Genomic DNA, 144,179 nt, shown 5'->3' on the forward strand with positions numbered 1-144,179 from the left:
AATAGATCAAAAGAGGAAAACACTTCAATAGATAGTGAAAAGGCATTTGAAAAATTAAATATCTTTGCTCGAATTGAACTTTTTATGGTAGAAATAGATGAATTCTCCCTTAACATGATAAAAATACATTTTAGTTCAAAATCTAGCATCATTCTTCATAATACAATGCTAGAAGCATTCTTATTGAAGTCAGGAACAGGACAACTTTCCAGCAATCATCATTATTGCTTAATATTATTTTTAAAGTATTAGCCAATGCAATTAGAAAAGAAAAAGAATTACTGTATAAGTATTAGAATGGATTTTAAAGATCATTATTTTCACTTGTTACAAATTATAAATCTGGGAAATTCAAGATAATAAACTGGAGGAAAATCTTTAGAGAGAGTAAGAGAATCCAGTAGGTAGCTGGATATGTAATTAAAACACAAAAATCAATAGCTAACACAGAAACAATTAGAATTAGTAAATCTCATGGGATGAAACATCCCATTTACCAAAGCTATGGATATGATTAATTACTTAGAAATAAATTCAGCAAAAAAGGTGCAGGAAATATATGAAAAAACTGTTTCCTCAAGTGAAAACATAATAGTTTTTATAAATGATAATAATTATTATCTTTTAACTTTCTGCCTCTGAGGTACAAAATCACAATTCAACGAAACAAACTTTTCCAGGGGACATAAAAGAAGACTAATGATTGGAAAAATGCATTTTGTTATTGCATAGGGAGACTGGATGTTGTAAACATGACAATTATCCCTAAATTAATCTAAATATTCAAATAATTCAATAAAAACACCAAATGTTTTTGTGATCTGGACAAAATGATACTACAATTCATTTGGAAAAATAAACCTGGCAAAATTCTAGGGATTAAAAAGGAAGGACAAGCCTTATGAGATGATAAACTTTATTACAAATCTATAACACTTAAAGCAAAATAGGTACTCCAGAAATAGAGTTAAACCAATATGGAAGTTGATTATTGATAAAAGAGTTATTTCAGATCAGTGCTGAAAAAATATTTAGCAAAAGGTTTGGTTGGAGACAAATAAGTGGTCATTTGGAAAAAATAATTTTAACCAAATTTCTACTTCATATTTTATATCAAAAAAAGATTAAATAAAGACTTAAATATAAAAATCACACTGTAGGGCTTCCCTGGTGGCTCAGTTGTTGAGAGTCCACCTGCCGATGCAGGGGACACGGATTCGTGCCCCGGTCTGGGAAGATCTCACATGCCGCGGAGCGGCTGGGCCCGTGAGCCATGGCTGCTGAGCCTGCACGTCTGGAGCCTGTGCTCCGCAACGGAAGAGGCCACAGCAGTGAGAGGCCTGCGTACCACAAAGAAAAAAAATATCACACTGTAAATGCTCTAGAGAACTCATAGTTGAATTTGTTTTTAATCATTTTGAATGAGGAAGAACATACTATGAAACAAAACCCCAGAAAACATAAAAAAATTGATAAATTTGAAAACATAGATATTTAATATTTTTATACAGAAAAACAGACATAAAAACAATAAACAACAAAACACAAACTGGAAAAGTATTTGTTTATAAAGAGTGCTTTTGAAATATTAAGAAAAAGGCTAAGAGGACGTTAGTAAGTTGTATGTGAAGATGCAAAGAAACATAATTGAGGAACCTCACTCATAATAAAAGGAGCAAAAAGTAAGACAGTGATATACTATTTTAACCTATTAGTTTGCCAAAGATTAAAAAGTGTGATCATTTCCATTGTTGGCATATATATAGGAATAAAGAGAGCACTCATGCACTGTTGGTAGAAGTGTAAATTGGTGAAATGTTTAGAGATTGCTTTGGCATGATTTGTCAAATTTTAAAATGTGTATATTCTTTAAATGAGAAATTCCACTTCTAGGAAATGTGTATATATATATATATATATGAGTTGAAACAAATACCTAAATGCTTAATGATTTATGATATGTTCATATTAGTATCCATTAAAAAGTTTGAGACAAATACAGAGATATTGATATGCAAGGATATTTAAGATATTTTATTTTGTGAAAAAAAGCAAACTGAAGGAAATTATGTCAAGGATGACCTTACTTGTGAGCACAAAAATGGATATCCAGCTAATGTGGGTGGATATGTGTTTATATTATGTAGGTTTTACCTATAGAGAAAAAAGAAGCTGTAAAAAAATAGTCATCCCTGAGAATAAGACTGAATGGCTGGAAGGAAGAAGGCCTTTAAAAAAATACTTGTGCTCTTCTATACTGTTTAGATATGTTGTTGTTGTTTTATTGATACATGAGCCATATTAACTTTCATAACTTAAAAACAAGTTAGAAAAGTTTCAGAAGTTAGTAAAAGGCCAGAGTCCATAACAGAGGGTATTAGTGCCCTGCCCACACCCCTCTCCCTTTCCATTTCAGTGCACATTGCCTGACCTCAAGATTCCAGCATCTGCACTTTTTCCTGAGGATTCTCTCTGGCCCCTGAAATCCTCTACTTACCCATACAGTAGATGGAAATGTCAAGGAATGAATGCCCCTCAGGAGCAGCCTCAACCAATGACTGACAGGGGAGTTGGTGTATAAATACTCTAGTTCCAACAGTGTCTCAGAGTCTCCCCAGTGGGACTAGGTTCCTGTTATCTAAATGGTTACTGACTTGATAATGCACCTTTTATTCACTGCCTTTGCTTCCCTGACTTATTCCCTTACCAATGTTTTCTTTACCTTCCAAACAAACTACTAGCACTCACATCCTTGTCTTTTGATCAGCTGCTGGAAGAACCAGGACTAGGACAGAGCCTCTCTGCGGTTTCAGGGCAAAGAGAGATGCGCTCAACCGATGAGCTCAATGGTTGAGCACAAATGTCTAGGACAATTTCATGCAGATATTTCCCAAGTGTGAGCATCTATAAACTACTGAGGGTGTTTGGCTTTGTGGAAATCAAGGCATCCTTTATACCTTAGATGAGGAGCTCCTCGAAGTGCTAGGCTGGTGGACTGCAAGAGTGGGCTTCTCCTGAGTCTTCTGGGAAGCTGAGGGAAGCCAAGGGGCTGAAGATCAGCCTTGAAGTATTCAGAGAGCTCACCTGGATGGTTTTTTGGCCTCTCCCATTTCCCTGAGCAAACATGTTTACTTCTTCTGTATGGTTGGAAGTGTGAGTGTGTGTGGTGGGGCAGTTGCAGAATCTAGGACCTTTTACACAGGTTGTGGTGGAGATGTTTGTCCCAGGTCCTCAGTTTCCCAATCACAATTCCATTTACCCACACTTGTGTTCCACCAGGATTTACAGAACTGTCAGCTTATAATTGGACTGAAGGGCTGAGTCCAGTTAGGGAAACAGAATTTTATTTGCTTCTTGTATTTCAACAGTTGAGCATTTTACAGCTGGGTTGGTGAAAAGGTTTTTATGCTATTGGTGTCATGAAACATTTTATAGGGAAAGATAATTGAGTTTTTATTTTTACTAGAAAATAATGCTATCAGCTTGGCTTTGGGGACCAAAACAAGGAAGAGCTCAATTAATGACCAGAATTCAGGGAGGCCCAGTAATTATGAAAACTGCCTAAAGACCAAGGCAGGAAAACAGCAAGACGAGAGAAAACAGAAACTAATTTTGATTCTTCTGTAAAATTCTGACGAGAACAATGAAACAGTCAAGGACATTATAAATCCATTCATTTATTTCAAAATTTGCAAAACAAATCCCTTCTTACACATAGTATTTGTACAACATGAAATTATTATTCAATAAGTTGACATTTTAAACCTATTACTGCCTAAACCCATCTATTACTGAGCTATTCAGAGCACTAAGTTAACATTTACCAGAACATTCATCCTCACATCATGGGGAGATCAAGCTGAAATCCTTTATTTCATATTCAGATCTTGCCAGGTCAGGATTGAAATCGGCTACCTTTCTGATACTTTACTGAAAAGCTACTGCGAAATCCACAAAAGAATTATTATCAGGTTACTGCAGTTATTCAGCTAGATGTTGACTTTGATATGTCAAATCTCTGATCTTTAATAGAAAATTGATGGTCGTGCCCTGAGGGTCAGTCATATGCATGACCAGGATAGGCCAAGGTTTGCATTAAATTATAGCCAGTCTTGTGGTCTCATTCCCGGGCAGCTTAAGTCAAACAAAGCAAATGGATCCCTTGCTAGTGGGGTCTCTTCATTGTCTTGTGTTGGCATATGGATTTAATTCTGTAATGGGGGACTGCTGGGCACAATCGGCCGTATTGATTTTCTGGAGAGAGTTTTTTCTTAGAGTACCCGGAAGTGCAATAAAAGAAAAGCAACTGGTGCAAGTTTTCTTTTTCTCCACCTTGGATGGTTGTGCTAGCAGCTGATTGATTCTGCTACTAGAAATCATATGAAGATATTAAATTATATCATCAATCAATTTGTTTTTAGAGGACTGGTTTTCTCTGTGTTGCAGGCTAGAGAAAAGGAAACAGTAATTCCCTTATGTCTCAATTGTGGGGCACATTATTTGGCCATAATGCTCCCTAGATTTGAGCTCTGCTAAAATGAACTCTTGACGTAATGGTAATGGTTACCATGCTCCCATGTCCAGTATGGGAGATGGGAAGGTGAGGGGAAATTGGAGAGGAAGATCATGATACAAGGTTTGTGGTTCTCACAGAGATTCCAGTGTCATCAGAGTTGTTCAGCCCTTCTGGCATGAATCATAGACTATGGAGCTAGAACGGATCACCATGCCTGCCCCAGCCCCCAACCCACTGATGCAGATGAAGACACTGAGACCCAGAGAGATGGAGGGATTTGTACAGAGGGTCAGAGAGAATGAGTGCCCTACCTCCAGTCTAGCAGATTACTAAGCAATATTTTGAAAGAGAAATAAAAGAAATGGCAGTAAAGATCATTTTCTTGATACTATCATTCTACACTTCAGTTTTCTCATCTGTAATGACCTTCCTCATAGGGTTGTTGTGAGGAATACACAAGAGGGCCTGGTGGTGTTGGGTGGCTTCTCCTGGGACACAGCTTACTGGGGATGGGCCCCTGGCTCAGGTGGGCTCTGGCCACCATAGGATGGAATTGGGTTCTGAGTCTCATCTCCTTTCTGCCTCCTCAGAAGCAGTGATTATGTCGTACTGAATTGAAATATGTGGAGGAAAGGGTATAGCACTGTACATGTTGTTTTGACTGGTTTATCACTTTCCAGGTTCAAAAAGGCAAGACCCATTTTAGTTTCCCGGTGTTTGGTTGATCAAACCCACTTGCAGTTCCATTGCTGGCATCTAAGTGAAGAGGGGCTTTCCTCTATAGAGAACACTTATATGAGGTGGGAACAGAGCACATTGTCAGACCAGGGGAGGCCAGCATGTCACAGCACATTTTATTCATGCCACAACAGAGACGAGTGTGGAAACAACCCCTCAATAGCGTACGTCATCATAAAGTCCTCCACTTAAATTATGCTGATGACTATATATTTCTAAAATCCCCTTCTAAGGTCACCATGTATGAAAATGTTTTGGAGAGCAATACTAATGATAGCAATTGTATTAATAACGGGAGTTACACTTTTGGGAACGTTCTAATGTATGCCAAACATTGTGCTAGATATTTACGTGGATTTTATCACTCCAAAGAGGGAGCTCTTTTTAATATTCTTATTCTGCAGATGGGGAAAATAAAGCTTAGGAGAGTGAAATAAGTTTCCCAGAGTCCTGAGGTAAGTAGCCAAGCTGCCTTCAATTCCAGATGTGTCTGATTCTGATTCTGAAGCATCGGCTCTCAGCAACTATGCCTTGGCCTTGCTGTTTGTTGGCACAGGATGTAAGAAGGAAAAAGCACAACTTTTTGCTTTCTGTATGCAGCAATTTTCTAAAAGTTTAAATGGAGGCACAGAAAATAAATTGAAATCTATTCTGTCATTTCTTAGTGTCTTACATTCATTCAACACACATTTGTTAAGACTTTGGTGCACGCAGAAAGCTATGCCAGGGGCTAGGGAGACGAAGATGGCGAAATCTTGGTTCTTGTCTAATTAGTACAATCAAAGTGCAGGCTTGGTTAACATGGCATGATAGGGCTGTGAACAGGGTGAAAAAAAAAGCTAGTATTTTGCCAAAGAAGAGGATGTGAAGAAACGGGCTTGGGTTTTGAAGGGGACACTTTTTTTTCCCCTTTCCTTTCCTGGTCCTTATGTTCTTTAAGACAAATATTCAGGTTTTACCTCTGGGGAAAGAAAACACTGTGAGGGTCTTAAAAAATGTACTTTAAGGAGGTTCTTCTTCCAGGTTTGCAGGGGTGAGCACTGGAAATGACATTCATCTGACTCAAAATAAATACTCATTAAATAATTTCAAAACAAGCCATGGGCAGGCTCTTTTAAATCCAGGGTCAACTGAAGCCACCCAAATTTGCAGCTGGCATTATCCCCTCCCCATCAAAACATGAGTGTGTTTTAATGAAAGAGGAACACTAAATGTTTTCCCTGCATTTTAAGGCATCGAACTCTCATAGAGCAAGTTCTGCCTCACAGCCAGAGAGCTGGCCCCTTTCTCACCCTGCCCCTTTCATCTCCCTTTGTTCCGTGTCTATGCTGAGGCTGAGATTTCCCCACCTCTCTCTGTCTTACTGTGGCTCTGAAAGATGATTGCCTTCTGGTGAAGCCCTTTCCCCTTCTTCTGTACCCAAGCTCCGTGTTCAATGAACATCAAAAAGCCTTATCATACCCTGATGGTTTAAATCTTTAAACAGAGCGTAACAGCCGGAGTACATCCAGACCGCTCACATCCTAGAGCCTTGTCACTATGTGTTCCTGCAACAATTACCAGGAGAGGGAGGCTGCGGAGTGAATCAAGTAGCGAGTGTTATCTCCCTGGACTCCATGCTGATGCTCTGATCAGGACTTCAGCAAAATTCTGTTTGAAATGAGAATAGACTAATTTTCATCCGACGCTTCTCAGAGGAATCCCATGTGGTCCAACACGCCAAGGGTCATCATTAGAAAACCGCCTTCAAAAGAGCTGAGGCTTCTTGTGGCAAAGCTCTCTCCCTTTGTTAAATTTATAAACATTTATGTAAAAATGTATACATTAATTGTTCAGGCTCTTCCCAGCCTGGAAAGCTATGCCCAGGAATGTACTTGGGGGAAATAAACTCATAAAAATACCCCAAGTCAGGATGAAAATGGCCTTGTTTTGACTGAAAATTCAGAAGAATTCAGTGATCAAAGGCGATTCTTACTCCCAGCTGTTCAAAGGGACTTATATTAAAAAAAAATCAGATGTGACCAAGAATAGAAAAGAACTCATTAAGAGCTTAATGAGACGGTGACAGGTGAAATCATCAGCTGCTTAAACACTGTACAGTTTTTTTTTTTTCCTTTTGTAGGAGCCACTCATTTGTTTTCCTGGATTCAATTTAGATTTCCTATACATTGTTATAAAATGCAGAAAAGTTCATCAAAGGGGGAATATTTTTCAGTCCCGAGTCACTGGGCATCTAGGTAATTAAGACATCCTCTTCCCCACTTGCCCCTCACCTCCATGGAAGGTGCTTGCAAGCATATCCAGGGAAACAAATAACTGACTTGCTCTCCTCTCCCCACCTCGCAGGTTTCCTTGGGAGAGAGCACCCATGAGTGAAAAAGTACACCAGGAAAGGCATGATCTGGGCAAGTTTAACAGTAATCCTCATAACCCAAAAGCGAAGGTAAGTTGTTGTCCTTAGAGACATAAAAATAAGGGACCCTAGAGAGAGGGAGGGCTGTGCACCTTTTTATAGCTTTTATTCTGCTGCTCTGGTGTTCAGAAAATACTAAAACCAAGCAAAAGAAATTTCTTTTTTTTCTTCTACTTCTCCTAAGCAGCTTAAATCCCCTTTGACTTTCCCCAGGCAAGACTGGAATCTCTTGCACGTTTCCAGGCTCTGACCTTCCCGACTTTGGTCTCCCAACACTAGTAGCCAGTTTTTTTATTCTTTAAATGCTAGAGGAATCATGAAAAATTCAGACACTGGGTTTCCCTGAGACCAATCTGGTGGCTTTTTCTTTGTGCTAACTGCTGCTTTCTATGCATCATTCAAAAGGTACATACCAAGTTGTCAGCCCCTGAACTGCTACTTGGTGTTAGACATGAATATTTGTAGCTTAGCAAGGGACTAAATTGAAAAAAAATTAATATTTGACAAGCCCAAAGAAAGGCATAACAGGTCCAGAAGTATCCATTTGAAAGGTTTTTTATTTGTAAAAAGTCAAAACTTTTTGTCCAACTGGGGTGATTCTGAGCCACAAAAGGTTTGCTTTGAAAAGGCACTGATTACTAGACATCGTCCAGAAACATCGATTATGATTACGGCATCGCAAATACAGTGGCCAAGTTGTTCTTTTTTTTTTTATGTGGATGCAGGGGGAATATTCATTTTATGCCTGTGCCACTAATCTTATATGACCAGGAAGCCAAGAGGGATGATATAAGACTGATGCTAGTTGCACATCAACTATACCTACAATGGCAAAATTGCCTTTTCCCACATTTCTTAATTAGAATGAGAATCAGCTTAGAACTAATAGAATCTCTTATTAGTCACAAAAAGAATGGCTGCCGCTCCAGTTCAAGTGGCATATCTGCATAACTTATAGCCTTAAGAGCTTATAGTCCCTGGTACTCTTGGCTGACTGCCTTTAACTCTCTCATATTAATGAGTTGTTCTAAATTTAGTCTGCTGTGACAAACTAATATTAATACAGTATTTTATGGCCCAGAGCGTTGTTAATACATAGGAATGAAACCCAGAGTCAAAGGGAGGGGGCAAGGGAGTGAGATTACTTTGTGTGATTGTCAAGATATAAGATAGTCCAAGTATGTAGATATTAAGACTTAAATATAATATCTGCTTATGGATTTATATTATGTGAAACATTTTCTATTATTTTAAATCCTCGTGGTATTAGTTTCCTATTTTCAGGGGTTTATAACTTGGCCATACAAATTGACTCTGGGCTGAAACTTGGAAGGCAGGGTCTTAACCTGGGGGCATTTAATTAATTAATTTATTTTATTTAACCAAATTACAAGTCGGTTTGGCCATTTTTAACCCAGGCAAGTGACAAGGGGGGAGCACCGGTTTGGGATACAATTTTGTGTACAGAACTCCAGTTTGTTTCACAGAGTGAACACGAAGAAAAGAAAACTATAAACGACGCAGGGGTGAATCATATAAGAAAAGCAAAGCTACAAATGCAGTTAATAAAGATGACGAGGGGATTTCTTTCCTTAAATGCAGATTGTACCTTTTAAGTGTACATCTTGAGTAGCAGCCTACAGACAGGTATTGGTTTGGGTTGGCACCCATGGGTAGAAAGCAGATTTGTAGCATTTGCAGAGGGATTAGATGTGGTTGTGTGTGTGTGTATGTGTCATTTATGTTTGTCTTTTGTAACTAAGTAATAGAAACATTCAGTGTGGGCTCAACCTGGTTCTCTAGCAAGATGCAATGCTTACTTTTTAATGAATCCATAACTTCAGAAGAAGAAAAGCAAGTGTCACAGTTATTATCATAGGCAGCTCCAGGCTGCCAGGTGCATCAGTCAGGGAAACTGTGAGGTACATGTAAGTGAGGAACGGTGGCGTGGGAGCCCGTGGCAAAGACTGGTTGTGAAACTCGTTTTTAAAGTCCTAAGGGATAGAAACCAGCCTAAATGTGCTGGGTGGCATCATTCTCACTAAAAGCACTAAAAGCTTACTGCAATGCCAGCTCAGTGGGTGACTCTCAAGACGTGTGGGTGTCCATTTGGCAGGCGTTTTTAGAAAGGCTTTTATGTCTCTAAAAAGAAAGGTTGTTGGGGGAAATTGTCATTGTATTTCTAGGACATTACAGTTTATAATTTCTAGAAAAATGTCCCAATGGAAATTGAAACTTTTCCGTTTTTCCTTTTATATATATTCAGTTCTATGACACTGAGGTCAGTTGATAAAATTCTTCTCTTTCCTCTGCTCACTCTGTCAGGTCAATGCTGATTAACTCACAGAGAGGACATTCCCTTTCTGTATCGAGCTTCTCAAGGAGATGCTGGGAAGGGTTTTCTGCCTGGAACTTCACAAAGAAAGAGAAATTTCTTCATAAGGGAAATGGGAACTGACTGGTCTTCAGAGCAGAAGAAAAACTCAAGTGCCCTGATCCAGCAAGAGACCATCAAACGTCGGCCAGGAGACCCTTTGCAGCAGGTGGACCAGGAGACAGGGCTCATAATTTTGGGATCCCCAGTCTGGACGACGACATGTTACTGGGCAGCAATGCATCTGAAGAAATTGAAAATAACAACGAGAATAACAAGGCAAAATAATATAGACATTTCAAAAACAATTGATTCCTCCGTATAAAAAGGTAGTCAAATATAATACCAGATAACAGAAATATCCACTTGAGGTTTCCAGTTTAAGGAGGTAATAATGTCTTTTCTTTCTTTCTTTTTTTTTTTTTTGTAAAATTCTTAACCTCATAATAGCCTTCCTGTTAAAGGGCTAAAATAAAACATAAACCGATAATCAGATGCAAATTAGCAGTAACTATCTGCTAAGGTGAACAACTTCCCCAAGGGTTTCCTATGATAAAACCTCAATCCCTCTTGCTTCATGGCGACCTGTTATATGGCTCATGCCCTGTATGTGCTGGATTTCATCTACTTCAAACATGCAGCTCACGTAGTTCAGATTTAGCAGTTGGTTCTAAATGTTGAAGTTTTTTTGAGCTAAGCAGATGAATTTTTTGCTTTGCCAAAAGAGAAAATAGCTTCTGTATTTTATGTTCCACCTGCTGAGTTTCACAATAAAATTGAAAACCAGGTAGGGAAAGAGACTATTGGGTTTTTAAGCTTTGTTAAAAATTTGAATTTGGGCTTCATTTAGCAGCAGTTGACTTAGTATCTTGAATTGGGCATGGTTTTAAGAAATCGTATGTTGATTTTTGTGTGGTAGCTTCAGGTGAGATAATTTGCTAGAACTGACAAACTGATTCCATGCTCTGAGGAAGTTTTCCTCCCTAGCTCTGCCTTGGGACATAATTCTTCTTTTCATGCACTTTGGAGGTGGGGAGGTTGGAAGGGGAACACTTTACATTACTAGAACCTCTTAAAATTTAGGACATCTTTCAAAGGTTTCCCACCATTATAACTAAAATTATGTAGTCACTTAAAATTTTAACTTAATTTAAAAAGTAGCACATTTGCATAGTTCAAAATTCAAAATATAGTGTAGTTAAAAAGCCTACCTTTCAGCACTATTTGTCAGATGCCCAATTCTGTGCTCCTCCTCAGAAGTGACTGGCATTAGCATTTTCTTATCTATTCTTTCAGAAACATTCTATGCCCACATTGTCTTTCCTCTTTTCTACGAATGACAGTGTTCTTCACGCACTGCTCTGTACTCTGGTTTCATTCTCTTAGTAATTGATCTTGGAGATTTTTCTATTTCAAATCATGAGAGATTTCTCCTTTTTTGGGGGCAGCATGTACTCAAATTAATTTAACTACTTTTCAACTGATGGAAATTTAAGATATTTCCAATATTTTGCAGTTAAAATTATTGCAACAAGAATAGCCGTGTACATTTGCCATATCATACACATGCAAAAAACATCTGTATGGTAAATACCTAGATATGTAATTGCTGGTCAAAGAAAGTATACATTTGTAATTTTGATGGGTGTTATCAAGTTATCTTCCGTGGAGGTTGTACTGATTTGTACTCCCTCCAGTGTTGGATGAATATCTGATTCCCTACACCCTGAGCATGCAGTAAGTGGCCTTATTAAACAGCCGTCCTTGTCAATCTGATAGGTAGAAAAAGAAGATACTTCAGTATAATTTAAATCACAATCCTCCCATTATGAGTTAAGGTAAGCATTTGAAAATGTATTTAGCAGCCATTTGTATTTCATTTTCTGTGAACCATCTGTTTATATCTTTAATTACTTTTGTTGAGCAAGTCACATCCCGTATTTTCCAGTTTGCTTCTACAGGCTGATGAATCTGGACTTTGAAATGAGAGATTCCAGTCATTTGAAAAAATGTTTGGATAGGAGTATTGGGAAAAACATCTCAAGCTGATATGAACATGAATACAATGAGATTTGGTTGATCCCTTCCTTTCAAAAAAAAATTATGAAAGTCCAGATTTTATTTGAAGATTTGAAGACAGAGAATAGGAAAAAGATCTTTTTTTTGAAATTGTGTATCTCAAAACTTTTCTTTTAGAAGAATGCATGTTTGCATTTACACCCCAGGATATATTTATGTAGATATTTATTTGCATCTTCTATTAAATGTCGATCGACCCTATAGTCAGCTGGCTCATATGCATATGACAATGGAGATCTTAAAGATTGGAGAGCCTTATTTCAATCTTTTTACTGAGGTGCTTTACTCTTGTTATTTATTTTTTATTTTATTAGCTTAAAACAATTTTAAAGAAGAAGTCTAAAAGGTATAAGAGAGCACTAGAGAATAAAGGGAGTGGAATCTGATCCCCAGCACTCAGAATTATTTAACTCTGTCATATTCTCTTCCAGTCTCTTAAAATAATTATATATTTGGCTAAAGTCCCTTCTAAACTTGAATTTTGTTTCTTTCCCTCTCTTCTGAGGGACAACCACTAAAAAAAATTTTAAAATTTTTAATTTAAAAAAAATTATGTATGCATATATTTATATACAATCCATACACAACATATAGTATTGTTTTGAGGGCTTATTAAAAATATAAGTAGAACAGTGGTGTATCATTCTGCATCCTGCATTTTTTACTCAACATTATAGCTTATTTAAGATCTGTCTATGTTGTCATATGAATATCTGTATCTACATCTATCTGTCTATATCTATCTATCTATCTCCAGGTTATTCTTTTTATTTTTGTGTGTGATATTTCAGGTATGAATGTACCACATTTTGTTTATCCTTTCCTCTATTGGTGGGTATTTAGCTTGCTGCTAGTTTGCTGTAATATTCAATGTACTTCCACAAAGATTAGCTCATGGGATCCTTACATAAACTCAGTGACACACGTGAGACAGAACAAGTGAGGGAATTCAAACATAGAGAGGTTAAGTGACTGGGCTAAGATTTGTTACATTCTCGGATAGAACCCAGGGTTTCCTAATTCTTTATATAAGTTCTTGCCTCTGATTTATATAGCTTTTCATCCTTCAAAGCATGGAGTACCATTTAAAAATTGTAATGGAGCCTACCTACACACAGTTTAAGTTGAGAATATATATATACATATATATATGTGTGTATATATATATATATATATATATGTGTGTGTGTGTGTTTGTATCTGTTTTAAATTTTTTCTACATTCAAATTAGTTTCAACACATTAATCAAGAAATAACTGTCTATAAAACATATTTTAATAGACGAATACCAAAAATCCCAACAAATTTTTTTGCATTCATATTTAAGTTCAGAAAAAATGTTAAAGGTCTCTCACTTAGCAAGTTTCCTGGACTTAAGTATTCTTCCAGAAATGTGCTTTTGACATATTGCTGAGATTTTTATCCAGGACCAGGACTTTAGGAAACTTTTCCCCCAAAACTTCATTTTCTAGGCTTCCCTGGTGGCGCAGTGGTTGAGAATCTGCCTACTAATGCAGGGGACATGGGTTCGAGCCCTGGTCTGGGAGGATCCCACATGCCACGGAACAACTAGGCCCGTGAGCCACAACTGCTGAGCCTGCGCTTCTGGAGCCTGTGCTCTGCAACAAGAGAGGCCGCGATAGTGAGAGGCCCGTGCACTGCGATGAAGAGTGGTTCCCACTTGCCACAACTAGAGAAAGCCCTCGCACAGAAACGAAGACCCAACACAGCAAAAATTAATTAATTAATTAATTAATAAACTCCTACCCCCAACATCTTATTAAAAAAAAAAAAAACCTTCATCTTCTATTTTCTTTTTCAACGACGAAAGCATTTGATTAGAAAATAAAAGATTAAATCTATCTCAAGCAAGAATTTTTCTCTTACATACCAAGATGACCATCAGAGGAAGAGAATCTGACAGTCAGCCACACTCAACAATGAATACAGCGCTTTAAACTGAAGAGTAATTTTTGTTTATAGTGTTGCGCATAGACTTACAGAATATTTGAACTGAAGGGATCTTAGACTGTAGATGTATGACTTGTCCAAGATGGTGCTAGCTGCTACAGTGGAGCACATGAGGACTATATAATTACAAAATAATTTAATTTTAGTTTTCTTATTTTCCTAGGAAAAAAGAGGCATATTATTCTGTGGATGTGTTCAAAATTAAGAAAGGAGAACAAAATTTTCTGCTAAGTAAATTTACTAAAATAGGGATATTTCACTTTACATTTATGGAGAGATTTAATTCAAATACCAGTGTGTGGCTGGTGGCTGAGTGTGGAACAACCATTACTGAATATCTAATTGGGGATGATATATTGATGAAAGCACAAAGCTGTCACAGTGTCACAGTCTTGGTGGAATTTCTTCTGGAGAGAGAAATTTGTCTTGTCTTACTAGCATTACCTTTAGAGGGCTTTCTGGCTGTAGAACCTTGTCAAAGCTCAAACCTTACTTCCTTGGGGAGCAGACTATTCCTGCCTTCCCAATATTGGATCAGGTGTCCCTTCTATGTGCTCCCAGACAGCCCCATGGCTATCCCTCTCTTGAGCATTTGTGACAATGTTTCCTAATGACCTGATTACATGTCTGTCTCCCCCACTTGGCTGTAGGAGCCATTTGCTTTAGAACAAGGTCCATTCCTTCACCATTGTATTCCATGTGACTAGCAGAGTGTGGGTACTGAGTCGGCAATCATAAAGATTTGTTAAAAGACATAAAAGATGAATGAATGAATGAATGCTCTAGTAGAAAGATTGTGTCTTAGGAGGAAATTTGCACTGTCAGGATTTATAAAGTTTAGCATACACTTTGAAAATGTTAAATGCCTGTTACTGCTGGTTAAATAACATGTACTAAAATTCTGTGAAGAAGTTTGAAAGTAGAGATTTTCCTTTATTGCCCTCTATTGAGTTAGAAGTGACTAGTTGAGATTTCTATTTGAGGATATAACAATACTCCTGTTTTAAGAACATTATGATTCATGACTTTCATGGCAAAATAAATATCTAGAAGTAAAGAAACACAAATATTCAGCGGAATAGCCATCACTTTTTCTGTGTGTTTTTTAAAAAAATTTTATTGAGGTATAGTTGAAAAATAATATTATATTGGTTTCAAGTGTGTAACAATGATTTGATATTTTTTTTACACGCTGAGTGATCACCACATGCAATCTAGTTACCATCTGTCATCATACAAAGTTCACTTTCAGAATTTATCTTCTGTGTTTTTTTATTGACAGAGTGGGAAGCCATGTGTTGGTCTCTTTAATTTCATATAAATTCTCTAGCTGCATCACTAGCTAAAAATAAATATATCCAACTTTAATATTAATTACTATTATTAGATTATCAAATGTAAGAGCCTAAAAATATCTAAATGTCACACAGGTCAAGCTACTCTCCTACTGTAATTTTAATAGTTTACCAGTTCTAACATAACTTTATAAAGAAAATTTAGGCATTATTAACAAAGTAAAAATGAAATGGATTTTTAAAATCTAGAATAACTATGGTTTCTAGTTGAATATTCTACTGGATTACCTTCTTCAGGTCTCTTACTTGAAGCCCGTAAGTGTTTTATAATCCCAGGGCCTGCTAGAGCCTTTTAAAGAGTTTCCTCACAAGAGGGCAGCATTTGACTAAGTGTCCAAATAGAAGGTTTCCTGGCGAACTGGGAATATCCATGCAGATCACTTTAATGACTCAGTTAGCAGCTTTACATGGATTTCTAATTCGATTTGTTGGGATGGGACCCAATCTGGTTTGATAGGCCTTTAGAAAGGAATTTTAGGGATTTATTCCACAAATAAATATCAACTGTTTTTAGATAAGTATTACAACAGGTTTGTGGAAGTCACGCTTACCTTAGAGCTTCTGTTGCCTAGCCTTTTAAATGCACATAAATTATTATATTAAATTACTTACTATTGTAACTGAATAAAACACAAATGGAGTTACTGGTTTATCAGCCTTCTTTAATTTTTTTCACCTCTCCAATCACATCTATCTGCCAATTGTTTTATCTACATTATCTTTTTAACCTGGAATTTTGTTTTCAAGAGTGAGCCCTGCAGAAGTGATGTGGATCGCTGCAAGAGCTGCTGGTGGAGCAGCTTTTGGAAGGTGGTCTTCCTTTGATCTGAGCCTTGAGGATAACTGATGAGATGCTCAGGGACCAATGCTTTCCACATCCCAGAGAGCATGCCAAGGGGCTGGTCCACTGGGTGAGATTCAAGACTCAAAAAGTAGCCTCATCCTTGATTTTCAGGGTCAGGAGAGTAAACCATTGCTTGGTTCTCATTATTATTCCATCACTGTTGGTATAAAACCTCTTTTTATTTTCCAACGTAGAGCTGAATGTACTGTGGAGACATCTGGGGTACACAGCTCTTCATGGAGATTACGTATGACAGCCAATTACCGAACTACATCCTACCATTTGTTAATAGGAGCATAATTGTTATAGAGCCAATACTGGATAAAATGGCATTATTTTAACTAGTCATTAAATAGTCTTTAAAAAAATATGGTGACATTTCTCAAAGAAACAGTCTCAAAAAGAAATTTATACCCACAAATATCCAGGCATAGGCACATGTACACATATGTATATACTTTGCCGTCGAATTTGTATTTTAAAATTTTGAAATAAATGTATTTTAGTCATGACATGTTTTCTAGGTGAAAGAGAAAACCATATTTGGGTTCAGGTAACATTGAAAGACACACTTGCTGTTCCTGTTCCAATTTACGTTTGGATAAGTTATCACAAAGTAGCTGTAAGAAATCTTCTTGGAGGTGTTATACTGGGCTTCTGATGACTAAATAAGCAGATTTCTTGAATATTCTAATTGTTGAAGAAGGTAATTGAGAACAAATACCTATCTCAGAAAAGCCAAAGAAAAATCTGAAGGTAGAAATGCTGCCGCATAAGGCATACAAGCAGATTCTTAAATTTCTGTGTTCTTCAGCCCTTTGTGCCTATATTCAAACAATGACTACTGGAACCCACCAGATTTCTTATTCACTTTAGGGGATCAATTTGGGAAATTTTGATGATTTCCATTCCACTTTATGTGTTTTATGGGGCTTTATTAACTAACATTCTTTTGCAAGAAAGGGATAACTTAAACAGTACTTCCAATTGCTCCAGGGCCAGCTCTGTTTTATTCATTACTCAGAACACATCTGATATTAATATTTACACATTTTTCAGAATTAGAATGCAATCCTCTGGTAGAGAGCATTGTCCTTCTTTTAAAAAAGATCAAATGGAAATAATCTAACCAATTAGATTTGATGAATAATAATTCTTAGTTGTAAGCAACAGATTAAATGCTAACTTTTGGTTTAGATTTACATGGTTTAGTGAATTTGGGGAATACCAAAGAATGCGGGCCACTGGTAAGCCAAAGTGATCCATAGGTTGTCCTCACCATTTCCTCTTTTTGTTTTTGACACCTTCTGCTTCTTTCTCTGCCTCTCTGTCAGATAATATATGTCTGTGGACAAAGTAAGAGATTTAGAAGTTGGAGAGCAGAGAGAGAATTCCAAGACAAGGAACAAATAGATATTGAATGCCTACTCTAAGGCAGGTAGAGTGCCAGGCACTGGAGACGCAGAGATAAACAAAACACAGTTCCTGCCTTCAAAAACCTCATAGTCGGGCTTCCCTGGTGGCGCAGTGGTTGAGAGTCCGCCTGCCAATGCAGGGGACATGGGTTCGTGCCCCGGTCTGGGAAGATCCCACGTGCCACGGAGCGGCTAGGCCCGTGAGCCATGACCGCTGAGCCTGCGCGTCCGGAGCCTGTGCTCGGCAACGGGAGAGGCCACAACAGTGAGAGGCCCGCGTACCGCAAAAACAACAACAACAACAACAAAAACCTCATAGTTGAGTACAGGCAATAAAGGAGTCAATTCATTACTGTGGCTCAGTGTGACAAATGCTTTGAAAGGAGATAGTCCCTGGATATTACGGAATCATGGTGAATGGGCACCTAAACTCAAGGATAAGGGAGGAATTGTCTGGTAAAGTGATGCATGAAGGAACTGGTAGGAATTAGAAGAGGAGGGAGAGAATGAAGGAGGGGAGAAAGGCGTTGCAGACAGAAGGGAAAGCGTGCGCGATGTAATGGAAGCAGAGGACAATTTGCAGGTTTGGGCGTTATAAGCAGTCCTTTGTTTGGAACAGAGGGGTTTTGTGGAATTAGGAAGACTGGAGAGTCAGACGAGAACCTCATCATGACGGGCTTTGTTGAAAACCTTAACATCATTTCTCTCTCTACAGCTGCCCTTGTTATCAGCTTGCGGGATAGCGATTTGGGCTCCCAACATACCACTGTTGGGACAACATATTTGGGGACCCTAGGGATCGAAGAGAAGAGTCAGCAATGAAGGGGAAGAGAGAAGAACTGATACTCTGAATAGTGGTTAAAAGTATGAAATCTGCCTAAGCTCTAATCTCAGCTCTGTCACTTACTAGCTGTGCCACCTTGGGAAGGTTATTGAGCCTCTCTATACCCCAGTATGCTTATCTGTAGGGTAAAAATAATCCCTATCTCAATAGTGTTATTATGAGGATCAAATAGTGGATGCTTGTAAAGCTATTGGAACTGTGCCTTCTTAATTAACATGTTACTAAGCATGTTTATAAATAATATATTGAATGCCTCCTGTGAACTTGGCATTTTCATAGATATCACTTCACGTTGATCTTCACTCTAGCTCTCTGAGTCACTATTGTTAACCTATTTTCACAGATTAAAAAGGAAAAGGAAAACTGAGGTTAAAAGGAGTTGGTAAATGGCCAAGGAGCACACGGAGGGGCACTTTGAACCAGAGCCCGTGCTGTCCGCTGGGGAAAGGGACAGGTAAGTGTTACTTTAAACAGAGTGACTCTGGTCTACGTTGGAGACAAGCGGTGCCAAAGAAGGCGGCCCAGGATCTGGAAGGATCTTCTAGAGTTGGAGCCCACGCCCGTGGGGAAGGAGAGACGAGGGTTGTGGGTCTGATTCTTGCTCCTGGCGGTCCTGAGGGCGGTCCTCACCTCGGAAGGTCGGGCCCTATCTCAGAGAAAAACCCCCTCCCCGAGTGTGTGCTCAAACTCCCTTTGAGAGAGATGTGCTACAGATGCGGTAGTTTAAGAATAAGCCTCCTTTCAGAAAAGCCAGGGCAGACCTAAAAAGTTATCAGTTATTGAATCAGTCCTGGGATTAGAGGTTTTGGGTGTCTTTATGTGTTTTTCAGGTCTATGTTCAATTGGCATCACAGGGCAGGGGTTAAGCGTCTAGACTTTGGAGGCAGGCTGACAGAAGTTCCATCTCCAACTGTGATATATAAAAGCACGGCTAACACCCAGGACTTGCTGAGTGTGTCTTGGGCACGTACCAGGCCCCGGCTGGGCACGTCACATGAATGACCTTGTTTAGTCCTCACTGCCAGTCAACGAGTTACCATTATCACCCTTGTCCTGTAGCTGAGAAGACTAAGGCTCAGTTAATTCAAGTAATTTGTCCAAGGCCAAGCAGCATGGTAGCTTAAAGCATTGGCTCTAGCTTCAGGTTGCCTGAGAATGTGTCCTGAAATACCTGCCAGGCCGGACAAGCTAAGGCGAGTACTGAACCTCTCTAAGCTTGAGCTTCCTCATTGGTAAAAGCCAAAAACAATGACCTAATTCAAAAGGTGGAGAGGACACTAAGTGAAAGAGAATACGTATGGTACCTAACACAGTGCCTGGCACACAGTAGGCATAGTGAATAGAGGCAATGTGCTGTCTGTCCGTCTGTCCACATAGGCTCAGATCCTGGCGCTTGCTTCCTCTTCATTACTGTCATCCTCACTCAAGGAGCTCCTATTAAGGGCGCAGTGGGAGGACAAGACACGTCCTGTAAACCAAGTGCCTGTGGGACTGGTAACATACGCTAGAGAAATTCAGAGCAGGATTGTGCCATCCTGGTCTGGGGTGGGTTGGGAATGCTTTATGGGAGACAGTGATAATGGCCGATGCTTACACGGTACTTTCCCTTTTCCAGGCATGGTATGTATGCCCATTATATATATAAGTAAACTGAGGCACAGATCAGCAGAATAACAAGAGAGAGCCAGATTTCAAACTGACGCAGCCAATTCCTGGTTTCCTGTGCTTGCGAGCTGAGCCTTGAGTGATATACTGACAACAACAACAACAGCAGTAGTAGTAGTAACTTTAAAAAAAAAAGTAATTGCTGTATGTCGGTTAATTCACTTTAGTACATGATCATATTTAATTCTCACAGTAACCTGATGGAGAAGGATTATGACTCATGCTTTGAGGATAACGACATAAAATCTTTTGATTTTGCCATTTAACAAATGAGGAAGGAACTTGCCGGGACTTGTAAATATTCAGTAGCAAATCTGGGATTCAAACCCAGGTTGAACTGCCTCCAAAGTCAATGTTCTTGTCTGACATAAAGTACCAATGTGGAGGGAGCCACTCCAGGTAGCCGTGGAGACTGGACTGCGTGTGGCATCACAAGGACGGGCAGGGACAACAGTTTGGCTGGAGGTGTGTGTGTTTGTATGTTCACCCACACATGCACATTCAGGTGTGTGTACAGGAGATGATGAAAGACAAATCTTAAGAGATGTCGCTGGCATTTAAAACAACTACTGAAATCCTTCAACAGTCAATGGCATCAGGCATAGGTAAGGGGTATTTTCAGATGAAAGATTTCTCCAAGTCACCCTGATCCTAAGACATAACTTCTGCCAGTGGTCCTAGGCTTGCTCCAAATCTTCTTGAGTTTTCTTCCTCGCCCGCTCTTATTTTTTAGCTTGATCTAAGAGTAGAGTTATCAAATTTAGCAAATAAAAACTCAGAACACCAGCCACATTAGAATTTCAGATAAACAAGTCATTTTTTAGTATAAGTATCTCCAATGCAATATATATGGCAACCACATCCAAGAGGCCTGTATAAAGTCACATTTCTCAGTGAGGGAGCCTCACCAGAAGCGAGGACCCAGCCCTGGTGACAGCTTAATAAGCTTCATCTACATATCTCAGGAAAGGTTTCCCCACAAATGGTGCTTTATCCTCTGTCCTGTGCTTTGTCACCCAGAAGAAGCCCGGCCATCCAGGCTTTACCTCCTTTAAGCCCATAATTCCACATCTGATGACCAATTAGAAAAAGGGATACAGAAGAAAAACCAGCCTTGATGATATTACTCCAACGATTGTCAGTAGATAGGCTGCCTTGTAAGCAGCAGGTCATGTGTTCTCCATTTGACTTTGCTAGCTACCAAGAGGTCTTCTTGCAAATAGGCATCACTGACTGCATTCACTGGGCCTGCTTTCGAAACCTCTCATTGGTTGCTATCCATGCCCTCCCCCCGCCCGCCCCCGAACATGGCACGCCTCCTTCGATGTGGGCCGGCTGCCAGCAGAGCAGATGGCTGTGAACCTTGGCATGCCAGGAAACCATTAGGTTCATCAGTGTGAGCAACAGGGGATAAGTTTCTCTCTGTAAATGTGAAACTAACAGGCTTGCAGGGCAAGGGGCAGATGCCCTCTTGATCCAGGTGGGCTGACCTTTCAGTCCCAGATATGGTCTCTGCAAAGCTGCAGGATTAGAGCACCACATGAAGGAATGACCTCAGAAAAGACTGAAGTGGAGAGGAAGGGTCTGCTGAAGTGGACAAAAAGCTTCATTTCTACTTGGCTAGAGCGCTTTGAGGGCCAGGGTTGCTTGTGGGTGACAGATAGTGGATTCACCAGGAGCCCGCTTTTCCATTTCTGTTGAGTAATCCCCTGTAGAGAGCCAGCAGGCCTGCCAAAGGACAGGCTGTGTTCTAGTTTCTTACACTGGAGGTCACAGTTTTCCCCTTAAACCTGAGTTCTTTGGCATCTACTAGTCCAATAGACACCAACAGGTAAAATGAAAACAGCTTTCCTTAGATTGGTGGTAAGGATTGAAGAAGGCAGCAGAGAAAAGATAAACGTTTACTGGGAAGATACGTAGGAGTCCACTTTGTTTTCTTTTAAACGTTCATTTTTTTTCATCCTTAAAAATACTTGAGAGAAAGATTTCAAATACTACAGAAATATACAAGAAAATGGAAGTGTCTTTTTACCCACATTCCTAAGAGAAAATTACTGTTAATAATTTGTATATTTGTTCAGTATTTTCCCTTGAATTGCAGATGTCCTCTTTGAAATCATAGTTTTTTTTGATCCAACAATCTAGTTTTTTTTTGGAAATATTCCCACTGAGGGAGAAGTCAATAAAGATATTTATTTATTTGGTGAGAACTAAGCTGTCATGCATGAGTCTTTTGTTTACTCCTAAACATAATGAAATCTCTGGGCTCTCTTATTTTTAGGTTGAACAGTCACATGATCAATTTCATGCTATCTGGTGTCAAATGATTTCTTATTTAGGAATACTGATCTTGTGGTTTATGTGTCATTGGATTTCTTTTTTAAACGGCCTCCTTGGGTCCTCTTCCTATTGATGGTCTCAGATCCTCTCCTGCTGGTCCATTGCTCTAGTACTGCCCTCTTTTCCGACTTCTGACCCATTTATTTGGGTCAGAAACACGCATTTGTGCTAAACACAAGTACTTGGGCACTTGGATGTCTCACATGCACATCAAACTCTGATTATTCTCTTCTGAGCCTCAATCTATTAATGTTGGATGCACCAGCACCCATCAGATTATCCATGTCAGAAACCTGTCTTTCTGGGTATAATATCCAAAGAAAACAAAAGCACTAACTCAAAAAGATATATACACCCCTATGTTCATAGCAGTGCTATTTACAGTTGCCAAGATATGGAAGCAACCTAAGTGTCCATCAACAGATAAATGGATAAAGAAGATGTGGTACATATACATAATGGAATACTACTCAGCCATAAAAAAGAGTGAAATTTTTCCATTTTTGACAACATGGATGGACCTGGAGGGTATTATGCTTAGTGAAATATCAGACAGGGAAAGGCAAAAATAAAACAAATGAATGACTATAACAAGACAGAAACAAAGTCATAGATATGAAGAACAAACTAGTTACCAGTCGGGAGAAAGGTGATAGGAGGGACAAGATAGGGGAAGGTGATTAAGAGGTACAAACTAGTAGGTATAAAATAAATAAGATACAAAGATGTAATGTACAGCACAGGGACTAGGGCCAATACTTTACAGTAACTTAAAAAAGAAATCTGGTTTTTCTTTCTTTTTTTTTTTTTAAATCTGGTTTTTCTTACTCTCTTTCTCTTCATAGCCCACGTCCAATCAGTCACCAAGACCGAAACATTTTATTATCTAAATATTTCCCAAATCTTAAAGTCATCCATACCACCTAAATTCAGGCCCTGAAAATATTCCAGTTACATCCTGACAAGTTGTAACTCCAGTAAAAACATTTCACCACAGCCAGCTGACACAGGGCTGTCCTAGTACCCAGCTCTCTGTGACATGGTTTAACCCAGGAGTAGAACTTTGAGATCGTGGAGGACGTGTAAACTCTCTCCTCCAGAAAATCCTTCCAAATGTCATTCACTGTAGCTAAGATTTTTGATAGAATGTGCTTCCTGAAAAGTACCTGCAGCACAGCTGGTATGTGGTGCCACATAAATAGTTATGTCTATCTTAGACGATCAAGGAAGGAGTAACCTGTGAAAGTTGAGCGAGGAAGTCTGCCTGGAGAGAAAGGCTCTGTCTCTGTTTGAACATAAGCCAAGAGAGCATCTATAGATGGGCCCAGATTTCAACTCAGAAAATAGTTTTGAATCTGTTCTAATGTCAAAACAGATGTGTAGTTGGGGGCCCAGAGTTTTACACCATCTACTAAGGCTGGCCTGGAAAATGTTGAGATAGATTTAACTAGATGGCTGGCTTCCCCTGGTAAAAAACCCTCGGATACCTGTAGCGTGCTAGCTTTAGCAATCCTGTGTCCTGGTATGCCATAGCCCCCGAGGTAAACACACATGCCAGTACATCTTTCCTTTTGTTCTTTCAGGTCAAAACTGCCTTTTCTTTCTTTTTTTTTTTTTTGCGATACGCGGGCCTCTCACTGTTGTGGCCTCTCCCGTTGCGGAGCACAGGCTCCGGACGCGCAGGCTCAGCGGCCCTGGCTCACGGGCCCAGCCGCTCCATGGCATGTGGGATCTTCCCGGACCGGGGCATGAACCCGTGTCCCCTGCATCGGCAGACGGACTCTCAACCACTGCACAACCAGGGAAGCCCCAAAACTGCCTTTTCTTAAGCCTTGGTATTTCAGGTGGTAAAACATGAAATGGATTTTTGAAGGCAAGATGTTTATTTGGTGTATCACTTGGTTATGTCCTTGAACTTTCTTGCCAGAGCAGAGACTGTGTACACACAAATAACCAGGTGGTTTTCTGCCTTAGAAGAATATAGAAAATGAATCTTCTATTTCATTGCATCCTAACAGTTTATTCCTAAAGAATGACCAACTATTTCCTTCCACAATGAAGGAAGAGTGAAACCGGAGTGGGTTTGAGCTTTAGCCAGAGAAAATTTGGTGGGAGGCAATGAAGAAGGGCCTCATGAAGTTTCTTAAATCCTGGACTGAGCAATGGGGTGAGTGTGTGTGTGTGTGTGCGTGTGTGTGTGCGTGTGTGTGTGCGTGTGTGTGTGTGCGTGTGTGTGCGTGTGTGTGCGTGTGCGTGTGTGTGTGTGTGTGTGTGTGTGTGTGTGTGTGTTGGTAAATCTCCTTTAGGGAAAGGATCTTTAAAAGTTGCCCAGATTTCTCCTTTGGGTTGGTTTAAGTTAGATCTTGATTGTGGGCAGGGATGGGAGTATATGGCTGTGCAGACCACCTGTATCTTCCTAACATTATGTCTGTTGATTTTATTCCTGAAATCCCAGACCTGCAGGACCCTCAGTGCCTGGTCCATCTGTCGTGTGTGGAGGGAGAGCCTGCAGGTCATCTGCGCCCCACTCTGAGAGGAGCTTCCCATCCTCTGGACATCCGCCCTCCCTCAGACAGCCCATCACTCTAGCTCTTCTCTGTCCCTGAGATCTCAGGGGAGGAAGAGTTTCCTGTTGCCAGTGTGTTGTTGCTTAAAGATTTTCCAGGATTTAAGTGTAATCCCCAAGGTGTTGTTAAACACACAGCATTAAGTGCAGCAGTGAAGGGAGGCGGTGGGATTTAAGTTTCCTCTGAGACGATCACTTTTATTAAAGGCACTCTCTTACCCAAGGAAAGAAAGAAGAGAGACAGTAAAGAGCCAGTTGTGGTTAAATAAGAGTTAATGTGCAGTCTGCTTGCCAAGAACAGTTGTAGAAGTATTGGGAAATAATTTGGGCACAAGGAGAGCAGGTCAAATAATTAAAAGTTCAGGCTTATGATGCCATATTTAGTATGGTCCTTGTGTCCCTTTTTCCCTAGAATTCTTGGATTGAATTCTGTACGTGATATGTCCTTTCAAGAACATTGAAAAGCTAACGTACAGGTTAAAGGGTCCTGGTGTACTAACAGGCATTATAACAAGGAATAGTATCTAGCAACTGGGGTGAAGTGGCAGAGGTGTGGAGCTGACGTGTGGAGAGATGTTCCTATTTCATTAAAATAAGTCTCTAGGTAGCTAGAGTGGATGGTGTGAGCATACGTTGGTCCAAATGATCCTGGTGCTGGCATGAGAAAATAAACACCAAAAAAAAAAGACAAGAGAAGTTAAGATTCTCTGATATTGAAGGGTGAGGAATATCAACAGAAGTAACATGATGCTGTCAACAAATCCTGGAAAAAGCAGGACTAGTAAAAATGTACTCCCTTGAAACTGAAGTGAAGCAAATTTTGGTCGAATTAGAAGCAGTTAATGATAAGCATTGAGTTTATAATCTCAAGAGGTGAAAATAGAAATGACTTTTTGAAGACGTAAAGAGAAATTCATGGATGGCAGGTTCATGAAATCTAATTAAAGAAAATATTGATTTTTAGGGAAATTATATTTAACCTCAAGATTGGGGTTGGGGGACAGCCTTTGTCTCTCTGAATTAGACCTTTGTCACCGTAGTTGGGGGCTTTTTTCCCCCTTATATCAAGAATGGTTTTCTTCCCCCTTTGTCTAGCTGATGAACTCCTACTGATGCTTCAAAACCTACTTCAGGTTGCCCTTGTGACTCTATCTGAATGCCCCTATTTCCTTCATAGTTGTCCAATCCTTTCCTTTTCTCAACTGTATACTCATGTACAAACCACTAGGAGGGCATGCATACTGCATTCTGACTGTGTGTTTACCTCTCCCCTCTCTCCTTTGCTTGACTGTGGGCTGCCATCTGCAATTGGTATTGAGCATGTTCTAAATGGGAAGCCTGGTGTTGACATCATTTTTAGGCTAAAGGGCTAAAATTCTCTTTTAGGATTCCTTTTTTACAGCCATTTTGTATCCAGTTCAGAGCTTATGTTTGCTTTTAAATGAAATCATCACCTAGCCAATCAGTTTGTACTTATTCTGGTTAGAAAGAAGTAAAACCTCAATGATTTATTTATTTAGAGTTTCTGCAAAAGACCCCACGATCCCTCAAATTGTTGCCCTCTCTCCAATATTCTTTAAAAATATTCTTTCAAAACACAGTTTGAGTCATTCCCTTCTTTCAAAATTTAGATGATCCCCATTATCAGTAAAGTCAAACTCTTCAGCGGGACACTCAGGACCCCTCCAACGTGGCTCCCACGTTTCATACCTCGTCTGCCACCACGTCCTCTGGTATCATTGTTCTAGGTGCGACATATCACTTAGAGTCTCTTTCTTCTCTCCTGTCTGGGCTTTCTTCCTCTACTTTCCCTTACTGCTGAGTGCAGAGGTTATCCCAGCTATTCCCCACATCCTTCCATACTGGTGATGTATCTCTATTTAGTATTTTTTAAGATGCCGTTTATGTTTTCTCCCCCATCTAGATTAAGTTCATTGAACCTTTGAAATCCCTAGCACAGTGCCTGGCAGCAAACCGACAAACAATACATTGTTGTTTTTCATCTCCTACCTCTGACATATCATTCAGAGATGTAGTACCAAGAGTTCCCAATGCTGAGAAGAAGAGGTTAAAAATATTAGATTGAAAAACAAACAATATCTTCCTATTTCATTTCCCCTCAAGAATGAAGGTGGAACAGATGGAAACATCTGCATTTAAAGGATGCTTCCATAAATTTTTCTGCATAAAAGACACCTAGGAGTCTACTCAATCATGAGAACGCAGGTCATTCAGCCTTTGTGTTTATTGATTTTTCAGTTATCTTGTCACAGATGGGCACAAAATAATGCTAATTGGATGAAGCTTATCTAAGGATACCTTATTAAGAAACTAAAAAAGTATCTGGGGAGGTAAAAAGCTGATGCAGAGGCCTTAGGAAAGGGAGATAAAAAGTATTACATGTTTGTCAAAAGAAATAATTGAACCAGTTCCAAAGCACCTGATAAGAAAATATAGGGTGTTATTATCTTTCAAGACTGGCACAGCATCTTAAATCTGCCTCCTACTATCAGTATTCAAGTAACTCTTTCAGTAAGTTGGTACTGAGTGTTCCTATGTACCAGGCATCCTGCTGGGGGCTGGGGAAAGCAATACCACCTCTATCCCAATGGCCCTTGCGGTCTAGTAAAGGAGACAGATGTGTGATGTTATTACAACAGTAGAGTGAGTTCAGGGACATGAGAGAGGTACAGAACAAAAGAGGGTGTGCGCACCTCTAGTTGAGTGGGTCTGAGAAGGCTTCATAAGCACACTTGAGTTGTATCTTGAAAGATGAGTAGGTGCTCACCAAGTCCCAGTGGAAGGCATTCTTGGTGAAGGAAATGACCCATGTAACGGCAAAGTAATGTGAAACCTCAGGGTGATATAGAGTAGGCTTCATGAGGTTCGTATCAAGTTACTTCATTTTCTAGAGCACAGACTTTGCTATCTAATCCCTTTCATTGGGGAGAGGCTAGGTTGGAGTATAAATGTGGATCTTAGTGTAGCTTATGCCTACATCTTTGCCTTCTTTTAGAGGGATCTCCCACTTCTACTCCAGGTTAGAACTTTCTTAGACATTCCCACTCTTACTAACCAACATTCTTGTAAGTGGAAGTGGACAGACGGAACTTGGGGCTGCCAAATGGAGACGCTGGTCTGCTCCCTGAACAAATGCAGTGATTGGACAGTGCCAGGAGGGTAGTGAGGACCGGGCCCTGCAGCTGTGTGTGGTTTGCTTGAGACTCACTCTGGCTCTGTTCCCGCAAGAGCTATTAGTTGCTTTAGTGCTGTAGTTGCTCGGTCCAGTTCACTCACTCTGAAAACTTGGGGGATATCCTGGAGAACTTTTGCTTGTTGTCTGGGAACTTTGAACCCGCTGCTCAGTTGTTCTTTCGGCAAACTACAGGCCATTTGAATGTGGTGAGTTGGCCTAGAGAATCAGCATTTTTCAGCCAGGAAAGAGATTCAAGAGAGAAAGGGGGCTGGACTCCCACAGGTTAGTGTATTGCCTCGTTGCTCTGTCTCATTTTCTCTTTTCTCCCCAGACATCCCTCTCCCTGTAGCAGCAAATCTACTACAGTGAGTCAATTATGAAAAGCCAAAGAGTCTTTTGTCTTCTTCCTTTCACATTCGGATAAAACATCTTTGTTTATGACTATATAATATCGTTTCATTTTATTATATGTGGCTAGTAACAGCCATTTGTCATCTGGGATTAATGTTGATTCATGGCCAAGCACCCGAATGCATATGCTGATGAAATGCTCCTAATGTTTCCAGTGAGCAAGCTCCTTGTTGGGCTGGGCGTGTGTTCATTGGCTGAGCTGTGACTTCTATACCCAGCACATCCTGCAAATCTGGCTTAACCCGTAAAAGAAATGGGGAGCCATGATCTCAGACTAGCAGGGCTGGAAATGGCAAGGCTGCTGCATGAGATCTTGCTGGTTGGGTACTGCCAAACTCTAGGGGGAGCCATTCACACGTACGACGTAAATGGCACTCACTAGGATTATTTAAGTTGCAATCTTTTTTTCCCCCGAGTCTTAGCGTTCTTGGGATACCTTTTGAGTCACATCGTTCCTCACTTTTATTTTTGCCCAACCGTCTTCATCATATTTGAGGCCAGTTGTGGGTTTTGCAGATTTGCGCTTGGCTGTCTGCAGGGTATAGTACTGTATTTGTCAGGATAGGCTAGTTTACACCTTGTAACCAATGGTTTCAGAATCTCACAGCCTTAAATAAGAAAGATTTATCTCTTGTTCACTCTTCATGTCCATTGTAGGTTGGCTGTGGGCTCTGCTCCAAATCATCCTAAGATCCAGGCTGAGAGAGACATTCATGTTTCCTCATAGGGAAAAGGGGACAACTGAAGCACAAAGCAACTTTTTAAGGTTCCATTTACATCTCTTTGGTCAAAGACGTTTACAAGGCCATGCTAACTCAAAAGGAGGGCAAAAACACATAACATTATCATATGCCCTGAAGGATGAGACTCAGAACATCTGGGACTTGTCCTAATGACTGCCACAGATGTAGGGAAGAGGAATAGTGGACTTTGAGCTCAGTCAGACCCAGGTTCAAATCCTGGTTCTGCTTCCTATTAAATGTCTAATAACTTTGCAAGCAAATTACATTCTCTCTCGTAGACCCAGGTGCCTCCCCATATAATGGAGATAATGATAGTATTTTCTTGTGAGCCCGGTGATACAATGCCAGTTATGTAGTAGGATACCCAAAAAGTTTCTTTTCTCTTGTGCCCCCCCTGCCTCGCTCTCCACCTGGGGTCCCCTGTAGTGCCAGTACTTTGCATTAGTCTTTCAAATAAGGGGAGAAACTGCCCCTATCTCCCTGCCAGCAAATAAGAAAGCCCTGGTGACATTTGCCAAAGCTCATGAAAATAGCTATTAGGAAGGCAAACTGTGCTTAGAAAAATATTAATTGGACTCTAAGCTCATTAGGAAATAAAAACAACAACAGAAATGTTCACCTTTAGCATAAGGGAAAAATTCCTTGTAAGCCACATAGGTCCCCTAAAACACATAGTTGCTTCCCCTCTGTAAATGCCCAGAGGATTCTCTTTGCCTGGTTACAGAGGTTCAGGACAACAGAGCAGACGCAAGTGACTTCGGGGTACCTTTCATGCTTGGCAGGCGTCCCCATTTTATTTATGATATCAAAGCTGCATCTCTGTGTTCTCTTCTGCGGAAGACATAAAAGAGATTCAGAAGTCATCTAAATCATCTTGTAATTAATGTTACCACGCACGCCCAGGACATTAAAATGTTAACAGTGTTAGAATCGTGTGCTTTGGAATACCGAGTGAGGGCTTTATTAGAGAGAAATGCTCAGCAGATGTCATCCACCCTAATTGAGGACATCAGGGTGCCTGCTGCTTGTTCTTATCAGTGGTACAGAGGTGTTTTTTTTTTTAATTTATTCATTTTCTTTACTGCTAGAATCTGCTCTCATTATTAGACTATCTTGTCACTCATTTGCATTTCAAGTGCTGGGACTGGGCGGGGGGTGTAGCAGCTATCTGCCTTAGAAGAACACTTCAAGGGTTACTCTATCAAATAGCAGCACAGTAGCACAGTGAATCTGACATCTGGGTTATCTTATTCCCAGATGCTCTGTGGTGTCATTAGCAGGATTAATCTTAGCTTTAATTTCATAATGATTCTTATTCTAATATATGTGAATGAACACAAAGTCTCTTGACTCATTATCACCAATTTACCCAAGATATGTAATCAGGCTCTTACATTCACCAACATTTATTTTTGCTAATACATCTAAAATTGTAGATTAAGCAAATACAGTTAGTTCCAGCTGAGTGAATGCCTAGCAAGGTATTTATGTTTTAATTAAAGTACATTACAGTGTTGTTTTTAAATATGTACTGGCCAAAAATGTGTTCACGGGGAATAGTAAAGTCGTCGTTCGAGCAGCGTCCAGCTGTAAAATTAGTCACAGTAGCATTACATTAGAAGCCATTACCCACTTCTTTTGCAAATTATTGACATTCCCCCTTCTAATTACGTTTTTAACCTTTATAAATAAGATGGAGGTACATAGCTTCCACTCCAAACGACTCTGTTCCCCTAAGGAAACAGAACGGCAAGTCCTTAATGGTGACTATAATTGTAATAAGCCTGTGGTTTTCATTCCCATTCAAGGTTACCATGTCACATCAAATATGGTCACTTGTGGTTCATGACGCAGAGTAGGAAACAGGCCATTTCCCCTCTTATTGGACACGAGGTTTAGTAATATACCTAGTGGGGACGAGTGGGAGAGGGGGAGGAAGAGATGGGGATACAGAAGCCAATTCCAAAGCTCTCTTCACTTACTTCAGCATTGGACTAACTTTTTTCATTTACCAGATGCTGTCACCCAGCAGCAAGTAGAGCTTTATTATTGATGGATAAAATGTTCAAACATTTAAAGAAATGAAAGTCAGCTTTGCACTTTTAATTAATTAATTAAAAGTACTGTAAATGCCAGCTTGTTAATTGCTTTGCACCTGCAAGCCAATACAGGTTTTGTGCACTCTTTCTTTGAATATTAAATTTTTTTCTCACGTGTCTTTGTAATGCTTGGGAAGCCTCTCCGGCAAACATATTAGTAAAGAGTAAATATTGAATCTTAGACAAAACTCATGGTTTCATCTTTCACTGTACCCAGAATAGGATTTAAAGGAGGATTTAGATTTCCAAGGCTTCTAATTAAGTAGTGATAATCAGGCTTTCTGCTGAGGGTCACTTCCTGGGAGTAATTTGAGTTATTAAAATGCATGTTTTTGTTTGTTCTGCTTTGTGAGCTAAAACTGATCCCTTTTAATATAGCAGCAAATATGCAAATTGGTGTTTCATTATATTGTGCAATTTATGGCAATCTTCTCTAATTTACTAAAAGGTCAGGAGCCTGACCTTGTCATTCAATTTTTTTTTCTGGTAAAGCTAAACTAATTATGTAGATTTTTTTTTTTTTAATGAAACTCTGAAAGTGTGCAGCATAGTAAAGAATGTGACAAATTTAACTTTCATTTAGTTTTCATATTCATCAAGATAAACTTCAGTATTGTGTGGATCCCAGTAATGAAGAGTAGGTGATTTTTAACTGTGATTTAGGAATCAGTTGCTTTTAAATATTGCTCAGAAAGACAGAACTTAAAAAAAAATCCTCTGCCTCAGAAAAATGTGGCAACTGGAATAGCCTATTTTGCTGAAATATTATTAACATGTAAATGCTTTAAATTGTCATTGGCCAGAAAATATTAAAAACAAAAATCACAGGCTCAACAGCAAGTTTTTTGCTCAGAAGACTCTCCAAATCGTTGTATTATTTTTGTTCTTTACCAATGCTAAATATGCTTTCTTAATTTTTTCTATTGCTTTACAGAGTTTTCAACTTTGACCAGGAGGATTTCCATCTCAAATATTTTAAAATCATTGGTAGCACAAGTTGGTACCAATGAACTATTTACTTTTAAATTTTAGGCAGTGGTTCTTACACCTTAGCCTGTGTAAGAATCACCTGGATTTCTTGCTAAAAATTAGATCCTACTGTTCTTCCTCCTCAAAATTTTGATTTGGTAGGACTGGAATTGGCTTCTTGGTAATCTACGTTTTATTCAGGTGTTCTGTTGTCTATACTTTGAAAAGAATCTATAGCCAGTTGAGTCTCCTCCATCCAACGTACTCATTTGCTTAGTTACTCACTCATTCATCATATATATGATTGGCAATTTTTTTGAATAAATAAACATTTATTATGTGCCATGCAAGATCACTGCCCTTGAGGAGCTAGCTAGAAAAACACATGCATAAATTGTTATAGGACAGCATTAAAGGTACTATAAGCAAATTTCTGAACAAGATGCTTTGAGAAAATGAAGCATGTAAAAGTTAATTATAATTGTGGAAAATTTCACAAGGAAGATTATATTTAGACTAGACTTGGAAGAATGAGAGTTTCTTTCCAGGTAGAGGAGGTAGGAGAAGGACATTGCTGGCCAGGGAGAAGCTTGAAAAAATATTCAGAGATGGGAACACTCATAGTGTGTTCAGAAGAGAATGAGCACATCATATGCTGTGTCATGGATTGGTAGTACGAGGAAGGCTCCAGAATTCCCTGAGATCAGATTTTGCAGAACCTGTAATGTCTCAATGCTGAACAGTTAGGGTTTTATTTATTTATTTATGATTTATTTATTTATGATTAAGTCTGTGTCTGACAACAGTTTGGACAGAAAAGATTAAATGCAGGAAGATGTGTTAGGAGTCTTCTCATAGTCCATGGAAAGATACTAAAGTACTGTACTTAGATAATGGGAATAGAGATGATGGACTGGATTCAAGAGACAAATACAACTTGGCAATGTTGGATTGGAGGTGGGTTTAGAAAGAGGAGTGAAGAAAAGGAGATTTGCTGCCAAGTTTCCAGTTGAGTAATTGTGTAGATAGTGATGCCATCAACCACAATAGAAAATATAGGAAGAGAAATATGATTAATGGAAATTAAGACTTTGGCTTAGAAGCTTGCTACTCAAAGTGTGTTTGAGAACCAGCAGTACTGCCAGCTCCAAGAAACTTGTGAGAAAGGTGGAATCTTAGACCTCCATCCTAGACCTACTGAATCAGAATCTGAACTTTTACACCATCCCCGGGTGATGCATATGCACATGAAAATCTGAGAAGCACTGGTGAAAGAACACACAAAATCTGCTGTTGGAACACTAGTCTTTTGGAAGACTCCACACCAAAGAGTACTTTATGGTTATATAAGTTTGGGAAAAGCTCCATAAGATAACTTATATGAAAGCTATTTTGGAGCTTCAAAACTACAATTCAAATGAAAAACAAAGTCCAAAGTTAGTAAAAGAAGTAAAAACAAAGACTGAGCAGAAATAAATGAAATAAAGGCGAGAAAGATAACAGAAAAATAAATGAAACCAAGAGCTGGTTCTTTGAAAAAATAAATAAAATTGACACACTGTTAGCTGGACTCATCAAGAAAAAAAGAGAGAAAACCCAAATAAATAAAATCAGAAATGAAAGAGAAGAGGTTACAACTGATGTCACAGGAATACACAGGATGATAAGAGACTACTATGAAAAATTGGATGACCTAGAAGAAGTGGACAAATTCCTAGAAACATAGAACCTCCCAAGACTGAATTATGAAGATTTAGAAAAATTGAATAGACCAATTACTTGTAAGGAGATTGAATCAATAATTTAAAAACTCCATACAAACAACAGCCCAGGACCAGACTGTTTCACTAGTGAATTTAAACAAACATTCAAAGAATTAATGCCAATAGTTCTTAAACTCTTCTTAAAACTAGAAAAGGAAGGAATGCTTCCAAACCCATTTTCTGAGGCCAGCATTACCCTGATATCCAAACCAGACAAGGATACCACAAAAAAAGAAAATTACAGGTCAATATCCCTGATGAACATAGGTGCAAAAATCCCCAACACAATATTAGCAAACCAAATTCAACAATGCACTAAGAAAATAGTACATCATGATCAAATAGAATTCATTCCAAGGATGCAATTATGCTTCAACATCCACAAATCAATCAATGTGTTATGCCACATTAACAAAATGAAGGATAAAATCATATGATTATCTCAACTGATGCAAAAAAAATATTTGACAAAATTCAACATCCATTTATGATAAAATCTCTCAACAAAGTGGGTATAGAGGAAATGTACCTCAACATTATAAAGTCCATATATGTTAAGCCCACAACTAACATCAAACTCAATAGTGAAAATCTGAAGACATTTCCTCTAAGAACAGAAACAAGACAAGGATGCCCATTTTTGCCACTTTCATTCAACATAATATTGGAAGTCCTTGCCAGAGCAATTTTTTACTCAAGAAAAAGAAATAAAAGGCATACAAATTAGAAAGAAAGAAGTAAAATTGTCAATATTTACACAGATGATATGAGACTATACATAGAAACCCTAAAGATTCCACCAAAAAACTGTTAAAACTAATAGATAAATTCAGTCATGTTACAGGATACAAAATCAATTTATAGAGACCTGTTGCATTTCTAAAACTCATAATAAATATCAGAAGGAGAAATTAAGAAAATAATCCCATTTATAATTGCATCAAAAAAGAATAAAATACCTAGAAATAAATTTAACCAAGGATAGAAAATACCTGTACATTAAAAACTATAAGATGTTGATGAAAGAAATTAAGAAGATAAACAAATGGAAAGACATCCTGTGCTCACGGCTTGGAAAAATTAATATTGTTAAGATGTCCATACTGTTCAAAGCAACCTACAGATTCAATGCAATCCTTATCAAAATTCCAATGGCATTTTTTACAGAAATAGAACAAACAATTCTAAACTTTGTATGGAACCACAAGAGATCCTGAGTAGCCAAAACAATCCTGAGAAAGAAAAATAATTCTGGAGGCATTGTGCTCCCTGATTTCACACTATATTACAAAGCTATAGTAATCAAAACAGTGTGGTATTGGCACAAAAACATACACATAGATCAATGGAATAGAATAGAGAGCTCAGAAATAAATCCACACATATATGGTCAGTTAATTTATGACAAAGAAGCCAAGAATATACAATGGAGAAAGGACAGTCTCTTCAATAAATGGTCATGGGAAAATTGGACAGCCATATGCAAAGGAATAAAACTATTTTACAGCATACACAAAAATTAACACAAAATTGATTAAAGACTTGAATGTAAGACCTGAAACTATAAAACTCCTAGAAAAAAAATTGATGGTGAGCACCTTGACATTGATCTTGGCAATGATTTTTTGGATTTGACACTAAAGGCAAGGCAACAAAAGCAAAAATAAACAGTGAGACTACATCAAACTAAAAAGATTCTGTACAGCAAAGGAAGCCATCAACAAAATGGAAAGGCAACCTACTGAAAGAGAGAAAATATTTACAAATCATATGTCTGATAAGGGGTTAATATCCAAAATATAGAAATAACTCATATAACTTAACAGCAAAAAAATAAACAATTTGATTAAAAAAATGGGCAGAGGACCTGAGTAGACATTTTTCTAAAGAAGACATACAGATGGCCAACAGATACATGAAAAGGTGTTCAACATCACTAACCATCAGGAAAAGCAAATCAAAACCATGCAGAGATACCACTTCACACTTGTTAGAATGGCTATTATCAAAAAGGCAAGAAATAGCAAGCGTTGGCAAGAATGTGGAGAAAAGGGAAACATTGTGTGCACTTTTGGTAGGAATGTAAACTGGTACAACCATTATAAAAAACAATATGGAAATTCCTCAAAAAATTAAAAATAGAGCTAGCTTATGATACAGAAATTCCACTTTTTGGTATTTATCTGAAGGAAACAAAAACACTAACTTAAAAGGTATATACACCTTCATGTTCACTGCAGCATTATTTACAATAACCAAGATATGGAAACAACCTAAGTGTCCATCAATGGATGAATGAATAAAGAAAATGTGGTATATATGTACAATGGAATATTATGCAGTTATAAAAAGAAGGAAATCTTGCCATTTGTGACAATATAAATGGACCTTGAAGGCATTATGCTAAGTGAAGTAATTAAGTCAGACAGAGAAATACAGATATCCTATGATCTCTTTTATATGTGGAACCTAAAAAACAAACAAACCAACAAACAAACAAGCACAAAAAAACCCCAAGCTCACAGATACAGAGAATGGATTGGTGGTTGCCTGAGGCAGGGAATGAGCAAATGGGTGAAGGGGGTCAAAAGGTACAAACTTCTAGTTATAAAATAAATGTCATGAGAATGTAATGTACAGCATGGTGACTATCGTTAATAATACTGTGTTGATTATTTGGAAGTTGCTAAGGGGGTAAATCTTAAAATTTTTCATCATAGGACAAAAAATTCCGTTAACTATGGGTTATGATGCATGTTAACTAGACTTATTGTGGTCATCAGTTCACAATATATACAAACAGTAAATCACTATGTTGTACATCTGAAACTAATATAATGTTGTATGTCAATTATACCTCAAAAAACCAGAAAACAAAACCCCTACAATTCACATTAGCTTATTAAAGTGTCTGAGAAGCTCCATAGTAGTGAAATCTGTCTAATTTTGCTTAAAAAAACATTTCCAAAATGTATTTTATCATGAGGTAGTGGGTTAATTGTGCCCTCCCAAAAGATATATTTTAGTTTTTTTAACTCTAGGACTTGTGAATGTGACCTCATTTGGAAATACGGTTTTGCAGATATAATCAAGTTAAGATGAGGTCATGCTACATTAGGGTGGGCACTAAATCTGATGAATGGTGTCTTTATAAGAGAAAGAAGAGGGAGATTTAGAGAAAGATACACAGACAAGAAAGCCATGTGATGAGAGAGGCAGAGATTGGAGTGATACAGCTGCAAGCCCAGGACACTACGGATTGCCGGCAACCACTAGAAGCTAGGAAGAGGCAAGGAAGGATTCTCCTTTCAGCCTTCAGAGGGAACATGGTCTTGCCAACACCTTGATTTTGGACTTACTTCCTCCAGAATTGTGAAAGAATGAATTTCTGTTGTTTTAAGCCATCCAGTTCATGGTAATATGTCATTGTAGCCCTAGGAAACTAATACACGTGGGAACCTTTAAAACAGAAACAACACAACACAATACCAATTATATGCTGAGAATCGCTAGATTAGAAAATAGTAATTTAAACACATATAGAGTGAGATGCCAGTGGTACATGCAGATAGAAGTGTAAAATAGGCTTTGGAAACTAGGTGTAAATTTCAAAAGAGCGGATCAGGATAGATGAGAAACATTTGGGAGTAAACCATACAATGGGTAGTTTAAGCCTGATGAATGAATGGAGTTGACCAAGGAGAGAATTTAAAGAGAAATCCTGAGGGAATATCTATATTTGATGGAAATCTGAAAGAAAGAGAAAGAATGAGAATTTAGGAGATATCTTTGAGAAAGCAGTTTGAGTAACTTGATGGAAGAGAAGTAAGCTTGCAATGGGTCAAGGAGTGAATGAGAGGGTCTTCAGTTAAAGAAGTCACAGTAAAAGCATTTTCAGTCACCAATCTTCCTTGAAACCTACTTGAAAAAAGTGAAGATAATAAAGAGTTTCACCTTTGATCAAATACAAAACCCCCACTATGAACAATATCTGGCCAGTCCTGAGAAATTGAGACTAAAACTAAAGGTGGACATTGAGAACCCATGAACCATCTCAGTTTTTCGCAGAATTAGACTTCTGCTAGAAGTACATGTTACAGTTCTTCAAGTCTGAAGGATCCTTTATTCAGGCTCATGGGATCTAGAGGGATGTAGAAAGGAACAAATGTGGTTGTATGCATAAGAATAAAAAAAGAAAGCATAAGTGGAAGTCAGATAACACACATAAATCAGAAGAGAAATTATTCCATGAATCTGACAAAGAATCTTAAAGAGATTACAGCCAGCATGATCTCTCTGGGAAAAAGAAAAGCACAGAAAAGATATATAAAGATGAAAAGAAGATGATAAGACAACAGAAGAAAATGAAAAATTGGTAGAGCTCAATAAAAAAAAATGAAAGAAATGATGGGGAAACATAAAGTTGATGCAGAGATAAAAGTCTCATTAAACAAAACAGAAAAAGCAGAATAAACAAAATTGCAAACCATAGGGTTGCAATTGTTAGGAAATCACTCAAAATAAAATGAAAAAGAAAAAAAAGAAAGAAGTGATGGAAATGATTAAAGAAAAGGTGATGGATAAGGAAGACAGACAGAAATATCTAGTATATGTGCAATTGATGTTTATAAAGAATAGAATAGAATGGATGAAACTATAAAACTTTTACAGATAGAAGGGTGGGAACTTTCCTGAAGTAAGGAGAGAGCAAGAGCACACTGTGTCCCAGGACAAGTCTATGACCATCAAAACACCCTATGGCACAGTCTAGGGATTGATAAAGACAGAATCCTGAGTGCATTCAGGCAGAAAAAGGAGGGCAGCAAGGGAAAATTCCTACCTGCAAGTACAAGGTGAGGAGTGAAGACAAGGTCAATTGACCTAATTAGTGATCTGCTAATTAAAGATGCTTTATTGGCAGAGCCTTGAGAAGAAGAAGGAACGGGTACTATCCCTAGCCTGAGGAAAAAAAGAATTCAGAAAAACTGCTATTCTTTTAACAAAAGGACTTCTTTGGGGGAAAGAATTGACTGTAGATTTTGATATTTTTTGTAGTATTTTTTAAGTAGTATTTTCCCCCTCCTTCGGAGGGCAGTCAAAGATGCTACTTTTCCAAGACTTTGAAAAATAATTAATGAACACTTTGGCATTTCTTCTTGATATCCTTATAGATACAAATATATACAGAGCTGAGAAGATACTAATCCATAAATAGAATAATGTTTTCAGTTTCTAATAAACATTAAATGAATTAAATGTATTCAGAATCAATATTTTGATTGTGACTAATGTTGATTCTGTTAATCTTTAGGAAATAGCCAATTTATTTTACAGATTGCAGTTTAATAAAGTATATAAATTTGCCCTCCTAAATCTTAGAGTTCTAGCTTTTAACTTTAAGATTTCTACTTCTTTACTCCAATTGTTTTGAATACCTTATAGAATTGTTTTACACTTAATACCTTATAATATATTTCTTCCATAGAGGGGTACAAAATCTGATTCCCTTTTTAGGTATCTTTACTGAAGTGCTTCCATTTCTCCTAGAAGTCTTGCCTTGATCGTAGGTTCTATTAATTAGTAAGAAGAGAGCTGGGATTGGGGTCCAGAGTAATGGAATGAAGTCTGTCATCCCTTTCATTTCTCCTTTAGGTGCTGAGTTATTCTTTTGCAATGTCTTTATCTTTGTAAGACCCTTAACAATTCTCGTAATCAAATTTTTCACCATTATGAGATGGTGTAAAGTACTGATGGTATAAGCTGGTGAAGGAAGAACATATGGCCAATGACTCCATGTCAACTGTGTTCCCATTAAGAGCCACACAGACAATAAGAGAGATGTCTGGAATCCTGTGGAATAAGACATAACTGGTATCTGCCCAAAAGCTGTTTTAATGGATTAGACCTCAGCTCCATAATCCCTCTTAAGCTGATGGCCTTCAAGTTGGGCTTATGCTCCATACAGATGAGTTTAATTGGCTGGAAGAGTCTTTGACAACAAATTTCTGTGGAGAAGCCCATCCATCAGAGGGCAGACCCTAAGTTCGTCTCTCAGTGCCCTTTCCCAAGGAAGTCAATTTCCTCTGTCCAATGAACAACTGCCTATCTTTGATTTGGGTTTTCTTTAAAGAATTTGATACTAGTGGACAGTGTATGTGTGTGTGAATTCAGCTCAATACACCCAATTATGAAACTCATGCCCAAGGTTTGGTACCCAAGGCCTAATCTCCAGGAAAGATGCGATTTTATATTATCATGTGGTTGTGTTTTAATTCTCTTGAGTATCACTAAGCTAAAGCTGGTCTTGCCTGCTGTCACTCCATGTATTAGTTGGGCCTGGGAAACCTAGTGTTAGGGGATGAGATAGGTTTCAGTCATCTTTTGGACTATGTTGTCTAACTCAGGTGTTTTTTTCCTTAGCTCCCTAACAGTACAAAAGAGTCAAGAAAGCCCTCTCCATGGGAAGTTGTACTAGAAAGGAAATGAAACAACCCCTAGGGCCTCACATGTGCAAGGACCTCACTGTCCCACAGGCCTTGCACTAGAACAGAAGAAACTAGGGCCAATTTTCATCATCTCAATGAATGGTACCACCACCCACCAAGCTGGAAATTTAGAGTTATCCTTGATTCCTTTCATGCCCTCATCCTCCACATCTAATTTACCAGCAAATCCCTTTAATTTTACCTCAATAATGTATGTTAAGTCTGTCTTCTGCTCCCCATCTCACTTCTACACTCCTGTGCCAGACTCTGTAGCTCTTGTTTGGATTATTACAAGTTTCCTGTCTCCCATATCCACTCATTTCCTCCTTCAGTCCGTTATCTGCACAGTAGCCGGTATAATATAAAACATAAATTAGGTCATGCCACTCTCCTATTGAAATCCCCAGCAGCTTCTAATCTGCCTCAGAATAAAATGGAAATTCCCGTTCATGGCCTTTGACGTCCTGTACAATCTAGCCCCTGCCTCCCTCTCGGCACACTCCGCCCGCACTGGTTTCCTTTCAATGTCACGAACACACCAAACCCTGGCACTCCTCAGAGACTTTGTAGGAGCTATGTCCTTCTCTGAAAACGTTCTCACCCGCTTGTGCGTAGATGACAGCCTCTCATTTTTCAGGGCTCACTTTAAACGTCATCCGTTCAGAATATCTTTCCTTCCTCATCTTGTCTAACGTAGTTGTATCCCACTCCTTTGTTTCCCTACCTCGGTCTCCTGTTTGTTTCTTACATCTTACCAGTATTTACAATCATTTTAGTTTCTTTATTTTCTTTCTCTTTCCACTAGAGCAGGAATACCTCAAGAGTAAGTACCCAGTCTGTCTTATTTTATTCACTTATGTATCCCTAGAACTTTGTCCCCTGACTAACAGATAATGGGCAGTCAACAAATATTTGAATGAATGAATGAGAGAACAAATGAATCCAATCTTGCAGACTGTATGTGAATGCAGAGACCTTAATAACTGCACATGCACAGGTTATGCTCCCTTTTATTAAGGAAAGCCATCATATTCGGGGACGTTTCATTTTCAGAATGCTTTGAACTAAAGTTTTTCAAATAAACGTCAACAGGCACAGTCTGGAACCTCATCCATTGTCCTCTGAGTTTGTGCTGCTAATGGGTGTTCAGAATATTCCAGCCACAAAGCTGTTCAATCAGACTTCATCAAGGCCCTGATCACTTCTGGTCTCACAGTTGTTTATATCATCTATTGGAATTTGGCAAATAAACATAAAATGGGTGTTGAGGAGGCCTTTATAAGCAACATTTATCATCAAAAAAGTGACCTACCTGTGGTTTATAACTAAAAAAAACAAAATCAATAAGGTGTATAGATTTCTAACATATCTTCTATTGGGAGAGGCTATAAGGGAGGAAAGGTGGGGGTAGAAAACTTGAATTAGAAGATGCCAGAAAAAGGTTATTTTGGAAGAGTACACTTGCCTTGCAGTATATTTGAGAGGATGTGTTTTTCTTGTTCTCTACACATCCTTTATTCTACCACTTTTCTTTTTTTTTTTTTAACATCTTTATTGGAGTATAACTGCTTTACAATGGTGTGTTAATTTCTGCTTTATAACAAAGTGAATCAGCTATACATATACATATATCCCCATATCTCCTACCTCTTGCATCTCCCTCCCACCCTCCCTATCCCACCCCTCTAGTGGTCACAAAGCACGAAGCTGATCTCCCTGTGCTATCCGGCTGCTTCCCACTAGCTAGCTATTTTACATTTGGTTGTATATATAAGTCCATGCCACTCTCTCACTTCGTCCCAGCTTACCCTTCCCCTTCCCTACGTCCTCAAGTCTATTCTCTACATCTGCGTCTTTATTCCTGTCCTGCCCCTAGGTTCTTCAGAACCATTTTTTTTTTTTAGATTCCATATATATGTGTTAGCATACGGCATTTGTTTTTCTCTTTCTGACTGACTTCACTCTGTATGACAGACTGTACGTCCATCCACCTCACTACAAATAACTCAATTTCGTTTCTTTTTATGGCTGAGTAATATTCCATTGTATATATGTGCCACATCTTCTTTAACCATTCATCTGTCAATGGACACTTAGGTTGCTTCCATGTCCTGGCTATTGTAAATAGAGCTGCAATGAACATTGTGGTACATGACTCTTTTTGAATTATGGTTTTCTCAGGGTATATGCCCAGTAGTGGGATTGCTGGGTCATATGGTAATTCTATTTTTAGTTTTTTAAGGAACCTCCATACTGTTCTCCAGAGTGGCTGTATCAATTTACATTCCCACCAACAGTGCAAGAGGGTTCCCTTTTCTCCACATCCTCTCCAACACTTTTCTTTACTCTTGGTAGGAAAGAAAACTTTTAGCTTAATAATGCAAGACTTACTGTCAGCCAGTATAGATGGCTATAAGAAACCACCTATACTGCCAAGAGGAAGTCTTGTTTATCTAGTAGTGGTTTTACATATAAGAAGCTGAAAGATCACAGATAATGCCGACAGAGAACTTTAAGGTGTTATTGACTGGAAGATTCCTTATAACTTCTCCATCCCCAGAATGGGCAGGGATCATGATATTTGTGGTCCAAACCAAGGGGTGAAAAACCTGGATGCGCCGGGACACTGGGGGAAGGCAAAAGATCGGAAAAGGAGAGAAGATGGGAGAATCAGAGGAAGAAGGGATTCTTGGATATCCCTCTAAGACTCCTGGGCATCCATCCCAGGCTGACTCTGTACAAAGTGGAAGGTGGCCCCATCTGATCAATAAAGAAATGTTCTGGCCATCTTTCATCTTTCAGATTTCAGAAGAGCTTGGATCAACTCATAGCAGGATATTTTTATCCTGGCAATGGACAATTTTCCTCCACTGCACGCCCTTCTAGATATTTTGGGGGGGGATTGGTGGAGGGAGATAAGGTCAAATTTACATAGGAGTTTTATCTAGAATCTCATTAGCATGAAGGCTACCTCTGCCTAACATATTCTTCAAATTGACATTTGGAAACTGCAGGCCTCAGCTGCATGGTCATTGAGGCCCCTTCCTCCACTATGTATATAAGTGACATCATTTTATCTTTTTACTTTCTATCCCTTTAAAGTTGATTGAAGGTCTTTTTTATGTTTGGTATAAAAATACAAAGATTCTGGCAGCTACGTAATGTAGCTAATAACCCTACTATGCTGTTAATGTGAAATTTGATGGTGATATCTCAGCTGGTATGATTAGCATTTAACCATATTTTATCATGGTGACACAACATTTACTGCCTTTCAGCTTTGAAGATGTCAGCAGTCTCCTGTATTCATTTAGAATTTTATGTGTTAGAGACTTTGGCTTTTGAATTTTAAGGGTTTGAGGGCATGAATGCTTAGAGAAAATTATTTGCATATCTGCAGACCACAGATGATTTCTGGTTTTTTGGTCCTTGAGCTGTTTTGCACAGGTCAGGGTAAGAGGTTTGACACTGTCCCAACCTTCAGCACAGGCCCATTAGCTGCATATCATTAACCTCACTGTGCCTCAGCTTCTTCACCTGGCAATTGGGGATAATAATATCTGACCACTATCTCCTGGTTATGGTTATGAGCATCAGATGAGATGTGTGTGAAAGTGGCTTGAAAACCCATAAACTGTTAAATGCATTAAGATTGCTTTCATGACGTTTGTCATCATTATCGTCATCATCATCTAAATTAACCCAATGTGGAGGCTCAGAAAAGTCAGGGGTGATTATTTGTCAGGCCTGCCTTTGTTTGACAAAATTCTCCACCATGAGATTTCCCTAAGTAGTGAGCATCCCTGGGACTTTAAAATATGGATTTGATTCACAAGAAATGTTTGAGGAAAACAGTTGTACAAAGGAAGGTTTTCCTATAAGGAAACACAGAGTGATTCTTCCTTTTCATCTGTGGGTGACAAGGCATTGTCATATAGTTACCTAATTTTATCCTTTCTGGGAAATGTAGGACAGGTGATATTAAGACGCTTTGATGTAAGAGAAAGCTCAAATACAAGGAAGCTAAATAAAAGTTTCAAGGTATCTTAACAAGTAGGATACCTTGTTAGAATGGACACCCAAATAGGAGACCGGGACTTAAAGCTACTTGTGGAGGTGAGGAGAAGGAGGTGTAGGGATGGGGTACATAGAACAAGCCCTTTTGGAGGTCTGGACTCCCCACACTAAGTGCTCCTTTGTTACAGACTTTTTTTCTGGTTACCAGATTATCCTCTTAACTAGCTGGAACATGCAGGCTTTAATATAGTGCTGGCTGAGGCAATGGATAATTTTGTTTGAATTTTAGGTATTATCTTAAAAAAATTGGTGAGTCACCTGGGGGTGGGCAGCTTTAGCTCCTGAATGCCTAGCCTGCTCCAAATGAATCTAGGTCAGATTCAATTCGCATGACAAACAGAGAGGGCCGGTTTTCTTTCTGGGTGACCTGAGGCAACAGGTCGTACAGTGATGCTGTCCAGGTGACTACAACCATACTTTTTGAAGCCCACCTGTTCCTCCCATCTCAACTCTGGAGCAACTCTGGTTTCTTGGGGCCACTCAGCCTGTTAAAAGCAGGGCCTCCATTGGGTCATGTGGTACATTTTTGCAAATTAGGAAAAGTCACGGATCCTGGGTCAACCCAGCTTCACAGGTACACGTAGGGTGGAAAGCATATAGTACCTTTCAGTAACAGAAGAGACACCTCTTCATCTGAGTAGTTGCGGTCCTGCCAAGGCTAGACTTCATCTCTCACTCACCCCTTTAGCCAGGATCCTTTGTGCAGTTCACAAACTGTACAACTGTACATGTCAGTTGTACATGTCATGTTGTTCCTGTGTGGAACAACTCCACCTTCTCTTGATGTCTTCTGCTTAGAACGGTGAGATGTGCAACTTTTCCCTTACTCTCATCTTTGGCTAAGGATTTTCTACTTTTTTCCCCTTACTAGAGAGAATGAGAGGCAGTGTTTACATTTCCTTTGATTTTACTCACACCTCGAGAGTCTGTATTCTCTAGGTAAAAAGGCCCACACATTTAGAGAAAATAAGAAGTTGCTCACAGTTCCACACCTTATCAGAAGAACTCAGAGGAGGATGTGGTTTCTGATTAGTTTGGGGAAAACAAATTAATTGATAAGTTCCCTGGTCAATGTGGAGCCTGGGAGATAATAATAACTAGTAGATGTAGCTACCCTTTACCTTGTATCATATATTACACTATGCACCCTATCATTACCTTATGACAACAGATGAGGAAACTTTGCCCAAGGTTATGTAGCCAGTATGTGGTAAAGCCACTAGAATGTAACTCCAAGAAAAAAATCTTTCTTTTTACCAGAACCTAAAACTGTGCCTGGATATATAGTAGATGCTTAATAGATGTTCATTGACTGGGAACCTGGGATTGCAATGCTGGTCTATGTGTTATACAGATATATGTTATATCTGACATATTGACATCTAGCACTAACATAGCCTGTACCTCATGCCTGATGGAGGGCTTTACATACATTAAGTTATTTATACTACAACCCTATGAGTAAGTACTATTATTACCATTGTACAGATGAAAAACATCTGAGGCACAGAAAAGTTAAGTAACTTGCCTAAGGCTAGGAAGTGGTAGAACTGGGATGTGAACCTAGGTCATCTGCTTTTAATTAATAGTCCAGTCATCTTCATATCAATTTCCTTTTGTCTAGCTCAGTTGTTCTCAGACTTTGGTGTATATGAGAATTATTGTACCATGTCGTATACATGAAAAATGTATGCTGTATTTTGTGGGGTTGTTAGTGGACTTTCAAGGGTAAATGTAGGCTTATGAGTTAACATTAGAAGTTAACTCCCTCTTGAGGTGGATCTGCATTGTGCCATTTAATTCTCACAATACTATGAGCTGGATATTTGTATCATTTAAGAATCTTGATTGCAAGTGACAGAAACTCTGGGACTAGTTTTAAGCAAATGAAGTTACTTTTCCCCCCTAGAATTTAAGTCAGGTTTATTGCGATAATTTACATGCATTCATATTCACTGAAGTATACAGGTCTGTGTCTTGACAAACTCATAGTCATGTAACCCCACCACAATCAAGATATAGAACACTTCTGACTCCCAGCAAGTTCCCTCATACCCCACTGTAGGCAACCCTCTCCCCGCCCCTAACCACTGGCAACTACTGCTCTGTTTTCTGTCCTATGGTTTTGCCTTTTCCAAAATATCATATTAATGGTCCATATAATATGTAGCCTTTTGAATTTGGCTTTTTTCACTCAGGTCAGTATGTGCATCAGTAGTTTGTTCCTTTTTATTGCTGAGTTGTATTCCATTTCATGAATATACCACAGTTTATACATTCACCAGTTGTCTGGGTCGTTTCCAGGTTTTGATGATTATGAATAAAACTGCTGTAAATATCTGTGTGCAAGTTTAGAATGCACATGTATTTTCATGTCTCTTGAGTAAAAATATCTAGTAGTGGGATGACTGAGTCATATGATAAGTGTATGCTTAATTTTATAAGTGATTGCCAGATTGTTCAGTGTAAGGGCTGTTTTATTTGCGTTCCCATCAGCAGTGTATGAGTTCTAATTGCTCTTCCTTCCCACCAGCCATTGGTATCCTCAGTCTTTTTTACTTTAGCAGTTCTAATGCTGTGCAGTGGTATCTCATTGTGCCTTTGATTTGCGTTTCCCTTATGAGTAATGATGTTGAACATCTTTTCATGGGCTTATTTGCCTTTCATGTGTCTGCTTTTGGTGATGTTTCTGTTCAAATCTCTGCCCATTTTTAAATTGGGTTCTTTGTCTTATTATTGAGTTTTGAGATTTCTTAATATATTCTAAGTCTTTTGCAGATACGTGTTTTGCAAAGAATCTCTACTAATCTGTGGCTTGCTGTTTTCTTATCAGTGCCTTTTGAAAAACAGAAGTTTTAAAATTTGAAGCACAATTAATCATTTTTTAATGGACTGTGGTTTTTATGTCATATCTAAGAAATCTTTGCCTAACCTAAAGTCAGGTGTTCTCCTATTTTCTTCTAGAAGTTTTATAGTTTTGGGGTTTATGTTTAGGTCTATGATCCATTTTGAGTTAATCTTTGTATATGTGGCAAAGTATTGGTTGAGGATCAATTTTTATTTATTTATTTATTTCTGGCCACGTTGTGCAGCATGCAGGACCTTAGTTTCCCGGAGTCTTAACCACTGGACAGTCTTAACCACTGGTCAAATAAGGATTTTCAATTATTCCAGCACCATGCATTATAAAGAGCATTATTTCTCCATTGAATTGCCTTTGTACCATTGTCAAAAATCAACTGATGATATGTGTTGGGTCTGTTTCTGGACTTGCTATTCTCTTCTGTATTCTAAGTACTTTTAATAGATAATGCCACTTAATTGTCACAATATGTCCTTTTTATGAGAGAGAAAATTGAGTCACAGAGAAGTTAAGTAGCTTGCTTAGGGTCACAGAGTTGGTGCATTGGGCTTCGAATGCCAGCAGCCTAGCCTGGTCCTAGGCCCTAAACCACTACCCTATTCAGTCCTACTGAAGTCTTAGGACCCAAGGGATGGGATGCATCCGTAGAAACATGCTGGAGCCTGGGATTAGAATATCTCTGAGACTCTCTATCTTAGTCCTCTGCTCCTTTGGGATTTATTTCCCCTCATAATGGCTTCTTCTGCTTTAAGTCCACATGTTGGGAAACAGCAATTTATGGCTCCTGAGTTTTCATCTCTATCTTGAGGGTATAGTCAGACTCCGGCTGGATCTCAGAATCAAGCCCAAATTCAGAGGGAAGATACTGATTGGCTCAGTTGGAGTCAGGTGATCCACCCCCAAATCCTCCCCACCTTGCCCTGCCCCAAACCAATCAACTATAGCCAGGAAGAGAGCTGAGAAGAGGGGACCCTGACTGGCCCAGCTTAGCTCAAGTGTAGGTCCTGGTACAATCAAACCACAGGAACAGAGTCAAAACTGGTTGCTGAGGACCCAGTGCTCTAACCAAGTGGATAGGGAATGGAGTAGAGAAAGATCTCCAAAAGGAGGGTGGGGACAGGGCTGCATTATGTATTTTGTGGGCCCTCAACACTTATGCCTTTCTAAGGCCTTTGTAGACCTCTTCCTTCATATATACATTGAAATTTGTATTTTATGACTATCTTGACATAATGATGAATATAATCCAGGCTAACTGTATTAATTAATTTTCTTCTGACCTTAAAAGAAATTACATTATTTTTGTGGGCCCTCAAAGTATCCTGATCCCTGGGCACTGTGCTAATGGGGAAGGCAGTGTTGGGCAGGAAAGAAACTGACTATCTATTAAGTATTGGTGTCATCATCCCATTTTACAAACATAGAGGCTGAGGTCAAGTGAGGCTATCACAGAACAACTAGTAGGTCTGTTGATTCCAAGACTGGCGGTCTCTTCAGTGTGACTGAAGGGACACACTAAAGGGATTTTCAAGTTACATTCTAACAAAACCTCTCCCGGCTAATTGTTTATGTTTGTCAGTGGCATTGTCTCATGGTCTTAGTTCTCTCTACTGTTTCGGTTATTTTCCACCCTCATGACTGAATTCTAATTCCCTCTCCTCCCCCTCCCTCTGTCCCCTGACCCTCATTACCTGAAGAGCTCTGAATTCTTCCGTCGCATACGTGTAGCTTCCCCGTGCTTGCCTGGACCACAGGGGCTGGAAAGCTGGATGAGGCTCTGCATGAGATTGAGGTTCCATCCTTCAAACGTTCCTGAGTGGGATTTGGAAGGCAGGACTGGAGCAGCCTGAGCATTCTTCTTGCCCACATGATTGGGAGCATGTGGGTTTTGTGCAGCAGCTATAGCAGCGGCTCTGGTGTCCTGTCCCTGTTCCCCTGGGCTCTGACAGACAGGGTGCAGGGCACCTACCTGGCTGGTGGCACTGCTCCTTTATTTTCATTACACATACCACGTCCTTTTTCAGTGGGTGAGGTCAGGAGAGCTTCCTTTGCTTCCAGATGTTTTCTTTGTTTGAAGGAAAAGAGAGGAAAGTACATTTTGCTCTATATAAGCATACAACATGGAGTGTTGTGTGCGTGTGCGAGCGTGCATGATACATTTGTTTCTGGCTTTTCTTTTTTTTTAAACTTTAAACTACCAAAATGTTACTTTTCTACCTCAGTAAAACCCACTTAGGTTCTTCCTTTCATCACTTTTTTCTCTGTCTTTCTACAGCCTAAAATCTTATTGGTTACCCACTTTCAGACTCTGTCTTAGCTTCCCCTTCTGCTACCTCCCTGAGTTCTCCAGCAATGTGCCAAGGTCTGGATTGTGCCTGGTTCCCAGGGACACCCCATATCTCTGTACTTCCCTAGAGACATCCAGGCCAGCTTTTTCTGCCTTAATTGCCCTCAGTCACACACTGGATTCTTTGCTTTCCCAATTCTCGTTCTTCGTCTAATGGCAGACACAGCCTGTACAGTGCTGGCCCTTATTCAAGAAGAAGATGTTGAAAACAACTCAGCTGTGTAGTAGATCAACTGTCAGAAAACATATGCTCCAAATGCTGAAACTAAATGAGTTGCTCTTCAGACTTTAAAACCTAGAAGCAGGGAGCTGGTGGAGATGCCCACATCTTCATGTCTGTTTATTCCTTTGGTTGAGACTGTCAGACCCTCCACTTTGGCAAGAATCTTACCAAACAAACATGCCAACTGAATGAGGACTTACCAGTTGGGCTTTGGTGTAGCTACATCCGTACAGAGACCCATTCATAAGTCTGTTCATTTTTTCATTCATTCTTTCATTCATGCTGCCCCTTATAAAGCATTAGGTGCTATGCTAAGTGCTAGGGGTACAGAGTGAACAGATGGGGTCCTGTACTTTTGGAGCTTATAGTCTAGTCTAGAATTGTTTAGTTACAAGTGAGGTGGATTCACATAGATGAAGAAGCTTGTGTGATGACAGACTTTGTGTATAACCAGGGAGCATAATGGGCTGGGAGATGGGGTCTAAGAACTTAATTCAGTGAGGTTAGTCCTACCTGTGAAAGCAGCCTCCTGGATGAAACCTGAGGGATGAGTACCAGTGAGGCAGGTGAAGACTTGGGGATAGGGTCGGTGGAGGCAAAGAGTGGAAAACCTGCAGGGAGCCCCAGAGCAAATTCAAGGACCCGAAAATGCCAGTGTGGCCAGAGTACCACAGACAAGGAGTAGGGTGGTGGATTGAGGCTGGAGGGGTATGAAGGAGCCAGATTCTTCAGGGCCACTTAGGCAACATGGAGGACTTTGAACTTGGTCCAAAGAGCATTGGCGCCAAGGAAGGTTTCAAGCAGCGGAATGACATAGTCAGATTTCTTTCTCTTTCCTTCCTTCTTACCTTCCTTCCTTCCTTTCTTTTTCTTTCTTTTTTTCTCTTTTTCACTCTTTTTTTTAAACAAAAAAATCACTCTGAGTTTCTGTTCAATTTTCAGAAGGTTTTTTTTTCTTGTAAAACCTTCAAATATGAATATTCTCAAACTTTTCACCTGACATATTCTTCTATTTCCAGAAAACTGCCTGCATTCCTTTAAAGGTTAAATATTGAGGCATATCAGCCTTAGTTAAATAAAACAAATTGGGAGTTACTAATACCAAATTCCCAATACCCTAATTTAACATTCAGTGGCCGTCGACCTGACCTGGAGCAAGAACTCTCACGTACACAGATGCCAAAGCTTCCTGCTGGGTGGGGAGGGACGTTTTTTTCAGACCAGTCTTCAGCCAGTAATGCACGCGTAGAGACCATCCCCTACTATTGCAGTGGTTGCTGGTGTAAAAGCAGCATGAATTATTCATGCGAGGCAGATAGATTAGAGTTAGAATCGGGGGGCTCTGTTTTCCCTTGTGAGGACTCTGCCAGTTAGGATGAAGAAGGATCTCTCACTCCATCAAGCCACAGCCTCATTCCGTTATACTCTGCTTAACCCAGATTCCCAAACTGGGTTTGGAAATGGATTAGCAGATGATGCGCTTGTTTTAAAGGTGATACAGTCATCAAGAAAAAGGGAGAATTAACTTTACCAGTGGTTTTAAAAGCAAAATGCAAGGTTCAAGGGGATTGTTTTAATAGCATTTGCTGTGCAAAGCCTGTTAAGCATCGGAAGTGCATTTTGGAGAAGCAGCTGTTGCTTTCAATTATAAAAGCTGCTGTTTAGACATATTTTCAGACCTGGACATACCTTGCTGGAGTCCCATTGTCTTAGACAATGTCTTAAAGGAGAGAATGCAAGAGACTTAAGGGTTGGTAGGTCTGATTTGCCAAAATTATCCAAGGCCGCTCCGTCTTGGGAGTGCAAAACTGGTTATTGTTCTGACACCTTAAATATGAGTAGCTGTGGTGAAGACAACCTCTCACCTCTGCTCTGGAGCCATCCCAGTGCTGGGGGGCTTGACTGAACATTGTGAGGAGATATAGTAAAGGTTCAAAAGTCACATCTATGCTACGATGATGGTCTTTTCACCCTGCATTCTCATCTGTTCTCAGAATATGTTCTTAAGCATAGGAACAAATTAAATAGCTTTCTTCTAATTATCGAGGATGAGTAATCAGTCAGTCAACAAACATTTAGTAAGCACTTACTATATACTCAGCATTGCTAAGAGCTGGGGTGAGTTTAAAAATTCTAATATTTTAGCCTTAGAAGAGGTAATAATAAAAACAAGTGATTATCTAAGAGCAGAGAGGCCAAATCCCTAAAGAGTGAATTTTTAGGGAGGATAAGCCTTCCCTAGTCATGGGAGGTTGCAGAGGTGAAATTGGAGTTGGGCCCTGAAGAGTAAATCATAGTCAGTAAAGATGTGGAGAGAGACCAGTGCAAGTGGGCAGAATGGAATACAATGCGTCACTGGATTCCATGGCCAAGAAATTGTGGTTCCCCTTTGATATGTGAAGGTTTAGGTGGTCCATGTATCTATCTGCTTGGGCTGCCATAGCGGAATATCACAGACTGGGTGACTTAATAGAAATGTATATTCTCTCAGTTCTCTTAGTTCTGGAAGCTGGAAGTCCAAGATCAAGATGTCAATGGAGTTGGTTTCTGATGAGGACTCTTCTGAGCTTGCAGACAACGGCCTTCTCGCTCTGTCCTCACGTGACCTTTCTTTGTGCATGTACTCCCAGTGTCTCTTCCTCTTCTTGTAAGGACACCAGTCCTATTGGATTAAAGCCCTCCCCTAATAGCTTCATTTAACCTTAATTACCTCCTTAAAGGCCCTTTCTCCAAATACAATCACATTGGGGGCTAGGGCTTCAGCATATGAATTTAGGGGGACACAATTCAGTCTATGACAGTCCAATAACACTTTCAGATCTGGAGTGATCTAAAGTGGGTGTATGTGTTTTTGTGTGTATGTGTGCTCTCATTTTCTGAAGATTCATTGACTATACGGGCAAATTCAAGGGAGATCCTAATTCAGCTATAGAGACTTGAAAAACCAGTAGAAAAGTGTTTTTCTCAAACTCAGAATGCACATGGAAAGCACAGCTCTTAGGTCTAAGGCAATAATTTTAATGACCCATTCACCAGCACCCTCTATTCCTCTCTCTATTCTTTTGCCACATGTATTCTTTCATCTACAAGCTTCCATGAATCCAACCATCCTCTTCATCTGCTTCTTCTCATGGACAGCAAGATTAACCAGAGAAAATAAGCACGACCGACTTAGACAATGTGCCTAAGACAATACTTTACTTGTCTCCACTCAGCTTCCTCTTGCATTCTGCATCAGTTAGGATCCCAGAGAGGAAACAAATGGCGCACTCCAATGCCAGGAGAGTTCAATGAGAAGACTATTTGCCCAGGTGTAAGCAAGGTTACGGGAAAGCAAGGATGGCTAAGTGCCCTGGGGTCAGCATCAGAGGGAAAGCGACTATTACCCTTAAGCGTGAAGGGAAGGAGGAAGCCACTGAGACTAGTAGCCATAAGGGAAGGCCTCCCAACAGTAGTTGTGGCTCTCAGGAGAGGAACTCTGCCACTGGCAGCTCATGGCCAGGCAGAAAAAGACCTGGCAGAACGAATATCACAAACTCTCCTTGCTCCCATTGGCTGGAACCAGCGAAAAGCCAGAGAGTTAGGAAACTGGCTGATATAAACCCATAGCCTCTCAGGGCATGGAGCAGGTTAGAGAAGTATGGACAATGGATAGATCAAGGGGACAAAAGGTGTACACACAGCACACATTCTTCATGGAAACAGTTCCAAACATTCACCATTCTTCTCAATCTGTTTGCTTCTTCCTTATCTATCATCCTCTTAGAGCATGATTATATTCCATTTTCCCCAATGGAGATAAGAGGCATTTCTCTTATTTTTTGCTTCACTACTCTCCGTTTTTAGATTCTAATTGTCATATCACTTTCCCTAATATTGTGGACAAAGAGATGTCCTTCCTTCCCAAGACCAAGATCGATGCCCATAAAACACCACACATTACTCTGGAGCCTACCACATAAATTATCTTCATTCTTTCCTGTATCTTCAATTTCTGCCAATGATTTGGCTCTTCGTTTCTAAGTTTACAAACTTACTCATATTTCATGCAAACCAAAAACAATCATTTTCATAGATGATCTCTTCCCCTCACATTGCTGACATTTCTGCTTCTTCCTTTTTATTACTTGTCTCCTGAAACAGTCTGTCCTCATTGTCTCTAATTCCTCACTTGTGTCACCTGTAGTCTGGATTCTGTCAGCTCCCTGCCTCACATCCCGCTGAAGATGCTCTTGTTAAAGTCTCTAGTGACCTCCTCGATGCCAAATCCAATTTCTTGCTTTCAATCATTATCTTACTCCTCCTCTGAAGCATTTAACTTGAAGGGTGGGTAAGAATTAGCCAGGTGAAGAGGGGGAGGAGTGAGCAAGAGATTGAATGCCTCAAGTGTCTTATTTAGGTTTTGCATTTCCAGAACCAATTGCACAGTGGACAGACGTGAAACAAATATTTGTTGAAGGATAAAGTGAACAAATAGAAAATCTCCAGTGTTTTGATGTTGAATAAGCATATCACACATGTAAACACTGAAAGAAGCAATAACAATACACTCTAGCAATACAACAACGAAAAAAAAATCAGTGAACAAACTTCAAGGAAATTCTGGTACAATGTTGTTGGGTATCATTAGTGGAGAAGAAAGTAAGGCAGCAGACAATAAAAAGAATGCAGACAATTCAAGATGCTCAGGTTGAGATAAATGATGAATTGTCACAAAGACAATTCATTTTGCTAAAAATACAGTAAGAAAATCAACACAAGTTAACGTGGAAAAACGTACATGTATTGCCCACCCTAGGAGATCAATAGTAACATTCCAGTGTAACTTATTTTACAATATATGACATACTACAGGTCAGTGTGACCTTAAATGTGCACCAAATCAATATTGCTAACATCATGGACAATAGTGATTTGGATATAAAAGGGTAATTAAATGCCCCTGAAGCAACAATGTCCTTCTGTATGAAAACAGATAAATTAAAAAGTGACTTTACTCTTCAAAAGACATCCCACCCTTCCAAAAATCATTCACATCATATTTCTTTTAAATAGTGGATTCTAAATAAAAACTCTGATAAATTTTAAATATAACCCTCCTGCCCTTTGTGTTCTTAGTAGTGAAAACTGATTATCATTCTTCAGTATCAATTGGATTGGGGAACTTGCTGAAGGATAATATGCAATAATTTATTATCAGGATTAGGAGTGGGAATCTGAGTAATAATTGAAAGCACTTATCTCCAAATTCATAAAGTCTCTTTCTAAGAGAGTTTCCAGCCCTTAGAATGGCCTCAGCTGAATCATAGATAGTATGTAAGACATTATACTATAATTCACAAATTAAGATATTTTTATGCTGAACTTTAATGTTAAATTCTCTTTCCTTGTTACCTGACCCTAACGAAAACTTTATTTCTAATATTACCACATCTAAACTTAACTTTTGTTAACTTTCTAATGTATTTCTTGGAATGTGAATTTTCCCCCAGGATCAATGAAGAAATTGGAAATTTTTGTTGTGACCTTTCCAGGTTTCTCTAGTAGCCTCATGAAACAGAGTGCAACAAAGTTTTTACTCTGAGAAGGTGGTCTTTCTATTGTAACTTGTGCTGAAATTACTCAGTCTAATCATGCTGTTTCCAAGCCCATGCTCTTAGACTCTTTCCAAGCCCATGCCTTGGACAGAACACTACATGGATTAATTCTTCCCCAAGATGGTTTCCTCTTTAGGTCAAGAAATTTAACATGAATGCGTCTTTGAGGAAAGAATGAGGGTGAGTTATTTTTAAATTCCTCGTAGAAGCTGGACTAATGACTGAAGGACTTCATAAAGTTTCTTAAGGTAGGAATTCCATAAAGTTATTTTGGAATCTCAAGTGGTAGCATGTTCGAAAGGTCACAGATTCAGAAACTAACTGGAAGAAAACTAGCTGTTCTGTTCTCTGAAAAAAAGGTGTCTGTGGGAGAAAGTTACCTCCAAGCTGAAAAAGTTGTTGAGATGTAGATCTGATGTATTGGAGCTATCCCCTAGGAAACAGAAATTTAAATTAAAAAGAGAAAAATAAGTATTAGAAGTTATTGATTCAGTGATGATTGATTAAACTTTGAATCAAAGAATATAAAATTTTGAATCAAAGATAGGATATACACTTGTTTGATGAGCTATCCCCATACCTTTCCCTGAACCTCTTTTTAATATGAAATATTTGAACTGTAGAGAAAAGTATAAAGGGTAATATAGCACCCATCCCCCAATCTGTATTTAAGTTCACTTTGGGTCTTCTTAATAAAGCTCATCCTCCTTTTCTATTGTATGTAAGAGTTGCATAAAATATGAACAACAGTTTCTTAAGAGTTTTCTTATGAGAATGTTAACTATAAAAACCGGTGAGTCTGGTGTCTTATTGGGGGAGAAGTAGTGGAATTTGACTACTGAGTCAATCTCTTTAATTGCAATGTTTTACTAGTTTTAAACTTTTGGAGTCAGTTTTACGAACTGAAATCTTTTCAGAAAATTGTAGATTTTTTCTGTGTTTTAAAACTTATTGGCATAAAGATGATGACAATATTCTGCTATGTACTTTATAATTTCTACTATACTGGTAGTTATGTCTTCTTTTTTATTTTTATCATGATTGGTATGTGCCTTCTCCATTTTTAAATTTTTGGGTTTTTTTGTTTGTTTTTTACAATTTTTATTGAAATATAATTGATTTACAATGTTGTGGGTTTTTCTTTTTTTTGGTTTTTTTAGCCGCATTGGGTCTTTGTTGCTGTGCGCGGGCTTTCTCTAGTTGCGGTGAGTGGGAGCTACTCTTCATTGCGGTGCGTGGGCTTCTCATTGAGGTGAGTTCTCTTGTTGTGGAGCACGGGCTCTAGGCACGCAGGCTTCAGTAGTTGTGGCGCGCAGGCTCAGTAGTTGTGGCTCGTGGGCTTAGTTGCTCCATGACATGTGGGATCTTCCTGCACCAGGGCTCGAACCCGTGTCCCCTGCATTAGGGAGGTGGATTCTTAACCACTGCACCACCAGGGAAGCCCCATGTTTTAATTTTTGGATTGGTCTCATAGACAGTTTTTAATTTTACCTTCTCAGAGAATCAGCTTTTGATTTCTTGAATGTCTCTAATGTTAATAATTTTCTATTTTATTAATTCTTTTGTCTTGCCTCAATTACTCAACATTACAGTTAAAAGTTGAACTCTAGAATCATAATGTCTGGGTTCATGTGCCAGCTCTGCTTGTATCTCATTTGTGTGACCATGAACAAGTTACTTAACCTCTGTGTCTCAAACTGCCTACATGTAAAATGAGACTTTAATAGTACCTGCCTCACTGGTTGTTTGTGAGGATTAGTTTAGTTTTCATAACGGCTCCATGTGTGCTTGAAAAAAAATCATGTAGCCTCCCTTTGTTGATTATGAGATTTATTATGTCTGTTGGAACAAGCTTATTAATTGTGTAATTTTTCTATAGGTTCACATTTTTCTTTTTGCTTGATGTATAGTTTTTTCGAGTGAGGCATATTAAGATATCCAGTATAATCATGGATTTGTAAATTTCCCTTTATGATAGGATAAATTTTTCTTTATGTTTTGAGTTAAGTACACGTAAGTTCATGTTGTGATATATTGTGATATGTTCCTAGCAGGGTTTTCCTTTTTATCATTAAGTAAGAACTATCTTTATAGACCTCAGGGTCTGTACTAGTTGGGGGCACCATGTCACTTGACCATCAGATGACTGTAGATTGGCTACTTGAAGCACCTGGGCCCACAAATTGGCTGAGTAGGCTTAGGCCTGGGCATAAGTTCTGTCATTATCAGCCCTGACTCCCCGGCCCTGACCATCACCACCTGGCCTTTACCTGGGACCTGTCCCACACCCTCTCTACTAAGACCCTCCCAGCCTGCCCCAGAAGGACTGTCCACCCTGCACCTCCAATGGCCTATAGGGTTCTTCTATTATTACATTTCACCCCGAATTCTATTTTATGACTTATTAATCTTGCTACAACAGGTTTATTTCGGATAATATTTGCTCAGTATATTTTTGCCATTTCTTTAACTTTCAACTTTGAAAAATGTCATCATGTTTCACATATGTCTCCTGAGCTGGAATTTGTTTTGTTTTGTTTTCAATATTCCAAATATCTGAGAATTTCCAACTTTTATAGGTAATATTAAATGTAATCCATTTACTTTTTTGTATTTACTAATTTCTACTTAGTTAAAAAATTATTATGCTTCTTCATTCCTTTCCTACCTTCTATTTCACTGAACACTTTAACTTTACTTGTCCCATCTTTTTCTCTCTACAGTTTGGAGTAATCCATTTCATTTTTATCTTTTATGTTGGTAATTTTAAAAATGTTTAATGTGAAAAAACCTCAATAATTTTTCTGAATAATATATAGATCTTAAAATGCTTAGAATTTGAACTTTCCCTGCATATTTTCATATTGTTTCTGTTTACAATTTTAGGTACACCTTGAATTTAATCCCTTCAATTTTAGTCATTATTATTCTTAATAATAGGCAATTCTTAATCAAATTTGCCAAAAGCGTGTCAAGTTTCTTTACTTAATGTTGTTTCTTATACATGGTGACCTTATATCTCAGAATGGGGCTACGACTAGTCAACTATTTTCTGTCAGTCTGCTCTCACTCTTAAAGACTAGTTTAGCTAGATACAGAACTCTTTGTTGGTGGGGATTTTCCCTAGGCATTTTGAAGATATTATATATGGCTTCCGGCATATACTGTTACTCAGGCCTCCGGAGGAACTAATTGTCATTCCTTTGCATGTGTTCCACCTTTTCCTCTTTGATATCTTTTAGGACTTTCTCATCCTTGGTGTTCAACGGTTGCATTGAAATTGTGTCTATGTGTGGATTTAATTTATCTGGCTTAGGACTCAGTGAACCCTTGCTGTTTGCGGGCTGTATCTTTTTAGGGGCTTACAGGTTGGGGGGAAGAGAAAACACTCTCATACATTATAGGTTTCTGATATAATTAGCCGAAGATATGAAAATTGAGTGGACGTCAGTTAACCCCACAAAGCAGCACCCCAAACACAACTTTTGCCTCCATAGATATGGCCATCTGGGCCCATTTTCAGCCAGGCTAGCACTTGCTAGATTCCATCTCATGTAGCAACCTCTGATACTTGGGCTTCTTGTACCTACAGGGAAACAAGATGATCGTCAGTCTGACACAAACACCAGGTTGCCTTGACAGCCTGGAAGAGGGACCCAAGGCCTACTGCAGTGCCAGGCATTAACCCTTTAGGGGAGAGCTCTGGCATGTCCTGGGAAGAAAGGCTGGGGCAGCTTAGGAACACTCAGAGGCTTGGGGCACAGCTATTTACTAACTCATGCAGAATAACTTCAGTATTTTAAGGACCACTCTACTGGTGCACGTACATTAAAATTCAGCTTACTCTACACTATCTTGCTAGGTGAGATTTAAAAATGTTCAGATGTAGGAGCTGGAGTTCTGCACTAGTATGGTGACCATAATTTGTCAGGATGCCTGCATCTCTAAATGTTAAAAAGAAAGAAAGGAAGGAAGTAGGGAATATGTTCCTTTTTTTCATCCATATGCACATAACCTTGTGGTTTCCCAATGCCCAGAGTATAATCACCCTGTGTGCTTCTATGCATGTGGGCTCACAGCAGCACAGCTCCTCTGGGGCCTTCTTAGGCACTGGACACCTGTTTCCAGTGCCTTTGGAGGCTGCTTGCTCACCTCTCTGGGCTATGGTCTCTTGGTTGATGCCTCATTTCAGTGTGATCTCTGTGGACTCTCAGAAAGGGGAAATGTATAGCTATCTGTATTTGACAGTGTGACAAGTCAACCAGTGGTGACTCTTAACAATGATCAAGACAGGGCATTCATTCTGTAACCTGGAGTCAAGGTGCAACTATTTAAAGAAACCTAGTCATTCTGTTGCAACACTTCCTAGGAAGGTTTACTGCAGTTCTTTCTGAACGGAAAAGATCTTGTGAAGCCATATGGAGGCCATGCAGTATTGTCCCGGTCTGTCTGAGCTTGAGTCTATTGATGCAGATTTCTTGCGATGAACAAAATTTTTTTGTTCCTTTACCTTCTGGAAGTACATTATCTTTCTCTTCTGTCTCCTTCTTTCCCTCCCTCCTTCATTCCCTTTCTCCTTAAGTTCTGTGTAGTGAGTAGCATTTCCTGCATTGCCTTAGAAGCCATTGGTGATTTAATTCACAAGAAATATAATTACAGATGCTGCGTATAAATCTGCATATGAAACGCACATCATCAATTGAAGGGCACTGTGCAGCCCCATGTGCAGCCTGTTGAAGCCTCATTCAGTAGAAACTCTCCTGAATGAATCACTCAGTTAAGCGACACAAGTAACATATACCGTTTAGGGTGTGCTTCAGAATAGCTTATTCTCGTTCTGTTCATGTGAGACAGACGTATTTTTCTTCTTTCAGAAGATATAACACAGCAGGATAAATTCATTCTAGATAAAACAACACATGTGAATCAACAAGCCTTTATTGGCCATACAAAATAAAGTAAGAACCAGTATTCCTGTCTTCAAGAAACTTACTGTCTAATTGCAGTACCAAGGATAGCTCCCATGAAATAGCCAAAGAATAGGACACAGCAATTAATGGTGTTAAATATCATGGATGACTCCAAGAGCTACAGGAGTGTGCATATGAATGAGTCTAATTGTACATTGGTTCCATAAATAGTTACTGGGCAGCTTCTCTATGTAGGGCTCCCTCTGCTAGTTGCCATGTGGGACTCACATGCAAATAGAAGTTGACTCTACCTTCTGGAAGCTTACAACTGCTTTAGCGTGACAAACAGGCACACTGAAAAGTGAATAACCTTTCCAGCACCTCTTCAAGAGTTCCAGCACTTTCAGGTCCAGGGGGAATTCCTTTTATTTCCTTTCTTCAGTTTGTTTCTTTTCCTTTTGAAATTGAATCAGCAAAATAAAGTGGTTTGGCTGAAACAACATTTGGGGAAAAGAAAAGATGAGTCTTTATCAGTTAAAAACCAGCTATGAAACTTTAAGCCAGCTGCTCTACCTCCCTCAGACAAAGTAGAGAACAGATTAAAGGGGGAAGGGCACAATGGAAATCAGGGTCAGTGATGGTCAGCATGTTTGCAGCAAAGGTCAACTTTCAAAGTTTCTGCAATTACAGAAATTAAAAAAAAAGGTTGTATTTAAATTGAGAAATAATCACAAGCAAACTCCTGACCCGCTAGCATTCATAAAAATCTTTGTTCCTTTCCTCGGGAGAAGTGATGACTTGGGACAACAGGGGGCTCCCAGCTCTTTATTGGTTTCTTGTACTTTTGGAAGCAGGTTGGGGGTGGGGTAACATTGCCTGAGTTCCTCCTCACTGGTAATTCCCATGGGATCTCACTGGTTTCCACCATTTCTATTCTCCCTCTTTGCTCCTGACTCCCAAATTCACATCTCCATCCTAGCTCTTACTCCCAAGTTTTTGACTTGTGTATTCAACTGCCTCCTACCTGACTATCTCATGGGCATCCCAAACTCAACAGGTCTAAAACAAAATTCACCATTTTCTCTACCAAACCTGCTCCTCATACTGTATTTCTCTCTCAGTGAATGTAATTTCTGTCCACTCAGCTGTTCCAGTCAGAATCCTGGGAGGTATCCTTGACTCCCTGATCACTCTGGCTCCCAACATATAACTTATGCGATCCTGTAGTCCAATCTCGTCAGAATTACCCGGTCCTTCCCTTCTCCCTCCGCTGAGAATGCCCTAGTTCCCTTCATATCCTGTTCACTAAAATTGCCTCCTAACTTACCTCTCCTCGGGTCTGACCTTCCTTTCAATCCACTCTTGCCTCAATTAACATAAAAGGTAAATCTGATCAGGCCATTTCCTTGTTTACAATCCTTCAAAAATCCTCCATTAGCATGAGGATGAAAAGTGGGCTTTTCAACGTAGATATTCCTCCTAATTCAGCTCTGTTATTTCTCCACACCCACCTCTGGCCTCTTCACTACAGGCCAGCCAAACTCAATTTGCTGTGTCTTCTCATCCTGCAGCTTTTGTGTATCCTGCTCTGCCTGGGAAGATCTTTCCTCGCTTTATCTGGTTTAATGCCATCATTTCTTCAAGATTCAGCTCTGGCCACATTTCCTCCAGGAAGAGTTCCTGTCTAACCTTCACCACCACCCATCATCACCTGGAGACTGTGTGTGGTGTCATCCTCAGTGGTTCCTTCATGACATTATGCGTTAAAACCGTTCACTTGAATGGACAGTGTTTGGCTTCCAATGAACTTTAAACTTCTTGAGGGCAGGGAATATGTCTCCTCCATTTGTATCTACAAAGTTTAGCTCAGCCCACACATACTGAAGAGCCAACAACTGATGGCTTAATGAATGGCTGGCAGACATACTTTTAGGTGGTTAGTGAGTGATAGGGAATTCTGGGGAGGGAAGGATCGTGGTGCTCTAGAGAAGGGAGTAGAGGGAGGTCCAGCTAATAAAGGGTCTTGAGCCAAAGTTCAGGAGTTGGAATGTGAGTGAGTTTGGGAGATTGTGAGGAATCAGCTGGTAATTTAGAGAAAAATGTCATCAGGCAGGTGTGCGCCAGATTTTGGAGGATACTCTGAGCCAGCCTCAGCAACCTCTCTTCATTGACTGATAAGCTCCTGCCACCATTTAACACTCAAGTGCTGTCAAATGAATTTGTTTCTTAAATGTTTACTAAGTCCCAACTGAGTCCAAGGTATTACATATAACTATATAACATTTGGTTCAGCTACGTTACTTTTGACTTTTCAGATAGATTGTAAGCATCTCTGAAGGCAAGGATGGTCTTTTTAAACTCCTTGGTCATGACTTATTTTTATTATTCATCCAATATTTATTGAAAATCTACCATGTGCTTGGAGCTGTGACAGACATAGACAAAGGATAATGAGACACTCTTGGTCTGATGAGGGTGACACCTATAAACAGATATTACAACATCACACATAAGTGCTCTACTAGAGCTATTTAAATGTTGTTTCGGGAGCTTGGATGAAGAAGTTATTAACTATCTGCAGGGAGTCAGGACAGACTCTCAGAGGTAGTATGAGCTCAGCATACACCCCTCCGTTTATGGTCCCAATTGAGGAATTCCCTCTAAGCATCTTGATAGGAAGTCTTCACATTTCTTTTAGTGATGACCATAGCAATATAAAATGTTTTTCTTTTTCCATTTTGAAACATTATCTTGGATAGTAAGCTACTTATTATAAAGTTATTTACCATCTCTCCCTGCAGTGTTAATCTATTGATTCTAGTTCTGGAGCTCTACAGAATAAGCCTAATTAAAAGAGATAACTTTTGGACTTCCCTGGTGGCGCAGTGGTTGAGAGTCCGCCTGCCGATGCAGGGGACACGGGTTCGTGCCCCGGTCCGGGAAGATCCCACGTGCCGCGGAGCAGCTGGGCCCGTGAGCCATGGCCGCTGAGCCTGCGCGTCCGGAGCCTGTGCTCCACAATGGGAGAGGCCACAACAGTGAGAGGCCCGCGTACTGCAAAAAAGAGGTAACTTTGTCATTTCCCAAGAACATCTTCAGTTCTTTTAACCATTCCTCATTTGAGCTATTCTCCAGACATTTTTTAGGCCTGGTATTTCAGGTTTCCCTATTCCACAGCGCACTTACAGCATTGCTGGATGTCTTGATGTTTGCATTTGTAAAACAGCTTTGGAAGCTCAATAAACAAATGCAGTTAATATCTTCAAGTGTTATGCTGCTCCCTAGAAAAGACTATGGGATGAGTAAAGTGGTGTAGCCATTATGTCAGCCCCAAAGCACTTCATGGAATTGTGGAAAATCTACTGGAAGGGGCCTTGGAGAATTACCTTGACAGACCTCCTCATTGTACAGATGGTGAAGCTAAGATCCAGACAGATAAAGTGGCTTAAAAAGTGCACACTGTTAGTTTATTCCCTCGATCTTTGTGTATTTCTAGTTGGTATTTGAAGATGGGGCATGGGAGAGTTTGGGAGCTCATTGAAAGATGAAAGTGCAGTAATTATTTATCCTAATTAAAGGGGAATCTAAAACACTTGCTTAAAGCATTTTCCAAGTAACTGTTTATATAATTAATGCTGTAGCTTTTTCTCCTTTTCCACAAAGCCTCAGGGACTGGCTACTCTGACCCACAGCTTTATCTGCTGTGGACAGTCTTGTATGTCTGTGGTTTATTGGGTAATGATTTATATTTGCAAGGGAATGCTTGACTGGCATGGGCTGGGTTAGCTCAGCTAGAGAAACTTGCTAATGAAGCCAAGGTTGAGGGGTTTGGTCCCTATGAGCCCCTTAGCTTTGCTGTGATCCTTAGCTGAGGCCGATACCCCTAATCCCCACATATCTCACATGTGTGGGCTTTTGAAAGCAGTAGGGTGAAGAAGGATCATTCCTTCCAAATGCTTACCTACAATGGGAAGCCACGTGTGCAATAAATAATAATGATGATGATTAGGGCTAATGTTTATGGTGCACTAAATATGTTGCTAGAGTCATGCAAGTATAAGTACAGGCAATATCTGATTTAATTCTCCTAACTCTATGAGGTATGTCCTTTTATTATCTCCATTTTAAAGGTTGGAAAAGTGAGGCTTAAGATAGTCAAATAACTTGTTCAAAATTTCACTGACTAATGTGTGATAGGGTTTGTCTATGATTTGAATTTGAGTCTGACTCCAACATCTACAGTCTAATTGAAAAACTCAGCGTTACCAGTGTGAATTCTTGATTATGCGTTGGTTATCTCTGAATTCAAAGTCATGTATTAATTCATCAGCTCTTATTTTATTATTGATGGAATGGACAGGCATTATAGTATACTGCTTAAAAGCACGGACTTTGAGGCCAGAATTCTTGGGTTCAAATTCTAGTTCCACTGTGTATTAACTTTGTGATCAAGAGCGACTTATCTTAGGTTTTTGTGCCTCGTCTTTCTCATCTGTAAAATGGGAAAAATAATAGCACCTACTTCTTAGACTTCTTGAGAGGGGATTAAATTAGTTAATACCAATAGAGGGTTTAAAAAGCACCTAGTATTTGATACTATTGCTGGATGACTTAAGAAGGAACTAGCAGTAGCATCTTAGCCTTTGAAAAACGTGCTCATTTACATTGTCTATTATTCCAGGGAGCATAACTCCCAAACTGCAAGTCTGCATGCTCCCAAAGAGAGGCTGAGAAACTGGGCAGGAACGAAGAGTCACTGGGGAATGTGTGTTGAAAACAAGCATGGATCGCTAACAACAACAACAAATTCCAGAAGGTGCCCGTGCGAAAGTCTGACTTTCCTCACTGCAGCCCCCTCCCTCCTTTTTGAGTGTGCCTGAACTCACTGGTTATAGGAGGTCATTGTGCAATGTCCTTTGCTGGGAGCACAGAGCAGGGTGGCCTCCTGTGGCCACCCTGCTCCCATGCTTATTGTTTGGCTCCAGCCTCCCGTTAACAGAATCCCTGGGGAAGAGTAGTTCTCTTACATTAGGTAGTAATGCTCTTGTTAATGATAAATTGATGAGCTGCTTTTTTACATTAAGTGAATGGTCCTTTTTGATAATGGGGTTGGAATCAGACCAATGACTTTATTCTATTCTGCTAAGAGTGAGAACTACCTAAAATATATGTTTTTTTTTCTTGTCTGTTGCTAGAAAGTGACACAGTCAAAGCATTTTGGCTTTCCATTTTAATAGAACAATTCCAACTATGCATATGTGATAGGTGGTTTTATTCCTCTTTTCTTTTATATTGTCATGGGTATGTGATGACTTCAAAATAAATCTTAAGGCTTCATCGTAAACCCTGGCCCATTGGTGGCCCCACAAATACCCCTTGGCTTGAGTGGTGAGGGTTATGCTTTCAGCTGGTTTCTGAGTCTTTTCTTCTATACTGAAGAGTAAAATTATCTTCTCTAGGGAGGTCCTGTGATTTGTTTTATTTTAAGATATCTGCAGTCAGGGTGGCCTGACCCTGGAGAAAAAACAGAGCTCTGGATGGCCAGTTGAACTATTCAGTGGTTGTTTAGGCTCTTTGGAGTCTGACTAACACCCTGAACAATTCGGTCTTCACTTCTTCTCCAAGTTGGGAAAGAACGAGATCAGCTTCTGGGACTGAGGGGTGAAGTCCTGTTTCCCAAGAGTCTGACCCCATGGTGATAGATGCCTTGTTCATCACAGTTACCTAAATAGAGGCACACTTGGGAGCCAGCAGAGCCTACTTATATAGCCTCCTTTGCTGAGAAAGAGTCCCCCACCCTAGGGTAAAAGTCCCTTGCAATTTTCTCCAAGGATTTATAAGAGGAACTTTGGGGAACTTTCTAAGGTTCCTTTCTGAACGATACCAAGATGGAAACCAGTCAAAGTAGTGCTGGCTTGTTGATTTAGACCCAAGGCCTGTATCGACAAGCATAATCCCCTTTGGGATAAATTAGTGAAGGCGGATACTTTGGGTATAATTCATATAGCATACACATTAAAAAAAGTTTGTATTCTGTTTTAGTTGAGTGGTTATAGGCTCATAGTAAGTTGTCTATTTGTAAGATTGTCCCTTACTTAGTGTTTTTTCCCAAAATGTTTAGGATAGATGTCTTGGGTAGGGATCTATTTTCGGGAGAAGGAAACATTGATTGAGTACCTACTGTATGGCAGGTATTATGTTCAGGGCTTTATATAAATTCTTTTTTAGAACAACTTTGTGAGTTAAATTTTAAAATCAGTTTTTTACTCATTTTACCAATAAAAAAAACCAAGAGTTATGATCTGGTGGTTAATACATTGTTGGGCTGGGATTCTAACCAGTCTAACTCAAGTTCACTATGCAGTGTGGTACTGATGAATTGGAAGTTGAAACGGAGGCAGGGTTTGGGGAGTTGTGGGCCCTGGACAGGGTGCTATGGACAGAGCCTACTTAATCAAGTTCTCAAATTGCACCCTTAGCATGAGTTGCCTCGGGCACAAGGCAGCTAGGGATCTTATTTTAGCAGAATTAAACTCTTTAATGGATTTTCCTCTCCATGCCCTGAGAATATTTCTGGTCTCAGAGATATCTTCCTTTTCAGGAAGGTCTGTTCCCCACAATAGACCACAAACACAATGTATTTCTAGTCTCATAAAAAAAAGAAAAATTAATTAGGCTTTAGTTTTCTCTGCATGTCTGGCACACTTAAAAAATGTAGGTCTTACTTCTGTCTTGACATGAATTCAGAATTTTGCGTGAAATAACTGCACTAGAAAAAAACCAATGAAAGCAATGTTGGTAAACGTTGATAACGCATTGATAATCGGACATGCAAATCTGCTTGTCAGACTTCTCGTATGTACTAAAGCATTGACTGTGGATTTGAAAGTGAGGGCTTTCCCTATTCCTCCTTTTAATACCTGGAGCTTGAATATTAATATTTCAGGTGAAATATAAGTTTCAGACTTGCAAATTTTTGTCACGAAATCAAAGGGAATAGAAAATTGTAAGAGGTGGGCGGGGAATAAGAGGACCTCTTAGTGTCAGCTGGATGGAAATCAACCGGATAATGAGGACTGCCAGGGTAAATAATTTCCATTTCATCCTCAATAAGAATACTCCCTCCCTCACCTTTCAAATTCCCTGCTCACTTCCTATGCATTCGAAAAAAATGATTATCTACTCTTCATTCCTGAAACAAGCCCTGAAGTAGGTGTAGTTATGGAATTCTGAAGTGTTTCTCTCTGGGGCCTTCTATCTTAAGCTGGTCGGCCATGGGCATTAACATGTATGTTGGTTTTATACATGTTTTGCAAAGCCCAATTTGTTCTTATCATTTGAATTTGTGAGCATAGTAACACCTCCCCCAGCGTATTAGATATTCTCATCTTGGGGATTCATGGATAACTCTAGAATTTCTGCAGAAAAACAAGAGATTCGGTATAATGTGTCCGGTTAAAGCTAGCAGAAATGCAAAATGAAATGCATAGGATGTATATACTCCTCCATCTTAAAATGACATTGATTTTTTTCTGTCTCATTTCGCTTGGACAGATTCTGACACTTTCTCTGGCCACATCACAGGGATGATCTTGCAGCATTTCTTGAAGCAACACTCCAGGTATCTGGCATGGGTTTAGCTCTTTTCTACGGGAAAGACTCAAACAGCTGCGCCAAATTACCCAAACTAACCATGAATAAGCACAAAGAAAAATATCCTCTTTCTTGCCATTCATCTTCAGTGGCTGGAGGGGAACATTGGGATCCACTATCCATCAGAGGTGGTACTCATCACAACCAGTCTGGTGTGAAAATGAGCCATTTAACCACATAATAGGCATGCCTTTTCATCCTCTTTCTCTTTTAGGTGTGTAGAAAGTGCCTCAGGTTAAGATCAGATCATCACATAGAACCAGTACTTTCTGGGACCTGCATCACAGCGAGGCTCTGGCAGTCAGACCTCAGTAAAGTGTAACCTGCTTCCATAAGCTCTCCTTCTGCCTCTGCCCCTCACCCTCCTCTGTTGAATTTAGAAAGGTGAATTGATGTCCATTACTATCATAGGTTAGCACTTGAAAACAAGAAAGATTTACCAATCCTCGGTGTTGTTTAATGGAAAAGTGTCTTGCATTCATACATTGTAGTGGCAGAATCAGGTGGTATAGGAACTTGTTCTTCTTTTTTTTTTTTGCGGTACGCGGGCCTCTCACTGTTGTGGCCTCTCCCGTTGCGGAGCACAGGCTCCGGACGCGCAGGCTCAGCGACCATGGCTCACGGGCCCAGCCGTTCCGCGGCATGTGGGTTCCTCCCGGACCGGGGCACGAACCCATGTCCCCTGCATCGGCAGGCGGACTCTCAACCACTGCGCCAGCAGGGAAGCCCGAGCTTGTTCTTCTTGATAGAAGACTCTATCGAGAAAGGAACATAGTCATGTCGATGTTGCCCTGGGAAGAAATGATGGATTGTACAACATAAAAACATTGTCGAAGACGCTCTTTTTTTTTTTTCTAGAAATCTGCATTTGATCTCAAACTTTAACTATCTGTTTATTCATCTCATTCTGCAAAGAATTTTAAATGGCTGATATTATTATTATTATTTACATGTTGGGATCTTTAAGTTCTTTGTTTTTGACCTTGTTGAGAGCAAAATCTGATTCTTTTTCTGCCTTTGCTGGACTGTAACTCAGGGACTGTTCAGAGATGTGCTGTTTGCAGTTATATCCCGAGTACTGGAAATGTGCTTAGTGCATAGTGAGTGATCAATAAATATTTTTCAATGAAATGGTTGACTAATAAAATATAGCTTAACAGAGACAAATGTATTTCAGTATAGTCTATTTTTTTTTAAACTGGGGAGAAGATCAATCAGAGTTAGTTAACATCTGAATTGTGGCACATATGTTAGGAACTGTGGAATCTTAGGAACTGTGGAATGTTCTATTCGCTCCTCCCACTAACTGGAAAGTTTAAGGAGGTGTTTTCGGGTGGGCAACCTCCGGGGCCTGCTTTAATTAATAGATTTAATCCCTCAGTAAGCCACATTTGAAGCTAATTCTTCTGCATGGTTCTACCAAGATTCTTAAGAATTATTCCATCTCGTAAGCTGATACTGCCTTCCACTCTAATTTTTTATTATACTGCTCTTTGCAGTCTTTTCTTATAGCCAATTAGTGTAAGCCTGGCTGGTGGGGTCTAAATAACTAACTGGTAGCCAAGGTGACTTCCCTTCCTTGTAATATGCTAAGCTTTATTTTCCAAAAAGAAGTAGCTTTTTAAAATAGATTTATATTGTGAAATTATATCTTCTATATTTGTAAGGTAAAATGTATTGTACTTTTAAAGACATCTGGGGAATAAAATGAATATTTGTTGAACCGAATTGAATATTCAATGTCTTAGATTAAAAAAACTAGATATTTAAAAACTTCTATTGGCAGATCATATTCTTAGTACGTAAGTTTATAGAGGCAAACTTTTCTTCACTAGCTGGATTTTCTCTCACTATTGCCCCCATTTTCCTTACCCTCAAAGGGAAAGCATGAAGGAAATGAGCTCTTATGATAAAAACCTCCGAAATCTTTCCAAGTTAAGTCTTGAAATCCCATAACTGAGGACCAGAACTCCTAAGGAGGAGTTTGTTCCAGCCTGTGGGAGGAGTGGTGACTGCATGCTTGTAACCTGCCTCCTTTCTTTTTAGTCACATGGGGGGTGGGAGGGGCGAGGGGGGAGGATGTCAGCTCTACCACAAACGTATTTCTGCATTTGAATATATAAATGATAGAGTTCCTTACCTTTTATAAGTTTCTGTCTGACAGGTAAGCTCAGAAAACATCTCTCCCTAAAACTGAAATGTTGATATAAATATCTGAAGAAAAATTCTAATCACAGTATACATTGAACAGGCTCACTGATCTTGAATACCTGGAAAAAGATTTTCAAACAGACTTTGTCAGCTCAGGCTTGGCATTCCTTGTCAAACAAAAGCATGCCTAAAGACACATTTCAAAAGTAGACGATGCAGCAACTTGCTAACCTGCAGAACATCGAAAGGGAACGCAGAGGCCAAGAACAAACAGAATGGGAACCAATGAGAAATGCAGCACAGTTCTGAGAACCAAATGTGTTTTAAAAAGGCCACATCAATAATTAAACATCAGCAAGTCACCATTTTTTGTTTGCTGAGATTGTCTTAAGAATTGTAATGAAGAAATGAAATGATTGATTCAGCCTCAGCTCAAAAGAGCTTGTACCTGTAATCTGGAGGGTAGGATGAGAAAAGAGGTTGGAAGAGGGAAAGAAATCTTATCTTTTTTTTTTTTTAATTTTTTTTTAAGATGTTGGGGGTAGGAGTTTATTAATTAATTAATTTATTTTTGCTGTGTTGGGTCTTCGTTTCTGTGAGAGGGCTTTCTCTAGTTGTGGCAAGCGGGGGCCACTCTTCATCGCGGTGCGCGGGCCTCTCACTGTCGCGGCCTCTCTTGTTGCGGAGCACAGGCTCCAGACGCGCAGGCTCAGTAGTTGTGGCTCACGGGCCTAGTTGCTCCGCAGCATGTGGAATCATCCCAGACCAGGGCTCGAACCCGTGTCCCCTGCATTAGCAGGCACATTCTCAACCACTGCGCCACCAGGGAAGCCCAGAAATCTTATCTTTGGCTCACACAAGTTATCTTCAATAATGTCAGAATTTAAACATTTCAGTCAACTGTAAATTTTGGTTAAGCATCCCTTAGCAGAATTAAGTCTTAAATATCTATCTTTTTCTTTGTTTTAAAGGCGAGACCCTGTCTCTTCACTCACATTATGTCACTCATGTGACTTAGCTTGGGTTGACTACATTGTGATTTGGTAATGTGCAGTACAGTATGACACAAGCCTGAGTTTACTGCAGATATTGGGAGAAAATGAAATTGTCAAATCACAGCATTTGCTATATCAAAAAGATGTACAACTTAATTCAAATAATTATGAGAAATAAGCAATGTTTGGATTGCTTATTCTTTTTCCCTAAGTAACACATGAGAACCAAGATTATATAAAAGCCCAAAACTATCATTCGATTCTTCTTTCCCATCATTTTCACTCGGTAAAACTGACATTTCTGTCTAAACACTACTATGGAAAGGTAGGATTTTATGGCAATACAATTATATGTAATCAAAAGCAAGCCTTGCTTATCTTCATTCTACTCCTCTCTGTGGATCCGGGTCCTTTTGAACATAGAGGGGAGTAAAACGTGCAGATCAACCATTTCTCAGGTATGTGACACTGGACAAGTTATTTAACTTCTCTGTGCCTCAGGTTTCTCATCTGCAAAATAGGGATAATTATAGTGTCTACCAGTAGCATTATTGTGATGATTAAATATATACATAGCTAACATGTATAAAGTGATGGGCCACTGCCTGTCACATGGCAACACATAAATGTATGTTATCATTGTAGTGGTATTAGTCACATCTGTACACATAAAACACTATCATTTATTCTTTGTTTAAAATAACTTTGTTGAGGTATAATTTGCATATCATAAAATTCACCTGTTTGGGGGCAGTGATGTTTTGTAAATTTATAGACTTGTGCAACCTTCACCACAATCCAGTTTTGTTTATCTATTCACCAGTTAATGGATACTTGGATTGTCTCCACTTTAATTGTCTGTCTTTTTTTTATTATAGTTTTTCCAGTGAGAGTGACGTGTTATTTCACTCAATCAGAGGCAGTTAAGTGGATTAGTTAACTGTGACAAGCCTCAGATTTTCAGTAACTAAACACAATAAAAGTATATTTCTCCTGTATGTAACAGCCCAATGCAGTTGTCAGGAAGTTTCCTCCAGGTGGTGATTCAGGGACCCAGTTCTTTCCAACATCTGGCTCCACCATCCTCTACAGCCTCAAGAGATCTGCATCCAGGTGGCAGCTGGGAGGAGGGAAGATGGAGAAGGCACATCCACTTCTTAGCCACGTTAGCCCAGAAATGATCTTCAACATTCCATTGCTGAACACTACTTATATGGCTTCACTTAGATGCAAGGAGGCTGGGAAATGTCATGCCTGCCTGGGCAACTGCTTCTCAGAGACAACTCTATATGATGGAAGGGGGCACACATATTTTTGTAGGATGGCTAGTCTTCTCTAGCATGGTGGCCGTACTGTTAGATTAGAGAATGTTCCAGCTTGATATCTGAAGTAGACTAAAAAATGCTCCATGAAAGTGTCTAATTATTGATTAACTAGAATTTTTGAGCCCCTGCTATATGCTCAGCACAACTTTAGGCACTATAGGGAAAGAATTAGGGAAAAACTTTAGGCACTATAGGGAAGGAATTAAAGCATGAATGTATCAATCAATCGAAAGGTATTTATCTGGCACCTACTGTAACCATAGCATTAGAAGCAAGAATGACTCCCATGAAGTGATCCTCAATCAGTGCTAGAAAGAATACTTACTTTTAGTAGTGAGTACTATTGTATAAACAGTTGTCCCTCATATCCCTGGGGGATTGGTTCCAGGACTCTCAGGAATACTAAAACCTGCAGATGCTCAAGTCCCTCATATAAAATGGCATAGTATACTGTTTTCAAGGATAAAATACTGGAGAACCAGGTATTTAGTTAGGGCAGCCCTACTTGAGGAGGTGGAACTCGGAGCTAGGACTAAGCCATACAGAATGAGATTTGGATGGATGAAGTGGGGAGAAGGGAGCATGCCGAGAAGAGCAAAGCAGATGTGAAGGCAAAGAGGAGGCATGAATGCAGGTGTTCATGGAACATGAAACCACTCTAAGGGGAGCAGAACACATGTGTTGGGCAATTGGTCATCACAATAAAATTGCTTTTATTTGTTATTGCAGCATAAGAAATAATTTGATAGATTTGCACCAAATTTGGCTTCATGGGAAGAGGGGCTTTTTTTGTGGGAATAGGGTGAGTGGGTCATAGACCAAGAAAATGAATAGCATTTCTTAACCTCTAAAATGTAATTTGCAAAAGCAGATGCTTTAAATTACAGGTTTTGCCTTTGGATTTTACTTTTTCTCACACGGGCAGCTCTGGGCAACTTACTCACCCAGGGTGGGCTCCAGGGTGAGCAGTAGCAGGGATTTATTTATTCAAAAATGGTTAACAATTATCTTGAGCCAAGCAGAGTAAGACAGCTTGTGGGAAAATGAGGCTATCTTGGTTGAATGGGGTCATCTTATAAAGGGCTTTGATAGTCAGGCAGCTGAGTCCAGACTTGACACGGTGGGTACTGGGGAACCATTGAAAGTTTCCAAATAGATGAGTAAGTTTTTGAGAGTGTTAGTTAATGAAGATTCATCTTCCATCAATATGCAGTATGGCTGGAAGTGAGGGTGGCTGGTGGAAGGGAGTTCCAGCAGGTAGTTTTAGAAATCCAGGGGTGGAGGGCTGAGAGCTGGTTTAAAGGGAATGGAGGGGAAGTATAAGGGGAAATGGTAAGTGTGTTGGAGGAGTCAAAGTCCTAACATTATGGACCTGGGAGAATGGCAGTGCCGTGAAAGGAAATTAGTGGATGGCAGAGTGTGGGGAGGATGAGAAGATGATTGGGTGATCATAGTGGAGGCATGGGTTGACAGCATGGCCTGTAAGGAGTGCTCAAAATCTCCTTAGTCTCTCATTAGTCAGGCTCAGCTTGACCACTTGCTTCCTGCAGCTAGCGGGCTTTGCTTGGAGTATCCTCAGGTGCCCAGCAGCCCTCTACTCCAGGGATAAAGGACTGCAAGCCAAGACTGAAGCCTTTTGAGTAGTCTCTAATTTTTACTGACAGCCCCGAAAAGTTCTAGATGCACTTAGCACCTCCAAAGAAGCGCTAAATGATTTAACATTTTGGGGACAAATTGGTTATATTAGTCTCTAGTGCCAAATTCACCAAAAATAGCTGATTAGCTGTGCATTGTGATTTCACTAGGGTGCCCTGCTCTTGGCTGGATTCCAAAGAACACATTTGTATAAAAATGTTCCCATTATGGAGTGTGATACCTATTAATGGAGCGCCATATGCAGCGGAGCATCTCCCCTTGCCTCCTCCCGGTCTTTCAACCTGAAGTTTGTATTTTCCATCCATTTTTGCCAAGTGACCTGCTTTGTAGAGGTTAAACTTTACCTAATGGGATAGGACCTGAGATGCTGCAGCAGTCAGTCTCTCATCTGGGTTTAAGCATCTTGGTTTCCTTCCTCTTTGCCTACTGCCGATCCTGACCCTTTCATTCCATCCTAGCCTGGGGGAAAGAGAGAGAGGGGGTAAGGTTGAGAGTGGGCTCCAAGCCCAGACCTACAGCTGTGCCTGATTGACCGACATTTCTGTTGTTAACCACAAAAAAGGTCACTTTTAATGGCTAAAGCAAGAATGACCAGCTGGTGTGACAGGTCTTGGGTTTGTGCCTAGTTGCAGTAAAATTTATCAGTTCCGGTCCTTTTTCATCACGTGTATGATTTCCTGGGTATCAAATATTATCTGTAGTTCTTTTTTAAAAAATGATATTCTCCATTTTGTAGTTGGCTTTAAACTTTCATTAAAAATGACTTAGAATAAAAATAAATGAGGGATACCTATTATCCATCAGGAGAGACCTGCAGAGAGGTTCAATAATAACAGAAAATCAATAAATCAAACTAAATTCAAGAAAGTCCACTGAATAGGTATAAACATTTTTCTGAAAAAGAGTGTTTTCTGAAGTTTTGGATATGAAACCCATTAGGTGCCTTCAGTGTTTAACTCGAGCACAATCTCTTTGGATCTGAGATCTAGATTTTCATCTTTGTTTGCGCCTGGAGTAGAAGAGTTGAGGCTGGCACGATAGGCTGGGATGGGAAAAGGTGTATGTCAATGTAAAGCATCATTAATACCAGGCACATTTTTTTCATAAAGAAATACATTTGTTTTCAAAGTAATACATTAATTCAACAGATATACAGTGAACACCTAGATGGACTAGTACTGTGGGTTATGACGTAGAAACGAACAGGACACAGTCTTTAACTTCAAAATGTTCACGTACGACGTGTATACAAATAAGTGCTTTTAAAAATCTAGAAGATGAGATATGCTAAAGTGAACAAGCAAACAAACAAGCAAACAGAAACCGAAGAGGTGATATGAGTGGAATACTTTAGATTGGGTGGATGGCAAGACTGCCTATTGGAGATGTTGAGGAATGAAGGTTTGGTGTTTTATCACCTACATTGCACTGGTTATTCCCTGCAGGGATTTGAGCTGGGCTTGGATGACAATACAGGCAAGTTTTAGTCAGTCCATTTTAACTTTCAAAGAAATGCCACAGTCTCACCCTTAAACCACAAACTAGTTTTAATTTTGTCTTTGAAAAGGCTCAATTTTAATTAAATTCATTTCTTTTTAAGAGCATGAAATTATGTGAAAGTTGACTTCTATTTCCCTTGGGTAGATATTCCCAAATAATAAATTATCTTGGGAGCAACTTGGGAAATCTTTAAAAAACATAGCAGAATGATGTTAAACTTTACTGATAGATCAAAGAGGTCTGGATAAAATCTCTATGTAGAGCTTCCTAGTAATGCATTCACCATTTTAAATTGATGATTCTCAATTGAGAATCTCTGGGGTAGGTCACAGGATTCTGTACTAGGTACAAGTTCTGAAGCTGATGCTGATGAGTACCCAGGGTTGAGACCATTGCATTACACCTAGAATTGAAACACATAAACTTAAAAAAAAAAGCCTACAATATAGCTATGGATCTGCAAGGAATAAGCACAATCTGTGGATACTTCATTCATTGCTATTTTTAGTCCAGGAATGATTAAGTGGGAAATGGAAATTTTTCTTCCTTAACATATTTCTGCAACCAAAAGAGAGGGATGTTGCACAAATCTTAGGAGCATCTGAGAGAATCACCTTCAAGGGTGGGGATATGCTACTTTCCTTCTTTAGAAATTAAAATGACCTCTCTTTTCTAGTACTACCAATAAAGACCAGTTAGAGTCAAATAAGTAGGAAGCTCCTTAGACATCTCTGGAAAGAGTGTTGCGTGGATGGAGTTTTCCTATGGTGTGCAGGTGTCCGGGTGGAGTTGCATTTACAGGTTTGGATATGTGCACTTTCACATACGTTGTGCTGGTTCTTCTCTGCTTGCCCTTCCCCACCTCACCCGTGAGATTCATTCTCTGTCCTATTCTTCACTGCACTGGGCTCCGGGCGGCTGATACCTTGGTTTGGACACCTGCCTCCCTGCCTAGTAGAGCTACATCCTTCTAGACTACAGATCCTGCAGGCTGGTCCTCTTTTGTGGCTCCAGCTCACACAAGCTCCAGTAATGCTATTTCCTTCCCATCCCTCTTCAGCCCCATGGTGGCAATGGCTTCCCAGTGTTTCTGGTCCTGGGCACCTCAATACCCCTCCCTAGATCCCCTGATCCTGCTCTGTGGATAGCCCTTCCTTACATTTCTTCAGAATCCCATCTGAGTGGGTCTTCTACTCCCCACCAGGACCTGACTGACAAATGGATCACATTCCAAAGAACTTCCTGGATGTTCACACGGAGGCACCCAGAAGATTTTTCTCTTTAGAAGATGACCAGAGCAGCTTAAAGTGACCAAGAACCAGAGTGGGAACACCAGGAAGAAGAGATTGATGAAAGGAGTTCTTGGGGGAAAAATGAGAATAGATTAAAGCAGAAAAGGAGGTAAGAAAGGTTTATGCTGACTAAAGAGAAAGTCTAGGGACATTAAAGAAAGAAAACTATTAGATTTACCTTGCATTCTGAAAACAGATATTGCAAGCCAACTAATGAAGGCTCGAAATCTTCTCTCACAGTATAGCCGTGGATCTGAAAGGAATGAGCTGACAGCAGCTCAGCGTGAAAATAAATATAGTAACTGCTAACTATGGACAGGGCACTTGATCTGGTCACCAATGTTTCTGGCATTTGCTTCAGCATTTGTATGTCACTGGGAAGGTGGGGAAGTACCGATGACAGCTCTGCATGTTGGGAAAAGTTTTTGCGTGCTGTCAGACTTTTTCAGTCTTGTCAGTTTACTGAAAGGCAAAATCTGACTGTGTTATGTCTCACTTCTCAATTGGATGTGGATACTTTCAAAGATATATACTTTGGATCCTTCCTCTTGGTATGAGATGATGTCAACAAAATTTGATAAATATATTCTTAGAACTTAGCATATGTTAGGCACTATGTAAACCTTATGTGCTTAATTTCAATAGGTACTTGTTATATATATAGATAGATAGATATATATATATATATATATATATATATATATATATATGAACCAGTTACAGAAATGAAACAGCATTTTTCTTGCTCCCAAGCACCTTAGGCTATAGTGGAGAACTTCAACTTGCCCTGAGCTTCCTCTCCTGGCTGGGAGAAATGAGAGCCCTCTTTAAACATCTAAGAAGAGTGGGAAGAGGTAGACTGGCAAGATACCACACATATAAGGGAAAAAGGCAAGATCTTTTAGAGAAATAAAAGTTCTGTTAGTTCACAGCTAGTAACTAATAATAGCCCTTAGCTTAAGTTAAATGTTTATACCTGCCAGACACTTTCCTAAGCTTTTGTCATGAATTGGATTATTTGAGTCTCACAGCCCTTTGAGGTAGGCTGTGTTATTCTCTGCAATTTGCAGATGAGGAAACGGGGCACGCTGAATTGAAATAACCTTTTTAGGGCCCACAGCCAAGAACATGCAGGGCCAGCATCAGATCCTAGGCAGCCGGACACCACGGTGGGAGGAAGAGGTCACATCTGGTGGAGAATCAAGACTGTGGAGGACACGGCATTTAAGAAGGGCCTGGGGAGATGGTTACAGTGTCAATAATTTGAAATGCAATATATGGTAGAGACACAAGAGAGGCCATTCCACTTGAAAAGAAAATGTAAACATCTAAAGTAAAAGATTTCAGCCCTAACCATACCTTGTTAATAGTTACTTTTGCATTTTCCTATTGCCACCATATAATACAGGCAAACACCCCACTTCCTAAATGACCACAAGAGTCTGGAAAACAGAAGGGTGAACTGATAGTATCACTGAACACAACCGTTAATTGGTGACAATGAAGAGCTGGCAATGGAAGTGAAAACCATAGAATGTGAAACTCAAACTCCTACATGTGAGGGAGGTCCCACATCTCCCCTAGCCAGGAGGGGTGGTAGGTGAATTCAGAGTAAGTTGAGGTTTTCTTTCCCCATCAATGATTCATCTTTAAAAAAAGTGAAGTTACTGACAAACGTGAAATTGAGCTTTCAAGTGCCTCTGGCCATTTCCGAGGGATGCCTTCTGTTGGCTCCTTGCTGGGCAGGTGTTTCTTCTTGGTGTGATTTCACCTTAAAGCAGGGGTTTCTGAAGCAGGGTATTCTTGGGCAGCAGGAAAGCCTTTAAGGAGAACCATGCAGAGACATTCTGGACATGGGCTGGGAGAGGAGGCTTCATCATTAATCAGTGAACAATATTTGTTGAGCACTTACTCTATGGGTCTAGAACCGTGCTAAGCACATTTAATAGGAGGTAGAGTTTTCAAAAGCATGAAGACAGTTTTGATTAGAATTTTTCTTTTCCTATACTGAGCTATCTCAGAGAAAAAGGTAATTCCATTCTTCAGTTCCAACCAGGACCCGACAATCCTGGGTGCCACACACCGTGAAGAGCTCTGCCTTGTCTCTCTGTGAGCATGAAGGCTGGCCTCGCACTGTGCTGCTGGGGAAAGGCAGGCTCTAGGAGTGACATGTTTATTCATCGAGCTTCCTTGGGAAGAAATAATGAATGGAAATGAGGGAGGGGTCATGATATAAAAGCAGAGCATGACTGTCTTCAGTTTGGACATTGAGGATAGTGCTGCAGAAAGTTGTGCCGAAAGCCATCATTGATTCCAGGCAGTTAAGAGGAGGGTGGTGTGGGTTGTTTTCTATTTTTTTTTTTTTTTGTCTTTTCTGTCCACACTCAGTTTCTCATTCCCAAGTTACTGTGTTTTTTGGTTTTTTGTTTTTACATCTTTATTGGAGTATAATTGCTTTACAATGGTGTGTTAGTTTCTGCTTTATAACAAAGTGAATCAGTTATACATATACATATGTTCCCATATCTCTTCCCTCTTGCCTCTCCCTCCCTCCCACCCTCCCTATCCCACCCCTCTAGGTGGTCACAAAGCACCGAGCTGGTCTCCCTGTGCTATGTGGCTGCTTCCCACTAGCTATCTATTACTGTGTTTTAACAAGAGGATTTTTCGGTCTTCCAAACATGAGTTTACAATCAGATGCAAAATATTTCCACCCGGCCACGAACCAACTGTGAAGTACCCTGCTTTGCATTGCAAACGACTCCAATGGGCCTGGGGAATCCAGAAACCCAGAAACCCTGCCCATATATTTATAGGCCTGGCTTCTCCCATCTTTAAAGAGCTTCATGGATTCCGAACCATTGACTCTTTCAGACCCTCTCCCAGAGGGAGAGCTGACTCGTCTCTAGTCTTAGAGCGAGCTGAGGGGTGCCAGGCCGCGGTCGTCAGTGGTCCCCGGATACCTCATCACCTCCCCCGTCTCCGCTGTGACCGGCAGTAGCCGAGCTTGCTGGCACTGTGCAGTAGGAAGAGAGGAAGGAGTCTGCGACAGAGAAGGAAGGGGGACAGGTGGTCAGATGGAATGAGAAGGCCCCCAGCCAGCTCTTTGAGAGAAGGTAATGCATTTGATGTACTCTAATGGTACCTCTGACTGAGGGGCCATATGGAGCCCTGGATACTGCATAATTTCATCTTACTTCTCAGTTGAGACCACCTTTTCCTGCCGAAATCATAGCGTCATTTAGGTCAAGCAGTTGCCACTGGTATTTCCTACTGCTCTCAGAAGGGGAAAAGTTAAAAATATACGGAGTACCCTGGCAACTGATCCTAGTACATCTTTTATAATTAGAGTCTGGCCAAGTTTGAGCATCATAGAGACTTCTGGGAATATATCATTTCAAATACCTGTGTTTTAGAGATAGGCAAGGTTAACCCTTTAAGCCATGGCACAGACACTAGCTGTAGATGCGCCAGGAGAACTCTCACCAGCTCGTACCACTCCCTGTGACTGTACCCCACTGATTCACACAACTAAGTCATATGCCTGGGCCCCAAAGGAATTTGGGTTTGTAACCCTTGCTTAGGCAGTGGCACTTTTAAGTGGCTTTTTGATGGAAATGTTTCTAAAAGAGATTGTGCTAACCTGCTTTTGGAAGCAATGTACCATGAACAAAGTCTTCTTTTCTGCCCTCATCATAGGCGTTCGCTGCTTCTCTGGTCATAGCTGCAAATTCAGGATTAGATGCTGTGGACAAGGGGCTGACTGGGACTGACCCACACAGGCCTTGGCACTTGCTCTGAATAGGTTCCTGAGGCCAGGCGGCCCTTTGGTTGATTATCTGATGCTTGCAAAGGCCGGGTGAAGCTAGGGCAGCAGCCTGGACTCCCGGCTAGGGTTGGGTGGTGGCTTCCTCGGAATAATTGATGAATGAATCAAGGCCGAAGCTTTCTCCGCCTGCAGGATACCGTCTTCTGTGTTGCTCCCACGTCCCTGGCCTTGCCTGCTCACTCCAAGAACGTCGGGGAACGGCTTCCTGCAGAGTCCCATCAACAGAGTGTCTCTTCCTCCACTCTGTGGTTTCCTGAACCTTTGGGGCCCTGGTGGCTTGTGGCCTCTGACCCCTATGGTGGGGTTTTCCAGTGAATGGTTGAAGTGATCTGGGCCCATTCTGGGGGTGTGAGCGTTCAGCCCTAAAGCTTTACAGGCATACACAGTGGGTGGGCGTCACAAGCACAGCTTTGTGTCCCCACCTTGGTACTGAAATCCTCTGTCCCCTGCTTTGAAAAGAGAGTCAGAGAGAGCAAAGCAATACTCTGATCTTATTTCTTGTATTTTCCTCTGTAAGTGCTTTTGTTAAAATCGTCTTTTACTAGAAAAAACAATGCCATTTCTCTTTAAACTCCTCTCAGCTGTTGTTTTAAGTGTGAATTTGTGTCCTCATTTTAGTTTTGAGCAGCAATCTCTTGATGGTAATTCTGAATCTCTCACTGACAGTGTGGTCGATGCACTGCTAGGCATGCATCCGATTTGGAATCAGAAGATTAAGGATGGAATCCTCTTAGTTAATTAAGAGGACCAATTAATTAATTCATTGCTGTTAGCCCCCTCTTCCTCAGTACATTGCATCAGGGGCTGTTTCTTGTTTTTCTTTTTTTGTTTTGGCCCCCGCGAGGCTTGCGGGATCTTAGTTCCCCGACCAGGGATTGAACTCAGGGCCCTGGCAGTGAAAGCGCAGACTCCTAACCACTGGACTGCCAGGGAATTCCCCGTTTCTCATTTTTCTTTTACCCCAATTACCCACACAGTCCCTAGCACCAAGTGGTAGGTTAATAAATGTGAAATAAATGCTCCCTTCTAACCACTCTGTTTACCGGTGGTCTTTTTTTCTCCATTGGAGATTTATCCCAGGCTGTTCCTTGTGTTTGGAACCGCTGTAGCCCTGATGACTCTCTTGAAAACTGACTTCTATAAAATCTGCCTTTTCCACTGGGGGACAGTGAAGGAAGAAGATAAAGGTGAAGAGACAAAGGGAAAAAATATAGGAAGAAAATAGGAAGATGCACTTTCCTTTATACAAAAGTCTCTCATCAATAACAGTCTAAACTAGTGTCCTTTAAAACTTCGTCCCTGTTTATAGCCATTCATAAGCAATCGCCGTAATCTAGAGTGTAACTGGAGCCCCAGTAAGGTGTGAGGAGGAAGACTAAAAACCATCTGGACAGAAAGTCAACTGCTTCATTTTTAAGTGAGCACAGCTCCAAGCAAAGGCAGATATTTGACAATTAATAGTGGGTTGATGAACTGCTTCCTGCTCTGCCCGAGTGTGACCTGGATACTTAGAAGTGGAGATGGAAACCATCCGGGGGACTTATAAATTCTGGTCTTTGACCTACGGGTCTATAATGTATCAGCCAAACTTTTACATGGTGATGCATGTGTTTGTATAACACAGAGTGAGGTCACGTGGGACCATCCCTTCCAGCTACTTAAAATGTCAAAGGCCAAATTCTGTACTATGATGAACAGTTATCAGAACTCCTGAGCCAGCCTGTCAATAGATTCTAGCCTCCTTCTGTTTTTTAAAGCACATACAGTTGTTTATTGGCTGCATGCTATTGTTTTTCCAACCTCTTTGCTTTTTCATCTCTGGGTTTGGTCAGTTATTGCGATAGCGTTTCGGTGTCTCTGAGAAAAGTCATTTAAATTTTTTCAAGATTTCCAACTACAGGTAGTGATTAGAATATACTGTCAAATCTCTTTGTTGTTGTTGTTGATTTTCTTTTTGTCACGTAGCTCACCTGCCAACTTGTTCTTGTTAATTCAGCTCTTTTGGTTCCTGCCTGTTTTCTGCACTTAGTTGTGGGAAGATGAGGTGCCTGAGACGGAACAGGAGATAGCAGCGGTAGCTGAAGCAAGATGAAAATGAACGATATTTTCAAATCCTAAGCAGGGCGGCAGAGGCTAATAATTACATTAAAAAGGCCCTCTGTAGGTAGGTGCAAATAGGCTAGTCTAAACAAGTGCGGCTGTTTTAATATGGGCTGTTGGAGAGATGTCATTACCTGACGAGACTGCCACCTTTCACCTCCAGCCATTGTGATCCGTTAGGTCTCACTAACGGGAGAGCGAGGAACTTGTTTGCAGGGGATTTGTTGTCTCCCGCTCAGAGGCAGCTGAGAGACTTGCCAAATGACAGGAGGACGCTTACATTCGCAAGGTGTGATTGCCTAAGTGCTTGTCTGTGTCTAATTAGTTTGCCTTTGCTGGTTGGTAGCTCCACAGCCAGGGGGCAGATTGACTCCGCAGGCTGTAAGCAAAGGGCTGATTGGTGGTGTTGTCATTTGCTTATTCAACCCTCCCTCGAACCAGGAAATGTGCTCTAAAGGAGAGCCTTTTCTGCTGCTTTTAAAAAAGGCGTTTAAGGTGGATGGACCTAGAGTCTGTCATACAGAGAGAAGTCAGTCAGAAAGAGATAAACAAATACCGTATGCTAACACATATATACGGAATCTAAAAAAGAAAAAAAAGGTTCTGAAGAACCTAGGGGCAGGACAGGAATAAAGACACAGACATAGAGAATGGACTTGAGGACACAGGGAGGGGGAAGGGGAAGCTGGGACGAAGTGAGAGAGTGGCATGGACATATATACACTACCAAATGTAAAATAGATAGCTAGTGGGAAGCAGCCGGATAGCACAGGGAGATCAGCTCGGTGCTTTGTGACCACCTAGAGGGGTGGGATAGGGACGGTGGGAGGGAGATGCAAGAGGGAGGGGATATGGGGATATATGTATATGTATAGCTGATTCACTTTGTTATAAAGCAGAAACTAACACGCCATTGTAAAGCAATTATACTCCAATAAAGACGTTAAAAAAAAGGTGTTAAAAAAACCCAAAAAACAAAGGAAAGAAAAGAAAAAGAGAAGGAAGAAAACAGCTCCCACTATGGCTGTGACACAGTCTCCTTTACCCTGTAACCGAAACGCGTATGTCGCCGATCACAGATGCTCTTTGTTCAAGAGAATATACAGAGCGATTTGCTTGGATCTGATGGACCCGATGCTCGAATCCTTTGGACTGAGGAGGAGGAGACTAGTTTGAGAGCAGTGATGCTTCTTCTCTGTTTGATTTTGTAAACAACAGTGGAAAGGAAAGCAGCGTCCCAGGCCCCTGCCATTGCTGCCCATGCCCTGTGGAAAGATGCGACGAGAAGTCAATTCAAAGGGGGGATTTGGCTTACGCCTTGGTGGTTGCCTGTCTGAGGTGTGTGGGTAACTCTGTCATAGCAACTATGTTGACAGGCATTCCCTGGCCCTGGATTTTTGGGGTTTGGGGGTGCCTTTTGAGGCCAGGCCCCAGAGAAGCCATGCCCCCTTCCTTAGCCTTCCTGAGCTTGTCTTCAAAGCTGCCTCCAAAGCTGCCAGTGTTCCGGGGGCCATTAGCTCACGTAGGTCTTTCCAAGCAAAGGTTTCCCAAGGACACTTTATAACATCGGTACATCCCCTCCGATCTTCGTTTAGCTAGCAAAAAAGAATTGTTGTACGGATTGTTATTTTGTTTGTATGGGTCTGTTTCTTCCAATATGTTGTCAGCTCCTTATTAGAAGATTCTTCTTATTAACCTACCACAGCAACCAGCAGTCTGTAGGCCCTGAATAAACACGCGCTGAGTGAGTGGGCAGGCTTAGAGGAACCAACTACAACATTCACTTATACTTTATGTTTAAGCTCAATTTCTTCAAATATTGCTTGTCACCCATTAAAGGATGCGGTCTGGATCCTGTCCACAAGTTCAGATTACGATAATACTAACTTTTATTCAGTGTCTGCTACATCCCAGGCACTGCTACATCCCAGGCACTGCTTTACATACACCATCTAATTTAACCCTCACAACCGCCCTCTTGGATAGGTGCGATCATTATTTCCATGATGAGTAAACTGGGTCCCCAACTCTGACTACCCCACGTAATGTCATGCAGCTGCTGTGTGGTGGACCCAAGACTTGAACCTAGCTCTGCCTGACTTGGAATGGCTGTGCTCCTAACAAGAGAGGATGCTGCCTGGGGGCCCTGTGTGCACTGAGAGCCAAGCGGCAGTCACGACAACCCAACAGGGAAGCAGGTTAAGATCAAAGCTTGGAGAGAATGAATCGTGTGCAAGGCAAAGGGATTCACCAAGACTGTTACAGTCAACAAGGGCCAAGTCAGTGAATGAAGCTCATGGTTTAAAGCAAGTGAGGACAGTTTAGTGAGATAGATTCATATCTGTGGGCTCTGAGCAGGACATCACTTTTCCGTGGAGTCTGAGGTATCTCATCGAATCAAGAGAGACTTCTCAATGATATCACATTATTATCACTACTACCATATTTACTTACTTCTACGCATAGGTTATACTTCTTAATGGACATGATTGGGATAAGAAAAACCAGCAGACAAAAATCCTCAAGTCATAAACAGAGACAATAAGCTCCAAAAGGATGGGCAGAAATGGAGTGTGATGGACAGATGCAGTAGGCAGTGTCTGTCTGAGGAATAAAATGATACTATTGAAAGGGTAGGAGCGGAGGTGGAGGTAAGTGAGCAGTACTGCAAATGGCGGGAAGAAGAAATGTCAGGGCACTGAGGGGAAAAAATATTCCTCTGGTAATGATGAGAGCTAGAGAATTAGGTTAGTGTCTCCCCCAGGCCTCTCCAAATCAGTGATTAAACAATGTTAATAATTGTGGAGCCGAAATGGTTTCAAAGTTCCTCTTCTGTTAATATTGCCACCAAGAAGGGCCCAGGTCTATTCTCTTCACCTCTGAGAGCCTTGCCCTTGCCGTACTTAAGAATCCACGTTTTACAGCCAGTTCAGTTTGCACAAGATGAAAGAAATTCGTCAATGAAATGAGAAGATAAATAGCAAGTAGGCATACTAAACCTTGCCAAATCTGCATCTCCACCTGGCATATATGACTCTTTATGGTACATTCAAGCAGAAAAAAGGGAAAATGTGAGAAAGTAGGAGGTTTGCTTGTAGCTCCTTCATGGGTAGGCTTCTCTGCTGAGCTTCTGCTGGTTCCTAGATGTTCCTTCATTAGTGCAAACAGCACGCTATGCCCGGAACAGCCTGGCAGGGGCTGAGGGGTGGAGGAGCCATTCTACTTCTGCTGCCACTGTCACCTGCAGCACTGAGCAACCGTGTCATAACCTTAGCTCACGTGATAGTCTTAGAATTTCAGAAGTAGGTTCTCAGACGGTGTCTAGTTCCTTCCCTGGATGCAAGGGCAAGCTTGGGAGATTTCTCTGCAAGGACAGTGTCATGTATTTTGTGTGCTTTTTTTCAAATTTAGTTGTTAAAATAATTCATTTTATAGCATTTATAGTATTGGCCCACGACACATAGGAAATGAAAAAGCAAAAACCAAAGAACAAAAATTTATCCTTCACCACACAAATGTGGTTTCAGAAGCACTAGTCTTGGCAGGATTGGAGAAAAGAAAAAGTTCTCAAATCTTTTCTTGCATAGACCTACATACATATGTATTTTTTTCCCCTGTACAATTGGAATCTGTTCTTTTCCCCTCCTGGCTGCTTTCCTTTGTTTACACACACACACACACACACACACACACGCATGCACATGCACACGCACGTGCGTGCACACACACATGCGCGCGCGCACACACACACACGATCAACGTTCATGATCACCAGGCTTATTAGTCTTAAGATTTGACTTTTGCTTTCTCTAACAATACACCAAATGAATCTACGGCTATATTAACCTTCCTTTGTTTTCCTGTAATGCATTCCTTAGGAATGAATCAAAGTATTTTTAAAAAATTGTGTTACAAATCGTGATAGTTTTTATCTGGGAAGGAGCTTGTTTGGCATGCATGTGAAACTGGCAGGATGCTACAATAAACCAAGCTGCCCTGGTACTTCTAAATGGATCAATGAACCATAAATAAATTTCTGCAATAAACTGAGAGAAGAAGCCCAGCCCAGTCTCCTGCCAGCCACCATAACCTGCAACTGTATTTTCCAAGTTGAACCACATTCATTTACTAACAAGCACTTATTAAGCAGCAAATCTAAGATGAGGAGTGAGTTCAAGCTCACTATTTCCACAAGCACTTCTAGACTTTATGCGTGATTTTCTGGAGGTCTCTGTCTTCTTGGGAAGACACAGCAAGTGCCCCCTTCTCATCTCAAGCTAGCACTGGCAGAATCCACAGCTGATCCCAGAGCTGATGAAGGGTTCAGAAGCTTTATTGGGGGACTAAAGAATAACGCCTGTGAGCTGCCTGTGATCCATGAATGAATGGGCCATGAATGGCTTAGGCAGGATCCAAGAGTTTCTCATGAGTTACAGTTGACAGTCGGCCAAGAGTTAACTTTGGAAGGTTTGGGGAGCACAAGCTTTGTGTAGAAGTGAGTTAAAGAGTTTAAGAAGGGACAGTGTATCTTTTTCTGTTCCTTTATGGAGGGTTTATTATGTGTCAGGTCCTGATTGAACTGCTTTACATGCATAATCACATGTAATCCTCACCAATCAATAATCCTATGAAGTAGGCACTGCCATTATACCTGGTTTACAAAGGAAGAAATGGAGACTCGAGAGGTAACATGGCTCGTCTAAGGTCAAAGAGTGATGGAGCAGGCTACAAGCCCAGGCGGTCTGAAACCCAGAGCTTCTCAGTCTTCAGCACGTATAAGAATCACCTGGAGTACTTACTAAACACAGATTCCCACCCTACATCCTCAGAGATGCTGACCAACAGTACACGATGCAGGGAGCCAATATTCAGCATTTCTAATAAGCTCCCTATTGATGCTGCTGCTGGCCCTTGGACCAGGCCTGTGGTTATCACCAGGCCCACACTCTTAACCAATAGCTGTGAGGCTTTCTCTCACCTCATGTCTTCACCTCCCCTTGATCTGATCTCTCCTCCAGCACAGAAGGAGACAACCCGGCCCAACTCTTTGAGTTTCCAAATGCCAGTCTCATTCTGGCTGGTTCTGTAGTGAATCCAGCAGGTTAAGATTTCAAATCCCTTTGTCTTTGTGTTTGTGAGAGAGAGAGGGAGGCAGGGGTGACGTCGTATTCATTGCTTTGTGCTCCAAGTTACTGCTGCAAGTAAACATACTTCATAACTGCCCATTACTTCACAAAATGCAAAGCCGAGCAGCTGTGGGAACTGTGGCCCTGCTCTCCCGCCTGGCCACTGAATAGGGGTTACTAAACTACTAACAAGCAGTATGGATGTTGGAAATTAACCTTACTACTTCGTGAACAACTCCTGTGTGTAACTTAAGCACCACTTTCAATTCCTCATCCTTTGAGAGTGGGTGGGTCCCTTGAGTGTACATGTTAAGGTTGGGTTTCCATTCACTTTTTCTCCTGAAATAACCAGACTGAATTGACATCTTGAAGTTTGTCACCTGGTCTTTCCTTACCCAGAGGTCTGCAGAAGCTTTGGAAAACTCTGCCTTTCCCAAAGGAATGGATTCTGCAGTCTTGGCTACAGGAGATGATCCGGCATTGACTCAGCGTAGCCTGCCTCTTAGCACTTCTGAGTTTGCAATCCCTCTCCTGCTAGACTGGGATGGTAATGCTGACCTCCCTCCCTGGAGGTGCTGTAGGGATGGTAAAAAAGTGATTGCAGAACACCTGGAAAACACCAAGTGCTGCCCAAAAGTGAGACAATGACCCTACATCACGCCTCCACGGTTGCCCCCTGCAGTGGCTTCTGTGAGTTAAAAGGAGGTGCAATAAATCACACCCATGGCACACACAGTAAGGCGTTCATGCTCCTCCAGCCCTTCTTTTTTCTAGTGTGCCTGGGTGAAGGGTTTCCACAGATAGGGAAGGATAGTGTTTCCTTATGAAAAAACAACACACAGAAGAATACTTTCTATTTAATGTATAAAGAACCCAATTAAAGTTTAAGGATGTTTCTTGCCCAGTCTATAGATTTCATTACAATAAGTGTGTCTAAGAGAAAATGCCCATCTGGTTCCTGTTGTATAAAAAACAGAGGGGGGAGACAAGTGCAAAAACTCAAAGACTGGGGACAGTGACGGTCTGCCACCCCACCCCTTCCCTCCAGTTTGCTGTTTGGTTAACTTCCTTGATTTAACTTTCACTTAAAAACATTTATTGAGCATCTATTATGTGCCTAGCTCTGGGCTAGGCCCTGGGAATTCAGCGATGAATACAGCACAGTCCCTGCTCTTGAAGTACTCAAGGTTAAATGGGGAAGACAGATGTGAAGAAAGAGAAAATAGGAACCAGTATGCTGAAAGCTACTCCCAAGAGCGGCTGCTGTGGGAAGCCTCTGTGTTGGCTGGGGAGCTTGGGGCTGAGTATGTAGATTCTGAGGTTAAAGTTTTCCTGCCTGGATCGTGAATCACAAAATAGATTTTATGTATGCTGGACCTGTGATAAGTTCCTAATATGACCCTGGCACTCAGAGATGAAAAAATTTCCTAACTACATGCTCTGTGGCTTTTAAGTAACTGGCAGAACTGCTGGACACATGCTCTGGGCACTGGGGAGGGACGCCAACATGGTGCTGGGTGTTTAAAATATATTTATTATTGGCAAAGCCTATTTTAAGTGTGGGGTCCCACTGAGGGTTTAGAAAGCCTGGAGAGTGGAAAGAGGATTGGAAAAATAAGAAGGGAAAGGGATTGAGTGGGTACTGCAAATAAAATGCCTGAAGAGTCAAAGATGGTGTGTGGAATTTGGGGACTCAGGCAACCATGACCGTCATTTACTGCTTGAGGTCAACCATTGTGAAAATAGCTCCACGTTATGGAAAGTGGTCCTCTCCTTAGGGTGGTAGGAAAAGACGCTACCCACCCCCCCATTCTCCCTCACCTCCCACACATGGTACAGGATACCAGGTCACGTTATGTCATTACTCTTCTGATAAACACCAGTGTTTTTTCAATTATGATAGTAGGATCCCCTCCAACCCCCAGGTAACGGAATCACCAGATGCCTGATACAAATACAGATTCATAGGCCCACCAGCTGCAAAACCACAGGTTAAGAGTTTTGGGGCCAGGGACCTTGGAATCTGTATTTTAATGAATGCAAGGTGATTCTTACACTTATTAAAATTTAAGAACTAGAGATGCAAGTTCTCTTGGGATATCCTGTGTGGTTCCATGCCATGATTTGGATCTCACCCTGCTCTGTGAGTCAGATGAGACAATGTGTAAGGAAGCATTTTTTAGATGGTAAAGTGCAATACAAATATTAGGTATGACTATCATTAGCTATTTTATATAAGTTTGTAATTGAATCATGAGATGTTAGCTATCCAAGGTGAAAGATCCTTATACGTACCAAAACATCATCAGGTCTATAGTCATGTAATTGTTGTAATTTGAGTATCTTTATAGATGATTTCAATGGGCTTGCTGGAAATTCTTTCCATAACAATCTTTGTTCTTTCTGCCCTGTATAGCTGGTAAAAGGTAATCCTGTGATTTTTGCTAATATCCATTTGTTTTCTAATTTCCTGTGGGTGGGACTGCGTTGTGGGAAGAGCTCAGACTTTGGAGAAAGACCAATCTGGGTTTGTCCTGCCTCTGCAAATTACCAACTATGGGAATTAGACATGGAATTTTCCTCTCTGTCCCTTAGTTTTCTCATCTGTAAAATGGGAACTGAAATGCCTATTTTATAAGACCATTGGGTGAATTAAGAGTTCAGCAGATGAAGTCTGGCACATAGACCTCAAGAAATAGTTATTATTACTAGTCTTTTGAATTATATCTTTTCCCTAAATTTGATAACATAGTGGCAGTTTACTCCTTTATAATCTTGTCCCAGTCCCGCCATGCAAAGCCCCCTAATCTCAGCTTCACTAATTTGCCATGTGTAATAACTGTGATGAAACAAATTGTAATTACACTGGAAGGTCACTTAGAACATTAGCACCACTGCTGTTGCTTATTCCTGTGATGTCTTACTTGCCTGCTAATCTCTGACACCTCTTTAGGTGACCGAGTCAAATGCTTAGGACTACATTTACTAGTTTTGCAGTGGTTAACAAAAGCAGGAAACAGGGGAGTAGGTGACTGTTTAACCTAAAGGAAGGTATTTCTCCTCCAATGTTCCTTTAATTTTGTGATTGATTTTCAGTCCAGTGGGGAAATGTAAATAGTAGCCATGTATCACGTATGTATAAGCACGTCCTTGGTTAAGAGCAGGCAGCTTATATTATTCATTCTTTATGGTGGGAGTTCATAAAATTTCATTAGTTTATGGGAATGTTATAAAATCTAAAGAATTAACAGAAAAAACAAAGGAGACTTCTACTGAGTACTGGTAAAATACCAGTTAAAGTGTACTTCTGGTTAAAACGAGTAATAAAAGTTGTCAAATCTAAAGTTAGTTGACTGAAATTTATTCTTAGTTTTACAATAGGTCTTAATCAAAAGTATGGCTATGAGGGCTTTCATGACAAAATATGTATATATTTAAGTTTCATTGGTTGCAGAATTATATCAGATCTAACTGATGTAAATGTAAATTTATTCAGTGGAAAAAAAAAACCCCACTACCATAGTGCATTCATTTGCATGTGCAATGCCAGTTCAATCTTTCTCGTTTTTTTCTTTTTCCTTCTTTAACTCTGTCCTTCCAAATGCTGTCATTCAGGATAAAAATTGATAGCAGCAAAAACATTCTAATTGAGATTTTAAGCTACATAAAAGATATAATTTTAGGCTCTGATTTGATTTCCTTACAAAAATGTCCATTTCCATGCTATATACCTGATAGGAGCAAACTTATTATAGTGACACTTAAATCCTCTTGCTTTGACTAATGAAAGGATGGGTTTTTTCTATGTTATCAGATCTCCAATTTTATCCTAATTGTAATAGATGCTTTGAGGTTTGCCACTTGTCTCTTTTTCTCCTATCCATCTGATTGCACATCCATTTTCAGGAAAATGCAAATAATGGTTCTGAAAAAGATTTGAACCACTAAATGTTTAAAAGAACAATGAACCGAAAGCTGGTGGCCCAAACTGCCTCATGGCTGTGATTTCACAGGGTGGTACTAAGGCTAAGACTAGGTGTCCCTGGACTCCACGAGTGGAGTGGGCTCTATGTGTCTGCATGTGCTGCTTTACTTTCCAGATCATGGGTATTTCAGTGGAATTTGGGGGTTGTTGCCCATTTTTTAGAGCATGGGGTGGCATGGCAGGGGCTGTAGGTTTGAGTTGGGACTGGGAATTCTGGAAATGTCTTGGTGGTGATAAGTCCTACATTTCAAAGGGGAAGAACTGCCCGTGTGTCTGCCTATGTGCTTCTTAATCTACCCTTGCTACGAAGCAAGCTTTTGGGGGGTCTGTAGGATAGGGTATTGTTGCAGGTCACAGTGGTCCTGGGTCAGATAAAACACTACATTCAAACATGTATTCTACCATATTCTTTGCAAGACCTGTGTTTCAGGTGGTTGCCTGGCCCCTGGCTGGGAACCTTCTGGTCATTCCCTGCTTGATAGAGACATTCTCCTGGAGTTGAAATGAATGATCCACCCTTTGGACACAAAGTCCATGAAATCTTGGGTCAGATACAATTGGTTCAATTCATTCTCTCCATTGATAGGACATCCTGAAGGACCGCCATATTAGTAGTCAAAGCCTTAAGGACATTTACAAAAGAAGGAAGTAAACCTGCAATTAATGTATGTCCTAAGTATGGTGTAACATGTTACAGTAAAAACATCTCTTCCCCAAAAGAGTTTTTCTAGAGCAGATTTCAGGAGTTAACCTCCCTGATTTAGGCACACTTTGAATGTTATACACCTACAGTTATTTCTTTATGGCTGACTCTAGGTTTTGTTGTTTCTTGTTCAACGTATCTCAAGAGATTTGCTCAGTGAAAGATAGTACACACAGCCTCAAAGCCTGGGTTAACGCCTCTAGTTTTCTACCCTCATATCGCCTATACTCACCTCCAAGATCATATTTTTCGCACCATCTGAAAATTTCCTTTTGCTTCTTACTCTTCTCTGGTGGACTGAATGCTCTTCACAGTGAAGGTGTCACTCATTTTCCTTGGAGTATTTCTGGCCTTAAGCCATGCCTGGAATAAGAAGTGTGCCAACACGATGAATGAGTGCATGATTGAAGAAATGAGGCACTGTAATAATTACTAGAAGTCTTAACTCTTAGGCATTCGGCATGTCAATATGCTTTTTTCTGGGCACACTCAAGAAGTTATATATATAAGGTATGGAGGTTTAGTGGCTTTTATTGGAATCAAGAAAAGCCCCTGATACAACTCTCAAAACCACCCTCCACACTAGGGGCTTCCATGGTAGGTGGGATTGAACTCCCCAATAAAAGCTGCTATTACACCCTCCTACTCACCCATAAATCACACAGAGCAGACTCCAGGTCCAAATAGCCAAGCAGGCATCTGACTGATCAGTTATGCTTCCCTTTTCCTAGCAGACCTGGCAAAGTAGTGGAATTTGGTGACACCCCAGGGAGATGAATGTGCTGGGGAATCTCCACGGAGTCAAGCCTGGTCCTCCTTTATGCAGCAGCGAAATTGACCAGGTGCGCAGGCATCAGAAAAGGAGCACATTACAGCACTTGTCCTTCAGTGTATCCTCTCCCTTATTTACATATTTCCCATAAAAGGTGCATCTTCAGAGTTCAGCTCCTAAAAGCGCACATGGTAATTTTTCTACAGATCTATTATGTATGAATGAGAAGAGTCTATTCTCTTCTCGGTGTGTGGAGGATTTGTGCATGTAACCCCCCATTAGCGTTAATGGCAGATCTATGCATAATTTCCGTAACTTCCAGAATCCAGGGCACCTAACTAAGCCACATGCAATTACTTACACACACGATGACGGGGAGCCTAAACTGGGGCTGAGGAAACTGGATTCAGAGGCTGGATTTCAAGTTTTCTCACTTTGGTGGTCTGTGTTCAAAAAAGAAGGATACAAAAGATGTGTATAGAAGAGATTTGCTTGTTTTAAAACACCTATAATACATTTCATGGCTTCAGTTTGTTAAGATAGCTCTCTGCCCTACAAGACTAAACCAGTGGAAGTCAGGGACTGCATAGTTCTGTAGGGTGCCTGGCTCAGAGAAGGTGCGTGGTTTTTGTTTTGTTTTGTTTTGTTTTGTTTTAAATGAATGAACAAAATAGGTCTTTTGTTAATAGGTTTGATGATTCGGTGGGTTTTGTTTCTGGCATTCTCTATTTTGCCGTTGGAGGCCATTAGCTACTACTAGGTAACATGTTTCCTAGATGTCAGGAACCTTACTGCAGTGTTAACACTGAATCCTCTAACAACCTTATTATTTCAATTTAGAGATGAGGGAACTAAAGTTTGGAGAGCATAAATTACTTTTCTGAAGTTTCACAGTCAGTGAGATTTAGAACTAGAACTTGAACTTGGGTCTTTTGACTACAAAGTGCACATGTGGCACAGAATTATACCACTAATGGTCCATCGAAGAAGTCCTGCCACTGTATGATAATTCACAGTGGTTGTGTTTCCAGGAGTTCAAATCCCCCAAGCTGTTCCTACTCTGCTAATGGATTCTGTTCCACATAGTGCAGAAGCTCAAACCTTTAGCCTGAACTCAGATGAGGTACTTGAAAACACTTGATAAATTATGAAATATTCAAAGGATAGGGATAATCTGTCATCATGAAATAATTAGAACACATCAGAAAGGAAAGGTGGAACTTAACTGCTTTTCATTTTAGTACGAATTGCCTCTGATTTTTTTCAGGGCATACTGGGTTTCATAGTTGTTATCGGATCCAAAGCTATGTGATCCCAAATACCTTGTCAAGTTCAAGGCCAGTGTTTTGGTTTGATATGTGTTCATTGTTGTGAGGATTATAGCTTTTCCTTTAACATTTTTTGTGGCTCTTTGAGCCCAATCTTGAGTCTCTAAAATTATGATTTAAAAATTATTTAATTTCAGAAATTCATGGCCTTGGGTAAATTTTGATAACTAATTTATAAACTAGTTACATAAAAATACACAAAACCTAGTGATAACGAAGAACTGTTAAGCTAGTAGATAAGTGAGGGATTTCCTGGTAGTTAGCAAAACACATTTGTTTGTATCTTACTTTACTAGGAGGATGTATTTTGGATGCGGAAATACAAAATAATATTTAGAGACTGAGGAATAAGAAGGGAATATTTCATTTATAGATATGGAAGACAAAGGGAGTATGAAAATAAACTTCTTTGGAAACAAGTACTTTTTTTCTCCAGAAACTTTCTCTTGATGCTCAGTTGTGCTATATACACATAATCTTACATAATCCCAGAGACTTTAAAAAATACAAAAACTTTACATTTTCTACTATCTACCCCCACTTCCCTTCTCTTTCTTCAATTTCTGCCTGTGTGAGATTGTTCTGGGTAGCCTAGGAGGGGAACGGAGGCACTGGAGGATAAGCAGTGCCTGTGATAGCTGTCCTGAGATAGTTTTAGAGATTTGCCTGTCAGCCGCAGGAAGGCACCTGAGCTGCGACCCATCAAAGCCAGTCCCTCTGGCAGGCGATTCGCTGACAATCTTGCCTTCATGGTTCCATGATTGAATGATTAATGAATAGATACATGTTATGCAAAGCAATTCAAAGCTGCGAGATAATCACTTAGGTAAAATCAGGATTTTATTTGACGGTATAGGAAGAATTAGAGTGAGAGCGAGAACAAGAGACAGAGTGCCATTCTTTTCTCTGGAGAACCCGTTGGTCAGTTTACTAATTTACATCAAGAATGGTGTTAATTATCTTGCTATGGAAGAGAAGCTACTACTTACCGTTGGTGTATTCATCATAATGTGTGAAAAGAATCCGGACTGTTGTAGGAAGAAAAAGGAAAGCGTATATGCTGGAATGTGGCTCTCTGTTAACCAAAGCTTCTCAGGCAGTAAAGGATGCTTCTTAGAATGTCTGACACTATCAGCCAATATGCATACATATGTGTGTGGAGATAAATGTTTGCTTAGGGGTGGCTGGCTCAGTCAGTGGACATTTGGACATATATATTGTGAAGGGCGAGGAAAGAGTCTGTGAATCACTAGAAATAAGGAAGAATGGAGACAACCATGTTGAGGCTTTCCGTTTGTCTGAGTCTCTGATCTACTGAGCAGAAAAATAGCCCCTTCTCCTCAAATACCTTGCTATCTTTGTGTTTCTACACCAACATGTTTGGAAGCTTCTTAATGCATCATGGTATTAGTTGGGCTACAGTCTTTTGCTACAATTTACTGTGTGCTGAATCATGATTGGTTGGGAAAGAAGTCGACATGATGTCATATGTAGTGAGAAGGAGAGGTATCAGTCTAAACACAGTCAAGGAAAGTAAAGACTGCCTCTTGTTTAGTGATGAAAAATTTTCCATATCCTTAATGATTTTGTTTACTTCTGTCAATTACTGACAAAGGAGTGTCAAATTCTCCAACTGTAATTATGGATTTGTCTATTTCTCCTGTCAGTTCTCTCACTTTTGCTTCATGTATCTTGAAGCTCTGTTATTAAGTGCCTACGCTTTTGGATTGTTTTGTCCTCTTGATGACATCTTCTCTATTCCTTCATCTGTTAAGGAACACTTAGATTGTTTCCATATCTTGGCTATTGTAAATAAGGCTGCAATGAATATAGGGGTGCATGTATCTTTTTGAATTAGTGTTTTCATGTTCTTCAGATAAATACCCAGAAGTGGGGTAACCGGGTCATATGGTAGTTCTATTCTTAATTTTTGAGGAATCTCCATACTGTTTTCCATAGTGGCTGCACCAATGTACATTTCCACTTAAAGTGTGGGAGAGTTCCCTTTTCTTCACATCTTCTCCAACATTTGTTATTCCTTGTCTTTTCGGTAAAAGCGATTCTAACAGTTGTGAGGTGACATCTCATTGTGGTTTTGATTTGCATTTCCCTGATAATCAGTGATGTCGAAAATCTTTTCATGTGCCTGTTGGCCATCTGTACATATTCTTTGGAGAAATGACTGTTCAGATCCTCTGCCCAATTTTTATTAGTTTGTTTGGTTTTTCTTGTTGTTGAGTTGTATGAGTTCTTTATATATTTTGGATATTAACTCATCATATATATATATATATATATATATATATATATATATATATATATATATGACTTGCAAATATCTTCTCCCATTCAGTAGGTTGTTTTTTCATTTTGATGATGGTGTCCTTCACTGTGCAGAAGCTTTTTAGTTTGATGTAGTCCCATTTGTTTAGTTTTGCTGTTGTTTCCCTTGCCTTAGGAAACATATCTAGAAAGATATTGCTAAAACCAATGTCAAAGAGCATACTACCTATGTTTCCTTCTAGTTTTGTGGCTTCAGGTCTTATATTCAAGTCTTCAATCTATTTGGAATTAATTTTTGTGTATGGTGTAAGATAGTGGTCTAGTTCATTCTTTTGCATGTGGTTGTACACCATTTCTTGAAGAGACTGTCTTTTCCCTATTGTATGTTCTTGGCTCTTTTTTTTTGAATGTCAAGTGCACTTTACTGGGTCCCTGGGCCTTCCAATGCTATCCTCGTCATGCCTGGGGTGCCCCTTCCCTACACTGCCAGCTGCACAGGACGTGGGGTGAGCAGAGGGAGCACACGTGGAGTGGCTCATTCTCCTGCTCTGAAGGGTCTTGGATGATGTTGGGCCTCAGCTGTGTGCCTCTCCCCTGCAGCCCCCATCTCATGCTAGACCTTCCTTGAGGTAGAGAAGGGGGATGCCTGGGCCTTCTGCACAGGAAGCTGGCCTCAAACCAGGCACCAGTTCCTGCTTAAAATGGGGCAGGGGGCCTGTTCTTGGCCCTTTTGTCATAAATTAATCATCTATATATGTGTGAGTTTACTTTGGGGCTCTCAATTCTGTTCCATTGATCTATGTGTCTGTTTTTGTGCCGATACCATACTGTTTTGATTATCACAGGTTTGTAGTATAGTTTTAAATCAGGGAGTGTGATGCCTCCAGCTTTGTTCTGAAAGAAGTTTTCTTATTGACAGCATATATTTGGGTCTTACTTTTTAACCCATCTGACAGTCTCTGCCTTTAATTGGAGTATTAGACCAGTTCCATTTAATTATTGATATTGCCAGATTTAAGCTTAGCAACTTGCTATTTGTTTTTTTTGTTTGTTTGGTTTTTTGTGGTATGCGGGCTTCTCACTGTTGTGGCCTCTCCCGTTGTGGAGCACAGGCTCCGGACGCGTAGGCTCAGCAGCCATGGCTCACGGGCCCAGCCACTCCGTGGCATGTGGGATCTTCCTGGACCGGGGCACAAACCTGTGTTCTCTGCATCAGCAGGCAGACTCCCAACCACTGCGCCACCAGGGAAGCCCTGCTATTTGTTTTTTAAATTACTTATCTTTTCTTTGTTCCCTTTTTCATATTTTCCTGTCTTTTTTTGGGATTATGTATTTCTTCAAAATTCCATTTTATCTCCATTATTGGCTTAGGAACTACTTATTTATTTATTTTTAGTGATTGTTCTCAGATTTACAACATACATTTTTAACTTATAATGTGCTTTAAACAGTGTCGTGACATTTCACATATATAGTAAGAAACTTATGACAGTGTTGTTCTATTTCTATTTCCTCATCCTTTGTGCAATGGTTAAACATCTTAAATTTTCAAATGTTATAAATCCCAAAATATATTACTATTATTCTTGCTTTAAACAGCTATTTTTCTTTTAAGGCTGTAAATGTGAGAGAAATGTCTTTTATATTTACCTACTGCTATGATCTGAATGTTTGTGTCCCTCAAAAATTCATTCCTTAACCCTGAAGGTGATGGTATTAGGAGACAGGGCCTTTAGGATATGATTAAGTCATGTGGACTGGGCCCTTATGATAGGAATAATGCCCTTATAAAAGAGACCCCAGAGAGCTCCCTTACTCATTCTGCCATGTGAAGACACAGTGAAAAACACCATCTATGAACCAGGAAGTAGGTTCTTGCTAGATACCAAATCTGCTGGTGCCTTGTTCTTGAACTTCTCAGACTCCAGAGCTGTGAGAAATAAATGTTTGTTGCTTATAAACCACCCAGTTTATGACATTTTGTTATAACAGCCCAAGCAGACTAAGACACCTATATATTTACCCTTTCTAGTTCTTTTCTTTCCTTTGCATATGTCCAAATTCCCATTAAGTATCATTTATCTTCTGCCTGAAGAATTTACTTTAATGTTTCTTACAGTGCTGTCCTGCTGACAATGAATTTTCCCAGATTTTGTTTGTCTAAAAAAGTTTTTATTTTGCCTTTCTTTTTAAAAGTAATTTCCACTGGGTATAGAATTCCATGTTGACAGTTTTTTTTTCATTCAGTATTTTAAAGACATCAATCCATTGTCTTCTGCCTTGAACAGTTATAGACAAAAACTCTAATATGTTCTTATCTTTCTTCCTATGCTTGGGATGTACCAATATTTTTCATCTGAATATTTGTAGGATTTTTTTCTTTATCACTGGTTTTAGGCAATATGATTATGTTGTATGTTAGTATGTTCTTCTTTGTGGTTATTCATTTTGAAGGTGATTGAACTTCTTGGATTTGTGGGTTTATAGTTAATTTGGAAAAATTTTGGCACTTATAGCTTCAAATAATTTTTTGTCCACCCACAGTCTCTTGAGAGTCCACCGACAGGTCTGTTAGACCCCTGGTATTGTTCCACGAGTCACTGGTGCTCTGTTCATTTTTAAAGTCTTTTTTTCTGTCTATGTTTCATTTGGATTGTTTCTATTGCAATGTCTTCACGTTCACTGATTTTTTTTTTCTTTCACAGAGTCTAATCTGTCTGCTATTAATCTCACCCAGTATATTTTCATTTGAGAAATTTTAGCTTTTATTGCTAAAAGTTCCAATCTGGTCTTTAAAAAAAATATCTTCTATATGTGTCTTCACCCTACCCATGTTTCCCTCTATATTCTTGAACCAATGGAGCATATTTATAATACATGTGTCAGTGTTCCTATCTGCTAAATTTATCATCTATCATTGCTGGGTCTAAATCTAGTAAATGATTTTTTTCCTTCTGATTGGATGTAATATTTTCCTGCTTATTTGCATGTCTGGTGAATTTTGGTTAGATGCCAGGAATTGTGCAGTTTATGTTGTTGGGTGTTGACTTTGGTTTTAGTTTTTAAATAGTGTTGGACGTGTTCTAGTACACGATTAAGTTACTTGGAATCAGTAGGATTCTTTTGGGGCTTGCTTTAAGCTTGTTAGGGCAAGTCTAGAGCAGCCTTTATTTTATGGGTAATTTAATATGGCTTCTAAAGTCATGTCCTTGTGATGATTCTGCCTGATGCCCTGTGTAATATGAGGTTTGCCCACTGTGTTTGGCGGGAACATGAAACGAGCTTTAGGAATTGTTTGATCTTTCACTTTCCAGAAATTTTCCCTCGGCTTTGGGGAATTTACTGTCATGCCTGTGCAGATTAAACCTCAGCCAAAGACTTAGGGAGATCACTCTGCAGAGCTACAGAGTGTGCTCTCTTTCTCTTTCTCTCTGTCTGCACAGCTTATCCTTCTCTGACATTCTATCCCACAGGTTATAGCTGCTTTACCTTCTGGAACTTCCATATCTGTCTCTTCACCTAAGTGAGACCTTTGGGCTCTGTTTAGATACCTTTCCCTGTCCTGCAGCTTAGTAACTGCCTCAGGTAGTAAGCTGCAGAATTGTAAGTCTTACTTTGTTTATTTCCCTTTTCTTGAAGATCATAGTCCTATGATGCCTGTTTTCCAATGTCAAAAAACTTTGTTTCATACATTTTGTTCGTTTTTCTAGGTTTTTAATGCAGAAGTCTCTAGTACTCCATTTTGGTCCAAACGAATGCCTATTGTGAGGTTTAAATGAAATCATCTTACATAGAGTTAATGCTTAAAATAAGCAAATCTAGTACCAAAGGAGAGAAGTGGTCATTAGAGAAATCATTTTACCACATCTTTCCAGCAATGGAAAGAGGCAGGAAATAGCAACGTCTTGTTTGTTTTTAATCACAGGAAGTAATTACATAGGCTATAGAGGAGAGGCTCTCTTCTAAGTAATTCCTCATTGCAGGGTTAGCCTTTGTATTTCCTCCCAAATTTCAAATTCCATGATACGTTTGAGTAATTTCTCATAGCTGAACAGTGCTAGTTAGAGGTGAAGTAGAGATCGATTCTTGTGAATCCCAGGTTAGTGACGTATCTATGACAAATCTCTATAATTGCCTCTTCAATTTTAACTAAACTATCCATAAAAATGGCTATGGAAGAGATTGAAACCTAAAAGATTGAGTGAGAGAATATTTGTTAAGTGTAAAGCTTACAAAGATTTTGTTCAAAGTGCATTTACTTGGACATTTTTTTCTGTCTTTGAATGTATAAATATCCTAGTCATGATAAAATCAGTGATTTTACTCAAAGGGTAGAAAAAGACTAATTGAATTAAAGATTTTTCCCAAGCAGTGTTTTTACTATACCCCGATGAGTCACTAAGAGATAAAGTAACTGAGTTTCTGCAAAATAAACCAGATCCTAAAGGTGAATTTTCTTTTAAAAATTGTATGAACTTGAGAGAAAAAAATGTAAATAATAAAATAGGAGTGGGATATGTTGCAAAATAATGTCTGGATTTATTGAATCCCAGATTGCTCGAGCTATTTGAGAAAATCTCCTAGGACCACATGGCTAGTCTCCAAAGTTGTCCACATAAGGACTGACCCAAAAGGAACTTCCAAAGGCCATTTGAGTTCCAGGAGCTTGTCCTTCAGCCTTTGTCTTTAATTTGCCTGAGGAACACTGGAAAACCATGATAGGAGAGGTGGGAATTTCACAAGCCCCATTCTGGATCTTAGAACTGCTCTTTTAGAGCCTCTTGACATTAAACTAGGAGACCAAGGCCCTACCAGATGACGTGATCTGACACGGAGCACAAGCTAGTTATGGGGAGGTCTAGCACTATCCCTCCTTTAACAAATGTTCACTAAGTACATGGTGTGTGCATTGCATTTAGCTTAGTGCTCTTTACACTAGCACAGGCCTTCCTTCATGAATTATAATAACATGGAAAGAGCTTATCAGGATTTATAATTTTTAAAACTCTACCTTTAAAGAAGACTCTCTGAACCTGTCACTGAGACATGTCCAAGGAAATTCAGCAGCTGCAGTGATGGGAAAGGGTCCCAGCCAGAATCAGCAGTGAGTGGCTGTATGGCAGAGCGTGGTGTGTTTCTACTGAGAGAGAGATTTCAGTGCAAAAGTGGGGCCAATGTTCAGGGACCAAATACAATGGTCAAATATGAATTAAGAACAATTAATGAGTCTGGACCCAAATTAATTGAGTTCTTACTCGATAAACAGGTCATACAGACACTTGAATTCAGCATTGCACCGGCAGGAAAATAGAGGGCGTTGACTCACTTATGTTATTATTCAAAAGAGAAGGGATGCTGGTGTTGTCAAGTACAGGCTCTTGTCAGATGCCTTTATCTGCTCAGTTCTCCAGTTACTGTTCAAAGTTCAACTTTCACTAGATATGAGTCACGCAATTATGCCAGCTTCTCAGGTTCAGTTGAGACAACATCAGAGAAAAAGGAACAGTGTTCAGTAGAAAGAAGCAAAAGCTGTTAGCATTTCTGGAGTGGAGGAGAAGCAACAACGTGCCGGGGTGGGACACGGCAAGGGATGCTGCCTAGGAAAACTGCCTTCTGATATGTTGATATTGATGAAGCTTGGTGTCCTCTTTCAACTTAGATTTTTCAAAAACTTTAAGCAAGAGAGACAGCAGTTTAAGGTGCTCTATTAAGGTTCTCATTGTTGTTTCTAGAGAAAAAAGTCTAACCTTTGTGAATCAGAATCATGCTTGTCTGGCCATGAAACAGGGACTTCTTTTGTACATACGTTGCCTTTGGACAAATTAGGAAAAAGTGCCTTATACAAAAGGCATCTCCTTTGAGTGGACAAATTAGGAAAAGATACTGCTTCCTCTAGGCTGCAGCCTAGCAACTGGGCTCAGGGCTTAGAGGCAAAAGCATGTGCTGGATTTCAGACCCCAGTTGACCCTTTGGCTGGGTACTTTGTGCAGAGCATGGTTTTACCCAGAGGTCCTGCCTTGAAACCTTATGATTTTCTGAACTTCTTTCCTGGCAGTATAAGCTGTCATACCTCTTGCCAGACCTGGAATCTGTTGCAAAAGTGTGAATTACCACTAACCTAAGACTTCAGGGCATGGAGTTGGGCAGGGGGTGTGGAGGATATGGACAAAGGTGGAACTGAGGAGCTGAGGTCCAGAGGGTCTAAATTAATGCCGAGTCCAAAGGAACTTGGCCTAAAGGCAGAAACTGGATTTGACCAGAAGTGACAAGGTGGGAAAGGCAGGTTTTGGAGGGAAGGTGGCAGGTGAGCCTGGATGATTCCTGAAGGGGCAGGGCCTGTCCGCATGCTGAGCTGAATTGGACAGGCATCAGCAATGACTATCAACAGAGCTCTGAGAGAGGAAGGCAGCTATAAGCACTTGTTAGCTCTGAGCGACACTGCCTGGGTTCAAATCCTAACAGAGCTCAGGCTAAAAACCTCAAAATCATTCTTGACTTCTTTCTTTCTCTCGGATCCCACATCTAATCTGCCAGCAAATCCTGTTGGCTCTTTCAAAATATATCCAGACCATGACCACTTTTCATCATTGCCAGTACTCTTGTCCAAGACGCTCAAATAGTCTGCTAACTCACCTCTCTGCATTTGTCCTTGCTTGTCTCACCCTCCATCCTCCACCACTGAGTTTACTCTCATCACACAAACATTTTAAAGGATCTTGTCATTCATCTGCTCAAAGCCTTCCTATGGTTTTTCATCTTGCCCCAGAGCTAAACCTCGGGTCTTTACAATGACTTACAAGATCTGAAACCCCTGTCCTCTTGGACCTCATCTCCCAACACTCTCCCTGGAACATGTCACTCAAGCTACATTGACCTCCTTGCTGCTCCTTAAGAAAGATAAGCATGCTCTTTCTTCAAGGCATTTGAACTTTCTGATCCCTCTGCCTGGAAAACCCTCTCCTCTGTTAATCACTTCCTTCAAGTGTCTTTCTCAAATGCCACCCAGAAGAGGACTTCCTGGATCATCCTATGTAAAACAGAAACCCACTGTCCCTTGCATTCCCCATTTCCTCTCCCTGTTTTACTTTTCTTCCTAATAATTCTCAACTTCTGATGGAATATAAATTTTAATTTTATTGAGACACAATTTGCATACAGTTAAGTGCACGAATTTTAAGTGCATTAGGAGTGTTTTTAGTGCAGAGTAGTATCAATTATATAAACATGCCACAATGTGATTACCTATTCATCTCATGATAGACAATTGGGTTGTTTCCAGTTTAGGACTATTATGAATAAAGATGTTATGTACATTATTCTACAAATCTTTTTGTAGACATGTATTTTAATTTATGAGTTTTGGGAAGACACAATTCAACCCATAACAACATCTTAAAAATATTAAATAAAACTTTTGATCCTTGACCATGTTATATCTTTCCATTAATTTAGGTTATCTTTAATTTCTCCTGATGTTTTGTAATTTTCAGTGTATAGGTCTTGTACATGGTTTGGTAATTTACAGGTAAATATTTATATTTAATGTTTTGGGTGCTACTATTAATAGCATATTTTTTTCAAATTCCATTTTTAATTCCTAGTATATTAAAATTCAATAAATTTTAAATTAAAATTTCCATGCTGGCCTTGTAAGCTGATACTTGCTAAACTCACTGATTCTTGTAGCTATATTTGGTATGGGTAGTCCTTAGGATTTTCTACATATATAATCATATTGTTTGTGAATAAATACTGTCTTATGTCTTTGTATAATCCATATGCTTTTATTTCTCTTTCTTGCCTTGCTGCACTTGTTAGGACTTACTATACAATGTGGAATAGCAGTAGTGAGAACATTCTTGTCTTGTTGATGATCTTAGGGGGAAGGTATTCAGTTTTTCACCACTAAATAACTATATGTTTTTCATAGATGCCTTCCATCAGATTGAGGAATCATCTTTCTAATACTATATCGCTGAGTTGAATTATGTTGGCTGATGTTGAATTACATGGTTAATTTTTTTTTGTATCTATTGAGATGAAAATTTGTTTTTTCTCTTTTATTCTGTTAATGTGATAAATCTGCTTAGTTTTGAATGCTAAACCTACTTTAAATTCCTGGGACAAACCCCACTTGATTATGTAGTATTACTGTTTTCAAATATTACTGGATTTAATTTATAAATTTTTTTAGAATTATTGGTCTGTAATTTCTCTTTCTTGTAATGTCTTTGTCAGCTAATAAGGTCAGAGTTATGCTGAACCTATAAAAGTGAGAAGTATTCTTTCATTCCCTATTTTCTTAAGGATTTTCTGTAAGACTGATTGTAGGGTGCGGTCAGCTAACTGCCACGCAGCAGGAAGCTGAAGTAAGCTGAATCATCCTTCCTGTGGCCACTGCGCTTGCGCTAAGTATACTAATGAGGTTTTAAAGTAGCGACCTATCCGATGCTGGCTCACAAGTCGCACCATCGGCAAAAGCCAATCACAGAGCGACACATGTTCTTAATCCCTATATAAGCAGACTGCTATAGGATTGCGGGGTCTTCCTTCCATCTTTTCTTTAACCAAGCTGTGCTCCAATAAAGTGTGATACGAGAAGAATCTTGCGTGTGGCGACTCGTCATTCTGCTGGTCGGAGGCGGCTCGCCGCATTTGGTGCCGAAACCCGGGAACTTCGCGCCCTGCATGGAGGACCGATTCAGAACTCGACACACGGAGTGAACCGTCGGATCAAGATCCGATCTGGGTGCCATCAAGACTGACGAGAATTGTTGAAGAAAACTTCAGAGAAGATGCTGAGCTGGATGTTCCTGATGATTCTTCCCTTGCTTAGGGCAGAGAATATGACGTTCTGGGGAATTAGCCGGACCTGGCCAGTTCCCATGCCGGTTCACTCTCAGAGCAGAGTTCTTCCAATATTTTATTCCACTAGTTGTGAAATGAATACGGCCTGTACCCAGCCATTGAATTATGACTGGGCACCGTATAATGCCAGTGATTTTATTTTGAATCGAAGTCTTTGTATTAGTTGGAATTCCACAAAGGATTGTATCCTTTTGGCCAGGATAACCTTGACCACTTGGAACAATCCACTTAGAAATAATTTGGTTCCATTGAATATGTTGAATGAAGCTTTGAGCAAGATAACTCAAGGCCACACTTCAGGTTCAGGTATAGGGAATTCCAGTGAAAATGAGATGAATATTACCACTTTAGTTTTGGAACATACAGGGATAGTTCCTTTAAGAAATAATGCTTCTGATAAAACAAGTGCCAACAGGACTGTTGTCGCCCCCTATTGTGAGCCAGTCACATCAACACCCCCAGTCTTTACCCCTTGTCAGGGGGAAACTTATGCTAAGTATGAACTTAGTTCAGGCTTTCAATTTTCCCCTGATTTAAAGTCCTATATGGGAAGAAAGGAAAAAGGAAATGATACTAATGAGACAAAAGGAAATGATAGTACAAAGTGGTATTTTGAAGGATGGCCATTTTATTCTTGGTTATTAGTTAATGAGGCAGGAGTAGGCATGGATATTTCTGCTTTGGCCACTTTACAGATGCCCTGAATAGGAGTGCAGAGATTGGAGAATTCCTAAAAGGAAAACTGGTCTCAAGAAGCTGAACGGATGATATTTAAGCAAAAGATTCAGATTATGCAACTGAGTGCTACCAAGCTGGAACCCGTTACCTTTGGAGATTTTACCTCTTGGCTCTCTTCTGCCTTTTCCTTCTTTAAAGAGTGGGTAGGGGTGGGGATCTTTGGGCTCTGCTGTATATTTGGGATTATAATATGTCTCTGGTTGGTCTGTCGCATGCGCGTCAGGGCACATCGAGATAAGGTTCTACTCACTCAAGCGCTTTTGGCTGTTAGTGAAGGTGATTCTCCCGCAGCCTGGATCTCCGTCCTAAACAATTCGAATGGATTGCCCTTGCATGGAGAGGCCCTGTTGCCATTGCACCTCTATAGGGAATCAAAACTTATTCTGAGTCAGCCTTTGCACCCTGCAGCCCTTGTTGGCATTGCACGCAGGAAGGTGTCTCAGACATGCCAACGGAAGGCTGCCCTCGAACAGTGAGCACATCATGAGGTGAACACTTGTACGGGCTACATTCTGCTTGGTGATTCTAGTAAATAAAAAAGGGGGAGATGTAGGGCGCGGTCAGCTAACTGCCACGCAGCAGGAAGCTGAAGTAAGCTGAATCATCCTTCCTGTGGCCACTGCGCTTGCGCTAAGTATACTAATGAGGTTTTAAAGTAGCGACCTATCCGATGCTGGCTCACAAGTCGCACCATCGGCAAAAGCCAATCACAGAGCGACACATGTTCTTAATCCCTATATAAGCAGACTGCTATAGGATTGCGGGGTCTTCCTTCCATCTTTTCTTTAACCAAGCTGTGCTCCAATAAAGTGTGATACGAGAAGAATCTTGCGTGTGGCGACTCGTCGTTCTGCTGGTCGGAGGCGGCTCGCCGCAACTGATAATGTTTCTTTTTTAGATTTTTGATAGAATACACAAGTAAAGCCATCTGGGACTGTTTTAAATTATGGATCCCAGTTTTTAAACAGATATAGGGCTATTTATATTTTCCATTTCTTCTTGTTTCAGCCTCAGTAAGTTATATCTTTCAAGGAATTTGTCCATTTTATATGTGCTGTCAAATTTAGTGGCATAAAGTTTTCATAATATTCCCTTATCATCTTCTAAATATGTGTAAAACTTGTCTCCTTTATTCATGATGTTGTTTGTGTTTTATCTTTCCTTTTTTAAAGAAAAATAGAGTTTATTTTTTGAGCAATTTTAGGTTTACTAAAAAATTAAGTGGTAAATACAGAGTTCCCATAGACCCCTCTCTCCAATTTCCCCCTATTATTAACATTTTGCATTAGTATCATTCATTTGTTACAATGATGAGCCAGGTTGGATACATTACTGTTGACTAAAGTCCATAGTTTAGATTAGGGTTCACGGTCTGTATTGGACATTTGTATAATGGGTTTTGAGAAATGTATGATGATAGGTATCCACCCTCCCAGTATCATGCAAAGTAGTTTCACTGCCCTAAAATTCCGCTGTGCACCACCTATTCCTCCCTCCCTCCCCACCTCTCTCTAAACCCCTGGCAACCACTGACCTTTCTATTGTCTCTATAGTTTTGCCTTTTCCAGAATGTCATATAGTTGGAATCATATAGTATGTAGCCTTTTCAGATTGGTTTCTTTCACTTAGTAATATGCATTTATGCTTCCTCTATGCCTGTTGTATCCTGATAGCTCTTTTCTTTCCTTTTTCTTTTAAAAGTTGTCTTCCTAGGGGCTTATCGATTTTCTTAATCTTTTCAAACAAAAAATTCTGGTGCTGTTTCTCTGCTTTATATTTCACTATGATCAGAAAGCACACTGTGTAATTTTATTGGTTTGAAACAAAAGTAGAGAGACGATTTGGTTTATATGGCTCATTTTGGTGAATGTTCCATGTGTACTTGAAAAGAATGTGTATTCTGCTCTGGGTAGATGAAATATTAATGTCACATAGGCCAAGTTGACTGATAGTGTTATTTGACTTTTCCATATCCGTACTGCTTTTCTGTCTACTTGTTCTATCAGTTACTGAGAGAGGAGTGCTGAAATCTCCAAATATAAGCATGTATTTATCTATTTCCCCTTTTAGTTCAGCCAGATTTTGTTCCATGTCTTTTGAAGCTCTGTTGCTAGATACACACTCATTGAATATTGTTATGTCTTTTAATGCATTGACCCATTTATCATTATCAAATATTTTCCTTTATTTCCAGTAATATCTCTTGCTTTGAACTCCATTTTGTCTGACATTAATGTAGCCACACCAACTTTTGATGTTTACATTTGCATGGGATATCTTCTTCTATCCTTTTACCTGTAACCCTCCATATCTTTCCATTTCAACTGTTTCTTGTAGTTGTATCTTTTCCCCCTTTTACCCAGTGTGACAATCTCTGATTTTCAATTGTTTTGTGTATCCATTTACGTTTAATGCAATTATTCATATTGATGAGTTCAATCTGCCATTTTGCTATTTATTTTCTGTTTCTTCTATTCTTTGTTCCTGTGTTTTTAGCTTCTTTTGAATTAGTGAATTTTTTTTTTTTAAATCATTAAGTTTTCCATTAGACGTCTCTTTTATTTATTTATTTATTTTTTCGGTACGCAGGCCTCTCACTGCTGTGGCCTCTCCCGTTGCGGAGCACAGGCTCCGGAAGTGCAGGCTCAGCGGCCATGGCTCACGGGCCCAGCTGCTCCGCGGCATGTGGGATCTTCCCGGATCGGGGCACGAACCCGTGTCCCCTGCATCGGCAGGCGGACTCTCAACCACTGCGCCACCAGGGAAGCCCCGAATTAGTGAATATTTTTATGTCTCCATTTTTGTCTCCTCTATTAACTTTTAGCTATCCTACTTTATTTATTTTTTTAGTAGTTGCTGTAGGCATTGCATATGTGTCCTTAACCTCTCATAGTCCATCTTAAATTGATATTATATTACATCGTGTTTAATGTAAGAGACTTATAACAGTATATGTCCATTTATCTCCCTCCCTTTCTTTTGCACAACTATTGTTAAATATATGACATGTATTATTAATACGTTACTAACCCCACAGTACTTCATTATTTATCAATTTTAAAGAAATTAAAGAAAAACAATAGTCTATCATATTTCCCCACAAATTTACCATTTCTTATGCTCTTCACTTCCTCCTGTAGATATGTCTCTCCTTCTGGTATTGTTTCCTTTAGCCTGAAGAACTTTCTTTAACATCTCTTGCAGTGTGGATTTACTGGCTGTGACTTCTCTCCACTTTTGTTTATCTGAATATATCTTTATTTCATCTTCAGTTTTGAAACATTTTCACTGGATATAGAATTCTAAGTTAAAAAGTTTTTAATGTTCTCTCAGCAATTTAATGATGTAAGTCACTGTCTCCTGGCTTGGATTATTTCTAATCAGAAGTCAGAAATCAGTCTTAATGTTGTTCCCCTGTAATGTGTCTTTTTTTCTTTGAATGCTTGTAAGATTTTCTTTTTATCTTTGTTTTTCCTGCAATTTAACTATATATGTCTTGGCAAAATTTTCTTTGTATTTTCCTGCGTGGGATTGGTTGAGGTTTTCCTTGCATCCATGGGTTGATGATTTTCATCAAAATTAAAAAGATGCATTCATCATTTTTTGAAGTAGTTTTTCTACCTTCTTTTTCTCTCTTCTTATTTTCAAACTCTAATTACACATATGCCTTTTTTGGACACATTTTGATTATGTATTACGGACAGTAGGTATTTAACTACGTGTCTGTTTCTTTTGCTAGAATAGGAGCTTTTTGAAAGGTCAGCATTTTGTCTTATTTTTCTATATCCTCATAACTTCACATATCAATAACATATACATGGGGAAAGCAAAAAAATATGTTTGTGGAATTAATGAATAAATGAATGGTAGTAATAACCATTTATTGACTCTGTACTATGTGTCACATACTATTTTAGGTATTTTCATGTGACTTATTCATTTCTACTTCACAACAATCTGGAGAGAGAGATAATATACACCTTGATCTTACAGAGGAGTAAACTGAGGCTCAGAGCTCAACAAGCTTTTTCAAGTTTACATAATTCACAATCGGGAAGTGGGCTTTGAAACCAGCATATCTCTTTGTGATTAATGGGGGAAGAAGAAAGTGCACAGCACTGTCCTAAACTAGTAGGCTTGATTCTGCCTCTTATCCTGTATCATCACTCATTAATGAGAGGAAAATAAATTGTGGGTAACACCAGAAACTGAGGAAGCAGATGGCAAGATGGCCTTAAGCTGAATGGGACTGGGCATGCCCAGCAGGGGTGTGTTCCAACTGAGATGGGCAGGGAGAGGGCAAGGCTGGGGGCAGGTGCCCCATTTGCACCTACTCATGCAGTTTAAGAAGATGGCAACAAACAGTCGTCCCAGTGACACCAGGAAGCTTATTAGCTGCTGTTTCTTACCTATTTTGGTCTCTGCAAAATTGATCAATTTTGGCCTCCACTGGGAATGGCTTGTAAGGGCTTAGAAAGAATAAACATTGCATATTAATTCTCAGTGAAAGCACTTCCAGGTACACCATCAAGGTAAACATAGGAGCAGCATTTTGAGTTTTCTATTCTGTGCTTCCTGTGATCCTAGTAATTTCTGCTGGAGAAAGGAGTTACCTCTTGTTTTAAGAAGAAAATGATGATTAGCTAATTATTTTTTGTTATGTCCATTTCATTCAAGTATTGATCTATCTAAAATCTATCTTTACTTATATACCTATATCTTATATTTATTCATTGATCTATTTATCTATTTAGCATCTATCTCTCTTTGCTGCTTTTAAATTTTATTCTGCTTTATTCTGCTTTATTCTGATTTATTCAAAATCTCCAGTAGCCCCACTTCAATTTATGACATTTTAAATATACCTTGTTAGTGTCCATTTTGGACAATGTAAACAGAGTTTCAGGTGTTGAGGACAAGTGAGGAAACTGCTGAAGTCTTTAGGAGAAGCTAAAAAGACTATTAACAACTCAAGTCCATAAAAAGCATTTGCTCTGGTCATGCTGGTGATTTTTTATTAGTCCTTCAAATCCGTAACAAAGATCTCTAGAGCAAGACAAATGTTCTAGTGGAGTGCAATTTTCAATTTCTTAGCTAACTTGATTTTGTTGATTCATACATATGCATGATTCAAGACTCTTCCTGAATACAACAACAAAAATAAAATGGGAGAAGAGGAAAAAACAATTCTTTGGGGCTCTACTTCCTTTTTATATTATTTATATTCCTTGAAATGCCCTTGAAATTTCATTTGCTAAGGGAAGCTAAACAAATAATTGCATACTAAAAGGGAGATGAGACAAGCAAGCTAGATAATTTGTAACATCAAATGTTCTTTTTTCACAGTTAACATTTTCTCTGTGAGGAAACATGGGGAGTAAACAGACCAATATATCTTAAATGTAATAACTAATAACAATGCCAAATGCATGAAGTGAAAATACCTCAGGATACACTTTCACAGTTCTGCTCCATCCTAGCTGAATGCAATATGCTGTAACAGTAATAGGAGTCCGGCTTGTCATATTTCTCCTGATCTCTAAAGAAGGATGCCAATGCAATAGTAATGCACCTTCCTTCTCTTTCTGGCTATCAACATTCTTTTTTTGTTATTGAGGCCTATTACATACTTTGAAAAGTTTCTTCTGAAAACAAACTTGACAGTACTCTGAGGACAATGTAATGAGACAGACACCAGCACTTAGTTTGAAATCAATCATGACCACGAATGGAAGAAATGGGTAAACATTTTAGACATTATTTGGGATTCACAGCATCATTCTCCATCGGAAGGCAGCTAGGCAGTGTGGGGACGAAACTTAATGTCTCTGACACTCAGCGTCTTCAACTCCACCATCAGAGGAGTTTGCATGATAAGACGTAGTTCTCGTTGACTGCAGACTGAGCAGTGTCTTGGAAATGTAGTGCATCGTAATTTAAATGAACAGGTTCGAATTAGGGAACAGCTTGACGTCCAATTTCAGCTTAGTGGACAACTGTATTTCTGTTTCCAGATAGATTTCTCCTAAGAAGTGACTATACTTTAACACTCAAACCTCATGGTAAGATGGGTTCTGAGTGCTGAAAGAACATGAGGGAAGGAGTCAATCTGCTTCTTGGTATTGAGTATCTGGCCCTAAATCCATACTCTGATCACCAAAATAGAAGAGGTTTAGAGGTGGATGGGACAGAAGAGAAAGAAGAGGGGGAGGGTAAAGAGATTGTTGGGCTCCTTGGACTCCAGGCCCCTACCCAAGCCCAAACCATTTTCCAGTAGTGTCTGGGAACTCCCTGCTTTATTCCCCTTCAGTTACTTCTATCACCTACCGTGTGTATATCGTACACTTTCCTCCCCAAATCATACCTCTGGTTGATTATTTTCACACTCACCTCCACATACTTATTAGCCAATCCTCCCCAGCTACTCCTTCTTTTCCTGTCATCTGAGACAAGCTCACAGATTCCCTACATTTTAAGGGCTCTCCTGCTGCTTCTTGCTGGAAATCATGGACCTCACCTCACATGATCATAACAGAGGTGTGTGCCCTAGAGGGATTTAAAGGACCAAGGGGCAATGGGAATAGAGGAAGAGGATTTTATAGAAGAGGGGTAAACCTCTAGGCAAACAAAGGAAATGATCTTCTGTCACTCCTGCTGCACCGGAAAGGGTTCTTTATCATGGAGCCACGGGTTAAAGAAAAGCCAGACACACAGCTTTCGATGCTTGGTTCAGGGGAAGGCAACCACAGGTACAGATCACAGTGTGAGCACGGGAGAGGCTGGCACCGGAGCTCTGCCTGTTTTGTGACGGTATCTGAAGGAATGAGTGCAGGGCTGATCCGGCAGACACAGAAGCTGAGCTCTTTACTGAGAGTCACACTCGCCCAGGTTTACCGGGCAAGTGAGGTGAAAAGTGAGTCTCCTGGGAGTTCTCAGTCTATGAGTACTGTGCAACTAATGTGGATACATGTGTCACGTATGTATGTCTTAGTCACCAAAGACCTCTGTACATCCCTGTAATAAGAGTGTCTGATTAGTATGTGAGAGGTGGTGGAGCTAGCGACGAAGAGCTTGGACTCTGAAGCCAGATCGCCTGCACTTGAACTCTGGCTTTGCCATGGGGTACCTCTGATATTAGTAGACGTGTCCTCATCTAAAAATTGGGACTAACAAAGACACTCACCAAAAAGGATTAAATAGAGAAAATATATGGAGATATATATATATATATATAAACAGTGCCTGGCATAAAGTAAGCACTATATAGGCATTTGCTATTGTTATTACTATTTTTAAAGCTGTCATCTAGGTTTCTGGGGATGGGAGGGTTGTGTCCACTTGGACTTCATTGTTCTGTTCCTTCTATATCCTAGGCCAGCTGGACTCCTGCTATGATCCTGGCTTGGGTTTCATATTGTTCTTGACCCCCTCAATCTATGTTAGGTTTTATTTTCTTGAGTGACTTATTTGGGTTTTTCCAGCAAGCTCTGGTAGAGCCTAATTATATGAGATGATTTGCACAAATGAAGTTAAAAAAAAAGGTAAGCAGAAGGTTGCAGATCCCTTACAGGCTCTTACAATAGTGGACTTTGGTCTGTGATTCCTGCCGTCCCCACTGAGCTGCTACTCCCCACTGTTATTTTGGGGAGTAGAAGTATCAGCCCCCTATTCCCCTCTAATGCAGGCTGTGGGGGAAGGCTGGTTGGACTTTCTCTTCGTTATGGTCCCTCTTCCTACCATGGATCTTGAAGAAGCATTTGAGGCACAGCAGACTTGAGGGGTTACTCCATTGGCACACTACTGCTTGCAGGAGAGATTTCTATGAGAAAATGCCATGTAAATGCTGAGGCAATTGGTTAACTATTGAGGACAAAAATATATGTCAAGGAACTGGCACAGTGCCTGACACAAAATACAGCACCTAGTAAGTGATGATTCTTTTACACATTGTGTTACACAAGAAAAGATCACTTTGGGACATTTTCTCAAAAGACTGCTGAGATCATAACATATGTAAGTTACCAAACAGTGTCTGGCACTTGGCAGACACTCCATCAATATTTACCTAATTCAACTATACTTCTTCCTTTGCCCAAGTTCAAATAACTACATCAGGGCAGATCTGGGTCTCTAGGTACCCAATTAAATGGTCTTTACACATGTTGTTTCCTTTCTAGAAACTTCAGTTTTGGGATTTCAAAATCACTTGTGAAAAAGAATTACTTTTAAGGTGGAGAAAGATTTTTAAAGAAAGAGTGGATATTTTGTTCAAATGCATTACAGGCTAGAGAAGCACTGAATGGATTTAACTATATTTATTCAACAGATATAGTATCTGTTGATTGCATGTAATTATTTGTGGGAGACCAAAAATACATTTCAGCCCCTGCTTTCAATGAATTTACAATCTATTTGGGGAATTAATGTCTCCTCTAAAAATCCCATGGGATTATTTTCAGGATAATGCCATTTTATAAGTAAAAGTTCTTTGCAAATTGAAATCAAAGGCTAATTATATAGACATTCATGTCTCTACTAAAGCATAATATAAAACATATTATATCATAATATAAAACATAATACTAAATCATAATATAAAAACATATACTTGTAGATATTACTAGAAGATATTAACACAAGTTGTCTCATTGATTAATTCACTAATTCTTTCAGATATGTCTAATTTGCTTTTTTTAAAAGCTTAAATGTTTACTTAATGAAAGCATTTTTAAAGATTTGATATCTTTAACCATGTAGAATCTTTAACCATAAAGATCATTCCCATGCTTTTCTTTGTAGACATTGCCACAGTGAGCATGTCTATGACAGATTTTTTTTACTTCTGTTAATTTGTTTCTTTATGATAAGTTCCTGAGATTGGAATTACTGTGCATCTAATCTGCTTTTTAATCCATTCATTAAATTTCTAACTGTATTCATTGTGTTTTTTAATTTCTAGAAATTTTGTTTCTCTTTTTTCTTATCTGCCTGCCTGTTCATTTTTCATAGTCTCTTACTCCTTAGTCTTGCTTTTATTCATTTCTTTTATTTACTTAAAAATGTTAAACTTATATTCCACATCTGGTTATCTGAATATCCACCATCTTTGCAAATCTAATTGCCTGATTTCTGTTTCTGTGAGCAATTTTTCATGGTGGCTCGATATCTCAAATATGTGCATGTCTGTGCGTGCACTTGTGCACCTGTGTGTGTGCGTGTGTGTGTGTGTGTGTGTGTGTGTGTGTGTGTGTATGAGAGACAGAGAGAGACAGAGAGAGAGAGAGAGAGCTCATGATCTGTGATCCTGGAACTTTTTTCTGTGGTATGATTCTCCAGAGAGGATTAGTATGTGATTCCACCAGATGCTTGGGAACACTTTAAACCAAATTCATGACTTAGGTATTTGGGGCCATCATACAAATTCCAGCCCCAAACCCATGTGAAGACTGGCTTGCAGCTACAGAGTGCTGCTTTGTCTGTTCCCTACAAGCCAAGGCTGAGATTGGAAATTTTTCTTAATTACCTCCTTATGGGTGGCGGCAGAAATTTTCCATGTTCAGCCATCCAAAGAGTTGCCTTTTGTGGTCCCAGCTTTATGCGGTAGGGTCTCTGATACAACTCCTACCTTGTATGTGGTCTAAGCTTTTTGTCCTTTAAGCCACTGATAACCTATTAAAGCCGAAGCCACCAGCTTCATTGGATACTTCCCTTCTTTTGTCCATTATGACCTGAGGACTTCACTTATTTTCATTCCAGTTCATCTAAGCTTGAAAAGATTAAAAAAAGAATTATCCGGCATTTTCATATGCCTTTTCCTGCAAAGATATCATATTCTGCCTTTCCATATTGTTGAAATGAGGTCTGATTTACTTGCCTTTCCGTTTGATATCATATAGCATTTTCCTGTAAAAATAAACATAATTCTCAAACAAAATGGATATTATTTCACTTATAGATATCCCCTAGTATTGGAGGTTTAGGGCACTACTCCTTCCATGTTTTAACCAGTAGAAAATGGGGATAGGGAGCCATGTAGGGAACAAAGTACCCTTATCAATGAAGGCCTAATAATTCCCAGAATTTGGAACTTCCCAGAGAAGATAGCTTGGAGAAAGAGAGTAGGGTCTGAGAACTGCCCCCTTGCTCCTCCCCATCTCCTGACGTTGGATGCTTCTGTCTGAATAATTGAGTTTAGAAAGTGAATTCTGAGACACTTAACTAGTCACTTCCATGGAATCTGGGAGAATCTGGGAGACTGAGGGTCTTGATTCTGAGACATCACACCACTTATGAGGAAGCAGAAGTGGAGGCCTGGACTTTCCTAAGAATCCTGAGTGTGAGAGGGTAAAGGATGCTTCCTGCCAACTCTATCTGTGTGGCATATGGCCCATTGATATGATGCTCTCTGAAAGCAAATAAGGTATTTTTCTCTGGGAAAAAAACAAGTAAGGATTGAAGAAATTTAGTATATTCTCCTTGCCAGCACTTCCTAAATGGGGATGTGGAAAGAAGTTGTCTATAGGTGAGATGGGGACATGAAGACAGCAGCAGTGCTCTCCCTACACGTACTTTATTTAACCATTCTTATTGTCAGACATTTAGGTTACTTACAACTGTTTGTGTTAGAGTGAACATATTTGTACACACCTCTTTGACCATTTCTTGGGTTATTTCCTTAGGGTAGATTCTTAACATGGATTCAGGGTTCCAGGAGAAGAGCATGGTTGAACTCTTGGTATATATTATATTTTACAAAGGCTGAAGGCTCTGATATTTATACTCCAACAAAGTGGTCTCACCACACTGCCAGCATTGAGAATGATCATTAAGAAAGATCTTGACAAATGGATTGATAAACAATAGCATTTAATCATTTCCATTTAAATTCCTTTGTTACAACCAATGCTAATTTTCATGTTTATGGGACATTTATATTGTTTGTTTATGTCTTTTGTCCATTTTTTATGGGTACATTAGCTCTTTTTGAATTTCCTCTATGGACTTCTTTATGTCATAATGATGACAAGCTTTTCCATATTTGCTGCACGATTTTTCCTCAGTTTTCTCTCTGCCTTTCAGTTGTCTTTATGATGGTGTGGTGGATACTGCTATTTTCCACCTGAATTTGTTCTCCCCTTTTTCGTAGTCCAGTATAGCTGGACATGTGGCTACCTAGCTAGGGACTATATATTCTACCCCTCTTGAACTTAAATGGAGCCAGAATGGAATGTGAGCCGAAGTGATGGTTGCCATTGTCTGGCCAGGTCTTTAAGATGGTGGAAATACGTCCTTCCTGTTCTTCCCCCTGTTTCTCCAGCTGGAGATCCAGATGTGGCAGAAGCTCAGCTTTAACTACAGGCAACAATGCCTTAGAAGGTGGCAGAGCAAGGAATTTGAGAGAACCTAGATGAACCTGAGTGACACATCTTGGACACTTATGTGAGAGCACATAAAACGCTTTGTCCTTTAAGCAATTATATTGTTGACTTTTTGTTACAGCAGTTACTCTAATATCTTACCCAAACTCAAATACCTTATGTTATATAGAAGTTGATTTTAAAACTAATGAAGTATTTCTTTATGACTTCTCTCATAACTTTTTAAAATTGCAGTATAATTGCTTTAGAACGTTGTGTTAGTTTCTGCTGTACAAGAAACTGAATCAACTATATGTATACATACATCCCCTCCCTCTTGGATCTCCCTTCCACCCCCCTCATCCCACCCATCTAGGTCATCACACAGCACCAAGCTGAGCTCCCTGTGCTCTACAGCAGGTTCCCACTAGCTATCTGTTTTACACATGGAAACGCACATACGTCAATCCCAATCTGCCAATTCATCCCACCCCCTGCCGTGTCCACATGTCCATTCCCTACGTCTGCGTCTCTATTCCTGCCCTACAAATAGGTTCATCTGTGCCATTTCTCTAGATTCCACATATATGTGTTAATATGATATTTGTTTTTCTCTTTCTGACTTACTTCACTCTGTGTGACAGACTCTAGTTTCATCCACATCTCTACCAATGACCCAATTTCGTTCCTTTTTATGGCAGAGAAATATTCTATTGTATTTACATAGAAAATTCTTTCTCAATCCAAGACCTTACAATTTTTTCTAGCTTTTAATGGTATAATTTTTAAAGTGTAGTTCTTTAATCCATTTAGAATTGGTTTTGGTGTAGGTAGGTGAGGTAAAATTGAACATATTTTTTCTAAAATGTATCCACTAGTTTCAGTACAAATTATTGAATAATCTCTCTTCTGTCCATTGATTTATGGTACCATCTCATTATATATTATAGAGATTGTTATGTCTGGAATATCCATTCTATTTCATGTATTGCCCCTTTCCATTATTTTACATTGTTGTAAAAGTAATACAATGTTTTAATAATTATAACTTTATAGTATAACAGCCTTTTTCCTTTGAGCTCGCTTTTCAAAATTTTCTTTGATTTTTTTTGGCACACTTTCTTCTATAAATACAGAATCCTTTGTCAAGTCCTTGCCCTTCTCCATGCCACACCAAACAAAAGTCCCATTCGGCTTTGGATTATTATTGCACATAAACTTCCACATTAATTTGGGAATAATTGATATTTTTACAATAGTGAGTTTTCCTATCCACTAAAACAACGTCATTCCACTTTCTGTTATAACTAAATAAAGCTCTGTAGTTTTCTTCATACAACCCCATACATCAGTTTGTGATGAATATAAACAAATACATTAATTAATTTATATCTTTAACATGAATGGAATCTTTTCCTATTATATTTTCTAAGTAATTATTCTGATATATTAGAAAGCTTTGCTTATTGAACATTTATCTTGTATGTCGTCTGTTTAGTAACTTCACTTAGATCTCAGCTGATCTTTGGCTGATTCTCTACATACATTTCCTCTGTGTTATGATAAAGCTCTTCAAGTGAATTCTTTGCAACCACTGACTTAATTTTATTCAATGACAATTCTGCTCTTGACTGCTTCTACTACTGCAGATCTTAATTCTTCTATTTCATTTTTATTTTCTTTATAATTTTTACTTATCCCAGCTACATCCTTCTCATCTCAGTCTATTCGGCTTAAATTATACCCTTCTCAGCTCTTTTGTTGAATCATTGTTTTAGGGGATTTTTTCTTTTAGAAGTTTAAAAAGAAAGATGATTGTATAAGATTTTTAACAGCCTTTCTTGTAATACAGTGATTGGAATCATGAGCTTCCTAGGTATAGGAAACCCATACTATTGATATGATTTATTTGTTATAATTTAATGTTTTCTTATATATCTTAAGTCTAACAAGATTTTTTTTTCTCAGCCTATGTTTATCTTATAATTGCTTAATAAATGCACATTATTTTATTTTCACCTCTGGGTGAGCTAAATTTCATTCTGCCAAGTTTGTCAGTCAGGGTCCCAGCAGCAAACAGATGGCAGGCTCGACTTGGACAATTTGAAGAGAGTCTAATAATGAGACAATTGACAAGGATGTGGGTGAGGAGCCGGGAAAACCCACAAAGGGTAGCACCGAACTCCAGAGCTAGTGAATTCCAAGCCTGAATGCCAAAGGGGAGGAATGGTTATCATAGCCCAGGAAGGAGAGCTGGTGGAGAGGGTCTCCAGACTGAGGTTGAGTCTTCGGTTGAGGAACACTCCTGGAGAGCAGGAAGTGAGTTTGGGGAATGAACAACCAGCCTCAACTCCTATCCCTAGGTCTCATTCTGGTGCTTCCGGTTAGCCAAACTCAACTGGAAGTCAGAGCAAGGTGTTTCACTAATCAGGCCATGCAAGTCAGCCCCCAGGGGCCTAGACCAGGGTGCAGAAAGGTAAATCTGGAAGGGCAGACAAAAGATATCAAGCATATCAATCAAAGAGTCCTTATCTTTTCATTGGTTCAAACATTATTCTCCATTTATTGGTTAATGCTTTGTTCAGTGAGTACTCTGGATAGAATCCATTCAAGGTCAAGGGTGCATTTTCTGAGGAAGAGAAGGGAAAGACAGCCTAGAAGGCTAATCTACGGGAAGTAGCTGAATAGGACAAAATATCACTGTAGGTTACAGAAGAGACAAGTGTATAGCTCAAGTTTGTACAGAGCTACTCTCTGGGCAGGCTTAGGAAGCTTCTACAATGTGTCGTAGTTAAAGAATTATAGTGCCAATAAAAATTCAGATCTTCTCTGTGTATCTCAGTCATTTAAGGATGTTCAAGTACATAGACCAAAGCAAAGTATGGTCACATCACCCATTGTCTTCCATTGTTTGGCTGAAGGGAACTTGGAGGAATTTCTTACTCACTTAGTCCAGAAAAATATTGATTATCCCTATGTTTACCTTTATATCACTTCTCTTCTCCAGGATCCCTCTCATACAATCTTTCCCAATATGCCACATTTCCTTCATTTCATACAGCCCCTTGGGGGGGGTGCAGTTTTCCTTTTATTCTTATTGATTTTCTCTATAGAATCTTCCAGTATGACTTTTACGCTTCCTTTTTCAGAACACTCAGGAAAGGAGGTCAGGTAAGCAGACAAGATCCCAAAACCTGAGTCAGGCAGAGGGAAGGGAAGTCTGGGGCCAAGTTAATAACTTTCTCACATCTTCTCTTCTCCTTTCTGTCTTCCTCCTGTCCCCTTACTAAGAAGGGAGAAGCAGGATCTGTGAAAAGGCTGTCAGAGTCTGCCCACCAACCTGAATTACCGTGCCAGCTTTGTCCCATGGTGGGTACAGCACTTTGGAAGACCACAGAGGGAAGGGCACATGCAAGAAAGCTGCTGATACTATTATATTTGCGTAGTGGAGCTTGGTATCCCCAGGACAAACCTACAAATGTGTGGGAGTTTTTCCCACAGAAAGTTTTTTAAGCCTAATTATTCCTTGTGGCTGAGGTGTGTACGTCTGGAGATTTGTCAGGAAAAATGAGCCGACAGTGTGAGTGGCCACAGGCTTGACTGGGAGTGGGTGGGTAGGTGGTTGGACCTGCCACCCATGATGCCTCCTGAGCCCCAAGAGCCCTAGCTTGGGGTGTTCCCAAGTGTTACTGTGTGGACTGTGAGTACACCATTTACTGCAGTTTTTCAGGGGATACTTGTGGTGACAGCGCTCTGTCCTTCCTGGCCTGCCAACCTGATTTCACGGAGTTCTTGAAAAACAGTCCCCTCAGGGAAGTCCATGATTGTTCTGACATTTGGGATAGAAAATATTTGCCATGTAACCTTTACATTAGAGGACTCATAGCTGGGGTCAAACAAAGCATATTTATTTGCCTCCGTGTGAGCATTTGGGATGGCGCTTAAAGTTAATCCTTTAAATGAGGAAAGCATGAGTAGGCATGTAGGGGAAGACAGAGAGGATAGAAAAGCAGTTAAAAAAGAGAATGTGCTCATCAAGACTTTCATCTGCTGATACATATTTCCCGCTTTGAATTTGAGGCCTGACCAATACTTATTGAATATGAGGATATGAGTTGCCATTGGCCTAGAGCATCCATCCTTCAAGGTCTCTGCTGAGGCCGGGGAGCTGTGGGGGGCAGTTGGATTGGAATCGGAGCTTGGTTGGATTGTAGGGGCAGCACCCACCTGTTCACCATTTGTTTGCGCCCTCTGTGAATATCCCTGTGCAGAACTTCCTGAGATTCGTGCTTTTTGATCATGAAGAGGTGAAGCTGGGGACTGGTAGGAGGCCCTCTCAGCTCTGGAGGATGTGTGAGCTGGGACAGAGCTTTTGAAAGGGCGTATGATGTGACAGCCACTCTCCCACCAGCCTCCCCCTGGCTTATCAGTTCCTTGAGCATAGAGGCTATTTTGTTGATTTTTGTGTCCCACAGGCAATCTTAATCTTCCTTAGGAATAAAGTACTTAAGGAATTTTTGTTGAGTAACAGAAATCTGCAAAAGGACCATGACAAATCATAGCAGGAAACAAGACAACTCCCTCATGGCTCCTTGGTCACTCCATATTTTGGCAAAAAGACCCAGAAGGGAAGCATTTGGAGACCACGGTCTTCACCTCTGACCACTCCCTGTTTACAGTAGGACTTTCTTCCATCTGTATTCTCGGAGTTTGTTTGGGTTTGAAGGAAAAGGGAGAGGATGGGAAGGGGATCTCTACCCCTCATTTACATGAATAGACTCTGTTTCTAACTGTTTTTTAATAGTTCTGCACAATATTTATAAAAACAATCACAACTCTTCCCCCATTCCCCTGGGACTTCTGTTTAGACGTGGCAGATTGACCACATGTGTTTCTCTTTATTTTATTTCCATTAAAATAATATTCAAAGAACAAAACCAAAATTATATAAACCCACAAGGTCAAAGAAGCAGGAGAGGGGACAACAGACAAGAAAGGCTAAGATATTTTTGCAAGATCAGAAATAGATGGAGAGTGGTAAATGATTCAGCAGAGCAGAGGAAGTTAAAATACAAGGACTTGCAGAGGATAAATACCAATAAGAAATGAGTAGATTCAGCCAATAAAACCCCAGGAAAAACATCAAGGTTGGACATCAGGTACCACCTAATGGGGTGAGGAAATCAGGAGACAGAGCAGAAATCAGGAGAATTAGTTGAAGGTGAGTTAAGATATGAAGCTTTTGGACTCCCAGGACCACTGCACAGTCTAGAACAGGCAGATTCTACTCCTCGCCTCTACCTTCCCCCCACCTCCCACCATACACCACCCTCCCCTACATTTACCTCAGAAAACAGAAATTTAATCTCTAGAAAAGCTGAACCAAGGGGGCTCTGGTTTGGGGAACATGGCCACATCCGAGGGCAAAAGATGAGGTGCAAAGGCAAAAAATAAGGGCATTAAGTGACAGTTGGCCTATTGACGAGCGGGATCTTGGCATCCTTCCTCTGCCCCGTTCACAGAATAAAGGAACCAAGTCATGCAAAGTGCCCAGGCAGGAGTCTGGAGGAGTCTTCTCTTAAGAAAATGAAGAATCCCAGAGAAAAGCCTTATGAATGTTGACATATGAAGTTCCTTCAACTAAAAAGCTAGCTCACCACTTACCTACGATAAAGCCCAACAATTGCGAAGGAATCTTCCATAAGCCATGCAAAATCCATGCAAAGGAACGTTCCATAATTTTTTTAGTATCTCACTCTTAAACACGAACAGAGGGTCAAGGATTCCTATGGATCTGAGGGAAACCTTCGAAATGCAAGAGACTAATGTATGGAAAACAGAAGACACAAGTTATGGCCTTTATACTATGAGGCTAAGTGGAGGGGTGGAATGGAGCAGAGGAATAGCTCTTTTTCATTGTAGTGCAAAATGAACACTTGAAACCAGTGGTTCTCGACCTTGGTTGCAGAAGAATCACCTGGGAGCTTTAAAAATGCTGACTGATGTCTGGGTCCCACCCTAAGAGAATCTGATTTAATTAGTCTGGGGTGAGGCCTGGGTATTGAATTTATAAAAGGTCCCCAAGTGATTTTGATATACATCCAAGGTTAAAAACTGCTGCTTTAAACTATGGATATATTTTACTTAGATTAAAAAATAAGAAGTTAACTTTTATTAAAATATTATACTGCTTTTTTAAAATGGGAAAGAAAAAAACCCCACTGGGATACAGGGTCAAAATAACAACTCCATCCTGGCGCTCCAGGCGCTGCCATCTTCCCTAGATCACTTTTGTAACTTTAGCTCCCACAGTTTAGCACCCACGCCCACACCATACTTCTACCCTCCCCGCGGACCTTGGCTTTTCTTCCTTTGCTTTTTGTTCCTTTTACTCATCGCATTTTGACTTCTCTCACAGTTAATTACTTTTCTTTGCCTATTGATGTTGAAATTGACCTTATATGTCCGGTCCAGTCCCACTCTGCCATGATCACCCTGCAGAAAACAAGGTCTTCCTTCACTGATCTTTATCATTACCTACTCTCTGTCTCATTTATGTCATGAAGAATGCCTTCATTGCTATGGATATCCAAAATTAGCTAGGAAGTCATCTGGCCACTCAGGTTTGTCTAAACTCTCCAAACTTGGAATTGTCTGAATGTACCACCTTTTTAGTAGCTTACCATTTACCGCAAACATTATTAACGTTATGTTCTTGAATCTTCATGGCCACTATGTGAGGTGAAGTATCAATACTCTTACTTCGCATTCGAACAAATAGAGTCTCAGAGAGACTGACAAGCCTGGTGCTGTCCAGGCAGCAAATGGCAGGGCTTAGACTTAAACTCGGTCCTTTTAGGTCTGCTCTAGTTCTAGAACAACACTTCTGCCTTTGTTTTGAGATTTAAGTTGGTCAAATGTTCTTGGTTTCCCAATAGATGGTTAATATCTTGAAAATGAGAACCATATATCACACTTTAAAAATCTAGTAATTGGTGAAAATTCAGTGCCTTGCACATTACAGGCACGCTGAAGGTATTTGCTCATTTGATTGTGGGAATAATACTCAGGAATATTTACTGTGCCAGGTCTTTACAGGGATTGTCTCTTAATCACTGCAAGAAGTATGTGAATTGGTAAATTATTATTCTCCTTTTAAAAATCAATAATCAAACTTGAAAATGTAGAGAGACATGCACAAGGTCACAAAGCCTGCTGGGGTGGAGCTGAGGCTGAATCCGGAATTGACAGAGTCCAGAGCTCAAAACTTCCTTGCCTCATTTCTTTTCCATATGAAATCGCCTGGAGTGGCTCTCATTATAAAGTCCTCTCAGTCCAGATTTATAATCATCACTCTTTAGATTCCCCAAGACACAGTAGGAAGTGAAGGCAGGAGAAAGTGTTACTAATCTGGTGGATGGTATTCACCATGGTGGGCTCAGAGTGCTGTTGGAATGCAGACCCACACAAATTAAAAAACCCATGTATCAACCTTTGTCTGGCAGCCCATTTCTGCTTCCTAAAAATAGCTCAAGTTCAAGAAAAGCTAACGTATTCATCAATCAGAACTTTAAATCTCATGAAAAAGAAAAAATAATAACCTGCAAACAACGTTCGAACCTTGGCCTCAAAAGTTTTAGAAAATAAACACGCACACACAGACACACACACACACAAATACACACACACGGGTTTTTTTGGTCATGTGGCAATGGTTGCGAAGTAAATATATCCCACTGCACTGATCTTACATCTTGTCACATTAATGTTTCAGAGCACTCAATATAAATATTAAAACTAATAGCTTCACTCTTCAGCTATTACTCCTCCATCCCCTGAAATCATCATAAAACTTTCAAAGCCTTTTAGAACATTTACACACTTGAATCTGATGGTGGGGAAAGGAGATTCACACAACGCAGCCCATAAGCTTAAATAATAGTGAAGAGCTGTTTATGGAATATGCTTTATTCATCATTTCAAGTAAAGTTTCTGTTTTGATGGAGGGGGAAGAAAATCAAAGTATAGCTGTCAAGGGAGAAGGCTGAAGTATTGCTTTTCTATACTGAGGACTTGCAAAAAAAAGAAGTCCATGAGAATCTCAGTCCAAGGTCAATCAATGCTAAGGCTGTGGGTACGTAAACAGCTAATGGATTGTAAAGACACATACCAGTGTTATGAATTTTTAAAGAGCAACTCTTCAGCACAGAACCCCATAAATCAATGATGACTTATTGGCTGGATCAATTATGCAAACTTTTAAAACATTTAATGACAGGTAATGAACAGGTCTCTGGAGGACACCAGTCAACAGTGTTTTTTGCAGTTGTAGTTACATCTGCTTAAGTGAATTGGGTAGAGGCACTCATTCCTAGGAAGTAATTAAAAGTTAAATCTAAGAGGCTGCCTAAAATGAAAGTGCATAATTGCTGTAGGCTTTATCCATACCTTAAGTAGCTACGGAAATGGGTTGCCTCCTGATGCATTCATAGGTAGTCCAGTTTGGTTTAGAGCGGCAAAGCAATCTGAGCATCAAGGAGAAAGAATTTTTGAAAGAAGAAAATGTATAGTATGGGTGATGACACACATAGGTGCTTATAATTATTTATTTTGAAACTAACTTTAAATATCAACTGGAGGAATAGACAGGCAGAGATGGGGTGAAACTGCAAGATTCTGCTCAATCTGGAAACAAAGGATGGAAGGCTAAATGTGGGTTGACTAATCCCACAGAAAGTCTCCCATCATCAGTTGTGGCATTACAGTGCTTTAATTGCATATTAAAATAATGACCTGGTGAAACATGAAGGACTTTGGAGGGGAGATTTCTGAACTTAATAGTCCTTTAGAGTTTAAACGTTGATTTTTCTGATTGTATAACTTGAAATAAGTCTTTAGATTATGAGAAAGAGGGAAGTTAAACATGCCATTCCATCCTAAGCATGGTTCTTTACATGTAAGCCACCGACATTGAGGCTGTATTTCTGTGTTAACGTAGTTAAAGCATCGCTCAGATCAGATAAAGCCTTCCAACGGAATAGGAAAACACTAAAAATTCTGATATTCCTGTATTGCTCACTCATTTTCTGCTCAGCAGAAGGATGGTAAAAAATGAAAAGCATAAAGGAAGTTGGTTGTAAAGTGCCTGAGTTCAAGGGTCTCTGGCCTGGGATTGTTTTCTGTGTTGGAGAAGCTTCCTTAGAATTGTAACTGGATTTTCAAAATACTTTTAGTTAAGTGGTAAAAAAGGAAATATCTTAAAAACATTACTGATTTTTGGTTGTTTCATTTTCTCAAGGGGCTTTGCTAACTACTAAACTCACATAGGAAGCTTGGACACTTTGTGTGTGTTTAGTAGAGCTGCACTTCCCTGGTAAAGAAAAATCACAAGAGACTTTGGCATCATTTCTATCCCAAAACTGTGAATGTATTTACTGTCATATTCATATTCATGACTAAGTAAAATGAGTCAAATACTCTAATATCCTGATGCTTTATTAAAATGTATACATCCTAATTTGTATTGATAAATAAACAGGAGCCCAGGGCTAAGAAGTAAACAGACGTGGGTTCAAATCCTAGATCTAACATTTACTGACTGTATGACTGTGGGCAATTTTCCTAACTTCTCTTGCTTCATATCCTCATCTGTAAAGTGTGTAGCATAATTTCTACCTTGAAAAAAACATCTAGCCTGTGGGTACCCAATAAAGGCAGTGGTTATTTTCTGTCAAATCTAAAATATCCCTGGGAGCAATAATTATGGAATAACATCAGGGCAAGGGGTGTTTACTAAATTCAGGGAAATAAACATCCTTCCACCAAAGGAGGTTGCCTTTTAGAATAATAATCACTGTTAACACTGAGGTATTTATCATGTATCAGGTGTTTTACCTGCACTAGTGCATCCGAGTCTGTCAACTCTTTGATGCAAGCATTTTATGACTACTGTACAGATGAGGTCTTTGGATCTCAGAGAAATTAGGAAACTTGCCCAAAGCCATCCAGGTATAAAATGGCAGAATCGGTATTCAAAAGTAGATCAAACTGTGCTTAGACAGCGTCCACTATGCCATGATGCTGAGCTTGTAATTGGCTAAACTAAAAACAAGGGACTGAAAATACTATACTAAAATTTTTCTCCGTTGATATACATGGCTTTTGTAGAAATAAAAAGGAACAAGTTTCACCATAATGGATTTCTCCTAATTGTCTAGGAAAGCAGAGATTACAATACTGGTCATGAAGTTGAAATTTATCCTAGGTATGAAGGAACAAGAGGCGATGGTGGGCAGCTTTAGTGCACAGTGTTGTGTATATGACTTACTGAGTAATTCTATCAGACAGGAGTCGTGCTGTGAGTCATAAATGGTCTGTTTCTCTGACCCAGGGGTCTTGTGTCTTCTGTCAGTTTATGTATATAAAACGATGGCAGGCTAACTTGTTAGCTTCCAAGTAGGGTAAAATAGACCCTTCACAGTTTCTTACTTAACACTGAGGAGGAGAGGTCATAACTGTCACACCTCCACATGGAAGGAAACATCTGAAGTGTCCCCTGATACGTAAGTTCTCAGAGTTTCCCAGCAGAATGAAGAATGGGGAGTGGGATGGTGAAGACAAAAACTTTCAGAATATCTTATGCTTGGGCTGATATTTTCCTAAAGAGAAGAGCTGGGGAGAGATGTAAATGAAAACCCAGTCAAATGTCTTTTCACATTTATCAAATGGCAAATATGAAAATGCTGGACAACGCAAGTGATGAGAAAAGGTGGGGCTGGGGGGAACCACACAGGCTGGTGGGAGTGTAAATGGGGGTAATTTATACTTGAGAGGGGAATTTGGTAATGTTAATAAAGTTGAAGATACCAACTCAGGGTTCTTGAAGTTCTACTCCGAGATGAATACCCTAAAGAAACTCTTGCACAAGTTACGTATATAAGAATATTCATTGTAGCACTGTTTGTAAGTGAAAATAGAAAAAAATTTAATATCCATAAAGAGGAGAATGAATAAATAAATTAAGGTAAATTCATATTACCTAGCAGCTTAAATGAATAAACAAACTGACATATATCAATATGGATAAATCTCAAACATACAATATTAAACTAATAAAAATAAGTTGGTGACACATAGAGTATGATGCCATTTGTACAAAGTTTTAGATCACTTAAAACAGTGGCAAATATTTTAGGGATACATTAACATGTAGTAAAGGTATAAAAACATGCACAGGATGGGTGTTTGATGGTAGGAGAAGGAAGGGAATGGTATAAGGAAGGGTACACAGAGCTTCTTCAATTGTAGCTGTGATGTATTATTTTTTAAGCCTAGAAGCAAGGAACAAAGTATTTGTTACATTTCCTTCTATATCTTTTGTGTCTAAAATATTTCACAAAAATAACTTTTAAGGAGTATCAGTTATATTGGAAAAGAACAGATAAGATTTGGAGAAACATACCCGAATAACTTAATTAATGATACAGTGGCTCTACCTCAGAAGATTTAGAATTGTAATGTAAAAATGGGTCAATCTGATCATCCATCAGTTGGACAAAAGTCGTCAATCATTTCTATAGTATTTGATGCAATTCTAGAAAACTCCTCCCTTGTTTTTTGAGTTTTTTTGAGTTATTTGTGAATTATTTCACTTATTAGATGGTGCATTATTAATTAACAATAATGTATTAACAATAATGTAATTAATAACAATACACATAATTAAAATTAATTAACATTCATTAACAAAATAAATGAATTAAGAACTATTATTAACAGTACCTCGGTCAGAAAGTAATGTCTTGGAGCTTAACTTGGCAACAAATGGACACATACCTACCAAGACTCTGAGAATAACTACAAGGAAAACTTGTGGTGAAGGTTCTAAGACTTGGGATCGTTTTCAGATGAGGATCCACAAGCGACTCATTGACCTGTACAGTCCCTCTGAGATTGTCAAGCAGAACACTTCCATCAGTATTGAGCCAGGAGTCGAGGTTGAAGTCACCACTGCAGATGCTTAAATCAACATTTTTAATAAGTTGATAATCAGTTGTTTAAAAAGAAAAAAGAAAAAGGATCTTACCCTAAAGGACCAAGTATGTGTCTCTGAGGAGGAAAGATTATTCAAATTATTATTATTTTTTTCTTTTTGCGGTACGCGGGCCTGTCACTGTTGTGGCCTCTCCCGTTGTGGAGCACAGGCTCCGGATGCGCAGGCCCAGCGGCCATGGCTCACGGGCCCCGCCGCTCCGCAGCATGTGGGATCTTCCCGGACCGGGGCACGAACCCGTGTCCCCTGAATCGGCAGGCGGACTCTCAACCACTGTGCCACCAGGGAAGCCCCCAAATTATTATTCTTTTACAACTATCAAATGAAATTTAAAAAAAAATTCCTTGTTTCTGATAAACAGCTTTGAATTTCTTTAAAATGGATACGTAAAGCAAATCACAATTCTCTCATGTGGGAAAGTGTTCCCAAGTATCTAATTAACTTCTTTCTGAATTTCTGAGACTGAAATTTTGTGGCCTCAGTATCTCCATCTTAAGGACAATTTGGGAATCACAGTATCAATTCCTTCTTATGTCATGGTCACTCTGGGGAAAAAGTGAGATGAATACGTGACTTGGTGTGGTCTGCTTATGATTTGACATGTAATCTCATCTTAAATCACAGGCCTTGATGTTGTGATCATTTCCAAGATGTGTATGGGATTTAGTGATGCCATCGCTATTGACAGGATATATTTTATCCTTTATATTCTAATGTTTACCTCCTCTCTGAGACTTCAATATATTCCATACCCCACATACAACAGCACCAGTTGCCCTCTTAGCTTGAGCTTGTTAATAACATTTACAACCTATTACTAAATGGTTATGATCTGGTTCTGGTATGGAGACCAAGACTAAATTGTTCCTTCTATTTTTTTTTTTAACATCTTTATTGGGGTATAATTGCTTTACAATGGTGTGTTAGTTTCTGCTGTATAACAAAATGAATCAGCTATACATATACGCATATCCCCATATCTCCTCCCTCTTGCGTCTCCCTCCCACCCTCCCCATCCCACCCCTCTAGGTGGTCACAAAGCACCAGTTGCTTCTATTTCTTGCCCAACTTGGCAGTTAAAAAGTCAGGGAAAAGGGCTAAGAAGGAAATGTGTACAAGCTACAAACTGAGTCCTCTGCAAGCCACCTCTAGCTCTGCAAAGAGGAGATTCTAGACGCTTCTAGGCTTCAAACTTCATCCAGGTTTCCTTCCTGGACAGACCAGCACCAATTCAGAAAAAACACCTGCTCCTTGAAATTGAAGTGGTAAAGCCACCAACTTGCTGGAAGTATCCCAACTTCCAAAAGAGTGATCATTTGTGATGAAGACAGTCACTAGTGGCACAAGACAGACTAAGCACACTGATTAATACTTCGCAGACACAGTACAATTGACAGAACAAAACTTGACTCAACAAAACATCTACCAAGACTCATCTTTGAAAATATTCACAGACGGTTTAAGCTGAGAGGTGAAATAGAAATCAATCCTCTTTCCTCCTATTTTACAATAGAGGAAAGCGAGTTTCAGAAAATGTGTATCATCTACCCAAGGCCATGGAGCCAGTTAATGGGAGAGCAAAGACTAAAACTAGAGTCTTTGGACAAGTGTTACTTCCTCTACCATGTTTGATTCTGAGACGCATAATGTCATTTACTTATCAGTGGCATTATTAAAGTGATGGTTCTAGAAGTGATTTCACAGCACAAGAAAGAAATGGAGAGACAGCAAACATGGAGAAAGCTAAAGGAGTCTAATACGATTAAACGATTGAGTAGGATATGTGTTATATGAGTTTTCAAGATGAAGGGAGTTACTTTGTGGGGAGAAGAAAAGAGAGAGGAAAAGAGTTTTTATAAGAATGTTTTACTTGCTCCCCTTTTCTGTGAAGGTCAGACTTATTCTACAGAGAGTTTAGCAGGAAACATTTTATTTGAACATAAAGAACTTTGGGGTAGTACTTTAAACAATGTTAATGATTATTGACAAATATCTTGGTCTTAAGGTTTTTGAAATCCAAGTGGTAACAAATTCTCAGTTGTACGTCCAGTTAGGTCCATTGAGTGCTTGGCTGAATTTGCTCTCCAACTTCAGAAATTCAAGATTTAATATTATTCCAACTTTACTAGTGGTAAAGAGAAACTGAGTGACTTAGCTAGAGAAGAGTTCATATTAGGGTTCCCCTTAGATGTAAAGAAAATCAAGTTGCTTTGTTCTCGGTTTTCTCCTGACCAGCCCGAACCTTTGCTACATCTTCACTGTATGAGGGGCTTGTGGACTGATTCAGCAAGGGGATTCCTTAATTAACATGAACACAAGGGGACTGATACTGTAGGGGAAGGTCTCTGAGTCATCAAGTGAGTGGTAAGGATTCAGTCAGGTGTTTTATATTTTGTTCAGTTAAACTCATTAACCATCCATTGAGGACCCACTGTGTGCCAGATGCAGAGCTAAGGATATGCTTTCAAATGATATAGTCCTCACCATGATGGGGCTTCAGTCTAGTGGAACAGATGGGCCTTAAGCAAGTAATTTCAAGTGTGATGAATAGCATTAAAGGGGAGCTTGATGGGGAGAAAAACCTAGGCAAAGTCAATGTGGCTTTTACTCTAGCCTGGATGAGTCAGTTTCTGTCTCATGGGATAAAGTAACATTTTAAGTTCAGTTGCTTCTTAGAAAATAGCGTTTCATTCACTTTTATAAGTAAGTACTTAGGAAAACATTTCATTGGCCTCATTTTTTTTTTTTGGCGGTAAGCGGGCCTCTCACTGCTGTGGCCTCTCCCCTTGCGGAGCACAGGCTCCGGACACGCAGGCCCAGCGGCCATGGCTCATGGGCCCAGCCGCTGCGCGGCATGTGGGATCTTCCCGGACCAGGGCACGAACCTGTGTCCCCTGCATCGGCAGGCGGACCCTCAACAACTGTGCCACTAGGGGAGCCCTGGCCTCACTTTTTATATTAATCCAAAGGAAGAATATGAATTACTAAAGGACTGTTAAAAGTTGTGGAATGATTAATTTTATACACTTAAGTATAGAATCTTTATACACTCCCTGTATTTTATGAGGATGAAGACTAAAGCATTATATTTCTTGCTTTTTTTTTTTTCGGTCATCATGATCCATCCTGAACCTAGTCAAAGTTTTCATTTGAGGAGGTGTTATGGGTGGTTTAGTCACATCATGGCTGGAACTTTGCCTGAGTTTCCCCAAAGAGAGACCCTCTGACAAAAGCTCGCTCACAGGAGGTTTCTTCAGAGAAGTAGTACCAGAGACAAAAGTGGGGAATGGAGGAGAGTGAAGCATAGAAGGAAGACTTGTCCAGGGGGACGATATTGAGCTCATTACCCCTGTGGGAAACAGGCTCCCTCCTCTCAAGGGCAGCCTAGGAAACCTTGTGAGTGTGCCTTAAAATTGTCCGCGAGCCGCATTCATTCCCAGGTCCCCACCCACCACAGGGAGGGTTGTCTTCTCCGTCTTGGCTGAGCGGGCCCAGCAGATGTCCAATCCCTGGTGGCAGAGCAGTCCAGGACACAAAGCGAGGTGACACGAGCATCTGAGGCAAGGTGTCGTCAGGCTCCACCTGGTTGTGGCAATGTCTAGGACAAGGGACAGCACTCCCTCACAAAGCACAATTAAAAATTGTTCCTTCAAAACTATAATTCAAAAAGATACGTGCACCCCTATGTTCATAACAGCACTATTTACTACAGCCAAGACATGGAAACGACCTAAATGTCCATCAACAGAGGAATGGATAAAGAAGATGTGCTACATAGATACAATGGAATATTACTCAGCCATTAAAATGAATGAAATACTGCCATTTGCAGCCACATAGGTGCAACTAGAGATTATCACACTAAGTGAAATAAGTCAGAAAGACAAATACCATATGATATCACTTATATGTGGAATCTATAATATGACACAAGTGAACTTATCTACGAAACAGACACCAACTCAAACATAGAGAACAGGCTTGTGGTTGCCAAAGGGGGGTGTGTGGGGGAGGGATGGAGTGGGAGTTTGGCATTAGAAGATGCAAACTATTATACAAAGGATGGATAAACAATAATGTCCTACTATATAGCACAGGGAACTATATTCAATATCCTGTGATAAACCATAATGGAAAAGAATATGAAAAAGAATGTATATATACGTATAGCTGAATCACTTTGCAGGAATTAATACAACATTGTAAATCAACTACACTTCAATAAAGTAAATTTAAAAAATAGTTCCTTCCTTTCCATGGCTGGAGATGGGGGTGGTGGTCACAGCATCTACAGTGTCTAACAGTTCAGTTGGAAATGTAGAATGTTTCATTCTGAAGCTTCTTGGAGACAATTCCGTGAATTCAGGGTACAACATGGACCCAAGGGTGTTGCTTAGCTGTCCAATGAGTATTTGTTAGCCAGAGCTTTAGAGAATGACAGGGAATCACTTCCAAATGCTGATGTTTGTATACTCACTCCAATATTTATCCACGTATCTATTAGACCAATATTCTCAAGCCCCTTCTATGTGCCACACTCATGCTGGATACTGAGGATAGAGGTTGAGTAAGATGTGATTCCTTTCCTCAAAGAGAGCTCTCAGTCAGTGGTAGAGAAAATTAAACAGACAACACCCCAAATAAACTCCGAGCCATATCACAGATTTGAAGAGAGTGAGAAGAGCACAACCTCCTCTTCCTGGGGTGGTGGGAAGGATTCACAGAGGAGGGGGTTTGGGGCCAGGATTAATGGCCCCTTTGACAGTAACCATACACCTTTTGTTTTCCTCTATACATAGCTGTAACTTGTTGGATGCATACAGAAACGCAAGAATCAATGTCCTAATGATTCGTATTGATTCGTATTACGATGTGGCACTAATGTGTGTGAAGTCAGGACAGTTCACATTTCAGTCTTCTGAAGAGAATGGTTAGATTCCATCACGCTTCTTAGTTGCTAAGAACTTCATAAATTCCTCACTGTAATCTGACTTGCTCTCAGACAATAATTGTTAACTGATAAATAGGAGAATTGTCAGGTGTGGAATCAGCAGTGAGAGAAAGATAGTTTCTCTGTTGCACTTACGAAGAATCGCCGATAAGACCTCTGATCCCATTAAGGGTATAAACTCTTTAGATGGAGTTGATGACAGCCCCATGGGCTGCCCGAGTCCTCACCAGCTTGACTGTTCTCAGCGCGCGTTCAGCCAAAGGGGGATGAAATCAATGTAAGAATTTCATGGCCTCCAAGAAAATTACTGTTGAGAGATGACCCAATTCTTTGATTGGTGTCACCAGAAGGCAGGCCTCCTTGAGAAATGAATGTAATGACAACTACCAGCTGCTTAAATTTTCTGTATTGTATGTATTTGCTTTCAAATTGCTATAGCGTTTTAGCGTAAACTACCACTTGCTCTTCGCCCAGATTTGGGCTCCAGGCATTTTTATAGCAGCAGGCAGAGGCAGGCCTGGCAAAGTAGTGAGCCACTCTGCATCTCGCAGGATGGATGACAGCATTTTTGCTTGGATCCCTTAATGATTAAGGGCTAAGAAAGCCACATGAGTTCCTTCCTCTCCATTGTGTTCTCATTCACAGGGATCACAGATTGTGGCGTGAGCTTCTACCCTGGGACCCTGAGCTCTGTAGTACCACCTCCTGTTCCTGGGCCCACACAAGTTCTCGCATCGGTGCGCTCTGGTCTTACTCATTCTCATGTCTGCACTGATGTGTGGGAACTCTTGAAAGGATCATATTTTGTTCCTGTGAAAGACCTAGATGTATGCAAAGAGAGAAGGTGGGTTATGGGAGTTGAAAAGGTAAAACAGAAAGCTAGAGCAGAAGCTATACAGCTCTTTGCAAATGAATGAAATTCCATAGGATTCTTTGCTGATGTGCCACCAGTGCTATACCTGGAAACCTCCTCCCTCTGCCCCTCCACTCCCCAGATCGTTATCTTTAACTGCCCTTACCCCACCCCTGTCATTAGACAGCGAAAGACGGTTGATAACATATTGCAAAGATAGAATAACAATAGCAACAACAGAAATCTTTTAAATTGAACTCTCTACTGGGCACTTACTACATGCCAGGCACTGTTCTTGGCAATTTTCACACATTAACTCATTTAGTTCTCACAACAGCGCTGTGGGGACATGCTATTATTCCTCCCTTTCAGGTGAGGGACAGAGGCACAGAGAGCTCAAGTAACTGAACTAAGGTTATACAACTACATGTATCCCTTTCTTAGTCACCACGGTTCTGCTTGGGGTAAAGGATCAAATAAGGAAACTATATAAGGGACTGATGTTAATTCCTATTATTTCCTTGCCAAATGGAAAATTGGGGATTGGAAAGTGTTGGAGGGAGAACACCTTATGCCATTTCCAAGGGAAAGGATTTATGACATTTAACCTCTCTAACCTGATAACATCTTTTTTGGAATGTGTGAGACCCTGAGTCATCCTCGGGGAGCCCCCTGTCCAGACAGGTGACACTAAGTACTTTGCCATCCCAACCTGAATGCATGGCTACATGAACACTGTGGATTATATATATATATATATATATATATATATATATATATATATATTTTTTTTTTTTTTTTTTTTTTTTTTTTTTTGTAGTACACGGGCCTCTCATTGTTGTGGCCTCTCCCATTGTGGAGACAGGTGACACAAAGTACTTTGCCATCCCAACCTGAATGCGTGGCTACATGAAAACTGTGGATTTTATATATATATATATTTTTTTTTTTGCGGTATGTGGGCCTCTCACTGTTGTGGCCTCTCCCGTTGCAGAGCACAGGCTCTGGACGCGCAGGCTCAGCGGCCATGGCTCACGGGCCCAGCCGCTCCGCGGCATGTGGGATCTTCCCGGACCGGGGCACGAACCCGCGTCCCCTGCATTGGCAGGCAGACTCTCAACCACTGCGCCACCAGGGAAGCCCTGTGGATAATATTTTTGAGAAAATTGTGAACAATAAGTTCCCATCACACACTTTCTTCCTAGGGACCCACACACGGTCACACTCATCTGCAGGTAGGGGTGTTGCCAGGTGCTGCAGGCAGGAGGGTCAGATAAGGTGTAAAGTCTAACTGGCACTGGGATCTCATTCTAACCCAAGGTAGTTGGGACAGAGCGAGTTTGTGATTTCTACATGCCTTTGGCCCAGAGGAAAGACTTTGTTTATTTAGCTATACTGAGATCTTATCTTCCCACATTCCCACTTAGAGATGTACTCCCCATGAGGAACCCGTGAGATGGGTGTCATCTGGAAGAGCTTCTCGAAGGAGCTCCTAGGGCTTTATCATTCTTGCTATGCACCCCTGGAGACAATTGTGGAAATGTGGGCAGTACAGAAGTTTTCCCACCGCTCAATCTGACTCTGACTGCAGGCTTAAGTTGGGTTTGTTGAATGACTTACCTGTTTACTGTAGCCAAGAGTTGAGTATAACATGGTAGAGCATTGGGTGACCTCCCTAAAAGGCAGCCACACAACTGGGCCCTTCAAGGTCCTTTGGGGAACTCCTTGGAGGAAGCGATAGAGCTTAGCTGGCTGGCACTGGGCAGTTGGTAGTGAAGGCTGGGCACTGATGCCCACCTGCTGACCAGCAGCTTGAAGCGGAAATCGTGCGAGTCCATGCTCTGTGCTTGCATGCCTCATGTGTGTGCTTCGTGCATTTGGGAAGAGGCAGCCCCACATCATAAAACCTCCCTGAAAGCCACCCAGATACCTCTCTAAGAAATGTAATGGACTGTACTGAAAGCCTAACTTTGACTGATGTGAGGTTTGGGATTCTACCCAGGTAAGAATCCATGCAGCAAGGAAACCAGAGAAGGCGGATGACCCAGAGTAGGGCCAAACTGTTTACCAGCAGATGTGATTTTGAAAATCTTCCTTAACTGGTCATGGCAGCGGAAAATATCCTGCTGTTAAACGCATCTGCAATCCGCTGCTCTCCCAGTCCACCTACAAAAATTTTGACCTTTAAAGCAATGATGGAGAAGCTGGTGATTTTTTTCTATGGCATTGAAGCTCAGTCTATTTTAGGCTCCAAGGCAATTGCAGCCCTCTTTGCTCCCTATTTCGTATCACTTTTAAGTCTTGTCCTGGCCACTGTGAACCCTTCAGCACTTCTCTTTGTGCAGTCACTCGAGTCAGGATCTGTGATTTGCAGATGACATGTACATTTCTTGGCTGACGGTTGCTGAAGCAGTTTGCAAACCTAAGCCTGTTAAGGGGTGGGGGGTGGCGGAAGAGCAGATTACAATTGAAAAACTGTAATGCCACCTTAAATTTCTATTTTCATGCAAATATATAACTGCTTTCTCATTATTTTGATTGAAAGAAAGGTAACTCAGTATTCCTGTTGGCATGAATTACCATATTCATGATTTTGATGACCAAACAACTGGCTGATTTCTGTTGTTTGTCACTCCTAGGAGAGTGCAATACTTTAGAAACCTGGGTGGGGGGAAGGTGTTATTAAAAATAGTCTTTCACCCCCAAAATGTCCAAACACAAAGATAAAATCTTCGGTTCCTCTCATTACGACAATCTTTTACAAGGATGCATCAGATGACACTCAGCTTCCTGAGCTTTAGAACAATGATGGCTGTATTTTGGATCATCTTTCATGTGCATATCCACAAAATATGTAAATTACCAAATCTATGAGAAGAGTTACTTCGGTGTCATTTATTGAAATATTCACTCACTTAAAAAAGACCATCTTAATGAAAAATAACCCTTATTTGATTTTTAAGCAGACATGACATATGGATAAATAAAATGTGATCTGAAACACACGTTAATGAGATTTCCATCAAAAGGATTACTAAGGTTCTGTGTTCAGACACCGAGAAAAACCAAATGGGTGTATCAAGCCCCCATTCCTAATCTTCAAAAGCAAATTTTTTGAAGTGTCTCAGTTTTGCCACACACCCAAACATCTGCATATGGGCCCAGATTCCTAATCCTGTCACACTGTGAGGCTGCAGATTAAGAGAATGTATAAACAATGCCTCTGTCGCTACACATAAATATAGACTGCTAAAGCTAGTGCGGGCAGGCTTTGTGAGAGAGACTCCTTATCTTAGGCAGACTTTGCACTAAACATTGTTCAAATCCTAAAAAAATTACCAAAAAAACCCCCCAAAAACCCAGTGGTAGCCTCTGATATTTTTCTCCCTTTATCTAATTCAAAGGAAGTTCATTGTAAGTAGAAACTACCATATAAAGGTTTCAATAACAAACAGGAAGCAAAGAAAAGGAATTAACATAGGGCTTCCCTGGTGGCACAGTGGTTGAGAGTCCACCTGCCGATGTTAGGCGATACGGGTTCGTGCCCCAGTCCGGGAAGATCCCACATGCCGCGGAGCGGCTGGGCCTGTTAGCCATGGCCGCTGAGCCTGCGTGTCCGGAGCCTGTGCTCCGCAACGGGAGAGGCCACAACAGTGAGAGGCCCGCGTACCGCAAAAAAAAAAAAAAAAAAAAAAAAAAAAGGAATTAACATATAAAGAACACTCCATCATGTATTAGACACTTAACATACATTATTCCAGTTCATGAGAAATCAATAAAATAAGTACTCATTGAGGTTTCACATTTCAGTGTTCTGTACTGAAATTATATTACCTTGATGGTTTCTATGTATCTGTCCCCTTTACCCCTTTACTACTGTTAAAACATTATGTTAGATATGAGAATTTTTGTGAAGGAGTCCCTGAGACCTTTACAAGTCCCCAAATCCATAAAACTTCTACAAGGAACCAAGTAGAGAATAAAGTCAAGGGATTGAGTTAAATGACTCATTCCTGCCTCCCAGTTCAGGCAGTTCAGATTCATGTCTCAGCAAAAGTACAAATTACTATATGTTATGGGCTTTCAGAGTCATTTAAGCACGTTCAAAACCATGGATATTAAATCCACGATTGCCAAGAGCTTATTGTACTACCCGTGTCAGCACGGTACTCGATTGTTATTTTCAGTGACAATCAAAATAGCTTCCATTTAAATTAACCACCACAAGCTTTTATAGGATTTCAAATTTCTGACTACTCTATATTTTGTTTTGCCTTTTGAATTCTATTTGCCCAAAGCCAACATAAGGTAAAAATCTACATGTCTTGATGGCTCCCTAGAGAAATTGCCGAAAAATCATTAGGACAACAACATTCACAGAGCATGGAGCAAAGGCTGAGATGTGTCCCCTTGTAACTTTCCAGAACAAGAAACTGTAGAAAATATGATTGTATTTTCAAGTGTATAAATCAGCCATTTAAATTGTGAAATGTAAATCACAGTTCTATTGAATTTGTTACTGGTGAAAAATCACAAATTTCCCATTCATATAGAGAATAAAAGCAAAGCAAAATATGATCACTTTGGGCTGTCTCTACCATTGATAACGTCTACCTGGCTTGGGTCATGTTTGCTTCCTACAGAAACTTGTGTGTTCATGTCAATATTTGCAGAATTTAGAGTTGCTCAGAACACTGATTTTTAAAATTCTAATTCAATTCTCTCAGTCTACAGTTGGGTTCTATTTGTGGTAACAGTGATAATTCAAACACATGTCCAAATAAAAGCCTGTCTTTTGGTATCTTTGAGATTAGTCACACAGCAACTACCTCTTTAACAGCCTTGTCTAAACTTCCTGCTCTATATGCTTCCCTCCCCGTCTCCCCGACTCGGTCACCTTTTCCTTCACATGGTTCTGAATTCCTGGGAGAGGCCTGAAAGCAGTCCTAAATGTCTCAGGGCTACGAACACCAACCAAGTACAATGCTTCAGACCATCAGCAGTGATTCATGGGTCCTTACGAAAGCCCCATATGTCAGTTGCTACATAAATGCTCAGTATCTTTCATCACAAAACTCAACAACATACCCAGAACAGAATGCAGAAAGAGTACACACATCCCGTTTTATAAAGCCCATGGTGGGGAGGCTCTCGTATGCTTGCCCCAGACACTTCGTCTGCTACCATAACTAAGGCAGGGTTGCTCTGCCCTCCGTGTTTGGTTGGATAGTGGGTTGAGATGACCCGGAATGGTAGGATTGGGGATAGAATGGTTTAAAACAGCAGAAATGTCCCCTGGGACAGAAACCGACATCAGCCCTGAACAGAGATCTGATCCTGGACAGATTCTCTTGCGTAGAAGTTACACCAATGCAGCAATTTACTTGTTGTCCATGAGAGTTAACATAAGCTGCTTCCAGTGGTGTTCAAAGTGCTCAACCGAAGAGCATGGGCTTTTGGGAATTGGAGAGTTCTCCTCTTCCTGTGTTCTTATGTATATGTCATTTACTGTAAAAGTCAGAGTTCACGCTGGTCACTTTTACATGAATGAGTTCACGTGCCTAATTCCTAAATCCCATATATCCTTCTAATTCTTTTTCTTCTTCTTTTTTTTTTTTTTTTTTTTTGCCCCAGGACAGTAAATAGAAGCTCAGAGAAGTAAAGAGGCTAACCCTGAGTGCAAAGGACTTGAAAGATTGCAAGTCCCAGGTACCCTGCTTTCCTAGGCCAGAGAAATATAAGCAGTCTTGTAGACAGAATATCTTTGGCCTTTAGAAAAATAACTCTAGCTGGAAAATGTGGTTGTCTTCCTCTATATAAATCCATATCATAGCCATACATTAAAAGAACGTATTTCACAAAAAAATCATCATATTTATAAAAGGGATTTTCATAGGCAAGGAGGACTAAATAAATTAGAAATTGGTTTTATCTTTGGTTGTCTTTCTAAGTTCCTTTGAACATCAAACTTGTGAGCATGGACTCATTTGCATGACTAGCTTAACTAATTTATCTGATTTTAAGGTCTACATCTGCAGAAAATTAGATCAGAAGTGTTTCTTGTTTCAAATTCCATTTTCCTCTGGAAATAACTAATCACAAGGGTTTACACAAGTTAAATAAATGTAACCAAATATACTCGTACTTCCTGAAACTGTGAATGATCTGGTGATACTGAGGAAGCAATTACAATCTTAATTGGCATCAAATGATAGGAAATTAGTTTCATGGTAAATATTCATTCTCTCTGTTATCAAATCTATTATTTGCATTAGAGATATGACATTTAGCGTTGTAGAAGGAGCCCAATTTCATTTGTTTTCCTAGAGCATTTTAATTGAGGATTAGAAACCAATCTTTTGTAGAGAATGCATAGGAGAATTTTGCTGTTTTGATCAGATAACATCAAAACAAATGCCAAGCATTACCTATTTTTAATGTTAAGGTTCCCTGAATAAAAATTAGTCTCAGTTGTTCAAGTGCCATTTGAGTGAGATCCAAAATAAAAAACGTCAAGTTCAGTGAAAAATTTGATCAAGGCAGTGTTTGGTTATCAATTGCTGTATAACTAACATCCTAAAACGAAGCCACTTGAAATCATTATGTATTATTTATTATTTCTCATGGTTCTGTGAGTTGATTGGGCTCAGCTAGGTGGTTTTCACTTGGAATTTCTCTCAGGACTGCAGCTGGGGTTGGAGTCATCTGAAGAACTGAGTTGATATCTAAAATGGATTCTTTCCTCCCACATGTCATTTGGGATGGATGGAACAGCTGGGGGCTGGCTGGGCTTCCCTCTACACGTGGCCAACTTGGGTTCCTCACAGCATGGGAGTTTCAGGGCAGTCAGGTTCTTACATGGAAGCTGGCTTCTCCCAGAGCAAACATTCCAAGAGAGCCAGACAGAAGTCGTAAGGTATATAGGAACCTAGCCTAAGAGTCCAAGCAGCATCACTTCTGCTCTGTCCTACCAGTCAAAGCAGTCACATGCTAGTTCAGAATCAGTGGGGTGGAGGAACAAACTTCAGCTCTAGGTGGAGGAATGACATGTCCATATAGAGAGGGAAGGAATTGGTGGTGGTCATCTTGAAGACAAAGTATCACAAAGAAAGCAAACAATATTCATACTTATGTCTATCAGATTATTTTGGAGGATATTCCCACTTAGTTTCTCCATATAGAACATGTGGATATTCAAGACAAATAGATATATTAGGGAAGGCCAAATGTTGGGGGCAATTTCTGTAATCTGCAAGTTCCCAGTGAGGGCATGGCATTTCCATTCCTCTCTACAGGAGGGAAAAATAAGGAAGGAAAGTTTCCAGCCTTTCACCACAAACTCCCTCAATCCTCCCATCGGGAAAAGGAGAGATTTATGTGGGAGTGTGTTTAGAAGAATTAGTTGAGCTGGTGAGACTCAGCCTCTGTTGGCTTTTCATTCCTCCATTTATAGGTGGCCTGCAGTGCCGCCTGGCAAGGACTAAAGGGCAGTTCTGCCCAATTGAGGGCTGGGATGTTGGGCCCTCACATCTGTGATATGTTTTCTAGTCCAGGGACTGGCTGACTCTGATACCTGATTTCTCCATCTTGGTTCACATCTTGGGGGTTATTTGTAGTCCCCAGCTCCAACAGTAAGATTCTCAAACACTCATTCCTTCTCAGAACAATTTCTGGGGATAAAATTTTAGTTGAAGATCACTCTTTTTCTTCCCGCTACCATCTATGGGGCGTTCATTTTGTGTCAGGCACTGTTCGATGTTTTACATTTCTTAGCTGGCTTAATCTTCACAGCAACTCTGTGGAATAGATATTGCCTCCCCATTTTTCAGGTTAGGAATCTGAGGCCCAGGGTCACACAG

This window comes from Delphinus delphis, chromosome 1 (genome assembly GCF_949987515.2).
Source record: "Delphinus delphis chromosome 1, mDelDel1.2, whole genome shotgun sequence".
Classification (NCBI taxonomy): Eukaryota; Metazoa; Chordata; class Mammalia; order Artiodactyla; family Delphinidae; genus Delphinus; species Delphinus delphis.